Here is a 139,397-nt window from a genome sequence, read left to right as displayed (position 1 = left end):
AGGGTGAAATTACACCAACAGTCTGATTCACTTAGGTTATCACAGACTTCCTGGTGTTCATATACACCAGGGGAGGTTCAGACACTAATTACATCTGGTCTCTCATAAGCCATCCTATTGATGACTAAGCACTTTACTTTGATTTCTTCTCCTCAGATTCCTTGAAGTGTTCACAGTTCTCGTTCTTGCTATTCTTACTCCTCACATACCTGATTCTCGTGGATTACTACAGTAGATATGTTTAAATCTTTTATCTCAGAAGGTTTTCTTATGGATCCAGTATACTGACTAAATGCCAGGGACCAAGGCCACTCAGCATTGCTTTGGGTAGAGGTACTCTCTAGTTCTAAAACTTCAGTTATAATTCCATACAAAACAATTCTGTACACTAAAGTATGAGCTACTCTCGACCGCAATATACTCATTTTGCCCAAATAAGTTTTAGTCTCAGTTCATTGTCTCCTGGTGTCACTCCTGAAGGGGCTTCTGGGCCTTCTTCACCCGAGACTGATGGATCCAGGCATTCTGCTCCTTGATTTTGATTGCAGTGAAGGTGGTGAGAGGTACTTGCAGTGGTCTCTCCCACTGTGGTTCCGAAGTCTTCTCTGTAAGAGACTTAACATATACATCAACCCCAGGCTATCTAACTCCCTGCTCCGAGTTCTAGCCACATGTTTCTCAATTTCTCTGAGCCGTTTGCTTAATGCCACTATGTAAGTGGACATTCTGGACATTCCCCTTGTATTCTATATGGTCTTCTATAAGGCATTCCAAAAGGATTCAGCATTCCTTTAGCTCAAAAGGTTTAGTTTGAATTTGCAATAGTGCTAGTGGAAGAGCTTCTTGCCCCAGTCTTATGATTTGCTGCTTAATCAAATGATTCATTCTCTCCCCCTGGCCGCTTGATTGGGGGCGGTATGGGGTGTGAAGTTCTTAATCTATGCCCAGATGGCTTCTAATCTGTTGCACTATTTTGGAAATGAAAGGTGATTCTTTATCTGAGGATATTGTGGCTGGAACTCTGAAGCGTGGTATTATCTCTTGTAAAAATGATCTGGTCACTTCTTGAGCTTTGACAGTTCTGGTGGGGAATGTTTCTGGCCACCCTGAAAATGTATCTATTAATACCAGTAAATACTGATACCCCCCTTTCCTTGGGAGTTCTGAAAAGTTGATTTGCCACTGCTGTACAGGCCCATGGCCTCTCCCAGTCTGATCGAGTTTTGGCCCGGGGGGTGGGTATTTTGAGGTTAGTCTGGAGGCAAGGATCACATTATCAGCTCACCTGAGTGATAGTGGCATATAAATTCCTGACAACGATAGAACAATTCTTTCAATCAGATGTGTGTTCTAGAAAGCCTGTGGGAATTACTACTTCAAAGTCAACACTTCATTCCAATGCACTCTGTATCACTCGCAGCCTTGGTCATTTCGAGAAAGGAGCCACACTCTATAAAAGGCTTTAGGTAGTTAGGCCCTAGTGTGTTTTCTAGTGCCCTTCCTTCACTAGTAACCACGAAAATGGGAAGGGATTTCTAGCTCTCTTTCAATGGTAACCCACCTCTTGCAGTTGTACATCTCTTTTGATTAGTATTATTGTATTATGGCTTACCTTCGAGGAAAATCTGTACCTCACCCTTTGCTGCTTTCTTTGCTTCTCCATCCGCCAGCTCATTTCTTTCCTCCAATTTTAAGCTCACTCTCTGCCTTAATATGCCTTTTCAGGTAGCTGAACTGCTTCCAGCAGCTGGATTGTCTCTTCTTTCCCTGTGAAGTCAGCAGTCTCCTCTCCTTCCAGATGGCTCCATGTGCATGCACAACTCTGAATGCCTTTTGCTGTTTCTAAGGCATGGGTCCATGCATTTATCTCAGCATCCTGTGCAGAGGTACCTGTTGGTAAGGGTCCAGACTCTATTACCTCTCTGCAGGTAGTTACTGTGAACTTTGCAATGTCGCTTTCTTGTCAGTGAACGAGGTCTCTGCGTCGTCCGGAGGAGTGTCCTTTAGGTCTAGGCGGCTGGAGTACGTAGCTTCAATGGTCTCTAGGCAATCGTGGTGTACTGCTTCTCCTTGATTCCACTGAGAAAAGAAGCTGGGTTGACAATATTAGTCACCACTATCTCTACATCATCTTGCTCTACCATGATGGCCTGGTATTTCAGAAACCTCTCTGGTGAAAAGCCAGTGGCCACCCTTTACTTCCAGTACTGTGGACACTGTGTGGGACACTAGCACAGTCATTTTTGTCCCAGGGTAAACTTGTGTGCCTCTTGAATGTTCAGCACAACTGCTGCTACAGCTCTGAGGCAACCTGGCCATCCTTTGGCTGTTGCATCTAGTTGCTTAGAGAAGTAAGCAACTGCCCTCCGGTATGGACCCAAGTCCTGAGCCAATATTCCCAGGGCAATTCCTTGCGTGGAAAAATAGAAAGAATGCTTTACTTACATCTGGAAGTTTCAAAGCTGGAGCCAACATTAGGGGGACTCTCTAGCTGGTGAAAAGCCCGTGTGATGTCTCTTGTCCACTGGAGATCTCAGTTCCCATTGGCAATAAGAGCATAGAGGGGTCTGGCGAACAGTCCATAATTATAAACCCACAGCTGGCACTACCCTGCCATGCCTAAGAAGGTTTGGAGTTCTTTCGTTGTCTGGGGTTCAGGGTTTGGCATAGGGCTTCCCTGCCTTAAAGTCTGCTGCTCAGCACTCACTTCTTACTCCAGGTAGATTACCTTCTGTTTCACTACTTGTGCCTTTTTCTTTGAGACTCTGCGTCCTTGGAGTCCTAGGAAATTCAAAAGGCTTACCGTCCAGGCTTCTCTCGCTTCCCTCGTCTGAGTGGCTACTAGAAGATCATCCACGTACTGCAACAGCCTCCTTTCTTCTTGTGGAGCTTCCCGGGACTCTGGGTCTTTGCAAGCTGTTCTCCAATTGGAGTGGAGAATTTTGAAGCCTTCAGGAACATGGACTATGTGAGCTTGTGTTTGAATGCAAAAATGTTCTGGCTGGCTTCGTGGATAGGGAGGCAAAAGAAGGCATCTCAGGCCTAAAACAGTGAACCAGGTTAGCTCAGGTGTTAAACAAGTTAGTAAGGTCTATGGATTTGCTACCACAGGGTACAAATTCTGTGTTATCTTATTGACAGCCCTTAATCCAGTACTATCAGTTATTGGACTGATTCCTTCCTTACCTTCCTTTTGAGGGTACTACTCAGTTCTCACTGGTTGTGTTCTTTCATTAAGCTTGATGGGGGAGCATCCCATGAGGGAGCATCTTTCACTCTCCCTGGTGCAGCAGAGGCCCATACCCTTGAAAACACTTATTTACTTATTCTAATATCTCCTTACTAATGTCTTTCTTAATTTCAGTGTCTGTTAATATTAAGCCTAACATCTTTATATTATTTGCCTCCAGAGTAACCTTTCTCATTTGAGAATGTTTAGCAAATTGAGCGAATTGTACAAAAGCTTTTAGGTACACATAGTACACATGTTACTTTAAAGGTTTGCAAAAGTATGCCTTCTCAGACTGGCCAGTTGTTCATTCCCCACACTACAACATAAACATTCTCCACAGGTACTAAAGCTTTATTTAAAACTGAACACATGACCCTTGTGCCGACAAAAATTCTTCCCTTTTGGGAAGGTCACCTTTACCCCTCCTCCCTTACCTTGGGAGGAAGCCTTTAACAAATCATACGTACTCATTTTGCAAACTGTGATTGCTTCGCATTTCAGCGTGATAATCCTTGCCTGATTTCATACGTTGCTATCTTATGCTGCATGCTGAACAACATGTTTGATTTGCTTTCTCTTTGCCTTGTTTTCCTTTTCAAGGGCCAAGACCAGAGAGCGGTCTGATCTCACAGTCTCTCTGTCATTCTGGGTGATTTCTTAAAACAAAAGACATTTCAGCATACAAAAACTATCCCATTTATCCTCCTATTATAAAACAGCACTAACAGCAATGAAGCACTATAAATCTTTTTATTTTCTGAGCTGCTCTTACTGGCAACCTCCTCTCAGTGAGCCCCTCCCAAAAGGGGCTAATTTAGGAACCTGTTTGCTCTGATCAGTTCTCATTATTTATTTCTCCTTGCCCTTATCTCGCTTCCATTCAAACCTTTTTACAGACCTTCACAGTAGTTTCTCAGTTTTCCTCCTATACACACAGCTCCAGGTGGCAGGTATCAGATGTGATTCCCACACACAAGCTCTAAGACCTTAGGTTCTGAATCCGCTTGACCAGAAATTTACACTCGGAGCGTGTACCCTGACACTTATTGGAACAGCAAAACAGCAATACCAGTGTTTCTCATAAACACCGCACTGCAATAATACCTGCACATCCAGCTTTTGCCCACAGGCCATTCCCGTGTTCCCTGGGGAGACAGGGCAGCCAGAGCTGTCCCTGTGCCCAGGGCACAGCCACTGTCACCTCACACAGCCTGCTAGCCTCTTGATGTACCAAAGGCTCCCCGAAATTGCTCACAAAGGCAGGCTATTCTGTTTGTTACAGAGAACTTTAAATCCTTTCAGCAGATTGTTTCCAGTAAAGACTTACTGCAGTATCAACTGAAGTCTCATAAATCTCATAAGTCTCATTAACTAATTCATCTCATTCATCCCTTCTATATAAACTCTGTTTTACAAAATATCAGTCTTTTCTAGTTCTCTTCTTGCACAATCTAATTAAGCACTGTGTCTACTTACACTTGTTTTGCTGCTTTGCAAAAAGGCTGTGCTAGTCACAGCCGAAACTCTGATATGCCCACAGACACAGACACACGCACTGTCCCCCCCCCTTTATCTCAAATTCACTAGAGCCAAGGCTTGAATTACTATGAGGGGGAGAATTCTTGGAATTCCTTTAACTCGCTTTATCGAAGTTAAGCATAAATCACCGTACTATAGTTCTCCTATGTAAAATGCTACTCTTGTTGCAACAAAATCTTAAAATCTCCACAAACACCACTATACAATCTGAGAATCAAATTACTACAATGCAGCGGAAGAAAATCACCACACAAAATCACTGGGAAAGGGCATATTTCTCAAAGTGCTCACTTTTCTCGACACAACACAGCATACCATAATTCAGCATTTACTCATATCAATTTTCCTGGACACAATCAAAATAACAGCACACAGTCTAGAGATCAAGTCCAAACATCCAAGGCAATGGAACTCTCTGAGCTCATACTCACGGTTAAAATGTACCAAATCTACACAAATCACTACATTCAAACACGATAAATACCATCACTGACATTCCTCCACTCGCTTCTCTGCAGGGCACTTCTCTCCCTGCCCCCGCAGCCTGCTGCAGCCGGCGCCTCTGGCCTCACTCGGCTGCTTCAAACACGGGGAGTACTGACCCCCCCCGCACTGTAGGGCACTGTAGATTTACTCTCTTTTATACACCATACACTTATCACCTGCACGATCACAAACACAGTGCACTGACCACACACATTAACCACACAGCAACACAGTGTCCGGACATCACAAACACACAAACAAAACACACACGGGCTCACCAGTTCTGCTCTATCAGAACTACGAATCTCCAATACACACATACACGGGTTCACCTGGCTTACCCTCAAAGATGCTAGCGGTCTGCTCTACCAGAACGGTGAATCCCGTCTCTAATACAGCTGCTCTATCAGCTGAACCCATGAACCCAGACGTCTCTGGGTGATTTACTCCCTTTCTCTCCTTCCTCCCCCCCTGGGGCCCCTTAGTACATACCATATCTTCCTCCGCAGGCCAGCAGGTCGTTGTCTGTCCTCGCAAGTGGCAAGTTGAGACAAGCGGAGCCCCACCAGGAAAAAATCCTGGGGCGCGCCTTGGAGGTCCGTCTATCCCCCCCTGCCCCCGCGGGGACATTGAACTCTTGGCTTGGCTCGCCAAAATGTTTTGCAGAGAAAAGAAGAAACCTCACAACTTTATAAAAGTTGTAAAGCTCGGTATGCTTTTATTACGACACGCGCCGGACACAAGCCTCCCCAAAAGGGCATGCGTACCCCTGAAGATTTCAGACCTCCTTTTATCCCCCTTCCAAATGCATATGCATACAGTTTCACAATAAGTTCATACATATTCATCTTGCATACACTTAGCACCAGTTCTTCTTTATCAAAGGAATTTCTAAGTCGGGGCAAATTGACCTCGTGGTCTTTTCTGTTTTTCTTTCTCTGTCTCCTTGCTGTCTCGGCATGCGAGTTTTTCCTTCAGCTTTGGCCGTTTGACTTTTCACCGTTGTCAGACACTTCACCTAATTCAGTACGGATCCCTACTCTGTCTCACTATCATCCCCTCCTTTATTTCCCTCTTTCTTCCTCTGTACCTTACAAATTCGCACCCCTTCATCCTCAACGGCACTCTTTAACCAGCAAGATACATACAGTAATTGCTCAGGATCAGTATCACCTCAAGCTGTCAGAAAATTATTTAGTTGTTGGCACATCCACTTATCCTTTGTCCCACACCAAGGCCATCCTCCTTGCACCTCTAATTCTGGCCACACTTCCATATAATATTGGATCATTTTCACTTTATCTAATCCCTCCGTGGCCTCTATAGAATCCCATTTTACTAACAGTTCTCCTAAGGGACTATTGGGAGGTATATACCTCAGTCTCTTGCCGGTCTTTTTACTATAGACCCTCCCATTTTACAGGTCTCAACAGTAAAAAATCCCAAAGGTGCCTTTACTGACCGGTAATTTCAAAAAAGTCTTCTTTGAGGAGCTTCAGCCTCCTCCACTGAACTTCAAATTTCTGCCTGATGCTCAGGACTTTTTACTGAAACAACTGCCCGATCTCTTGATTGCCCAACTTTCCCCACGTCAGGTCTTACATCTACTGGGACTTGAACACACGAAACCTCGGCCTTAAGAATCCGGGTCGTGCCTGACTCCCTCAGTCAGGAAAAACAACTGCCTGATTTTTAGTTTGCCTAACCCGCCAATTTTTAGGCTTCACCGTATCAGGACTTACTGACTCCTGTGTCAGGACTTACTTTTGCCTGCAGGGCTTGTGAGCTACCCGAATCCTTCTCGGGACTGACAAATCTTACGCGAATCCTTCTCGAGACTTACAAATGCTACCCGAATCCTTCTCGAGGCTTACAAATCTGCCTGACTTCCCTCTGTCAGGACTTTGGGGTGCGTGCCACTCATACAAATATTCCCTCCATACGCCCGGAGGGGGGGGGCCCTTTATTCCCCCTTGGGAGAGGGCTCACTCACGCTAATTCCACGTGCTTCCCCCTGTTTCCGGCCGGCCCCTTCGCAGGAGTCCGGAAATGCAGTACTGAGGGGTCCACTCTCAGGTCGAGGGTCCGGCTGCCGGCCTCGTCTCATCCACACACACATGTGCACGTCGCCCGCTCCCGCCACCGGGTTTCTCACCAGTCTGGTGCTCCGGTGCTCCTCTGTGTCGCTGCTCCTGAGCCGATCCCTCTGGTCCTGATAGCCAGCTGAAGTTCCAAGATGGCCAGTCTTGAGTCTTCTTGCAGCATGGCTATACCGAATGAGCTCCCAGCTGAAATAAACAGGGCCAGGAGACTTCTTCTCTTTTTTAATGCCTTTATTAAAAGTGATCAGCTCAGGATTGGGCAGCTCGGCAGGGCTGCAGTCCCCGTCGTGTCTCCCAGGGCGACTCACTGAGGAGGAGGATATGCGCAGCTCTGTCCACTAGGGGCAGAGCTGGGGAATCCGATCCTCGTGGGAGCCTTTAGGGCGTGATGTCCCCTGTTAGATGTTGTCCCTCCTGGCCCAGTCGGCTCGGTCTCACCGCTGGGGACGACTCCCATGGTCAGGGCGAGAGGGACTTCGCATCTCTGCAGGCTCAGCAATCGGCTCCTCATGTCCAGACATCACTTTAGTCTCTCAACTCTTATTTGGCTCGTTGTTTTTGGGGTTTTCTCTGTGCATTTGGAGTCGTGGTCCCACAAAGCATTCTGGACTTTGGAGTCACTTTGCATACCCCCCCCACCCTCTCAGGTGTCTTCCCTATGCTGGGAAAGGTACACCTTAGCCTCAGGGAAGGGCCATTACCTCGCCCTAGCCAGGGCTTTTACTAATACAAAAACAACTATTAACTACAACGACCCGTGATTACCATGACAAAACACGCAGAACCTTGGCAGGGACAGTGATCTGGCTGCCTTTTTGTAACTTCTTCTCACAAAAAAAATATTAATTGAATTTTTGTTCAGAACACCTGATAAAACTTATGATAGGTCCCCAGCAACAGATATACAAGTTCCTTGTAGACTCAGGACTGAACTATCTACAATCCAAACCCTTCCCAAAGGATGCACCCAGCCCACAGAAATGGTGCAGCTAAAGGGAGCTACAGGGGAACCCTTCAGGGTACCTATAATAAAAGATGTAATAATTCAAGGACCCTCCAAAATGGGAATAGGGTCTCTATTGCTGGTCCCAGAAGCCGATTATAATCTTTTAGGGCGGGATCTTATGATTGAATTCGGAATAGGAATAGAGTTATCTAAAGGCAAATTAAGCGTAAAATTATGTCCTTCAGTAATTAACAATGAGCAAATGTACCCTCTAAGGGAGAGGGATGACTGCGTAAATTATAAAAATAAGAAGAAGGAGGAGGTTCCCTTAATATCACCATCATATACTCCTCCCCCACCAAATGCACCCCCTGTTCAAACTGGGAGTCAGGAAGGGGATCCCCTCCCCTTCCCGGATGGTTGTCTAGACGATTGGGGACCACTGACTCAAAGTAAAACCGAAAATGCTACACCTCTATCCCCTGAGGGAAATGCCGATGCGGGTGCTCAAGCCAGGATTGGGCAAAATATCGACAAAGTAATTAATAAGAAACAGTAGAAAAATATTTACTTGAATGAGCTCCTAAGGGAAGCTCAGAAGGTGTATGCAAGAAGGGATGATAAAAAGGGACAAATGTTGCAAGGAGGGAAAAGGGAAGGACCTGGAGTTCCAAGGACTAAAAGAAGGGAGAAGATTGTTTGTTTTTATTGTGGGAATAAAGGACATTTTAGGAGACAATGCCGTAAGAGGAAGGAGGATGAGGAAAAGGAATGGATGCAGGATGAAGATGGAGGGTCTGAAAATAGGGTTTCCTGGGTAAATTGGCAAGCAATTGCAAGGGAGGCAATAGATCATCAGGATTATGACTTCCTGAAAACTATGAGTGAGATACAAGCTTTCCCTGTGGTAAATACAACTAATAATCAGGGAAATGTCGATGTCACAAATGCTCCAGTTGATCAGAAATTATTGACTCAACTGCAGGGTACGGTCAATGAATCTGGCCTCCACAGTGAAACAAAAATGATAGAGGCAAATCTAACAGACAGGCAGCCTCTAGATCGGTTAAAAACAATTACAACTAAAACAAAGGAAATTGAACAGGCCTACAGGCAAGACTGTGAAACCTTCAGCATGGTAGTTAAGATGTTAGTAGAAAAAGATCTATCATTAGAGAAGCCCATTCAGTTCGCCCTGAGGCAGAACTTGCATGAAAGAGGTGAGCAATGCGTTGAAAAACTCAAACATTTCATTGCTCAGTATGATGCTGCGAACCAAAATGTGTTAGAGCCTTTCAGAGAGGGCTCCTACTAAGGATAAAAATATGCTTTTATATTTTTAGTATTTTGTCTACCGTAGTACATAAATCTGCTTTTTAGGATTACAATTTGAAGTGATAAAAGCAAATAATTTGGGGTGCAAGTTTTTATAGTAAGGAATGTATGTTTTATGTAGTTTGGCCAAACTAAGCGTGTGAGTGTTTGAAATGTGTGTTTTGTTTGTCAAAGTGCATCAGAAGCCCAGATAACTCCATTGGTGGAAAGTTAAATTGTCTATTGAGTGTCTTAAGGGTTAAATACTGTTAAAGTTAAGTGTTTAAAGTTTCATTCCTGTTAGGTTAAAGTGTTCTTAAGTTTAAGTCATGCAGAATTTAAAATCAGTTGAGTTGTGTTACAGTTAAGTTCTGTTAAATTTAAGTGATTTTACATGTAAGTTCTTTTGATTTGAAAATCTGTTAAGTTTAAGTTCTGTTAAGTTTAAGTTTTGTTAAAGTTAAGGTCTGCTAAGCTAAGATCTACTAAGTTAAAATTCTGTTGAGTTTAATTTCTGTTAAGTTTAAGTAAAGATAAGTTTTAGTGATGCTCAGTTCTGTTAAGCTCAAATATTTTAAGTGTTTTAAGTGTTATTAGGTTTAAGTGACATTAGATAAATTTATGCTAAACGTTTATTTTATAATTTGTGTGTAAAATGTTAACATGAACATCAGAGAAATTTCCATTGGAGCCTAACCCTGTTCAAAACATATACCAATTGTTTGAGAATGGAGAACAGGCTTAGCGGGCAGTTAATACTGATTAGATGTGTACATATATTATTCTTTTGGTTTATTGTAAAAAATCGCTCATAATTATTTTTGAGCATGCCAAAATGTTTTTGTGCCTTATTCTTATTTTGTTAAGTGGTATGCAAAGAGTGAATAATCCTTTTGTATGCCTTTGAAGTTTGCCGGGAGCGGTGGTAAGTCCACCAGGAAAAGATTTCTGACTAAAAATTTATAAAGGGTGTTAAAGGGGAATTGAAGGAAATCATTCTATAATTAGAGAAGCTTTTGGGAAAATAGGTAGGAAATAAATTTTAAGAATAATAGGGGTATATAACTGTCATGGTTTGAGCCTGGCACAGAGCCAGTGCCCCCATGAAAATGCCCCACCCTGGTGTCTGCTGTGAGATGTGACCAGGAATAAGCAAAACAGGCTCCAACTTAAACATAAATAACACTTTATTACCTAAAACTACAGGAAAAAATAGGAAAGACTATAAGGAAAAGAAACAAAATTGAAAACCTTACAAAAACCACTTTTCCTCCTCCCCACTCCCTGACTTTCCCAATCCAATACATTCTCTCAAAAATACCAACTGCCCAGTCCGGCACGACACTTTAGTATACTCAAACATCAGTTCATGAAGAGGGAAAGGAGTCCTTCTTGTTCCATAGGCTTCTCGTGGAGACACACTGAGACCCTCGTGTGCTTCCCTGTCACTCCGGCACCGCCCGGAAAGTCCATTTGCCGCTTGTGACACGTTCCTTCCATGCCCAGTGCTCTCACCACCGAGACATGGATCAAGCCTGCTTTTAGGGTGGTCTTTCAAGGATGCCTTGTCTCACTCCAAAAAGGCACAGTCTCTGCTTTTGGGACAACTGTCCCCCCATAATTTCCAACCCCCTGGGGCCGGGGGGTCCTCACAAAATGAACCACTCTGGTTTTGAGGCACTGCCTCCCCCTAAATGCAGTCTGTGTCACAGGAACAACTGGTCCATGGCTACAAGAAAACGTCCAGCCCAAAGCCACTCCAAACATCTTCCCCATCCAATCATCTCCACAAACTCCGGGCCAAGGTCCTTATCTCATATCATCTCTCATCTCCCTTCTTATTCAGCTTCGAGGAGGATTAGCATTTTGCAAGGCCCCAATCATGCAAGAAAGGGTTAAAAGTTTTCAGTCTCTGTCTGTCCTGGGAGATGATACTCCCACACATGCTGCTGCTGCGGCCGGCCGGGCTCTCTCTCTCTCCCCCCTTCTCCTCCTGGCGGGCTGCCATCACATTCGGTGCCGCCGGCTCTCTCTCTCTCCGGGGGGGGGGGGAAGGGGGCTGGCTGCCCGATATCTCGATGTCTCTTGGGGCTCCGCCACCCTTCCATCCTCGAAGCCCCCCCGAAGCCCCCTCAAGCCCATCTCTGTCCCGGCCCCAGGCCTCACCGCATGGCTGGCCCCTCCCCCGCCCAGCAGCAGCGGGCCGGGCGAGGGAGAGAGGTCTGAACTCCTCGGCCGCGATGTCCAAAAAGAGGAAATGCCAGGGCAGTGCCCTGCTTTTAACCCCTGTGTATTCTCGGAGGTGTGTCCAAACCCCACTGGCCACACCAGGTGTCAGTATGAAACCCAAAACCTTCATTGGTTTGACCACAGCTTCCCAGAATTCTCACTCCTTCCGGGTCAACCCATGACAATAACATAACAAAACAGGTAATCAGAGGATGTGTAACCTGCTTGAGGGTGAACAAAGCCCATTTTCGAGAACGTCCCTTCCGGGGGCGGGGGGCAGACCTCTAGCTTACCAGCTATTTTCACACATTTAGATTGATTTTACTAAACTGGCTAAAGTAGGGAGCCATCAATACCTGCTAGACCTGGTTTGTGGAGTTAAAATTTTGTTTGAAAATATTGTACCAAGATATAAGGTCACAGAAGTAATTGACTCTGATAGAAGACCACATTTTGTGTCTAAAGTTATTCAGTAAGTAATGAAAATAATGGGATACAATGGGGCCATCACACTCCATGGCACCCTCAAAGCTCAGGAAGAGCTGAGAGGATGAATGGGGAAATAAAGAAACAACTCACTAAATTGGTAATAGAAACAAAGTCGTTATGAATCAGGTGTTTACCATTGGTACTATTAAATATTAGAACCCAGCCTAGGGCTGATGTGGGGGTTTCCCCCTTCGAAATGCTGTACGGGATACACCCCAAGACCACCCCAGCCTCAGGGACCAGCAGATTAACACATACTTGACCACCCTAATGCGATATAGGGGAGAACTGCAGAAAAGAGCATGATAGCCCAAAGACCACCACAGAAAGGTGGTGAATTTCATGCCAGCAAAATCAAAAGACTAGTGAAGAAACCTGAAAAATGAACCATCACATTTAAACCAGGTGATTGGATATTAATTAAATCATGGAAAAAGACTTCATTGACCCCCCAGTAGAGGGTGTGAAATTTGTCAGGATAGGCGGTGGAAACAGCCACAGAAGAAAAAGGGGGGAGTCAAGTTCTTGGCAAAATCATAGACGGTGCCCCTGTAATCCGATCCCTCGTACCCTTTGGTAATGAGCTCTCTCTCTCTGAAACAGCATAACAGTGATAGGTTAGACCCTCCTGAAGAAATACCCCTGCTGCCGAGAAGACTATACCTCTCTCGTAGCTCGAGGCAACCGAGTTCACAAGCAAAGGCAGAGTGGTAGGTACCTGTGGAGGAATAGATTCTAACCTAACAAAGAGAAAGATTATGGAACAGGCAGAGCATGAACTCCTAAAAAGAAAAGGGGAACAGTCACTAAATTGGGGAATGAATTGGCAAATATTTCAATTCAGAGGCAATATCTACCGTCTGACCTGGCAGGTTCTGGTTTTACTCTTCTAAATGTTGTAACTTGAGTGGATAGGTTCTGCCCAGAGTTTTATATTGGGGAAGGGAATATCCCTGTGTCTCTACCCTTACAGGAGCTGTGTAACTACCTGCGAAGTGGACCAAGCCTGCTCTCAATGCACCAGCTGGTGGACAATCTGACAGACGGAGAGGAAAAGCGACTAGAGGAGAAATTGCCCCTGATCCTGCGGCCACTACTGATACAACTGAAGGGACACTCGAAAGCGGTCGACAGGGACGTGACACGCCGCCAGACTGCTAAGGAATTGATTGATACTGTTGAATCATTATCGCCTTTTTACATAAGGGGACCAGCGGGGAAAAACTGCCTTGAGTGTTATAGCCCGTATTGTGCCGCTTGGGTAGAACTGTATTGTGAGAGTTGTAGTAAAACCTTTTAAGTAGAGCAGTCTTTGATCTGGCACCTATGATGCAACACATGCCAGCACAGGCACATATTTGATAGCTAGCAAAGGGACGTGAGGAGGCAGACGGGGCTGGATACAGCTTCGGCTTTAGATCTTTAAAAAGGGAGGAAAAGAAAAAGGGAAAAGAAAAATAAAACTTATTTTTATTGTAACAGCTGGTATAACAGAAATAACATGCTTTAACCAGCCAAAAAGAAAACATATGGGTAATGTTTCCTAATCAAACTAAACAATCATCGTTTTGCCTAAGTTTAGGAAGAGTTATTAGCCCTTTTTGGACATGCTTGATGGGCTAGCCTGTACTTTTGTAACATATGTTATGAGAACAGTGGATGTGATTTTTACTGCTTTTGTTTATTTTGCCTTTTGTTTTAATGGTATTACGAATAGGGACAGTCGAATGATAGAAGAACCTTGGCTCCCAGAGGAAGAGGGAGCAGTAGATACACTCCACGGGCTCACTTTTGGGCCATGCATTTTATAGATTAATTGCCATAGTAAAAAGACGCTTAGAAGCTGCACATTTGATGCTGTTAAAGAGATAGCAAAACAAGAACTGAAACGATTTGATGAACAAAATGGTTAAAAAGAACAAGGGGGAAATTGTAATGGGGTAAAACTTTAGGTTTGTTCATCAAAGCTGACAAAGTTATTCCAGTAAGACTGTTGCACCACCTCTAGTTGTTTGCTTAAATAAATTTCCAGACCTAAAAGGATAAGGATGGTGAAACCAAAGACAATGGGTTTCACAAACATTTGTTTATCTGTTTAGTAAACTGTTAATATGGGTGGGGGGTTTGCTATGATTGATAGCACAGTATCAGCTTATCCGCTCCGTAAACCTAAGATTCCAGGAACTCAGCAGATTGAGCCTAAAATTCCAGGAATCAGATAGACCTGGCAAATAAGGAAAATACCGGCCTTCATCTTCAGACCTCCGGGAGGTAGACTATGACCACCTAGACACAAAAGAAGAACACACAGAGTACTACACATCAACCTGGAAACAGGACTGTATAAGAACTCCATGAAATATCAGAATTGCGCGGCAGTGGTAGAGCGGGGTCTCTCCTGTCACCCAGAGCACTTGGGGCAATGACTTTGCCTATTATCGCTTGCTGTATCAATTAATAAATTTCATTTTATTTGGACTTATTAGTCGGTGATTATTTCCCCACTGCAACTAACCTATAACATTCATTACCAATATAATCAGAGCAGGATAATGAGAAGCAAAATAAATTTCAACAGCAACTGTAGCCCCAAAGCCATGGCAAAACGTGTCCACACCAACCCAATACAGATGGGAATGGCTTCAAAGTAACACAGAGCAGGCTTAGATCCCGTGTTCAGGAGAATTCCTTCCCTGGGAGGGTGGGCAGGCCCTGGCACAGGGTGCCCAGAGCAGCTGTGGCAGCCCCTGGATCCCTGGCAGTGTCCAAGGCCAGGGTGGACAGGGCTTGGAGCAGCCTGGGATAGTGGAAGGTGTCCCTGCCATGGCAGGGGTGAAACTGGACGGGCTTTAAGGCCCCTTGCAAGCCCATCCATTCCATCATGCCGCAGATTGATGGCTCTGAGACAGAGTCATTTGGTGACAGCATGGCCTGAACTGCGCTTTGCTGCAAGCTCTGATGCCAAGCACCATCCTGGTGACAAGAGCATTGCTAGAGTGTCATAAGAAGGACTATTGTGACACTGGCAGCAGCACTGTGACACAGGAGCTGCCACAGCTGCAGCTCAGGTCCGCGTCCCAGTCCACTGCAGCCAGTCCTGCCTCGCCATGGACCTGGTGATGCGTCTGGTGCGCGCTCTGCTCCTGCTGGCCCTGCTGCTGGCAGTGGCCCCCTTGCCAACAGTGGGCAAGGAGCTCTGCCCAGAGCCCTGCCACTGCCCAGGCCGTGGGCGGCTGAACTGCGGCCACGCCGGCCTGGCCACCGTGCCCCCGGGCAGCCGCCGCCGAGCCCTGACCTTCCTGTGAGTGCCGCGGCCCCTCAGAGCCCTGCAGCTGCCCCTCCTCGGCTCCCTGGCTCTGCAAACCACACCTGGGACACCCGGGGCACTCCCTGGCTGGAGACAGGCGGGGTTTGGGAGCCTGAGCTGAGCATGAGCCAGGTGAAGCCAGGCTGGGCACGCTGTGCCTTCTCCAGGCAAAGCCCAATTCCAGCTCAGCAGCCAAAAGGCAGGGAAATGGGCTTTCCTGAGGGGGGACCGGGTCTTTTGTTTGTTTGCAGAGATTTCTCTGGCAACTCCATTGCTGATGTTGGAAAACGAACCTGGCAGGACTACCCATGGACTGAGACCTTGTAAGTGCCCTGCAGCATTTCAAATGTCAGGAGTGTGGGGAGTTTGCATCCTTTGGTCTGGGGTTGGAGCAGCAGCCCCCACACCACCCGCTTCCATTGGAATTCCAAGCTTGGCTGCTCTGCCAGGAGGGGTGTGAATCACCACAGCTTCCCAGCATGGCAAGAATTGCCAAGAGTCTCTTGCAGCCAGGGCACCATCCCCGTGTCTGTCTTGCCAGGGATCAAGCTGTGGTCAGCTTCAGCCGGCCAGGAGAAAGGGCCTGCTCTGGCCAGGAGTGGGGACGATCCCTGCAGCGGTGCCCCAAAGAGATGCTTCAGTCAAGCTGCTGCAGGAGATTTTCCCTTGAGAATGCCATTTGCAGCTGGGCTGTGGGCGCTGTCACAATGTCCCTCTGTCCCCTTGCAGGGTGCTCAGGGACAATGAGCTGCGGGCTGTGAAGAGGCATTCCCTGGAGGGGCTGTTCCTGCTGAAGCACCTGTAAGCACCGTGCCCTGCCCACGGCGAGGGGCTCCTGCCTGCCCCTGCCTGGGGCCCTGCTGCTCAGCCCAGGCACGGGCACGTGGCCTTTGTCCCTCCTGGGATCCAGGCTGCAGAGGCAGGTAAAAGCAACAGGGCAAATGGAAGTGACATTTGTTGTTCTACCTGGAACAGGGATTTGTCCTGCAATGAGATTCTGTCCATTGAGGAACAGGCATTTGAGCCACTGCCTTTCCTGAAGTCTCTGTGAGTGATCAAGTTTCTCTCTGGGGGTTTCAGCTCAGTCTTTGCATGGGCACCGTGCCTGTGTAGGCAAATGCTGCTGCTGTTTTCCCCACAGTCCCTAAATCTGCCCTGCCCAGAGCCCAGCTGAGCTGCACAGGTCAATGCCGATGGCTGGGCGGCCACGCCAGGGGACAGAGCCCAGCGGGGTTGTCCACACACAGCCATCAGAGCAGCCAGTTCTTGCAGCCTTGGCTGCATCCTGGAACAGAAATAGAGTCAGCACGTGTGCCCTCCACTTGCCCTCCTGGGCAGGCTACAAACACTGAGGAAGCCGCAGTTTCCTCCCTCTTCTACCTTGGATTGGCACCTTTCCTGCAAAGGGCTCCGTCTGTGCACCCTCTCTCTGTATGGCAGGCCTGATTGCTTTGTGTGACCTCCTCTTTCCCCAGAAATCTCTCCTGGAATGGCCTCACACAGATCCGCAGCGACACTTTCCAGGCCTGGCATGGGATGCAGTTCCTCCAGGAGCTGTAAGTGGCACCGGGGCTAAAGGCACGGCAGGGCGAGTCTCTGCAGGGTCTCTGCAGGGTCAGTGGGCAAGAGCAGATTTGCCCTTGGCAAAGTCCTGATTCCAACTGTGGATGTCAGCCAGGGAGCACCAGGAGTGTGCAGCTGCAAAGGCCCTTTCCCCTGCCCTGCTCCTCTCCTGCGTGGCTTCCTTGAGTGCGGCCAGGCCTTTCCCACGTGCCTGACACAGCCAGCTCACATCCTTGCCATCAGCCCTGACAGAGCTCTGTTGTTTCTCAGGATCCTCAGCCACAACCCGCTGGCTGTCATTGATGATGCTGCCTTCTTCAAGCTGCCCTCAGTGAGCTCTCTGTAAGTATTGGCTCATTTGGAGCAGATGCACAGAGAGCTGTGCCTCTCTGGAGTGCCCTGTTCTCAGGAAAGCAGCACAAATGGTGCAGGAGCAAAACTCCCTCTTGGCCAGCCCGGGTCTGCTGGAGATACAACTTGCCTGACTCAACTTGGAGCAGGCAGAAGTGGATGCCTCTGCCAACAGCACCACCATCATCAGGGCCCTGGGCTTGCTCTGAGAGCAGAGTTGTGGCCATGTCACCAGAGAGTTTCATGAGCTCTTTCCAATGTTTGCAGAGACCTGAGTGCCACCCAAGTGAACTCGCAGACGCTGCTGCAGCTGCTGCAGACCACAGTGAGCTTGGAAACCCTGTGAGTGTGTGCGACTGGGCCCCAGCCACCAGCAGGCCCAGAGGGCTGGGACAGGGGCTCTGCTTGGGAAACAAATCCGTGTGCCACAAAACCAGAACAAGCCCTGTAAGCTCAAGAGCTGCTGTTTCCTCCTGGGCAAAGTGCCAAAGCTCACCAGCTCAGAGGCAGAATCTCACCTTGGGGGTGACTTGGTGCAGGCTTCTCCAAGGGGAGTTTGAACTCCAGGCGGGTGCATTTCTGTGTCACGTGGTATTCGAGGAGCAGTTCTACTTTCCAGGATAAAATCCCCTTTTTAATGTTTTGCCTTGGGAGTCAGGGCCCTTTCCCAGAGCTGTGGCACACAGTGAGGCACAAGCCCCAGGCGTGGTATGGGTGTGTTTCCTGAGTTGGGCTCTGAGCCATGCACTGGGTGGCCGGGTGTTCCTCCAAGAATCCCCTCTTGTCTGCAGCCAAGTGCCCAAGGAGGCGGCCTGCTGCCTGTGCCAGGAGCGTCCCCGGCCCGAGAGCCCCTGCAGGACCATCCAGTTCCTGTGCCAGAAGCTGTGCAGCACCAGCGCCCCGCAGTGCGGTGGGTGTCCGGAGGGGCTGGGGGAGCTCAAATCTGCCCCTTCTCCTGAGCCTGGGCAGATGCTGCAGCACTGCCCTGTGCTGGGGCGTGCTGATCTGCCCTTGCAGTACAGGCCTTGGACACAACACCTTGGGATGGAAAGTTCCTGGTGATTGCACATATCTTGTGTGTCACATACTGTCTGGAGAAGGAACAGCTCACTGGGCACACCAAACCTACCCATTTCCTGCCGAAAACATGGCCCTAGGCAAGGAAAGCAAGAATGCGCCGTGCCCTTCCCTGGTGCTGGAAGGCAAGGTCTGCCCATAAAGGCCCCAAATGGCCCTAACAGCCTGGTTTCTGTGCCACCCCAGTGCCCACTGCAGGGCAAAGGGCAGAGCCTCTGATGTGCTCTGCGGGGTGAACACCAAGCACCGTCATGCCCTGGTTGGCCTGTGCAGGGGCAGCAAAGCCCCGTCCTGCGCTAGCTGGGCACAGGGCACAGCACATGCTGTGCACAGCAGGGCCAGGCTGCCCTTCTGCAAACACAGACACACAGGTTTGCAAGGGCCCCTGGGAGCTCGCTTCTCTCACTGCCTCAGCCCCAGGTTTCCCACAGCACAGTCCCAGAGCTCTGGAGCCCTTAAGGAAGTTTTTCATGCTCTAACAGCTTCAGATGCTGCTCTTGGCAATGGCCCCGGAGCAAAGGAGTCCCTGGGCATTCCTCTCCTTCCAGTGTGTGCCTCCCTTGCAGTGCTGATCTTTCCTCTGGGGTCTCTGCCTCTTCACTGGCTCCAGCAGAGCAAGCCAAGCCTGCTCATCTGGAGCTGTGGGAACCTCTCTGACAGCAATCCCATTCCCCTGGCATGTTTCTGTCCCTTCCAAAGGGAGCTCCTGGCGACACCAAGAAAAAACCAGCTCTCTGCTCCGCCCCAAGGGGATAATAGCATGGATTGAAGGGCTCTCTTCCTCACCACAACACATTCTCCACTCTTCTCTTGTGCTCCCTGGCCTTGAGATGAGCTGCTGCTGCTTGGGGTAACCTCGGAGCCTGTGTCTGTGTCCAGCTGCTGATCTGCTCTGTTACTGTTCTCCAGCTTACTCGACTCTTCTACAGAGTCAGGGTGAAATAATGGACATGGAACAAGGCAGAGAGCTGAACACCATCCCAGTGTTGAGCGTCGAGCCCAAGGAGCCTTCAGTGGGAGATGGTGAAAGTGTAACGCTTGTGGTTGCCCTGACCCTGAGCACTGAGGGTGATGTCAGCAGACCAGACAGTTCCAGAACAAACTCACATCCCCCTCAGCATCTCTTGGGGCGTGAAGGCAAAACAAGCGCTCATGTCCTGAGGGCCAAGGTCAAGAAGAAGCTGCACAAGGCTGAAAGCATCAAGACTGCCAAAAGCAATGTGGTGAAAAAGTCACCCTCAAGCTGGCAGCAGGACAAAATGGAGCCACGTTTATACCAGCAAGGCTCAAAGCATTCAGTGGTAGCTGGTGGATTAAAACGTGGTGTCCATACCTCCATGTCTGCAAATCACAGAGATGAGGAGGAAGATCCAGCTGCCAGGAAGTACTACATCAAGACACACAAATGGCACAAGAAGGAGGACAGCCAGTATGGAGTTGGATATAATAATCTTTTCTACCAAGTTTCAGAGCCTGTGAAAGTGCAGCGAAGATCCAGATCTGACCACGATCTAAACAAGAATCTGGAATTTCTCTCTGACCTGTTGATTGGGAGCCGCCCCGCTGCGAGCAGGAGAGGAAGAGCCACAGCTGAAGAGAAGCATTTCTCTATGGGCAGGCACCTCCTGATGATGCCTGACACCACACAGGAGGAAGACTCCATGTTCCTCAACACACCTGTGAGGCCCCAAAGTCCAGACCTTGCGCCAGTTCCAAAAGAAAGGGAAACCAACGTTGATCATCACCGGCCGCTGCAGGAGGCACACAAAGGCCTGCGAGCATTCACGGCCCACTTGGAGCGAGCCCTGAACAGGGACTGCAGCCTGCCCCAGCTCAAGCACGCCTGTGCCAGGATGGTCATGAAGACCAGGCTGCTTCTAAAGCTGCTCACTGAGAGGCAAGAGAACCAGGGAGCCTATGATCCCATGGCCCAGTGTCGTCTGCAAGAGAGGATGATCATTCATATGGTCGTGGGGAATGGCAAGGGACACACACGGAAGGTAGGCGAGCTGCTGGGCACTGCTGCACGTGTCCTTCTGGGCAAAGGAGAATGCAAGGATCAATCCTCTTACCCCTATGATCTTCCTTTTCTCACAGCGCAAACTAGGAGTTGTGGTGTACATGGTCAAGTTTGTCCTTTTGCTTCTTTTCTTCATCTTCGTCTTCCTGATCCTGAAGTACATCTTCCATGTAAGCCAATTTCTTGTTTGACACAGAGCTGTCTGTCTGGTGGCTGGAGTGCCCAGGTGACAAGCCCCATGTGCCACTGCAGATGGCCCTGCATGTGCTGGCTATCACAGGAGATGTTGTTCCAAGCCTGGAGCTTGTGGCAGCATCCACAGCAGCCAGCTCAGCAGGGTCCAGCCTGCTTGAGGGAAGCTTGTCCTGCCTCCTGTCCCGGCTCTCCCCAGCTTTGCTTTGCTCTCCTGCCTTCAGCCACACAGCAATGAGAGCTTTTGCCCTCTCATGTTTGGCCGAATATTACAGGAAAACTGATGTTGTAAATCTCCCATTTTCCTTCCCCAGAAGCGCTCTCGACGTTGTGAACTTGACTCCCAACCCCGCGACAGCGGGAATTTGTGTCTCAGAAGGTAACTGCTCCCTGCCCCTGCCACTGCTGTGCCACCAAGAGTCTTTCCCGTGCACAGCAGCTCCTCCTGGGGCCCCGCAGCCGCGCAGGTGCCGCTGCCCAGGACTCTCCCGGCTGTGTTTCCAACACGTGGCGTTTGGGGCAGCCCCGGGCGAGCGGCTCCTGAGCGGCAGCGCTGGGCACGGCCGGGGGCTCCCAGCCCAACCAGCCCTTGCCGTGCCGGCACTGGGATGGATGCCCTGGGCCCCGGTGTGCTCCCGAGTTTCTGTGAGCACCAGCAATACCTCTGTGTTCCCAGAACAGTCTCCTCTGCTGATGGCTGTGCCCTATTTCTCCCTGCTCCCTCCCCACAGTGGCTGCTGAAGAACTCACTCCCATCCTCTCCACTTGCCTTTTGCATGCAGGGCTCATTCTCTGCATTGCCAGCCATTGCCATCCCTGCTGGGGCTCCCCATCTTCCTTGGGCTCTGCTGGCACAGCCCCGAGCAGGGAGAGGTGCTGGCACCTGCTGCAGCCCTCCCTGGCCAGACCTCCCTGCTCACGGAGTGGGAGCAGGGAGCTCTGGGCATGGGATGGCCTGAAGCCTTTTTGTCCCCATTCACCTCACTCACTCCATTGCTTTGCAGTGTTGGAAATGCCCCTTCCCAACTCCTCCAGCGGCTGCTGCGCACACAGGGCAGAGCACAGGCAGCCCTGTTGCCCACAGCCTCCATCACCAGCTGCCTTCTCTCTTTAACCCTATTTTCCCTTCCTGATTTTTTCAGGTTCTGTGTAAAACAGCGAGAGAGATGGTGGAAGGATAACAAGGAGGCACAGAATGTAGAACAGAAAAGGCCAGATAGCTCCTCTCTGAGTTTCCTCTGTTCCCAGTCCGTTCAAAGTTCTTCCCTGTGCTGTCCTCTGTTCAGGAAGTCGGAATTGCCATGGCTTCAGTGCCTCAGGGATGCCTATCAATCCCATAGATAAGCATCCCTGGAAGAGACATAGTGTGAAGAACTAATGTGGAAGACTCCCAAAAAGTTAATGGGATGCCACCAATTCTTCACTTCCCATTTTAGCTGAGGCTCTCCTTGGATGCCGTTACCTTGGTTGCTGTTATTTCCATGGATGCTTTTTCCTTGGATGTTGTTATTTCCATGGATGCTGTTTCATTGGTTGTTGTTGTTTCCTTGGATGCTTTTTCCTTGGCTGTTATTTTCTTGCTGCCCCTGCTGAGGGAAAGTCGGAGGGTGCTGCAGGCAAGCACAAGCTCTGGACACCCAGAGGAGGCATCTCAGGGTTTTCCTCATCCCTTCTGGCAATGTTTCCCCCTGCATTCAGGTTAAATAAAGTTTGTCCTTGTTTCTCCTGGAGCTGCAGTTGTATTTGTAAAAGCAGTTTCTGTTCCCCCTTATGGATTTGGCCAAATTCAGTTTGAGATTGATGTGGGTTTACTCCAGCCAGATGCCAGTCACTCCCAAAGCTGCTCACTCACTCCTCTCTGCAGCTGGACAAAGGGGGGGGAAGTTTAACAAAGGTTCATGAGTTAGGGACCAGGAGAAAACACTCATCAAATACCATCAAGTACGAAACAGGCTTGACTTAATGATATTAAATGAATTTATTACTAACACAATCAGAGCAGGATAAGGAGAAATAAAAGAAGCCCTTAAAAACAGCTTTCCCTTACCCCTCCCTCCTTCCCAGCAGTATTGCCTAATCCCAGCAGCACAAGGAGACAGGGAATGGGAGTAATTTCCCTACTCTCAGAGAGCAGATCTATCACCCTGCTGCACCACAAGGTTCCTCCCATGGGAGACAGTTCTCCAGGAACTTCTCCACTGTGGCTCCATCCCACGAACAGCAGCTCACTGCAAACTTCTGCAGCATCAGTCCGTCCCACAGGCAACGTTCCTCCCAGAACTGCTGCGGCATGGGTCACTCTCCCACAGGTGCAGTCCTGCAAGGACAGGCTGCTGCAGCCTGGGAGCGGGGCCCCTCTCTCCACAGGTCTCCCACAGGATCACAGCCTCCTGCAGGCATCCAGCTGCTCTGGTGCAGGGCCCCTCCACAGCATGCAGGTGAATCTCTGCTTCCCCGTGCATCCCTGCGGGCTGCAGGAGCACTGCAGCCCCACCATGGTCTCCCCACTGCCTGCAGAGGAATTTCGGCTCTGGAGCCTGGAGCATCTCCTCAGTCTCATTCTGCACTGCCCATGGAGCCTGCAAGTGGTTCTCTTCACATGTGCTCACTCCTGCTTTTCTCTACTCCTAATTAAAATTGTGTCACAATTAGATTGTAGTTTTTTCTGAAACCTGTGACCACAGAAGTGTAATGGCCATTTCTAATTGGGCCAGCCTTGAAAAGGTGCCAGAACCTTCCGTCATGTCCGGCAGAGCCAATGCCAGTGGGCTCCAGGGTGGACATCCACCGTTAGGAGCCATCAGGGATTGGTTCTGGCAGACATTGTGGAAGCTGGAAGCTTCCAGCAGCTTCTAACAGAAGGAATCTTCGTGACTCCGTGCCCAGGACTGGAGGCCGCCCTGGCCCAAGCGCTGCCGCAGCCGCCCCGGCCCGAGCTGCTGTCCCGCGCGTTTCCCCTCAGGCCGGGACGGCCGCTGCCGGTGCCGCTGCCCGGAGCCGGAGCTGCCCGTGCGGCGGAGCGGCCGCGCTTGCCGGCCGGGCCGGGCCGCCTCTCTGGCCGCTGCTTGCGGGGCCGTGCCGGCCTTGCCCGAGCTGCCCGCGGCTCCCTTTGCACGGCGCTCGCTGCCGGGGCCGGCGCGCTCAGGCGGAGCTGCCGCCCCTCAGGCTCCCGGCGCTTCCCGCCATTGCCGCTGCGGCTCCCTCAGCCTCTGCCGGCGGCCATGCCGACACTGCCCGCCTTTCGGCAAGCTCCCCGCGCCCTCCCAGCGCCTTTGGCCCCGCCTGCCTGCCGCCTGCCCACCAAAGGCGCTCTCACCGCTCCGCACAAGTGGAGAGGAGAAAAAGGACAGCCAAAGGCTCATGAGTTTACAGAAAGGGAGGGAGGGAGAGATCCCTCCCCGGTCATGGTCACGGACACAAGGAATGGAACTTGGGTATATTCATTACATTTATTACTAATAAAATCAGAGCAGGAAAATGAGAAGCAAAAGAAATTTCAACAGTGAAATAAACAGGGCAAGGAGACTTCTTCTCCTTTTAATGCCTTTATTATAAGTGATCAGCTCAGGATTGGGCAGTTCGGCGGGCCTGCAGCTCCCCGTCGTCTCTCGCAGGGCGACTCAGAGGAGGAGGATATGCACAGCTTTGTCCACCAGGGGCGGAGCTGGGGGATCCGGTCCTCGTGGGAGCCTTTAGGGCGTGTTGATCCCATCCGATGTTGAATTGGTCTCGGTCTCGCTTCCTCCCAGACCTGGCCCGGGGGCTCTCGAAGACAGGGTGAGGAACAGTGAAGGTTTTCAGCATATCTGCAGGCCCAGCAATCCGCTCCTCTCATCCGGACATCACTCCAATCTTTCAACTCTTAGGTGCTCGTTGTTTTTGGGGTTTTCTCCGTGCATTTGGAATAGGGTCCCACACAGCATGCTGGTCCTTGGAGTATTTTCCATATCCCTCCCCTCCAAAGTCTCTTTACCTCACTGTTCGGGAGGTACCCACCCTTCTCTGTCTCAGAGAAGGGCCATTAACTCGCCCAAGCCAGGGCTTTTATTGATACAAAAACAACTATTAACAACAACGACCCGTAATTACCATAACACAAGCAGCACCCCAGCAGTAGCGGTAACCTTTTTTCTCACAGAAAAAAATCAACAGAATTTTATTCATAACAAACAGCAACTGTAGCCCCAAAGCCATGCAAAAATGTGTCCACACCAACCCAATACAGATGGGAATGGCTTCACAGTGACACAGAGCAGGCTTAGATCCCGTGCTCAGGAGAAATCCTTCCCTGGGAGGGTAGGCAGACCCTGGCAGAGGGTGCCCAGAGCAGCTGTGGCGGCCCCTGGATCCCTGGCAGTGTTCAAGGCCCGGTTGGACGGGGCTTGGAGCAGCCTGGGATAGTGGAAGGTGTCCCTGCTGCCATGGCAGGGGTGAAACTGGATGGGCTTTAAGGCCCCTTCCAAGCCCATCCATTCCATCATGCCACAAATTGATGGCTCTGAGACAGAGTCATTTGGTGACAGCATGGCCTGAACTGCGCTTTGCTGCAAGCTCTGATGCCAAGCACCATCCCGGTGACAAGAGCATTGCTAGAGTGTCATCAGAAGGACCATTGTGACACTGGCAGCAGCACTGTGACACAGGAGCTGCCACAGTTGCAGCTCAGGTCTGCGTCCCAGTGCACTGCAGCCAGTCCTGCCTCGTCATGGACCTGGTGATGCGTCTGGTGCGCACTCTGCTCCTGCTGGCCCTGCTGCTGGCAGTGGCCCCCTCGCCAACAGTGGGCAAGGAGCTCTGCCCAGAGCCCTGCCACTGCCCAGGCCGTGGGCGGCTGAACTGCGGCCACGCCGGCCTGGCCACCGTGCCCCCGGGCAGCCGCCGCCGAGCCCTGACCTTCCTGTGAGTGCCGCGGCCCCTCAGAGCCCTGCAGCTGCCCCTCCTCGGCTCCCTGGCTCTGCAAACCACACCTGGGACACCTGGGGCACTCCCTGGCTGGAGACAGGGGGGATTTGGGGGCCTGAGCTCAGCGTGAGCCAGGTGAAGCCAGGCTGGGCACGCTGTGCCTTCTCCAGGCAAAGCCCAATTCCAGCTCAGCAGCCAAAAGGCAGGGAAATGGGCTTTCCTGAGGGGGCAGCGGGTCTTTTGTTTCTTTGCAGAGATTTCACTGGCAACTCCATTGCTGATGTTGCAAAAGAAACCTGGCAGGACTACCCATGGACTGAGACCTTGTAAGTGCCCTGCAGCATTTCAAATGTCAGGAGTGTGGGGAGTTTGCATCCTTTGGTCTGGGGTTGGAGCAGCAGCCCCCACACCTCCCGCTTCCATTGGAATTCCAAGCTTGGCTGCTCTGCCAGGAGGGGTGTGAATCACCACAGCTTCCCAGCATGGCAAGAATTGCCAAGAGTCTCTTGCAGCCAGGGCACCATCCCCGTGTCTGTCTTGCCAGGGATCAAGCTGTGGTCAGCTTCAGCCGGCCAGGAGCAAGGGCCTGCTCTGGCCAGGAGTGGGGACGATCCCTGCAGCGGTGCCCCAAAGAGATGCTTCAGTCAAGCTGCTGCAGGAGATTTTCCCTTGAGAATGCCATTTGCAGCTGGGCTGTGGGCACTGTCACAGTGTCCCTGTGTCCCCTTGCAGGGTGCTCAGGGACAATGAGCTGCGGGCTGTGAAGAGGCATTCCCTGGAGGGGCTGTTCCTGCTGAAGCACCTGTAAGCACCGTGCCCTGCCCACGGCGAGGGGCTCCTGCCTGCCCCTGCCTGGGGCCCTGATGCTCAGCCCAGGCATGGGCACGTGGCCTTTGTCCCTCCTGGGATCCAGGCTGCAGAGGCAGGTAAAAGCAACAGGGCAAATGGAAGTGACATTTGATGTTCTACCTGGAACAGGGATTTGTCCTGCAATGAGATCATGTCCATTGAGGAACGGGCATTTGAGCCACTGCCTTTCCTGAAGTCTCTGTGAGTGATCAAGTTTCTCTCTGGGGGTTTCAGCTCAGTCTTTGCATGGGCACCGTGCCTGTGTAGGCAAATGCTGCTGCTGTTTTCCCCACAGTCCCTAAATCTGCCCTGCCCAGAGCCCAGCTGAGCTGCAGAGGTCAATGCCGATGGCTGGGCGGCCACGCCAAGGGACAGAGCCCAGCAGGGTTGTCCACACACAGCCATCAGAGCAGCCAGTTCTTGCAGCCTTGGCTGCATCCTGGAAGAGAAAGAATCAGCACGTGTGCCCTTCACTTGCCCTCCTGGGCAGGCTACAAACGCTGAGAAAGCCGCAGTTTCCTCCTTCTTCCACCTTGGATTGGCACCTTTCCTGCAAAGGGCTCCTTCTTTGCCCCCTCTCTCTGTATGGCAGGCCTGATTGCTTTGTGTGACCTCCTCTTTCCCCAGAAATCTCTCCTGGAATGGCCTCACACAGATCCACAGTGACACTTTCCAGGCCTGGCATGGGATGCAGTTCCTCCAGGAGCTGTAAGTGGCACCGGGGCTAAAGGCACGGCAGGGCGAGTCTCTGCAGGGTCTCTGCAGGGTCAGTGGGCGTGATCAGATTTGTCCTTGGCAAAGTCCTGATTCCAACTGTGGATGTCAGCCAGGGAGCACCAGGAGTGTGCAGCTGCAAAGGCCCTTTCCCCTGCCCTGCTCCTCTCCTGCATGGCTTCCCTGAGTGTGGCCAGACCTTGCCCATGTGCCTGGCACAGCCAGCTCACATCCTTGCCATCAGCCCTGACAGAGCTCTGTTGTTTCTCAGGATCCTCAGCCACAACCCGCTGGCTGTCATTGATGATGCTGCCTTCTTCAAGCTGCCCTCAGTGAGCTCTCTGTAAGTATTGGCTCATTTGGAGCAGATGCACAGAGAGCTGTGTCTCTCTGGAGTGCCCTGTTCTGAGGAAAGCAGCACAAATGGTGCAGGAGCAAATCTCCCTCTTGGCCAGCCTGAGTCTGCTGGAGATACAACTTGCCTGGCTCCTCTTGGAGCAGGCAGAAGTGGATGCCTCTGCCAACAGCACCACCATCATCAGGGCCTTGGGCTTGCTCTGAGAGCAGAATTGTGGCCATGTCACCAGAGAGTTTCATGAGCTCTTTCCAATGTTTGCAGAGACCTGAGTGCCACCCAAGTGAACTCGCAGACGCTGCTGCAGCTGCTGCAGACCACAGTGAGCTTGGAAACCCTGTGAGTGTGTGCGACTGGGCCCCAGCCACCAGCAGGCCCAGAGTGCTGGGACAGGAGCTCTGCTTGGGAAACAAATCCGTGTGCCACAAAACCAGAACAAGGCCAGTGAGGTCAAGAGCTGCTGTTTCCTCCTGGGCAAGGTGGCAAAGCTCACCAGCTCAGAGGAAGAATCTCAGATTTGGGGTGCCTTGCTGCAGGCTTCTCAAAGGGGAGTTTGAACTCCGATTGGGTGCATTTTTATTTCATGTGGAATTTTGGGAGCAGTTCTACTTTCCAGGATAAAATCCCCTTTTTAATGTTTTGCCTTGGGAGTCAGGGCCCTTTCCCAGAGCTGTGGCACACAGTGAGGCACAAGCCCCAGGCGTGGTATGGGTGTGTTTCCTGAGTTGGGCTCTGAGCCATGCACTGGGTGGCCAGGAGTTGCTCCAAGAATCCCCTCTTGTCTGCAGCCAAGTGCCCAAGGAGGCGGCCTGCTGCCTGTGCCAGGAGCGTCCCCGGCCCGAGAGCCCCTGCAGGACCATCCAGTTCCTGTGCCAGAAGCTGTGCAGCACCAGCGCCCCGCAGTGCGGTGGGTGTCCGGAGGGGCTGGGGGAGCTCAAATCTGCCCCTTCTCCTGAGCCTGGGCAGATGCTGCAGCACTGCCCTGTGTTGGGGCGTGCTGATCTGCCCTTGCAGTACAGGCCTTCGACACAACACCTTGGGATGGAAAATTCCTGGTGATTGCACATATCTTGTGTGTCACATACTGTCTGGAGAAGGAACAGCTCACTGGACCCACCAAACCTACCCATTTCCTGCCCAAACCATGGCCCTAGGCAAGGAAAGCAAGAATGCCCCGTGCCCTTCCCTGGTGCTGGAAGGCAAGGTCTGCCCATAAAGGCCCCAAATTGCCCTAACAGCCTGGTTTCTGTGCCACCCCAGTGCCCACTGCAGGGCAAAGGGCAGAGCCCCTGATGTGCTCTGCGGGGTGAACACCAAGCACCGTCATGCCCTGGTTGGCCTGTGCAGGGGCAGCAAAGCCCCGTCCTGCGCTAGCTGGGCACAGGGCACAGCACATGCTGTGCACAGCAGGGCCAGGCTGCCCTTCTGCAAACACAGACACACAGGTTTGCAAGGGCCCCTGGGAGCTCGCTTCTCTCACTGCCTCAGCCCCAGGTTTCCCACAGCACAGTCCCAGAGCTCTGGTTCCTTTGAGGAAGTTTTTCATGCTCTAACAGCTTCAGATGCTGCTCTTGGCAATGGCCCCAGAGCAAAGGAGTCCCTGGGCATTCCTCTCCTTCCAGTGTGTGCCTCCCTTGCAGTGCTGATCTTTCCTCTGGGGTCTCTGCCTCTTCACTGGCTCCAGCAGAGCAAGCCAAGCCTGCTCATCTGGAGCTCTGGGAACCTCTCTGACAGCAATCCCATTCCCCTGGGATGTTTCTGTCCCATCCAAAGAGAGCCCCAGGACGCACCAGGAAAGAAGCATCTCTCTGCTCTGCCCCAAGGGGATAATGGCATGGACTGAAGGGCTCTTCTCCTCACCACAACACATTCTCCACTCTGTTGTTGTACTCCCTGGCCTTGAGATGAGCACCTGCTGCTTGGTGTACCCTGTGAGCCTGTGTTTGTGTCCAGCTGCTGATCTGCTCTGTTACTGTTCTCCAGCTCACAGAACTCTTCTACAGAGTCGGGGAGAAATAATGGACATGGAACAAGGCAGAGAGCTGAACACCATCCCAGTGTTGAGTGTCGAGCCCAAGGAGCCTTCAGTGGGAGATGGTGAAAGTGTAACGCTTGTGGTTGCCCTGACCCTGAGCACTGAGGGTGATGTCAGCAGCCCGGACAGGTCCAGAACAAACTCACATCCCCCTCAGCATCTCTTGGGGCGTGAAGGCAAAAGAAGTGCTCATGAGCTGAGGGCCAACGTCAAGAAGAAGCTGCACAAGGCTGAAAGCATCAAGACTGCCAAAAGCAATGTGGTGAAAAAGACACCATCAAGCTGGCAGCAGGAGAAAATGGAGTCACGTTTATATCGGCAAGGCTCAAAGCATTCAGCGGTAGCTGGTGGATTAAAACGTGGCGACGATACTTCCATGTCTGCACCATACAGAGATAAGGAGGAGGAAGATCCAGCTGCCAGGAAGTACTACATCAAGACACACAAATGGCACAAGAAGGAGGACAGCCAGTATGGAGTTGGATATAATAATCTTTTCTACCAGGTTTCACAACCTGTGAAAGTGGAGCGAAGGTCCAGATCTGACCACGATCTAAACAAGAATCTGGACTTTCTCGCTGACCTGTTGACTGGGAGCCGCCCCGCTGCAAAGAGGAGAGGAAGAGCCACAGCTGAAGAGAAGCATTTCTCTATAGGCAGGCACCTCCTGATGATGCCACACACCACACGGGAGGAAGACTCTATGTTCCTCAACAAACCTGTGAGCCCCCAAAGTCCAGACCTTGCTCCAGTTCCAAAAAGACGGGAAACCAACGTTGATCATCACCGGCCAATGCAGGAAGCACACAAAGGCCTGCGAGCATTCATGGCCCACGTGGAGCGAGCCCTGAACAGGGACTGCAGCCTGCCCCAGCTCAAGCACGCCTGTGCCAGGATGGTCATGAAGACCAGGCTGCTTCTAAAGCTGCTCACTGAGAGGCAAGAGAACCAGGGAGCCTATGATCCCATGGCCCAGTGTCGTCGGCAAGAGAACATGATGACTTATATGGCCTTGGAGAATGGCAAGGGACACACACGGAAGGTAGGAGAGCTGCAGGCACTGCTGCACGTGTCCTTCTGGGCAAAGGAGAATGGAAGGATCAATCCTCTTACCCCTGTGATCTTCCTTTCCTCACAGCGCAAACTGGAAGTTGTGGTGTACGTGGTCACGTTTGTGGTTTTGCTGCTTTTCTTCATCTTAGTTTTCCTGATCCTGAAGTGCATCTTCCATGTAAGCCAAATTCTTGTTTGACACAGAGCTGTCTGTCTTGTAGCTGGAGTGCTCAGGTGACAAGCCCCATGTGCCACTGCAGATGGGCCTGCATGTGCTGGCTATCACAGGAGATGTTGTTCCATGTCTGGAACTTGTGGCAGCATCCACAGCAGCCAGCTCAGCAGGGTCCAGCCTGCCTGAGGGAATCTTGTCCTGCATCCTGTCTCGGCTCTCCCCAGCTTTGCTTTGCTCTCCTGCCTTCAGCCACACAGCAATGAGAGCTTTTGCCCTCTCCTGTTTGGCCGAATATTACAGGAAAACTGATGTTGCAAATCTCCCATTTTCCTTCCCCAGAAGCGCTCTCAACGTTGTGAACTTGACTCCCAGCCCCGCGATACTGTGAATTTGTGTCTGAGAAGGTAACTGCTCCCTGCCCCTGCCACTGCTGTGCCACCAAGAGTCTTTCCCGTGCACAGCAGCTCCTCCTGGGGCCCCGCAGCCGCGCAGGTGCCGCTGCCCAGGACTCTCCCGGCTGTGTTTCCAACACGTGGCGTTTGGGGCAGCCCCGGGCGAGCGGCTCCTGAGCGGCAGCGCTGGGCACGGCCGGGGGCTCCCAGCCCAACCAGCCCTTGCCGTGCCGGCACTGGGATGGATGTCCTGGGCCCCGGTGTGCTCCCGAGTTTCTGTGAGCACCAGCAATACCTCTGTGTTCCCAGAACAATCTCCTCTGCTGATGGCTCTGCCCTATTTCTCCCCGCTCCCTCCCCACAGTGGCTGCTGAAGAACTCACTCCCATCCTCTCCACTTGCCTTTTGCATGCAGGGCTCATTCTCTGCATTGCCAGCCATTGCCATCCCTGCTGGGGCTCCCCATCTTCCTTGGGCTCTGCTGGCACAGCCCCGAGCAGGGAGAGGTGCTGGCACCTGCTGCAGCCCTCCCTGGCCAGACCTCCCTGCTCACGGAGTGGGAGCAAGGAGCTCTGGGCATGGGATGGCCTGAAGCCTTTTGTCCCCATTCACCTCACTCACTCCATTGCTTTGCAGTGTTGGAAATGCCCCTTCCCAACTCCTCCAGCGGCTGCTGCGCACACAGGGCAGAGCACAGGCAGCCCTGTTGCCCACAGCCTCCATCACCAGCTGCCTTCTCTCTTTAACCCTATTTTCCCTTCCTGATTTTCAGGTTCTGTGTAATACTGCCAGAGAGTGGGAGGAAGTATAACAAGAAGGCACAGCATGTAGAACAGAAAAGTGCAGATAGCTCCTTTGATTGTTTCCCCTGTGTCCCGCCCATTCAAGGTGCTTTCCCGTGCTTTTCCCTGTTCAAGAAGTCTGAATTGCCATGGATTCGACGTATTAGGGTTGTCTATGAATCCGAGAGACACGCATCCCAGGATGAGATATAGTTTGAAGAACTGTGGTGGAAGAGTTTTAAGAAGTTAATGGGATGCCCGCGATTCGTCACTTCACATTTTAGTTGAGGCTCTCCTTGGATGCCGTTTCATTGGTTGCTGTTATTTCCATGGATGCTTTTTCCTTGGTTGTTGTTATTTCCATGGATGCTGTTTCATTGGTTGTTGTTGTTTCCTTGGATGTTTTTCCCTTGACTGTTATTTTCTTCCTGCCCCTGCTGAGGGAAGGCCAGAGGGTGCTTCAGGCAAGCACAAGCTATGGACACCCAGAGGAGGCATCTCAGGGTTTTCCTCATCCCTTGTGGTAATTTTTCCCCTTGCATTAGTATAAATAAAGTTTGTTCTTGTTCTTCCTGGTGTTGCTGATGTCTTTGTAAAATCAGTTTCTGTTCTCCCACATGGAATTCGCCAAATTCAGTTCTAGCTTAGCCTTTGCTTTTCTACCTTTCTCCCTGCATGCCCCAACAATATCCTCGCCATCCTCCTGTGTGCTGCCCTTACTCCAAAGCTGTAAATTCTGTGTTTTCCCTGAGTCCCAGGCAGAGCTCCCTGCTCTGCCGCTCTGCTTCCCCACCAGCTCATCTTTGGGCACACGGGCACGGGCTGTTCCTGCCTGTGCCTTCAAGGATTTCTCCCTGCACAATGTGCAGCCTCCCTGGACTCCTCTGCCCCTCAGCACAGCGTCCCCAGGGAGCCTCTCAAACAGCGTGGCTGGACTGACTCCCCTGGGCTGCCCCTCCAGCCTGGATGGAGCTTGTCCACACCGTGATTGTCTCAGCCCAGAGGCCCAGAGCCTCCACCTGTTGTGTAGAGGGAGCTGGGAAGGTGAGATGGGCCAGGAGGGGATTCCTCTGCTGCCCCCAACACAGACCTGTTTCCATTCCCCCTGCTTTTTGGGTCCCCTCCTTCTGCCTGCTGGTCACACCCTTGGTGATCCTCGGCTTCTTGGCAGGTGTCTGTCTGGGACATTTGTCCAATGGGTGCTTCAGAGTGGCTCCAGCAGTCCCTCTTCCTCTCCTAAACCCTGGCACTCATTATCTTTCCACTTCCCCGTTTAGTATTACTTCTTTCACAGTTCTTTCCTTGGAGATTATTTCCTAATTAACGTTGGTTTTGTGCAGCCAGAGTGTGCTGTGAGCTGGGAGAAATATCTGTGTTCTTTCATGGCTGTGCATGTGTTTTTTTGTGAATGTGTGCATGCTTGTTTGTCTGGTGCCAGAAGCAGGACTTACATTTGACCTGGCAGGGATTAAACCCCTGGGATGGAGTTGGTGGATCAAACTCCACTGATTATGAAAACCCCATTGAACTAAAATTTTCCTTGTTAGTCCCCTTTTTGCTGGCATGTTTGTAAAAGCAGTTTCTCTTCTTCTCTCTTCTCTTCTCTTCTCTTCTCTTCTCTTCTCTTCTCTTCTCTTCTCTTCTCTTCTCTTCTCTTCTCTTCTCTTCTCTTCTCTTCTCTTCTCTTCTCTTCTCTTCTCAACATAAGGAGGCTCAGGGGACACCTTCTGGCTCTCCCTGACATGAGTGGCAGCCTGGAGGGACAAGAGGAGAGGAAATGGCTTGAGTTGTGCGACAGAGGTTTAGGTTGGGCTTTAGGAAGAATTTCTTCACAGAGAGGAGGATTAAACCTTGGAATAGACTGCTCAAACAGTGGAATCACTGTCTGAGGAGGTGCTTGAGACCTAGCTGCCAGTGGCACTCAGTGCTCTGGGCTGGGGGACAAGGTGGGGATTGTGGGGGTACCACTTGTTGGTTTCTGTGGGTCTGGATGGATGGCACTTGAGGCAGTAATTAATGTTTGGACTCAGGTGTTTATTATTTCTTATCAGTAAAACATCTCGTTATTATGAGTTCTGCAGCTTTTCTTTAGAAGGCACAAAATAGCCAACAATCTCTTGGTACAAGGTCTTTTAAGACTAAACTATCCAGTTAAGAACTGACACCTGGATTATTTTCTCTTTTAACCCAAGAACTGATCCCACAGAGCTGACAATGCAGACTTTTCTGTCCAATTGCAAAATGCCACCCAAACCCACGAAGAAGCAGCATGAAGAAGAAACCCAGAATGACACCCTGTGCCCTCCATCTTGCTTCCATCCACAACATACTAAAAATCCCAAAACCTCAATTTCTCACCCAGTGACACACCTACACTACTCTCTATAATCCATTTCACACTTCTGTGGATTCCAGTCTAGCTTAAAGTCTGGGAAACTTTCTCCTTGAATGAGGGTCAAAGTCAGTGCTCTCCCGGGGGTCAGGGCACCCCAGAGCAGAGAGAGAAATATTCCCAGCGCCCTGGGTTTCCACAGGGATGGACACAGGTTGGACTCGATGATCTGGGAGGGCTTTTCTGACCTCACTGACTCTGTGATTCTGTTACTATGACAGGAGCTAGCCCTGCCCCTACTGCTCAGTCCTCTGCCAGGGTCTCCCCACCCTCACACGGAATTTTGGGAATATTCCTTCCCAATATCCCATCTAACCCTGGGGAAGCTACTCCCCCTTGTCCTGTCCCTCCATCCCTTGTCCCAAATCCCTCTCCTCTCCTGGAGCCCCTTTAGGCCCTGAAGGGACTCTGAGCTCTCCCTGGAGCTTCTCTTCTCCAGGTGAGCACCCCCAGCTGTCCCAGCCTGGCTCCAGAGGGGCTCCAGCCCTCACAGCAGCTCCATGGCCTCCTTTGGACTCACCCCAGCAGCTCCATGTCCTTCCTGTGTTGGGGACCCCAGGGCTGGAGGCAGCTCTGCAGGTGGGGTCTCACCTGAGCAGGGCAGAATTCCCCCCTCACCCTCTGGTCACACTGCTGGGGATGGTGATAATTTCATATTTTGATGCATTTATAAGCCAATAGAATATAGAAATTGCCCCAGCAGGGATTTACCTTCACAGATACCAGGCTCCCTGGTCACTCCCTTATGAATCACCACATCTTCCCACTTGGAGTTCCCCAAATTCTGTGTCCACACACTGGATTTTGCTTTACCTTTGCCTTTGTGGTTCAAGCTCAGCCAGGGCCAGGTGATTTCTCCTGTAGCAAATCACCCCTTTGCTCTTTATATTTGTTAAACAGGTTACATTTCTCTAATTTCAAGAGGGATTTCACATCATTCCTTTGGCTCATCCCTGAGCTTTTTTTATGCAAAGCGAGGTCAAAATACCTGAGCAGGAGTTCGTTATGAAATAAGACACCCCCCTCCCTTCATGATTTGGTGAGCTTGGTGTCCCTTCCCATTGCTTGAGCTGCCTCAGATGGTTATTCATTACCAGGTTACACAGTCCTATTTCATTTAATGGAAAACATGTTTAAAAGTAGAAGGAACCTTTGTTTTATGTAATGTTAATGCCCCAACTACTTGGAGTTCAACACCTGTGGTTCACAAGACTCTTGTGGCTCAACACATTTATTACAAGGCTTTTTTTTTTTTTCTTCTTCTTAGAGAAATACTTTTCCTGTGCCGGTGCAAATAAGTCCCACAGCTACTTCTTCTGGTAAGACACCTTCCCCCTCCAGTTTTCTCAGAGCAGCTCTGGGCTTTACGTGGGCTCCTGCAGGGAGGGTTTGTTCCTTTTGTTGTTCTGGAAGTGCTGCACACGTCTGATACTCTATCTAAATAATCCTGCAGCTCTGCTGGTTCCAGATATAGCTGACCTCAATAAGTTGACAGGAAAACACCTCCTTTCTAAAACCAGCATTTATTTGGGGGCTTAATTTTAGTAGCATTTAGGTTTATTGCCCATTTCTGTTGCTGTTACATATTTGGAGGAGAAGCAGACATTGGATGTGACGCACATGCTGTCTCAGAACATTAAACTTTCATCCCTAATAAAACACTGCAAAACTCTTGGAAACGATGAAGACAGAGCTGCTTTAATTCTGTGGCAGCTGAGATTAAAACTGAGATCAAACAAAACTTCTTCTTTGAGGTCAAACTGTTCCAAAGACAATTCATTGGCCTGCTAGAGAAATCAAGTGTAAATTTCTCTTTACAACACGTTTTAGTTTCCTCCCCGTGCACAAATTTTTGTCCTATATAAGGGGCAGCTTCCCCAGAATTTACCACTTGGGAATGTTTCTGCTTTGGAAGGACTGACTGACATCATGAGGCAATGAGCCAGAAGGACACACAGACACTCTCATCCTGAGCAAGTCCTTCCAAATCCTCGTCTGTTCCCCTTTCCATCGGGCTGGACAGTGCCTTGTGGAGGGTGGGTTCTGCATTCCCTCCCACCCTGTCCCAAGGGAAGGGAGCAGGCAGGGAGCTGAGGGATGGTTCTGCAGGAACAGAGCTTTCTGACTCTGCTGCTCCCTTCCCTTGGGGGCAGTATTGGTCAGTCAGCTTGCTGTGCCTTTGGAAGGGGCTGGAGAGCAGGGCCTGCAAGGGGGAGTGTGGAGAGACAACAAGCCAGCAGAAATTCCATCTTCTCAACAAAAAATCTGATGGGGACTCGTTGTGTCAAACCCCAAAAAGCTCCAGTTTTGCTGCTGCTCTTCATTAAGGATCCGTGCCCAGGGACAGCAGGTGACTCAATGTCACCTCAGGGAACTGGGTGTCACAAGGGTGGGCAGACACTGCTCCAGGCAAACTGCAGGAAGAGTCAAAATATCCTGAGTGGGAGGGACCCCCAAGGATCATCCAGTCCCTCCCCTGGCCCTGCACAGACACCCCAACAATCCCACCCTGGGAGCTCTGGCAGCCTGGGACCATTCCCCGGCAGTGCCCAGCACTGGCTCATGGCAGGAGCAGCTCCAGAGAAGCCAAAGCCACCCTGGAGTTGGCTCCTTCCAAGCAGATAAGGAAATGCAAACCCTTCTTTTAGTGGGACAAGCGGAAGCACATCAGGGTCCCAGGAAATGGCACCACAAGGACAAGCACTGATGGAGCTCACCACTGGGAATGAGTTAAAACAACTAAGGGGATTTGGGGACGCCTCTGTGTGCCCTCATTTCAGCTGTTTCAATAACAAAGCATGACCCTGCAGGGCCAGGGCTTCTCTTGCTGTCAGCTTTTCCCCCTTTGCCATGAGGTTTGTGGTGATAAGTGCTTGCACCTGCAGAGGTGAGTGGGATGTGGCACAAAACTGAGCCTCCCCAGGGAAGCTGTAGTGTTCCCAAATGCAGTGACAGGAAAATCCTCTGCTCAGGGCTTGTGCCAGCACCCACTTCATGAGTACCACCAACCAACAACCTTGGACTCAGCACCTTCCAAATTGACCCCCTGCCCCACCCACGCTCCTCAGACCCCAAATCTGCCTCTCAGCCCCAAATCTCTCCCAAGCCACAAGTTCACTCCCCTCAGTCCCAACTCTGCCCCAACCCTAAATCCAAGCCCTAATTTATCCTTGCAGACCCAAATCCACCACCCAGCCCCAAACTACTGTTCAGTCCCAAATCACCCTCAGCTCCAAATCCACCACCCAGTCCCAGATCTACCCTTAAATCTCCCCCAAAGCCACAAATCCACCCACCTCAGCCCCAATTGTGCCTCACCCCATATCCACCCCGTAGTCCCAAGTCTATCCCCAAATCTGACCTCCCAGCCCCAAATCCTCATCCCCTGCTCCCAACTCCACCCCAAATTCCCCCCAGCTCCAAATTCAAGCAAATTCTCAGACCTAAACCCCCTTCCTTAGCTCCAAATCCTCATCCTCCAACTCGAAATACACCTCCCAGCCCCAAATCACACCTCCCCCTGTGGCATCTTGCCCCTCCCAGCCCCCCAAACATTGTGTCTCCCAAAAGCCAGACTCATGGCCCCCCCAAAAGCCAGACTTGTGTCGGCAGTAGTGGGTTTTATTCTCCGGTTTCTTCTCCCTGGAGCGGGGCGGGCTCAGAGGGCGCAGTTTCCCTCTCCGTAGCGCCGGCACCTCATCACCTTCAGGTAGGTCTCCACCTTGTGCAGGTCCTTTTTGAAGCACGACAGCAGCCCGTAGTTCTTGACCAGCGCGTCCTCCCCGCGCAGGTGGAGCTCAAATTTCTCGTAGGTGGCTTTGAGCACCTGCGGACCCCGCGGGCTGCGCTCTTCCAGCTCCTGCGGGACAGCGGGGACACTCCGGGAGAGGCAGGGCCGGACAGGGGCGTCTCCCAGGGACAAACCTCCTGCCGAGCCCTGGGACAGGTCAGGGGCATTGCCCCCCGCTCTTAAATGGGATTTCAGGTGTGGTTTTGTGTAGCAAGAGTCCTTGTAAAGCATATGTATTGTATAAGTGGCTGTGCTCTAGTCCTAGTTATTCTAAATGAGACACGGCTGCTGCCCAACTAAGGACTTCACAGCTGTAGCTCATTTAGAATAACCAGGACTGGGGCACAGCCACTTATACAATACATATCCTTTACAAGGACTCCTGCTACATTTTCCCCTTTTTCTTTTACTGACAGATGTTCAAATATAATACAGATATTTAAGTACAATATATACATTTCCCACAATACATGTTTTACCCCGAGACTCAAAGGCCTCGTACAACACGCACACAGCTCTTTGCTCAAAGGCCATATTCTTCACAGTTCTTGCCTGTCACATATCCTCAACTCAAAGGCTGTGTTCTTCCACAGCTCTTGGCCGTCTTTCCCACAGTCCTGGCTCAAAGGCCATCCACAGCTCTTGGCTGTTCTTATCTCTACCAACTATCTCATCAGGGTCACCACTTATTGTAATCATGTTGTTATTATATTATTTCTAGAGTCCAAACCTTCTGGCTGCTTTTCTCACATGCAGCTCTTCTCAGCAATGTAGTTCCTTGTGGCTTCATCAGGGCTCCTCCAAGGCCCTCAACCCACCCTCTTTTATCCTAGTAGCCTTCACGAGCCACAGCTGCTGCCCAACTAAGGACTTCACAGCTGTGGCTCATTTAGAATAACTAGGACTGGGGCACAGCCACTTATACAATACATATGCTTTACAAGGACTCCTGCTACCGTTTTGGGCGCAGGTGGAGGTGGTGCTGTGAGGTGATGGCACACTGAGAGTGCCAGTGACACACATGGGGCTGTGGGGAGGCAGGAGTGTCCTAGGGGGGCTTAAAATAAGGGCAAAATCACAGAGAAATATTGGTGGATCAAACCCCACTGACAGTGAAAACCCCATTGAACTAAAATTTTCCTTGTTGCTCCTGTTTTTGCTGATGTATTTGTAAAAGCAGCCAAAGGGATGCTGCACAAATAATTCTCTCTTCCCCCACTTTTCCCAAAGCTCTGATTCAGCCCCACATCTCCATATGGAGATCTGTGCTCAGCCACTCCCCCTGCTGTGCTCAGCATCAGAATGGTTTTGGGGAAGTAGAAAGTGTCATCAATTGGTGAAAAAGGAATTAGAAAGTGCCCTCAATTGGTGAAAAAGTGTCATTTGTGTCATTTCAGTGTGTGGCTCCCCAATGCCCAAACACACATAGAATGCAGAGCAAAATCTGCAGTGGCCCTGATTCCTTTGCCTTCTTACTCCAGCACAGAAGCTCTGGGTGTGCTCACGGGGCCTGACTTGTAGAGTTATTTAACTGCTAGAAGATGTAAATAATGGCCCAGACTAATTTCTCGCAGCTACAGCTTCAGGATGATTCTGGTACATAAACTTACAGAAGGAGCATAACTGGAGGGTGTCCTGGCACATAATGGACAAGTTAATTTTAAACAACAAACACAAAATTAAGAAGACCTTAAAGGGGCTTTAAAAGAGAGGGAGAGTGACAAGGGGGAATGGTTTTAAACTAAACTCCCTCTCTGGGAGGGTGGTCAGGCCCTGGCACAGGGTGCCCAGAGCAGCTGGGGCTGCCCCTGGATCCCTGGCAGTGTCCAAGGTCATGTTGGAAAGGGCTTGTAACAATCTGGGACAGTGGAAGATGTCCCTGCCATGGCAGGGGTGCACTGGGTGGGCTTTGAGATCCCTTCCCACCCAAACCTTTCTGGGATTCTCTGACAAGATCTTCCTTGGAGAGAACGCCCTCCAGCTCTCAGCTTGGAGTGTTGTAATAATGGAAGAGGGAACCATCAGAGCAAGTCCTTCCCTGCATAAAATGTGTTTATAAAATGTTGTGAGGTTTCAAACGTTGAAAAATGTGCCTGTTTCAAAGTACTTTGCCTGGAGATGTAACAAATGTGCTGCTGTTTGTCTGATGTGGGGTGCTGGGTTTGGAATGTTGTGATTCCTGATGGAATCTGCTCCCTAAGGGGTGCTGGTAACACCTGTCCTGTGTTCTTACCCTCCTCAGTGGTGGGACCTGTGCACTGGGGGTACATGATCTTGTTATCAAAAGGGAAACAAAGTCCAAAGGATGTGGAATTCAGGGAGATTTCTCATGGTCTGTGGATCCCTGAGAGTGCCCCGTGCCTGGAAGGTCTCTGTTATCCCACAGCTGGGACTTACCCTCATCAGAGCTTGGATCCCTTCTTCCAGGTCCTTAAGCTTTTCATACACTCTGTCTGAGGTGCCAAAAACCAAGTTGTTTGTGAACACCTTGCTCAGGTACTGCACTGGGGTCAGCCAGGACTGGATGAGAACCAGGGAAAACTGGAGAAGCTCCATGTCCTGAAATTGAGGCAGGAAAGGGTCAAAGCTGAGTAGGTGTGGTGTTTGGTGGAGTGTCCTGCTCCCTCTGGAGCAGCCTGGAGTGACCCAGAGAGGGACACTGCTCCTGCAGCTCAGTTTGCAGGCTAAGGGCAGCACACAGCCCCAGGTTCTGTGCAGACAGCAGTGTTCTCATGCTGGAGCTGGGAATATGATTTATAGTGTAACCAGAAGAGTCTGCAGGGTTTAAACAGCAAAGAAGAGAGAGGAGGGTGAAAGCACCAAAGGTTTCACAGGTGGAAACGCTCTGATCCTGCAGTGGGGACTCCACAGTCAAGTCTGTGCCTGCCCCAGGTCAGAACTCACCGATTTCTGCTGGGCATCCTCCTTCCCTGTGGGAGCAGGGATGGTTTCTGAGTAGCAGTAGGCTACCTGGGAGTTTTTGTTGGTGTGCCTTTGGTCCTCTGGGATGTAGCTGCGTTCCTGTGGAGACATCCCAGATACACTCAGGTCTGCTGCCCGTGGGCTGGAGAAGAGCACAGAGAATTCCCGAGTTGTCCTGCATGATTCCTCTTTGCAAGGAATAAATGGGAGACAGGAGGTGCCTCTGGACAGGGTGGGAAACAGGAGTTTGTGTGTTGGCACAACAGCTGCCCTGAAATTCTCCCTCTCCCTAGGGCATGCTCTTCAGTAAGGGTCAGCTGTGCCCGGGGGCAGCAGGTGACTCAGTGTCACCAGAGGGTGTCACAAGGGTGGGCAGACACTGCTCCAGGTGACTGCAGGAGGAGGAGGAACAGAACACACCTGGGACAGGTTCTCCTGGGGAGGAGATGATCCCCAGGGACAGCCTGTGCCAAAGGGACAGCCCATGCCAAAGGGACAGCATGTGCCAAAGGGACAGCTCATGCCAGCTCTTGGGCAGCAGCAAACACTTGACAGGTTTAAGCACTCAGAGCCTCCCCAGGGACAAAGGTGACAGGGAAATTCTGCAAAATATCTGTGCCACCTCCCATCTACCCCTGTGCAGGGGGTCTGGACACAGGTGGAAATGGCCCCAAGGAGGCATCAGAGAGGGGACAGAGAGGTGACAGTGTCCAGGCTGGTGGGACACAACCTGCCCTATCCTGTTAAGGTTCCTTCTCCTCGCTGAGAGCTGGCAAAGACACCAAGAGCTGGGAATTCTCTGGGAAGCTTTACAGCCCTGGAGCCACCAAGGAAACACAGAGGAGATGCCCTCAGGCCACAGCACTCACAAACTCCTTGTAGGTCTCGGCAGCCAGGAGATGAAGGTGCTGAGCCCTCAGCACAGCGTTGGCAAACAGGCTGGACAGGGGCATGGCCGGGAAGGTGGCAGCTGCCTGTGGCCACTGCAGTGCCATGGTGATCACAGCAATGGCCAGAGGAGAGAGCCAGGAGCCTGCAAAGTGGAGAGGAAGGTGTTGGGAGTCCTTGGGACTGTGCTGAGGAGGAGGTGGCACCTGGGAGTTCATTCCCAGCCTGTTCTGCCCGTGGTGGATCCATGCTCACCTTCCATAGTGCCCTGTTGGATACTGTGGGCTCAGCCCTCCCAAAATTGAGGAAGACCCTTTCACTGGACCTGCTCTTAGGGCTGGGGCTGCTCCCAGTGAGACCAGCAGCGCCTTCCTGGCTGGAATTGTGGTTGCTCCATGAAAAATAAGGGGTGTCCCTGTGGTTTTCCCTGATGTTTTCCCCTAGGCCTTGTCCCTGCCTTGGCTGGCATCACCTGTGCTGTGACCAGCTGCTTTTGGTCCCTGGGTCACATGTTTAGCATTTGGTGATCATGGTCAAGCCTAAAGGTTTTCAGCCCATGACACCCAACACAAATGTCCACCTGTGCTCACACAGTCCACAAAGCTCATCTGAAACCAAAACCCTCAGGAAGAGGAATGCCCTGGAGCCTGTAGGACTTGGACATTATTAGACATCATCCTCATCCCTGCCTGAGGTTTGGAATATGAGTTTTATTATCCCTGCCAACATTTATGGTAATAGTAATTATTACAACTGGCTTGATCTTGTTATTTCAGCTCACAACACTCTCCTTGCCCACTTTAGGTTAAAGATTAATTAGTGGATTAGAGTCACACTTCAGAGAAAGGTTTTCTTTTTCATGGATTTAGAAATTGACATATTTTAATTTAGGAATGGTAAGAAGTGTGTGTAGCCCACCACAGAACAACCCCATCATCATCATGTCCTGTCACCCTACACACCCAGTACTGGAAATCCTTTAAAACTGAAAAAAAATGTACCTGGAGCCATTTCTGCTGGTGAGTTGCTCAGATGTGGCTTGGTTGGGAATGTTTCCTTCTTTCACCCAGTGAAGGAAACTGTGGAGCCCCCCCTTATATAGCAGGGGGTCTGTTTAAAATGGATCTGTGTGTCCATGATCACAACAACAGCTCTGCACCTTCCCCCTGCATAAATGCATCAGTGTTCACGGTGGTGCTACCTCATCCCAGGCTTTTTCACAGATGTGCAGCTTGGGGATCTTTGTTTGCCTCAGGATGAGACCAGTGCTCCATGATTTCGCCATATTCTCCTGCTTATTGCAATTCAAGGTTTCCTCATCACAGCAAGGCCCAGATGAGATCGTGGTGGGATTGGTTGTGTCCTCCTGGTGTTCCTGCCTGGCTCTGCCACCTTGGCCCACAGGAATGAGCACTCACCCTGGGACATTTCCGGCTTAAAGCAAGCGGAGAGTGGCACCAGGAGAGGTTTAGGTTGGATATTGAGAAGAAGTTCCTCCTGAAAGAGGTGTCCAGCCCTGGCACAGCTGTCCAGGGCAGTGGTGGAGTCCCCATCCCTGCAGGGATTTAAAGCTGTGTGGATGTGACACTTGGGGACAAGGGTTAATGGTGGCGCTGGAGGAATGGTTGGACTGATAATCTTGGAAACCTTTTCCAACCTAAAAGATTCGTAATTGTGCAATGTTTTCCTCTCTGTTGTTTGTGGGGATAGAGCTGGCTGGATATTGTCAGATGAATCCCATTTCTGCCAAGGAATTGCTCTCAATTTCTCCCAAAATGTCAAAAGTTCAGCCAACACTTTTGCTGAGCTGGTTTGTCACAGGGGAGACAAGGAGCTGTCCTGCCCTGGGTGCTGGTTTGGATTCCAACCTGCCCACTGCAAATCCAGAGCTCTGGGAGCTTTCTCTGATTCTCAGCTGGACAAGGCTGTGGGAAAACCTGGTCATGAGCTTCTTCCTGCTCTGCCTGAGATGCAAACATGAAACACTGTGGGATTAAGGAGAAGAATGGTGGGGAAAGCAGATAGGAGGGATGGGGAAGAGGAGATGGGGAAGGGAATAACAGAATCATGGAGTGGTTTGGGTTGGAAGGGACCTTAAAGCCCACTCAGTGCCACCCCTGCCATGGCAGGGACACCTCCCCCTGTGCCAGGCTGCTCCAAGCCCTGTCCAGCCTGGCCTTGGAGAAGAGAGGACACAGCCCACCCATCCCTGCTTTTGAGAAAAACAAAACAGAACCTGGGATGGGCAGCTCCAGGGGTATTTAAAGGATTTTTATTCCACATAAAGCCCCAAACCAAACTGGTTTGGCCTTTGTTTGGTGTTCAGGGGGTGTCCTGTGTCCGGGGGTGATTTGGCTCGCCCAGGCCCCCCGTTTGCTGTGTGTGGCTCTGGTTTCCAAGCAGCAGCATCACCCCCGGAGCCGCTGGAGCTGCGGGAGGGGAGCGAGGAGAGCTGCTCGATAAACATGAGAGGAGCAGGGCTGTTCCGAGAATCCCCGGGTGTTGCTGCTGGAGACGCGGTGGTGTCACAGGGAAATGTCACTCCCGGCAGCGAAGGGAACAGCGGGTCCTGCGCTATCAGGTGTCCCGTCACCCCACGGCGGCAACATCTGGGCGTGTTTTTGTGTTTTGTGCTCCAGCTCGTGTTTAAACCCGTCAGGGCTCAGCCCAGCCCAGCCCTGCATGACGCCGCTGTGTCAGTGGAGATCCCGCGTCCTGCGCAGCTCTGGGTCAGAGCCGTGCTAAACCAGCATGGTCCGGCACGGAGGGGCCGGGCTGAGCTGGGCCAGGCTCCCCGGGACTGGCTCTGTCCTGGCACGGAGCTTTGTCCGGGGCTGGCTTTGTCCCGGTACGGAGCGCTGCCCCGGGCTGGCTTTGTCCCGGTCCCGACACGGAACGCTCCGCTCCCCCGGGCTGGCTTTGTCCCGGTCCCGGCACGGAGCTTTGTCCCGGGACTGGCTTTGTCCCGGGGCTGGCTTTGTGCCCGCGCTGTCCCGCAGTAAATGAGGCAGAAGCGGCGCCTGACGAGCGCCGGGTCAGAGGCAGAGCCGCGGTTGCACAAGCGGCTCCCAAACCTCACCCGGCCCAATTTCTGGCTCTGCAATTCCTGCATTCCCGAGCCGTCTAAAGCAGCGTCACACTGCATGATTTCCACATTCCTCGGAAAAGAAAAAATCCCTCCATTCTCTTCAGGATGGCTCCATGTCCGCCCACCTTTCCCCTTAAAACCTTAAAACCATGAGGTTTTAAACAGGTGAAACAGCTTTTCCTGGGTGTGCTCCCGGGATTCTGGTGGTCCCCAGCCCAGGGAATCCTGACCGAGGAGCTGCTGCTGAGCTCTGCAGAAGGTTTGGGGTGTGGGGATTATCTCTCATAACTCACTGCTCCAAGGAGAAATTCCATTTCAGATTTATGGGGATTATTTACCAGAGGTGGAACTGCTGGGTTTTCCTGTGAAAATGAGGGTGAACCCCCAGGTTCAGCTCCCCAGGCAGCCCCACCTGTCTGCCTGAGCATCCCCATGGAAAACAGGAATTTCCCTCCCTACTATTACCTGGAAGGGGCTTGTAGCCATGTGGGGTCAGTCTCCTCTCCCAAGGACAAGAGGAAACAGCCTCAAGCTGTGCCAGGGGAGGTTTAGATTGGATATTAGGGAAATCCAGCCCTGGCAGTGGGGGCATCCCCATCCCTGAAAGGATTTAAAAGGTGTGCGGATGTGGCACTTGGGGACAGGGGCTAGTGGTGGGGGACACAATGATCCTAGAGGGTTTTTCCAGCCTGTGTGATTCCATGATTCAATGATAGAAATCAGGACAAAATACAGAGCCTGGGCTGTATAGACTGATATATTTATTTACATTAAATGTGTTTTAAATGCAGACCACTCTCAATATAGAATGAAATGAACCCCAGGCATCTCCAGGCTCCTTAGAAACTACTCCAGGCAATTCAAATAAACCAACAACACTACAGAAATTTTTATTTACTTCTGGCATTTTAAAGGAGGCCAAAGCCCTGAGCTGAGGGAGCAGCAGAGCAGGACTTGGGTGACAAAAACTGCTTTTTGACACAAGTGGTTACTCACCAGGTGCAAACAGCAAATTATCTTTATTTTTTTCTATTATTCTGTTGAGTCACTTGAGTGAGTTACTTACAGAGACCTGAGAAAGCTGGAGCTGGGAAAGCCAGCAAAAAAAAAAAAATCAAACCAACTTCCATCTTTCATTTGGAAACTGAAAACAAGGAATGGAGGGATGAGTTCTGCTAGTCCTAAAATCTTGGCAAACATGGAAACCAGGAACAGCCAGCTCTTTTCTCTCCCTGTGATGTTCCTTTTTTAAATTAACCAATTTTATAAGTAAAATGTGCTTAAATAACTTATATATATATGTGGCAGAATTAATTTGGGGTCATTTTATTTAACTAGTACAAATCAATTCCAAAATGCTGTGTTTTGTGCTGTTTAAACTGAATTCCAGTTTTCCACAGAGTTGCTTTACTGGTAAAGAACCATCCTGTTACTTCTGAAAAGCATTTTTTTGCTTAGAATTTTACCCTTCTCTGGCTGTTTTTGGGGTGCAGAGCAGTTGCAGGAGCTGCTTGGAGCCCAAAATGTCGTGGAACACCAGGACACAGATGCCTTGGGACAGTTTGAGCCACAATGTCCTTGTCACCCTTGTCCAGCCAAGCCCCCAGCCCCGGTTTGGGTGCCCAGCTGGCCCTGAGCCCACCACCCTCAGCTGTTTCTGCCATGCCAAGATAATTCAATGACAAACCCAATCTCCAGGTGTTTTTTAGCTTCTCCTTCAAGCCCAGATCTAGCTGAGAGTGGAGCTGCTGGTCCTGCTCTGGATCCTGGTGATTCTCTTTGTCCCATCCCAAGCTGATGTTTTGGCACTGTGGAGGTCCCCATGGGCAGCCTCACATCTGCTCTTGGTTTTCCACCCCTGCCTGCCCTCTGGGGGAAGTTTGAAGAGGTGAAGTTTGGTTTCCTGCTAAGCTGGACCCAAAAAGCTGCTCATTATTCCCAGGAAATCGGCGCCAGGATTATGGGACACCCCTGGAATGGGCTCAGCAGGATGGAGCAGGATGAGGATTCACCCATTGCCTTTATTAGGACTTCAAAAGCAGTTGGAGGTTTGTGTCCCACAATTTACAGTTTTCCCAGATGTTCTGAGGTCACACATGTCCCTCACCATGGGGACAACCTCGTGGCAGGGGCCAGCTCTTGCTTGGGGAGCAGCAAGCCTTTGGGAGAGACCTTTCTGCCCAACTCTTCCATAGTCTTTGGAGAACAGGAGGTGCTTTTGGGGGATTCTGCACCTCAGACCTCTGCCAGCTGGGGCTCTGGACACAGCCTTGGCTTTGGCAGCTGAAGAGTGGCCTGAAATTCACTTCTCACAACAGCCCCACGGTGCTGTTGGCAGTGTCCCTGCAGTGCCTGCTCCTGTCCTTCCCGGGGTGGTGGGGCTGGAGCAGAGCCCTCATTCCCAGCCCTTCCTTGGCACTGCCCAGCTGGAGCTCAGTGCTGAGGCTGTGTGACCAGGGGGATCACAGGTGGCTCCTAATTTCTACAGAGGCTTTAGGGGTCGGTCAGCAGGGTGGGGACAGTGACAAAGGGGCAGGGCAGCCTCGGGGACACAGGCCAGACACATGAGCACCCCAGACGGGCTCCCAGCCCTGGGCTGTGCAGGTGTTGGCAGCCTGGGCTCCAGGCAGAGCTGTGCTCCAGGGGATCTGTCGCCACGGGGGCTGGCAGGGCTGGCAGGGGCACAGGACCCCTCACTCTTCACCTGGGCGCTCCCCCACCGTCCACTTGGCCTTCACGTCCCGGAAAGGAGTGATGTCCTCGTAGGTGGCCATCTGCTCCACCTCCAGCCCCTGCAGCAACGACAAGGAGGGAGGGACATGGCAGGAGGCTCCAAGCATGGCACATCCCTTGGACACCCACTGGGGACCCTCCCTGAGCCTGGAGCAGCTTCTGACAGGGACAGAGGATGGACATGGTGGGTGTTGGATGTTGGGTGTGCACTGGGTGCTTCCTGGGGCAGCTCAGCACAGCTGATGTGTAATTTGGGAGGAAGGTGCCCTGATCCTTGTCCCAAGGAAGGGACTACAAGGTGAGCCCCAGCAGACACCCAGCAGGGGCACAACCCCCTGTGTGAAGGCTCAGGTGATGTTAGAGAGGTCCTGCTATCATGAATTACCTCATAGGTGTGGTCCTCCTCTGGGCTCTTCTTCTCTTCACCCTATGGAGAGTCACAGGTTGGGGTCAGCACTTGCCAGGATCCCCTGTCCCCAGCCTTGCTCCCCCAGGCCAGGTCCCAGCACTTCCTCAGGCACATCCATGGAGTCCCCACACAGCATTTGAGATGGGTCTGTTCCCATTTCAGATATCCATGTAACCACTCACAACCCCAAACCCATCCCACAGCCTGGACTGGCCTGCCTGAGAGGCACTGCAGGACACTGGGGACATCCCCTCTGCTGGAGGCACTGTCACTTGCCTTGTCTAGGAAGAGGAGGATGGGGATGCTGATGAAGACGACGAGCAGGATGGACTGGATGATGATGATGGCATCTTTCAGCGTGTTCCTGTTCTGGAACTGCTTGATGCTGCTGGTACCTGGGAGCAGCACACAGGGAGAGCCCAGGTCACCTCTGGGCCAGGCTGCAGGGGAGGATGAGCTCTCCAAGGCCAGAGTGTGTCACCAAGGGGGATGTGGGGACCAGAGTGACCTGTCCTCTGCATTGGGAGAGACCAGAGCACTGCAGCTGCCCCCAGGGTTGGCATCAGGGACCACCAGGAACAGGACAAATCTGATTTATTAGAGGAACATGTCCCTGGTTTGTGCAGGATGGCTATGCCAGGGCAGACCCAGGGAGGTTGTCCTGCTCCTTGGGGCTGGCAGTGAGGGATGGAACCTCTGGGGTGCCACAGAGCACCCACAGCTGGGTCAGAGAGGGTCCCACCAGCACGGGGAGAGGAGGAGGTGTGGGAGCACCGTGGAGAGGGAAATGGGAGAGTGTTGGGGAAGATGAAACAGGAAAGCCTTATAAATATGATTGTTTGGCAAAAGATTTTGAGAATATGGAAACTATAAGTGAGATTGAAATGAAAGCAAGCTTTGAGATCCCTCAGTTACTGAACAACTGGAAAACAATGATGTGGCTGGCTGAAGGTGATCCCCTTTTGATGGAACAACACTCTCTGCTTGCAGGCAGGCCCAAGGGTCAGAGCAGACCCTACAGCTTGGCAGAAGGGGCCCAAAGAGGAGTTTTTAGAGGTTTAAAATATAACCCAGTATGGTAATGTAATGATTCTTATAGGCTGTATGTAATTGCTATAGGATTTGTATCTTGTACTAGATTGGTTAGTGAGAATTAAAATATTCAGCACAGAAGAAGATTTATTGTATTGTACCAGAAACTTCACTCTTTTACCCTTTTATGCTCTTACGTTTTTTACTCCCTTACTCTCTCACCCTCTCATCCTCTCTCCCCCTCTCTTCTCTCGGGCCTGCTCTGAGCTGTGTTTGGCAGCTCCCAGCAGGGCCCTGCACTCAGGCCCTTTGCAACAAACCCCAAGTTCCACGACCAGAAGATTTATTGTAACAGGAACCTCGTCCTCTTTTACTCTCTCTTTACCGTCTTTACTCTTACTCTCTCATCTCTTTACCACACTCTTGCCTTCTCTCTCTTTACCTCTCTCTCCTCTTGGGCCTGCTCTGAGCTGTGGCTGGCAGCTCCCAGCAGGGCCCTGCACCCAGGCCATTTGCAATAAACCCCAAATTCCACAACCTGGCTGCAGAGATTTCTCATCTCCATTCGTCCTGACCCTCCTACCCCCTGATGTTTTACAGACTGGTGCCCAAATGGAGCTGCCACTCACTCACCCATGACCCGGAGCTCTGTCCCACATGACTGCAGCTTCTCCTTCTGCGTCAGGCCCTTCTTGTCACACACGTAGATCCCGTTGTCCTCGGAGCTGGTCCTGAGGAGGGTCAGGTTGATGGAGGTGTTTGTCCTCTCGACGTGGTACCTGGCCGTGTTCTGATCCAGCACAGAGAGGTCCTCCTTCTTCTCTGCTGTCTTGTACCACTGCATGTCCTGGGGCTTCTGGGAGTAGCACACGAAGTAGATGGGCATGTTCTTCTTGACGGCCACATACCGCACGTTCTGGTGCACCGAGGGACACATGCCATCTGCAGGGGACAAGGCTGTCACTGCAGACACCCATGAGAGTCCCCCCTTCCTGTTTTCATGCTGCTTTTGAGCATCCAGATTGGTTTTGGTGAATTATCCTCATCCCAGATCCCCCAGGGAATGGGAACAGCCCCAAGGCTGCTGCAGCTCCAGGAGGGTCTGGACCCCATGCCCAGGGATGCCCAGGGTGGGATTGTTGGGGGGTCTGGCCAGGGCTGGGGCTTGGACTGGATGATCCCTGGAGGTGCTTTCCAATCAGGATATTCTGTGATTCCATGAGATCTGTGGCTTTTGGTGGAAGTCTGCTTTTAACTGATGCCTCAGGTTTTAACTTTTATATTTTTCTGTGCTGCTTTAGTGGGGTGGCTCTGAGCTTCATATTAGGGGATGGTGAGCTCTCTGCACAGAGCAGGGAGACAAAACAATTCCTTCTCCAGCTGGGGACCAAGGACAAATGATCCAAATCTCAGGCCCAGAAGCACAAACAACGTGAACTGAAGAGAAAAAAACAAGCAGGATGGGACTGCATGGGCTAAAGCTGGAATTGGACAATCAACTCCAATATGCAAATGGAGCAGAACTTATAAAAGTGAGAGACCCCATGACCAGTGGGGCATTTTGTGACCATTTTGTGACCTGGGGTGCAGCCCTGGCTGGGCTCTTGTGCTGCCCAAGGTGGATTCATTGAGGCCTTCCAATAAATAAATAAACCTGTGTGGTATTCACATGCCCTCTGAACAGACAGAAGCTGTGAGAGAAGTGGAGAAAAGAATGATCAAAGCATTTCTTATCTCATTTGCTGCTCCTGTGCTTGTGAACATGTGGAATTTGTTGGAAGATTATTTACCTGAAGGGATTTGGTAACTGCTGAGGATTGTTTTGTTTCCTTGGCCAATCACACAAAACTGTGTCCTGGCTGTTGGGAGCCAGTCATGAGTTTTCTCTAGTATTCTTCAGTAGTTAGAAATAAGTATGATATAGTATAGTATGTATCTCTTTATTATAGTTGTGATATCATATAGTATAGTTTTAATAAAGGGATTGTTCAGGATTCTGAAGCCTTGGATTCAGATGCCAATCATTCCCAGATTTGGGATTGCCCTGATATCCTTCAGCTCTGTCTGGTCTCTGTTCTTGCTCAGCCTTCACAAGGCATCATAATGGAAACTCCAATTTTCTGTGGGAATACCTCTGCTCCCATACTCCTGTCCTGCTCCCACCCCTCTCTGTGCACATTGAGTTAATCCCAGCTCCAAAATTACAGCCTGTGGAATCCCAGCTGGTTTCTCTTTTTCTTCCACATTTTTTGGCCTTTTGCTTTATTATGTATTTTTTGGCCATGTTTTAGTCCCAGAGTGGTGACTTTAGGAGCCCTTTTGGGTTGCAGAGGTCACCCTTAGGGCCCCATGGGTGGGAATGGCCAAGGACAGTGGCACAAGGCCACTGCTGGTCCCAGACTTGGCCATGCAGAGGGAAAACCTGTGGGTGCTCAGGAAAATCAAAGCAGATCTGGCTTTGCAGAGGGGGAGGAAGGAGCAGGATTGGGGATGAGCCATGGGGGATATCACAGCCTGGGAATGCCTTTTGGGATGGAAAGGCCCATGGGGGGTGGGACAGCAGCTCTGTGGGACGGGGGGACCCTGGGGACACACGGATGGGAGGAGCCCAGTGGGTCTGGGGGTACCTGTGCTGTTCCCAGTGCTGTTCTTCTCTGCTGGGGTCCCACCTGCAAGAAGACAGAAGGGCCTGAGAGCATGGCCAGGAGCCCACCAGGATGTCCCCAGAGGGATGGATGTGCCCTGGCCCTTCCTGCCCACTCCATAGGGATGGAGCAACAACAGGACAACAGCTGCCTCCTGCTCAGAGGGCCTGGGGCAGCACAGATTTGGGTACAAACCCTTTGGTTTCCATACCGTCTCCTGAAAGTTTTCCAGCTTGTTTTCTGGTTGATACCCCAGTGAAATCCACTCGCTATAGTGTCCCCAAGGCTGGTGCCTCTCAGGAAGGCTCCAGATACTCCCAGCCCTGCATCCCCACTCCCTGAACCAACCAGGAACCCTTCCCTGCTGGGATCTCCTGGCTCAGAGCCCTGTGGTGGCCAGGGGTGTCCCCAGATCCCGTGGCCACACAGTCCCCTGGGACAAGGGCTGGTGCTGTGGGCCTGCAGTGCAGGAAGCAGGGGCAGGTGGGGACCCCCCAGCACCCACGGGTGCCCTGCCCACAGCTCCAGTGCCGCTGGGCTGGTTCCTCTTGCTGCAGCTGGGCAGGAAGCCCCAGCCCTGTTTACTACCCCGCTTGAGTGCCTCGTTCCCTCCTCTCGATGGAGATTCACCAAACCCTGTGGAGGAGCTGGCACCAGGTGGGGCTGCAGCACCTCCCTGCAGGGCAGCTGCAAACCTCCCCGTCCCCAGAAGGAGAAGGAGGAACAGAAAAAGAAGAAGAAAGGTTCAGTTCCCTAGGCTGAGCTCTGTGCCAGCCTCCTGCAGACTCCTGGCTTGGGCAGGGGCTCCTCTCATTGCCCCAGAGCCCCTTCCAGGTCCCTGCTGCCCTGCCCACGTTCAGCACTGTCATCTCTGCAGGCAAATCCTCCCTTCCAGCCCCATCCCATTGTGTTTCAGGCTGAGAGATGCCCTTTGTCCTGGCTGTATCCCTGTCACCTGCAGTGCCACCAGCCAGGGCTTTGCTCCCCAGGTTCTAAAGGAAAGCCAGGCTGGTCCCTCACTCCCCTCTGAGGGTTCCACTGCAGCCACAGGAGGGCTGAACTTCCCCATCCTGCCCCAAAATCATCATGAGAGCCATGTTCAAACCCTGCAGCCTTGAATCCGTGCTGGACTTGTTTGGCCACCAGAGGAACCCTTTAAATTCCTGTTGTCCCCTGGGCACATGCTGCCTTCTCAGGGTGCGATCTGCTGCAGGTTCTTGTAGCTGTCCCTGCGAGCTGGAAGGGGACAGGAGCCATGTCCTGGCTGTTGCTGCTGCTTCTCCAAGGGGAACAGTGCACATGTTCACACAGACTTCACAAATCACCGCAAATGCCTTTTTCCTGCCATTTCTCCTCTGCTCCTGGGCACTGAACCCCACAGAGCAGAGGCTGTACCCTAGGCAATGTGCCAGCCCCATCCCCAGGCCTCTGAGAGTAATAAATGGTTAATAAACCTCAACAACCCTTCTTTCCTGCCACCTGCAGCCCCGGCTGGGCTGGCTCTGCACCCGCTCAGCCCAAGCCACCTGCCTGCCCCACAATGTCCTGCCTGCACACCCCAAGGGAAGCCAAACCCAAACCCCAGACAGGCACTGGGCTCTGAGCCCTGTGTGCCCTCCTGGGCTCCCCGTGAGGCTCCCAGCACAGAGCAGGACTGAGAGAGACCAGCACAAAGCTCAAAATCATTGCACTGAGAGGCAGAGCAGGGGAAGGCCCCGAGCAGGGCGCACAGCCCAGGGCAGTGTCCTGGCTCCTTGCTCTCGAGTGCAGAGCCCATTTGGTGCCTACCTGTGAGCAGAGGCAGCAGCCAGAGGGTCACCGGGAGCAGCCAGAGCCTCGTGCCCAGAGCAGCCATACTTCAGTGCCCAGGGCAGGAAAACATCCAACCCGTGCTTCTGCAGAAACAGCGGCTGCTCCACCACCCTGGCCCCAGCACCTAAAAATGGCAAATCTGCTGCTCTGAGCACGGCCCCTTTCCTGCTCATGTAAATCCTCCCCGCCGGGGACTTTCCCTGGGGGCTGCTTTTGAATGTGGTGCAGACGCTGGGGAGCCTGTGAGCCCCGGGGCCGTGGGCATCGTCTATCCTTGTGTTCCTGGGCATGGCATCCTCCTGTCCCTGGGCATCGTCTATTGTTGTGTCCCTGGGCATTGTCCATCTCTGTGTCCCTGGGCACTGTCTATCCTTGTGTCCCTGGGCATTGTCCACTGTCCTGTCCCTGGGCATTGCATCCTCCTGTCCCTGGGCATTTTCCCTCTCCTTGTCCCTGGGCATTGTCCGTTCTCCTGTCCCTGGGCATTGTCCACTGTCCTGTCCCTGGGCATTTTCCATCTCTGTGTCCCTAGGCTTCATCCACCCTCCTGTCCTTGGGCATTGTCCATCTCTGTGTCCCTGAGTATGGTCCATCCTCCTATCCCTGGGCACTGTCCCTCTCCATGTCCCTGGGCATTGTCCATCCTTGTGTCCCTGGGCATCGCATTCTCCTGTCCCTGGGCATTGTCTATCCTTGTGTCTCTGGGCATTGTCCATCCTTCTGTCTTTGAGTACTGTCCATCCTCCTGTCCCCAGGCATTGTCTATCTCTGTGTCCCTGGGTATTGTCCATCTCCGTGTCCCTCAGCATTGTCCACCCTCCTGACCCTGGGCATTATCTATCCTTGTGTCCCTGGACATTGCATCCTCTTGTCCCTGGGCATTCTCCCTCTTCTTGTCCCTGGGCTTCATCCACTCTCCTGTCCCTGGGCATTGTCCACTCCCTGTCCCTGGGATTCATCCATGCTCCTGTTCCTGGGCATTGTCCACCCTGGTGTCCCCTGCTGGCTCCCTGTGGTGCCAATATTCCTTGGGGGTGGCCAGGACTGGCTGTGCAGCAGAACTGTGGATGAGCCCATCTGCAAAGCAGGAGGTGCCAAACCTGGCTGAGCACAGGATGTGCCCAGGGAATGGGATTGGTGCTTCCTGGTCACATCTCTGGGGCGGGACAGGATGGGAGTGACCCCCAGGGCTCCCCCCCAGCTCCACAGATCCCCCCAGGGTGTTTGGCCCTGAAGGGGATGGGCAGGGATTGATGGTGGCCCAGAAGCCAAGAGCTGCAGCAGGAATGGGATAAGAATAGGGGATGTTTGTGGGGTTGGTTGTTGTGGGATGGGTCCCTCAGCTCCCATCCCTGTATCCCAGGGAGTCCAGAAATCTAAAATCAGAGAAGCGTGAGTCAATCCCAAAATCACTGTGGTTTGAAATGACCTTTAGGATCATCAGCTCAGCAGCACCACCATGATAACCACTAACCCCCCCATGTCCTCAAGTGCCACATCCACATTTTTTGAGCACTTCCAGGGGGAAGATGAGATGGGGAAATGGCCAAAACAAGGAGTCACTTGGGTCCCAGCCATGCCCACCCCTTCTCCACTTCCAAGATCCTTCTCCATGGGACCTTTGGCACAGCCAGGCCCAGGGAAGCTCAGCAGGGCCCCCGAGGTGAGCTCTGCTGCAGGAGCATTTCCCCCAGGCTCTGCCCCCCCGTTATTACTCGTTGGGTGAGCACTGAACTGTAACTCCAGTGAAAAACACCTCTGGGTACTTCTGCCAGTGCTGTTGGTCCCCAGGGCCTGGTGCCACTGCCCGGGGCCTCCCCAAACCTTCATCTTCTGCAGCCTGGCTGGGGTTTTTGCCAGTTCCGAGCATCTGATGGGTGCTGGGTACCAGCCCCAGCCTGACTTTGCATGCAAAGGGACAGGAAGCAAAAAATAAAATTTTCCAGAGAAAAACTGGCTCCATAAGGGCATGATGATGGAAGAGGTGCCTTCTCTTGGTTCTGTATACAGGGCAGTGCTGCCAAGTCTGGCACCCTGGTCTGGGTGGAAGAGCAGAGCCTGGCCCTGATATCCCAGGAGAGCAAAGAGGAAGGGATGCCCACATGCTTGGCAGGCACAGGAGGGGTTTTTATGGGGTTCTGGGGCTGCAGATGGAAGCTGGGCTGCTGGAGGTGCCTGGGAAAGCCCTGGGAGGTAAAAGCAGGAGTGGGGCACAAACTGAAGAGGGTTTGCAGTGACAGTGGCCAAATCTGTGCTGCCCAAGGCCTCCCTGGCACACTTGAAAGGCCCTGAGGGGCTCAGTCTCCCCTCGAGACCTCTGTGCTCACAGCAACCCTGATAGCGGTTGTAGGGGAACCTGGTGTCCCCACGGGGAGGGTCCCACATCCCCCACGCTTCCAAACCCTCCTCTGTCCTTGGCGGAGCCCACAGCAGCATCTCCTGTGGCTCCTGGGGATGGGATCATGAGCAGAAGCTCTGGGAGCTGGGCTGGAGGTCTCAGAGGACAGCCCTGGAGGTTCCTGTGCAGGATGAGACCCCCAGGTCCTGCTGAGGTTGGCTGAGCACAGGGAGTCAAGGGAAGGGGTGTTCACCCCTCCCAGCACAGGGGTGTTGGAGGGTGTTGCCTGTGAAACAAATCTAAGTTCACTCTCAATTCTTCTCCAAGGAAACCTAATGAAGGGAATTAAAGGCAATTTAAAGGGGGTACAGCTCCTTTAAAAAAGAATACAATATCTACGAGCAGATAAATATTGACTTCCCAATTATACTGTGGGTCCTCATCAATAAAGTGCGTTAAAGCTCTGCACTACAAAAATATATCCCCCCCTCAAGATGCCCCAACAAACTTGGTACCGTAATAAGAGATCATTTACAGTTGTTTATTGTAAGAAATGTACAAAGAAAAACGGCTTTAGCTCGCACAAACCCTGCTCTGGGGCATTTCCCCATCCCCGACGACACAAACGTAGAAGCAGCATCGATTGTGAACTGCGGGCCGGGCAGGGGCTGCCGTGCCAGGGATGCTTCCCATGGAAATGCTGGCCATGAAAAGTGGCTCAGCACCACTCCTGGCCAGCCTGGCCATGGGGCACCTGGGGTGGCAGTGCCCGAAGCAGCCCAGGAAGAGAAGAGAATCATCAGAGTACAAAAAAATCAGAGTTTTTGGCTACAGGAACAGCCTTGCTTGAACTGGAAGAGGTTTTGGTTCATGTTTGTTTTGATCTCAAGAGGGATTTTTCCCCTTTTGAAGGCAGAAGGTGGTCAGAGGTGAACTCGGGGCCTTTTGCCCATTTTTCACAGAATCACAGGATGGTTTGGGTTGAAAGGACCTCAAAGCTCATCCAATGCCACCCCTGCCATAGGCAGGGACACCTTCCACTGTCCTAGGCTGCTCCAAGCCCCGTCCAACCTGGCTTTGGACACTTCCAGGGCCCCAGGGCAGCCACAGCTGTGCCCAGTTGATTTTCCTTGATTTACTTTCATTTTTGCTCAGCTGTGTAAAGAACAGCAAATCCCTTTTCCCCCTGGGAAAACGCTCCTCTGCCTGGAGGTTTCCTGGTGAGGACCTGCCTGGCCCATCCAGAGCGTGCCACCAGGGCCTCTCTGCAGCCCCAGCCTGGGGAAGGATGCTCTGCCTGAGGATTTTGGGATTCACACCCCAATGGGAACTTTTATTCCATGCAGCCACTTGGGGCTTGGGTGGGATTTTGGGCACCCCTAAGGCAGCTCATGGAAAGGATTGTTCAAACATGTGCTCCAATCCCTGGGGGTACATCTCATTAATTAACACTAATGAAGAGGACATTTGGAATGCCAACCAAGAGCACTCCAGTGGGACAGTTCCTCTTGGAACAGGGCTAGGAAGAAAACCCTGGAGAGTTTTGTCCTGGGGACTGGGGATTCTTGGAGGATGTTTTCCAAATCCTATCTTTACCCATTGCTTTCCTGCCACAAAACGGGAGTGGAAATGGGAAAACAGAGTAAAAATACTGACTATAAATAGTGTTTACATTCGTCCTACAGAGATCTGAATGATTCCTGCTTTCAATGCATATTCAGAGACTTTGAAAACCTGATATTTAACCCTGAGAACAAATTTGCAGATGCTTTGCTTTGGCTTTGCAAACCAATCTTTAAGACATAATTGCACTTTCTCTTGTAAGTAACAAAAAATAATCATCAAGCTTATTCAGAGGTTCAAAAGAAAGGTGCTGCTTTAAGACTTTGGAGATTTTTGTTCACAAAACCTTTTTTTTTCCGTAATTATTCTTAATATTATTTCACTTGGCTCATCTTTACTGGTTGCTTGGCTGCACTCTGGAAGAATAAAATACAGGAAAATCTCTTAATTGTGAAATAACATTAATAAATAATTACTTTAAGTGAAAGGACAACCATACTCTTCTGTTCACGCCTGAAAACCATCGTTACCGTGATGAGATGATTTCAAAACTAACTTGTTTCTCTTTCACCGACAACAGATTTCACATTTGAGTTCTCATAAGAAAAAGAATTTAACTTTTTGCAAGTGCAGTGGGCTGTAAAACCCAGGATCAGGAGTAGATCCTGTTTTGAAATTCAAGGTGGTTGCTTGAAATGTCTGAAATTAGCTCAATATCTAAGATCTAGAGATCTGTGCATGGAAGAGCTTTGAACAGGAGATACAAATGAAGTCTCTTCAGGCTGGGCCAGAGGTGGAACCTCCTCGTGGTTACACCAGCGACTCTTTCACCACGTGTTCCTTACGCCAAACCTGTGCTTCCTCAGGAGCATCCTGGGGCGTCTCTGAGCTGGGAATGGGCTTGAGGCCCAGGGCAGGGGCTGTCTCCACATCTGTCCCAGAGTTCCCATAGATCTCCTGCATTTTGGTGGCGATCAGCCCTTCCTTCTCGGGCGCGTCCTCGCCCAGCGTGTCCTGGCTGTGCCTGTACATGTAGGAGGCCTGCTTGACCGAGCGCCGCAGGAGGTACCTCCGGAACGCCCTCTGGATCCTGATAGCACACACCTCCTCGTGCTTCCTCTTCAGGGTGGTGGTGATGGGCTCATAGGAAACCTTTGAGGGGTTGGCAGCCATGAACTTCTCCTCCATGGTGGCCTTCAGGGCATCCATCTCGCCCGAGTCTCCCAGCACTTCCTTAGTCAGGGCAAAGAGGATGTCTAGGCAGTGGATTTTGTCCCCAGCAACCATTGGTAGATCCATGGTGATGAGTTTGATCTTGTTGGGCTTGGGAACTCGGAGTGGCTCCTGCAAGGTGTCCACAAAGTCAGACAAGGTGCTGTAGGCGATGAACTGGGTGGCATCAGGGTCGAACTTCTCCCAGGTTTCATAAAACATTTCAAAATCGTCTTCGCAGAGGGGCTCGCTGCTCTCCTCCGTGGCCACGCTGAAGTTCTCCAGGATGATGGCAATGTACATGTTCACCACGATGAGGAAGGAGATGATGATGTAGCTGCAGAAGAAGAAGATGCCAATGGCGGGGTTCCCACAGTCTCCCTTCACCGAGCTCCCGGGGTTCTCCAGCTCGGGATCGCAGTCGGGGGGGCCGCTGTTGAGGATGGGGTTGAGGAGCCCATCCCACCCCGCTGATGTGGTGATCTGGAAGAGGCAGATGATGCTGTTCCCGAAGGTTTCGAAGTTGAAGATGTCATCGATCCCCGACTCCTTCTTGACGTAGGCGAAGTTGGACATGCCGAAGATGGAGTAGATGAACATGACGAGGAAGAGCAGGAGGCCGATGTTGAACAGGGCGGGCAGGGACATCATCAGCGCAAAGAGGAGCGTGCGGATGCCTTTGGCTCCTCGGATCAGCCGCAGTACACGGCCAATCCTCGCCAGCCGGATCACCCTGAAGAGTGTGGGGGACACAAAGTACTTCTCAATGATGTCTGAGAGGACGATACCTGTGGAGAGAGGAAGGGCAGATGAGTTTGATGTGCCACCAATGGGAGGTGAAGGGGAGATTCTTGGCTCCACCTGGGCAGACAGAGAGAGGTGAGGCCACCCCAATGGCTCCTCCAGTGACAGGGAAAACATTAAAAAATAACCTCTGAGCACAGACCAAAGGGTTAAACTCTGGCTGCTCTGTTTCAGAGAAAGAGAATACCAAGGGAAATAACAGCAAGGAGTGTGGCAGCAGCTCTCTGGCCACAGAGAGAAACAGACCTTTCCCAGGCATCGTTCTGGGGAAAGGCTGTGAGAAGATCAGAGAAAAGAATAAGAAACAATTCTTATCTTAACTTGCTGCACCTGGTATAGTGAACATGTAGAAGGCGTTATGGAGATTTGTTTACCAAAGGGTGGTTCCTAAACTAGCCAATGGTGATGTTGTTTGAATTAGAGGACCAATTATGTCCAACTGTATCGTAACTATCTATAAGAACAATAGGTTTCTTAATAAAGATTATTATTAATCAACTTTCTGGGCATAATAGAGTCTATACTAATTATTATCCAGATGGGGGCCCATTACAATGATAAAGGAGGAGCAGAGATCCCCAGCCCCTCTGCCAGCCTGGAATGGCCTCACATCTGTCATGCCCCAGGGTCCTGCTGGCTTGGCCATGCTCAGAGGATGGGTACAAGCAGAGTCCAGTGACAGCCCGGTGGGTGTGGACTGGTGAGACCACTTCCACCCATCACTGTCCTGTGGGATCCCTGAGGGACTGGTGGGAGCAGCAGGACTCACCTAGGATGGAGAGGATAACCACCACGAAGTCAAAGATGTTCCAGCCCACAGTGAAGAAGTAGTGGCGCAGGGCGAACATCTTGAGCACGCACTCGCCGGTGAAGATGACGATGAAGACCAGGTTTATCTTGTAGAGGACAGAGGTTTTGAGCTCGCTCTGGTCATCTGTTTCCACCATCATGGTCACCATGTTCAGACAGATCAGGATCATGATGGTGATGTCAAACACTTGCTTGGTAACGAAGTCAAACACCTTCCCTTGGATTTTGTTCTGCAGTGAGGGACACAAGGGCGACGATGGAGCACCAGAGAAGAGGTGGGAACACAGGACAGACACAGCAAAACAAAAACACAGCAGAAAGAGAAGGAACCGTATTTACAGGTGTGGGAAACCTCAGGGCTGTGGCCAGCATGGCTCTCACAGCCCCCAAAGTTATGGGGGGAGGATTCCCAGCACCTCTCAGGATGGAGCACATCTGGGAACGCCACAGCCAGGAGGAGTGGGCACAGGGCACAGCCACTTGCTAATGACACCCACAGCTAATAGGGCACAAATTAACACGTGGGAAGGACCTCCCTTGTGCAGGGCTGCAAAACCCAAATCACAACTGAAAATGTTTTGGCTGGACCAGGGTCCCTTCTGGGGCATTGAAAGCTGAGCTTTCCCTGAGAGGAGAGAGAGGCAGAGAGGAGCTGAGAGGCAAACCAGGAAAAAAACCCAAATTCCTGCAAAAGAAACCCCATCACTGCCCTTGCCAGCAGACCAAGGGGTAAAGGGCAGGCCCAAAGGAGGTGGCATGATGTCAGCCTCTTCTGAAGCCCCAGCTCTTGGCCAGGTCCTGTCAGAAGAACAACAATGGGGTAAATGGTCTTCCCTGGACCCTTTTTGTTCCCTTGGGGATAGCTGGTGGCTTGAAGTGTTCCCTGTGTGCTGCACTCCAGGAGGATGAGCCCAACGTACCGCTGGCCTGGGGATGGGCTTCTGGGGTTTCTTGGAGCCCAGCTTCTTCATGGCATTGTAGTATTTCTTCTGCTCTTCCGTCATGAAGATGTCTTTGCCTCCAAATTATAAAGGGAATCACCACTGTTAGTCTTGGGAATTCTCTTACCACCAAGTGTGTCTGACCATGTCCCTCCCCACCAAGTGTCTCCAGCCCGAGATCCTGCTGGGAGCAAGGCATCCTCTTTGTGTCCTGCAGTGCCTGCTCAGCACCACCAGTGTGCTTGGCCCTGCCCACCCTCCTCCCCTGCTCCGGGCTGGCAGTCCTGAGCTACTGGCTTGGAAGGAGAAGGTGAGTCTCAACCTCGTGCATGGGAAAATGATCCCAGGGTGGGAAAAGAATATGAAAGTGATGGCCCAAGTAAGAGAATACACAGCCTCCCTCTGCTTCCTCCCTCTGCACCCATAAATGAAGTCCTCTGTGACTGCTGTGACCAGGACACAAAGCTCCATGTGCTGTTTGCCCAGTGCAGGAAGCAACTAATGGATAAGAATTCTGGGATCCATCCCAGTCCTGGGCATAGTGGCCCTGGTCCCATCACCCTGCTGCTGTGTTGGCCCCCTGCAACCCAGAGCAGCCCCTCAGGAGCCAGGAAATACTCATCTTTTTCTTCTGCTGGTTAAAGTTGTCGATGATGACACCGATGAAGAGGTTCAGGGTGAAGAAGGCCCCGAAGATGATGAAGATGACGAAGTAGATGTACATGTAGAGGTTGATCTCATACTGTGGCTGCTCTTCAATCTGGACAGGAGAGACGGGAAATGTGAGGCTGACCTTGTCCCAGAAATGTGTCCCCAAGCCCCCAGACAGGGGTTTGTGGTGTTTGGACAGAGCCAGGGCATGGCTGCTCCAAAACTTTTGTGTGTTTCCAATGGGAGCAGCCACAGGAAGGGACATCGCTGTGACACTGACTGAGGGACAAGGACATGCTGCCCCCTGACCCCGCAGCATGGGCTGGGGAATGGGAAAGGATGTCCTTAGCAGTGATATTAATGAGCAGATGAGTTTCTTCCCTATAATCAGCATTCCAAGGGCTGAAATATATCTGAGAGGGGAAAGGAAAAGTGGATTAATCTGTCAAACCAGCACAGCTGGGTGACTGGCTTGACATCCCTGGACAATGCTTCTCATCCCAAGGAGCATCCCTTAATCCTGCTCTGTGTTTAACCAGAGACACCCCAAGCTGACCCCATTGGCTTCCCCCATTTTTGATGGAAGCACTTGGCAGAACAGGGAGGATTTTCTCCCAAACCAGCTTTGCCCCAGGTGGGGCAGAGGCCTGAGGGATTTTCCGAGGGTGATGAAAGGGTGCTAAAAAGGGCAATGAAAATCACCCCTTCAGGCCTGTAGGTGTGTGGGGTGACCCCCAGTGTCATTGGAGAACAGTAGGAAACCCCTTCTGCTGTGGGGACACTTTTGGGGGTGGATCACAGTAGGAACAGCCTTTGCACATCACTCTTCAAACACTTGGGGTTTTTTAATAACTCTTTGAACCCCATGGCTGAATGCTGGCTGCTCTGTTCTCATAACCCACTGATTGCTCAAGGCAAGCCAGGTACTTTCAGGATGGGATGAGCTTTCCCAGCTGGAGGGGTCCCAGAGGACATCATGTCACAGCAGGCAGAAGGATGAACCCTCCAGGCTGGAACAGTGGGGACAGAACAGGGATTTTGGCCCCTGGAACTGAAGCTGAGTGGAGCAGACAGCCCCAGCAGTGGGGTGGGAGCCCAGTGTGGGGCCAGGCTGCAGGTGACAATGACAGGGGTGGCACAAGGACACGTGGCTGCCCTCTTTGAGGCTGTGCACCTCAGCCAGGGGGATGCTGTGGCTGCCCAGGTGTCCAAGGCTGGGTTGGACAGAGCCTGGAGCACCCTGGGATAGTGAAAGGTGTCCCTGCCCATGGCAGGGGGAGGCACTGGGTGGGCTTTAGGGTCACTTTCAACACAAACCATGCTGGGATTCCATGATCTGATACATTTTGGGGGGTTCTCCACCCTGTAGCCTTCATGTCCTGGCAGAAGTCATGGGTGGGATGCAGCACTAAAAGGCAGAGCCAGAGGTGATGCTGTAGCCAAGGATCCATCCCAGCCTCAGCTCTGGGCTCCTGTTCCCAGTGCGCCAAGGGGAATCCAGCCCTGGAGCCAGCCCTGTGTGTCCCTCACCTCACGGGAGTCCACAGCTGCATACATGATGTCCATCCAGCCTTTGAAGGTTGCCTGTGGGAACAGGAATGGTCAGACTTGGAGTCTTTTCCAACACAAAGGATTCTGTGGCAGTGGAGAATGTATTTTCTGGGAGTTGTCTGTGGCTGGGAAGAAAGGGAAGGTGATGGGGGCATGTCTGGGGTTCTGAGCACTCTGTGGGAATGGCAGGAGAGGAACAAGGGTTGAATCCACAAGAAAAATGTCCCAGAAATATGGAAATTCCCAGGTGAATATGCATGGACCATTCTGGGGCTGAGGCTACCGTTGACTTTCCAAAACACCACTGCAAACAAGGCAGGGAACAGAAGCAATTGACTCTTTTCTCCTTTCTGCTCCCTTCAAAGTCATTTTCCCAAAGGCAGAGCTGTGCCAGGGCCAGCTGCCTCCTTTCCAGTCCCAAACTGTGCCACTTCCATAGCCCTGATTTCCACATCCTGCCTCTGCTTCTGCTGAATTCCCATCCCAGCAGGGTGGGGGCACCTCATCAAGTCTTTTACAGGGTCTCCACTGCATCTCTTACAGCCTTTGGCTGCTGATTTGTTAAACAAAAGGTCTGCACATTTTGTTTCCTGAATCTGATGGAACAACAAGGCTGAAGAGGAAGCTGAATTTAGAAGCAGAGTCATCAGCTGGGGTTGTTTTCCGATTCTGCAGCCACCAGTTCCCCTGGATCTGATGGGAGTAGCCCCAGTCTGCCCAATAATGCAGCCCACATCTATATTTTTATCAAAGCTGTGGGGAGCAGTTCCCCTTTGCTGCCTGGCCCAGCTGTGGGGAGTTCAGTGGAACCCCAGGGGACTTGTGTGTCCTTTTTCCAGTCGTCACCCACCCCACGCACAGCCTCACAACCCACAGCTGGAGCAGAGTGAACTTTCCAAAGGGCTGCAGGGGTCCCACAGAGCCTCCCCTCCTGACTCCTGCACCCCGTGCTGGGCAGGGGCTGCTCTGCAGTGCCAGCCTTGGTGTTGCAAATGGGTGCAGCAGCTCCCTGGTGAAACCTTTCCCTTCCATAATCTACCCTGTCCCTTTTCCTCCTTGCTAGGAGTTTCCCTCCTTTCCTAAGGGGCTTTTTGATGTTAAAAACCACCCTGTGCTGGGCAGAGGCTGCTCTGCAGTGCCAGCCTTGGTGCTGCTGCACCCATCTGCAGCAGCTCCCTGGTGAAACCTTCCCCACCTTCTACCTCATCCCTTTTCCTCTAGGCTAGGAGTTTCCCTCCTTTCCTAAGGTTTTTTCGGGTGTTAAAAAGCTTTGAAGCCAAGAAGCAGCTAAGAAACCCCATCCCACCACCCTTCTCCACACATCCTGGATGGTGACACCCCATGTCGTGACGTACCACCTGCAGCAGGGACAGGTATCCCAGGCCCACATTGTCGAAGTTGACCTTGACATTGACCCATCTGACCTCGTTGGTGTAGAGCAGGGCCATGCAGTCGCTCTTGTTGTTGACCACATTGATCTCGAAGAGCTCCCCAGTGGTGGTGTTGACACACCTGTAGTACTTCCCTGCAAACAGGTTCACCCCCATGATGCTGAAGATCAGCCAGAAGATGAGGCAGACCAGCAGGACATTCATGATGGAGGGGATGGCACCCACCAGGGCGTTCACCACCACCTGCAAGGACAGAAAAGACCTTGGGGGCCCTGGATGGGACCTTCATGTGTCCCCATGCCCAATCTCGCCCTCCCCAGCAGCACTGGGTGAGGTCAGACTGGACCAAAGGTACCTTAGCATTGATCCCACCAGTCTGGAGCCCCTGAAAACCATCCATGATGCGGAGGATTGCTGAGGGCTCTCATGTCCCTGCCAGGGCCAGCAGCACATGGGGCACACTCACCCTCATGCCCTCGAAGCGGGACAGAGCACGCAGGGGTCGCAGAGCCCTCAGTGTCCGCAGGGATTTGATGGCTCCCAACTCGGAGTATCCCAGCCAGTTTGCTGTCAGGCTGACCAGGGACACCTGGAAGGAGCAGCCCAAGTGATCAGCAGCAACTCAGGTGCAAACACAGCTGCAGCTCCTGCCCTTCCCTCTCTCCCCAGTCCCTCAGGTTGGTGATCATCCTCTAGCCCTGGGACAGAGACATTGAGTCCTTGGGGTTCCTGGTGACCAGACACCTCAAGGGTCACAGAATCCCAAAATGATTTGGGTTGGAAGGGACCTTAAAGCCCATCCAGTGTCACCCCTGCCATGGACAAGGACACCTCCCACTATCCCAGGCTGCTTCAAGCCCTATCCAGCCTGGCCTTGGGCACTTCCAGGGATCCCGGGGCAGGATGATACCTCTTGAGTGTGAGTTGGAATTGATGTGAGGCACAGAAAGGACAGATTGCTCTGTCATGGACCATTTGGGAGACCCTGTGTCCCTTCACAGCTCTGCTGGGCTTGGTGGAACTGCAGGGCGTGTTCTTGGCTTGGGTGTAAGACACAATGGTTTGAAATGTTCCTGCAACCAATGAAGTGTTCCATCTTATGGGGGACCATTATTCCAAGTAATGCTATTAGCCCTCATTCCAGAGCCACCCTTCTATCCTCTAAAATACAATCTGGGTTCATTTACAGCAGCCCCTAACGCCCCAAGCCTCTTGGCCTGGCCCTGCCCATCACGTACATCCACGATGAGGAAATCCAGCCAGCACCAGGCATTGGTGAAGTACACCTTGAAGCCATAGGCCACCCACTTGAGCAGCATCTCGATGACAAAGATGTAGGAGAAGACCTTGTCTGCGTATTCCAGGATGGTGCGGATCACCTTGCGCTGCTCGATGTAGATGTCCTCGAAAGCCTGCAACGGGTATGGAGCTCTGTGACAGCCACATCCCTCTGTGGGACCCCGTGGAGCTCTGTGACAGCCACATCCTTCCACATGATCCCACAGGGCTCCATGACAGTGCCATCCTTCCACAGGACCCTACAGAGCTCAGTGACAGCCCCATCCTTCCGTGGGATCCCAGGGAGCTCTGTGACAGTCCCATCCTTCTGTGGGACCCCATGGAGCTCCATGACAGTCCCATCCTTCCATGGGACCCCAGGGAGCTCCATGACAGTCACATCCTTCTGTAGACCTGTGGCATCCCAGAGTACACCCTTGCTGGCATCTCCCTGCCTTCCTCTCCCATGGGCACACAGCCCAGAAGCTGTTGAATCATCCAGGGATGCAAACCTTGGAGCACTGTTGAGCTTTGCTTCTCATCCAGGTTCAGAGGAACAGGAGGTCCCCTGATCCCAGCCCTGCTTTCCAGGGCTCAGGAAGCTGGAGCCCAAGGAGGACTGGTCCATGAGGAGCTGATCCACCTGGGGTCCAGCTCCTGCTTGGCTTTGTGGGGTTGGCCCCAAGGCAAAGCTTCACTGAAGCCAAGGTCCAGCTGCATCCAGCTCCCAGGTGTCTCAGCTCAAAACCAGGACACCAACCCACACCTTGGGATGCTTTGGGAATTTTGAAAATGCCCTGACTGCCACACCCACGTGTTGAGTAAGCACTGGAGGTAGGGTTGTGGTGACCAGGTGCTGCACAGCTGGGGTAGCACAGCTTTCAATTCCTGCTCCAGCTACAACCTCAGACATCCCCAAACCACCTCAGAGCGAGCTGCAGACATGTAAAGTGTGTCTGAAAAGCCTCTCAGTCCCTCTGTTCTCCTTCCCTCTCTCTTCACCTCCAAACCTGCAGAGAAATTTCTATTTCCTGGGTTAAACCTAGCCCAAACACTCAACAAGCACCAGGCAAACACTGATAAGGAATTAGGTTGATTTAAGACATGTAAAGGGTATCTGAAAAGCCTCTCAGCCCCTCTGTTCTCCTTCCCTCTCTCTTCACCTCCAAACCTGCAGAGATATTTGTATTTCCTGGGTTAAATCCAGCCCAAACACTCAGAGAAGAGCACCAGGCAAACACTGATAATGAATTAGGTTGATTTAACAGAACACCAGGTTATGAGAGGGGGCACCAGGCACTGATGGAGGTGCTGGACACCAAAATAAAAGCCATGAACTCTTTGTCAAGCATCTCCTGACAGCTGGTGATGGTAAAATGAGGAACCACAGGAAGCTCCATAAATGGTTCAGATGGTTCATAGCTGGCATCAAGAGCAGCAGTGGGGGCTGTGGGCAGTGGATCCCCTCGAGCCATGGACCACAGCCTGTGGATGATGGTCCAGGAATGCTGTGGAGGGTGACCAGGGCTCCTGGAAGGTGTTAGATCTGAGCCAAATGGGGTTTGAAATCAAACATCTGCCCACAGCTGGATCATTTGGCACAGGAGATGCCCAGAGCCTGGGCTCTGTCCCCTCCTGTAGCAGTGTGCTCTCTGCTGACAGGGTGACAAAACTATCTTTTGTCTTCTTAAAAGGGAAGAAAGCTTAGAAGTTTTTTGTCTTCGATTAAGTGAAAAGACACCTCATAGGACTTGGGGGACTTCATTTCAAATTTAAGGATAGCTAATTGGACAGAAGCTAAGAAGTTTTGCTTAGGCAACTTAGCAGAAAAAGAAGTGAATAAAGAAACAAATGGCTTTTGTAAAGTGTTTTACTAGGAGCAAGAACGTCTGGCTTGGTTTTTCTGTTTGTTATTTTGCCTTTTATAAAACCTTTTTATTTCCAACACTGCAACAGAAGCCATTCTGCTGATTTTTATGCCTCGAAGGGTAGCTGAGCTATCTTGGGTGTGTTATTGGCCTCCAAAAGCTTATTAGACCTGTCTGGAAGAGGTAAATATAACAACCTCTGTTGGGGAAGATGAAACAGGAAAGCCTTATAAATATTATTGTCTGGCAAAAGATTTTGAGAATATGGAAACTATAAGTGAGATTGAAATGAAAGCAAGCTTTGAGATCCCTCAGTTACTGAACAACTGGAAAACAATGGTGTGGCCAGCTGAAGGTGATCCCCTTTTGATGGAACAACACCCTCTGCTTGCAGACAGGCCCAAGGGTCAGAGCAGACCCTACAGCTTGGCAGGAGGGGCCCAAAGAGGAGTTTTTAGGGTTTAAAATGTAACACAGTGTGGTAATGTAATGATTGTTATAGGCTGTATGTAAATGCTATAGGGTTTGTATCTTGTACTGGATTGGTTAGTGAGAATTAAAATATTCAGCACAGAAGAAGATTTATGGTATTGGAGCAGGAACTTCGCTCTCTCACCCTTTTACTCTCTCAGCCTCTCATCCTCTCTCCCCCTCTCTTCTCTCAGCCTGCTCTGAGCTGTGTTTGGCAGCTCCCAGTAGGGCCCTGCACCCAGGCCCTTTGCAATAAACCCCAAATTCCACAGCCTGGCTGCAGAGATCTCTCATCTCCGTCCATCCTGACCATCCTACCCCATCAATCCTACAACCCTCCCTGGGCTCCCCCAGGCTGGGAAGCTGCTGCAGAGCCCTCAGGGCAGGGGAAGGTGGCACCTACCAGAGCTCCACTGCTAAGGAGGATCATGAAGACGATGAAGGTCTCGAACCAGTCGTGCTCCACGATGCGGAAGCAGGTTTTCCTGAGGTTCCACCATATCTTCCCCTTCTCACTGGTGATGTCCACGTAGAGACAGGGGAACCTCTTCACACAGCCTGGGGACACAGGGCTGGGGTTATTCCTGGCCAGGGTGTTCTCACTGTTCCCAGTTTTATTGGCATTTTAAACCCTCCCTGGTGGAAGTTGGACCGGGATCTGTCACAGACATCTTTTATGAAAAATCCTTTCCTTACGATTTTTCCTCTTGAGAAGCTGGGAGGCCTCAGGAACAAAATGTAAACAATGGTTATCTGCTCCTGTTGAATGCAACAGGTGCATCTGTGATTGGTCTCATGTGGTTGTTTCTAATTAATGCCCAATCACAGTCAGCTGGCTTGGACAGAGAGTCTGAGCCACAAGCCTTTGTTATCCATTCTTTCTTTTTGTATTATTAGCCAGCCTTCTGATGAAATCCTTTCTTCTATTCTTTTAGCATAGTTTTAATATAATATATATCATAAAATAATAAATCAAGCATTCTGAAACATGGCGTCAGATCCTCATCTCTTCCCTCATCCTAAGACCCCTGAACACAGTCACAGGGATCCTGCTGGGTTTAGGTGAGGTGCACAAGGGGAGCTCCATGGGGATCATCTCTGGGGTGTTGCAGGAGGATTTGGGGCTGAGCTCAGAGAGCCTGGGGGTCCCTGAGCTGCAAGAACTGGTTGGCAGAGGCCCCTCCAGCCCCATTTTCCCCTCTCCACACCCATCTCCCATGCCCCCAGGGTCTCCAGCCCTGCTCTCACCTTCAGTGAAACACTCCTCAGGCTCATTGCTCTCCTCAGCCTCTTCTGCCACCTCCTCCTCCTCGGGTGCAGGGGGTTTGTAATCCACTGTGCTGCACACGGACGAGGCGTTGTCACTGCTCAGGGGGTTCTGCAGGGGGACAGCAGCTCAGGCCAGGCTCCTGGCCAGCTCCAGCCATGCTCCTCGTGCCCCAGAGAGCCTGGCAGGACTCCTGGGTGCTGGGACCCCCTCATTTGGAGGATGCTCCCATGGACACACAGCCCAGAAGTTGTTGAATCATCCAGGGATGCCAGTCTTGGAAGATTGTTGGTACCTGAGCTTTGTTTCTCATCCAGGTTCAGAGGAACAGAAGGTGCCCTGATCCCAGCCTTCCTCCCAGCACAGCAGCTCCATCTCCCATCAACCTGTGCCACCACCTCAGGCTGATTCTGATTTTCTCACCTCCTCCTCCTCTTTGTCCCTATCCAACCTTGCTCTGCCAACCCCCCTTTGGTGCAGAAACCCAGCAGCCTCTGCTCTCTCCTCCCTCTGGCTCAGCTCGTGCTGCAGGGCCCTCAGCCCGAGGATCACCCCAGTTCCAAACCTGCATCCCAAATGCCTCTCCCCAGCTCCAAACCTGCATCCCAAATGCCTCTCTCCAGCTCCAAATCTGCATCCCAAATGCCTCTCCCCGCTCCATCCTGCTCCCAGCTCAGCTTGGCTCCTTCCCAGACACCACTCAGCAAGGCCACAGGGTCTGATAACAAGGGACAACCTTGGCAAGCCCCTGGGACTCTTTTTCCTCTGGTTTTGTTTTTGGCTTTCTGAGAAGATCGTCGTGCAACACTTGAGGAAGGAGCAGATCCCCAGCCCTGCCTATCCTGCCTGGGAGCAGCAGGAACCAGAGGGTCCAGGATGGTATTTCCAGCACAGGAAGGTGTTGGCTTACATGGGAAGGAGATAATCCTTCCCTCAGGCTGCTCCTGCTTTTGGTAAATCCATAAAGGAGCTGCTCCATCCTCCAAAAACCAGGGAGGAGCCCCTGGGGTAAATTGAGGCACAGTCAGGGGCCACAGAGAAGATGTGGCTTTGACACACCTTAGAGATCCCCTTAGAGAGGGTCAGGCTGGGGACAAACCAGAGCAGCTGCCCTGGAGTTGTGGGGGAAGGGCCAAAAGGGCCTTGGATGGGTCACCGATCCCAGGAGATCTGTGGGTGGAGCTCAGGGCTGGTTCCACTGGGTGGGGACAAGGATAAAACCCATCCCTGGGGAATAGGGACAGGGATAAAACCCATCCCCGGGGGCTCCTGAGCCATCCCACACCTGAAACCAGCAGGTTTGGGGGGCAATTCCCATCCCACACCTGGAACCAGCAGGTTTGGGGGGCAATTTCCATCCCACCCCTGGAACCAACAGGTTCGGGGAGCAATTTTCATCCCACACCTGGCACAGCATCTCCAGCCTGCCTGGGGTTGTCTCACCCTGACTCAACTGACCCCAAAATCCACAGCCCTGAGAATCACAGAATTGTTCAGGTTGGAAAAGCCTTGTGAGACCATCGAGTCCAGCACTGCTGAGGCTGCAACTGTCCCCTGTCCCCAAGTGCCACATCCACAGGGCTTTTAAACCCCTCCAGGGATGGGGACTCCAAACCACCCTGGGCAGCTGTGCCTGGGCTGGACACCCCTTTCCGTGCAGGAATTTTCCCAATATCCAATTCAACCTGCCCTGGTCCAGCCTGAGGCCGTTCCCTCTGCTCCTGTCCCTGTCCCCTGGAGCACAGTCTGACCCCCAGGCTGTCCCCTCCTGGCAGGAGCTGTGCAGAGCCACAAGGGCCCCCTGAGCCTCCTTTGCTCCAGGCTGAGCTCCTTCCCAGCTCCCTCAGCCCCACTGACAGAGCCAGGAGCATCTCAGGACACCAGCAGGGTGGGAGCCCCATGGGAGGAGCCCCTGGAAGAGCCCTGAGCGCTGCACGGATTCTGCGGAGCCACACGGTGGGAGCCAGAGGATGCATTAAAAACAGGCAGGGGGGAATGATGGGCTGCGATTTACCGTAAAATCACAAATTTGAGAGTCACAAAGACCGTGTAATTCCAATCTCCTGCCATGGCAGGGACACCTCCCACTGTCCCAGGTGGCTGCAAGCCCCAATGTCCAGGCTGGCAGCTCCTCCCTGCTCTGAGCTGCCAAGAGAAACCAGCTGCGATTGTAGCTGCGATGATCCTGTCCCTGCCATTTCCCCGAAAAGGAGCTTTTCCTTGCACAGCAGCTGCTCTGGCGCTGGGGAGGATTTGCCGGGGCGGTTGCAGCTGCTGGGGTGGGAGCGGAGCAGGCGCTGCGCGGGGCTCTGGCTCCATCTGCAGCTGAGCCCGGCTGTGAACGCACCGAGCACCGGCCCCGGGACAGCACAAGGATCCCTCCCTTAGCGCCTGAGTGCTGGATTAAATCATTGTCATTTCACCTGGTGAACACGGGCTGGGAGAGCTGGGGGGGCTCATCTGGAGATGGGGAGTGGCTGGAACAGCTCAGAGCTCCTTGCAGGGCCCGAAGGGGCTCCAGGAGAGCTGAGAGGGACTGGGGACAAGGGATGGAGGGACAGGACCCAGGGAATGGCTCCCACTGCCAGAGGGCAGGGCTGGATGGGAGATTGGGAATTGGGTATTGTTCCCTGGCAGGGTGAGCAGACCCTGGCACAGAGTGCCCAGAGCAGCTGGGGCTGCCCCTGGATCCCTGGCAGTGCCCAAGGCAAGGTTGGATATTGGGGCTTGGAGCAGCCTGGAACAGGGGAAGGTGTGTCACTGACATCTTTTATGAAAAATCCTTTCCTTAGGATTTTTTTCTCCTGAGAAGCTGAGAAGCCTCAGGAACAAAATGTAAACAATGGTTATCTGCTGCTGTGGAATGCAACAGGCGCATCTGGGATTGGTCTCATGTGGTTGTTTCTAATTAATGCCCAATCACAGTCAGCTGACTCGGACTCTCTGAGTCACAAGACTTTGTTATCATTCTTTCTTTTTCTATTCTTAGCCAGCCTTCTGATGAAATCCTTTCTTCTATTCTTTTAGCATAGTTTTAGTATAATAAATATCATAAAATAATAAATCAAGCCTTCAGATCCTCATCTCTTCCCTCATCCTAAGACCCCTGTGAACACTGTCACAAAGGTGTCACTTCCATGGCAGGGCATTGGAATTATATGGTCTTTGAGACTCTCACCAACCCAAATAATCTACGATTTCATGCAGATTAAATTTCAGCCCATCACTCCCCCTGCCTGGGCAGGGCCTCTGTTTTTAATGCACCCTCTTGGCTCCCACCTGAGTCAGCTTTGGCTGAATTTAGGCACCAAACCCAGCAGCCCCGATGGGCTGAACTGGTATTTACTCGTTGAGAGGTGCTCTTTGCCTTTGCTGAGCCGAGAGTTTTCCCATGCAGTGTTTGGAGTGGGTACTCTCTGTGAGCACACCCCAAAGCCCAGAGCTGAGCCAGGATAGGTCCCATGGCTGCACCCCAAGGTTTTCCCACCTGCTGGAAAGCACTTTGGGGTGACAGGGAGCTGAGGTCCATGGGGACCCTGTGTGTCCCCTCCCATCATGGCCAGGCTGGCATTGGCATCACCTCTGCACTGCTTCTGTGGGACTGGGGTTGGGAAGGAAAAATATGGGGGGAAATGCCAACTCTCAGCCCTCCTGGTGGCAACTCTGAGGGAGATGAGAGCAGCAACTCCCCTGGTCCATTCCCTTAGCCAGCCCCACCTTTCCTGCTGCCCCTCTGCACCTCAAATGCTGAAATCTCCCTGTTGCCCCAGATAACACTAAATAATCATGGTTGTCCCCTCTCCTTGCCCCACGTTGTGCCAAGCTGGGTCCCTGTCACCGCGCTGAGCTGTGAGGAGCCTGCAGAGGGGAGGGAGGTGAGAGGCTCTGCAGTTTTGGGAGCCCTGCTTCATTTTCCAGCCTTTCCTGGGCTCCCTGTGCAGTCCCAGCCAGGTGCCTCCTGGGCCTGGCAGGGCTGGTTGGGATGGAGCTTTCCAGAGTTCCTTCAGCTCCTGGAACACGTTTGCCATCCAGTCACGACAAATCCCTGCTCAGAGCTGTCCTATTGTGCAAGCAAAGTCCCTCCTCAGGCTGATGCGCCTGCTCCGGTCCCCCTCAGCACCTCCAGCTGCCCCCTGTGTCCCCAGGACTTCGGTGTGAGCAGTAATTTCTCACCACACCCTCACCCTTTTGTGTCCACTTGGGTCTTCCCAAGTTTCTTGTCCCCCAGTGGACCCCAGCAGTGCCCTGGAGACCAGGCTCAGCTGTCTCAGCTTTGGATCCCCCACCCCTGGCTTCATGTTCACCCCTGCTAAGCTCCTCCATCTGGTCTGGGCCCCCAGGATGAGGCATTAGCAGTGGATCCAATGATAGTGCCATCAGCAGATTTCCTGGCATCGGGTTCCTCTGGGACATCTTTAACCCCAAACAGGGCGCTCCAACCCTTGCACTGCCCTGTGCTGCCCCTGTGGGGCCCTCTGGCATCAGCAATGACCCCACAGCCTGACCCAAACCAGCCAAAACCCTGCTTGGACCCTCCTCTCTCCTCCAGCTGGGAAGTGCCAGCTTGGAAAACACCAAGTTTGGCCCATGCCATGCTCTGTGGGAAAGCTGAAAGTGACCCAAACCAACATCACTCTTTGGGCAGCACAGCAAGAACGGGCCAGCCCCAGTTTTGGGGTGAAACCCTTCCCTTCCACCCCCTCGCTGACCTTGCTGGTGTCCTCAGTGTCAGACTGGGTACTGGTCTCCTCGTAGAGGTCAGACTCCTCGGAGGCAATGGGGACCTGCACCGTCAGGCTGGGGTTGTTGATGAAGTTCATGTGCTCCAGCTCGTCCATGAAGATGTGCTCCTTGCCCGTGATGCCGTCCAGGTACCCCGACTTGGGCTCCAGGGCCGTGTCCAGGTGGTTGAGCGCGGGGTTGTCCCTCTTGCTGGGCTCCTGCTCCTCCTCGGGTGCCACCTTCTTGCCCTTGCAGAGGCGGCGCAGCAGCGCCAGCAGTGCGGCCTTGCCCAGGGCGATGCCACGCGTGATGCGGCCGATGGCGATCTGCAGGTTGTTCATCTCCCCGTCATCGTCTGATGCTGCCAGGCTGTCGGCGCTGAAGGAGCTCAGCAGCAGAGCCAGAAACAGGTTTAGCACCTGGGGGGACAAAGCAAATGCCAGACCTGAGCTCCAGTGGGTGCTGAGCCTCAGGGTTTCCCTCTGCAGCTGCATAGATCTGAGGCATTCACATTGTCTGGAAAAATCCCTTCACCCAGTGAGATGGTGTTCACAGCGGTTCTTGGATGAGGGAAGAGATGAAGATCTGACTCCATGTTTCAGAAGGCTGATTTATTATTTTATTATATATATTACATTAAAACTATACTAAAAGAATAGAAGAAAGGATTTCATCAGAAGGCTGGCTTAGAATAGAATATCAAAGAATGATAACAAAGGTTTGTGGCTCGGACAGAGTCCAGCCAGTTGACTGTGATTGGCCATTAATTAGAAACATCCAACATGAGCCAATCAAAGATCCACCCGTTGCATTCCACAGCAGCAGATAATCAATGTTTACATTTTGTTTCTGAGGTCTCTCAGCTTCTCAGGAGGAAAAATCCTAAGGAAAGGATTTTTCAGAAAAGATGTCTGTGATAGCCCAAGTTTTTTCTCCTGGGAAGCTGAGAAGCCTCAGAGAAAAGGAAAACAATTCTTATCTCATTTGCTTCTCCTGTATTTTCCTCCTTTGGGATGTGTTTGGAGATTGTTTACCCACAGGTGTTTGTTTCATTGGATTCTGCTGTGAGTTGTTTTCACTCTTTGGCCAATCAGGGCCAAGTTGTGTCCGAACTCTGGAGAGAGTCACGAGTTTTTTTCATTATTATTTTTTAGCCTTCTCTAAGTTTCCTTTCTGTATTCTTTAGTATAGTATAGTATAGTATAGTATAGTATAGTATAGTATAGTATAGTATAGTATAGCATTCTTTAATATAATATAGTATCTTAAAATAATAAATTAGCCTTCTGAGAACATGGAGTCAGATTCATCATTCCTTCTTTCCTTCATCTGGGGGTGACTCAAATACAATAGGGATCGCTGGTGGCTGTGGAGGAACTCCCTTCACTGAGCACCTCGTGGGCTCTGCCCTGCCCTCACCAGCTCTGGGGGCTGCAGAGGTGCCAGTCCCAGTTCCTGAAGGGCATGGACATGCTCCTTCTCAAACCCCCTGGGCTCTGATGCCTTCCACCTCACCCTGGGCTCCCACGGTCCTGCTGATCCCGCCATAAGTGATGCCAGTCATGGTTTCAGCTCCTCTCAAGCTCTGCTGTGGATCTGTGAGTGTGTCCCTTCCTTGGGTCTCTCAGAGCTCCAGGAATCCCATGGGGGACTCCCCAAGCCTCTGCTGCTTCTCCCCATCACCCCCAGGGATGCAACTCAGCTCTTGTGGCTGCCCCTGGATCCCTGGAAGGGTCCAAAGCCAGGCTGGATGGGGCTTGGAGCAGCCTGGGATGGTGGAAGGTGTCCCTGGCCAAGTCACAGGGTGGGGCTGAGTGCTCTTCAATGTCCCTTCCAACCCAAACCAGTCTGGGATTCCACGGTTCTGTGATTATGTCCCTTCTCTTCCCCAGAATGAAACATCCTGCTTGTCCTCTCAGCTGCAGCTCTTCCTCTCCTCTTCCCTGGCTTTGGCAGCCCAGATTCCCAGCAAGCCCCAGCAATTCCCAGCAAGGATGAATGATGGACTCTGCTGAGGGTCTTCCACACCCCGGGGCCATGGAGGAGCCTGGATTGGCTGTGACCCCATCCCTGCTCTGCTCCATCAAAGCCGTATTTCACCCCAGCATGAGCCAGGAAATGCTCAGTGTAACTCCAGGCACGGGCTCGTGTGTTTCCCCTTCTACTTCACCATCCCAAAACGTGCTTGGAGCCCACCACAGCCTCTCCTGGCACAGCTGGGGCTGCTGCCTGCCAGGAGCAGGAGCGGAGGGGTGGGATGGGCACCCCGAGGGGCAGAGCAGGGACGGAGCCAGCCCACAGCTGTCGGTGTTTGTGCCGCGGTGCCAGCAGCGCATCTGAGACGGGAATTAGCTGCTATCCAAGGACACTGCTGCTTTCACATGGCTCATGCCATGTGCCTTAAAGCACGTCTTTAAATAAATCCCCGCGGGCCCAGCAGGCAATTACCCCATTAAGCACCAGTTACAGTTAATGGGCGCCGCTGGCTTTGTAGGACAGGACTCTGTTACCTTGTCACCCGACTGACTTCCTCCCTTTTCCCTGAATAACCCCAAAGGAAATGCTCAAAGTGTCATTAAGAGCAAAGGACAGGTCACCTTCTTCCTGCGTGAGAAACACACACCTCCCTGCATGGGGAGCCTTGGGAGCCTCTGGGACGGGCTCCAGGGCTCGGAAATACCTGAGGCACGGCCAGGAGAGCCTGGAAGGGAGGAGGAGGAGGAGGAGGAGGAGGAGCGCGGCCCTGGCCGTGTTTGTGCTCCGTGTGTCTCTGCTGGGCTGTAAATGGAGCCCTGCAGGAGCTGCAGAACTGCCCGGAGGGCTGGGGTGCACCTAGGGGAGGGGACACTGCCACCTCTGGGATGGGGACACCCAGACCTCTGGGAGGGGACACTTGTACCTCTGGAATAGGAACAATGGCACCTCTGGGAGTGGACAATTGCACATCTGGGAGGGAGACAATGGCACCTCTGGGAGGGGAACAATGGCAACTCTAGGATGGGGACAATGGCACCTCGGGGAGGTGGCACCTCTGGGATGGGACAGTGGCACCTCTGGGAGAGGACACCCACACCTCTGGGATGGGGACACTGGTACCTCGGGGAGGGGACAATGGCACCTCTGAGATGGGGACACTGGCACCTTGGGGAGGGCTGTCACTGACCCCACCAGCTGCAATTGTCCTGCCCCTGTTTCTTCCCCAGAGCAGTGCCCTGGAGAGGTGGGCAGACTGTGCTGCCCCAAAAATGAGCCGCAGAAGAGGGAAAGCTCCCAGAGCCCCTTTTGGGAGGGCTCTGCAGGGACTCCCAGCTGGGATTCCCAGTCCAGACTCCTGTACTCCCTGCAGATGGCTCTGGACAGGCTCCTGCTCCTTACGGGGGCCCCTGTGGGTGATTTTCAGCCTTACCATCCCCTGGGCAGGTGGCATCACCAGCCTCTGCTGGCTGGTGGGAGATGGGCACGGGGCTGCTCCCCTCTCTGCCCAGCACCTCCCTGGGGCTCTCCCTTCAAAGCCCCAAATCCCAGGGAAGCCAAGAGGCACCCAAATCCCAACTTTCTGCCCTCAAATTGGGACACTCCAAGCTGACCCGAGCCGGGGGCTGCTCTGGGCTTCTCCCCAGGCTCCTTTCAGAGCCTCCCTGGGGACAGGGGTCAGCGGCTCCCGGGGGCAGATAGTTTTTCAAAGCAAATTCCAAAGGGATTACACAACCGCGGCAAGTAATAGGAACGGGTCGGCGCTTCCCTCCCCTGCCCTGCTCCTCAAGAAGGGAGAGCAGGGCCCACGCAGGCTGCAAAACAAGCTGCAGAGCTGCCAGCGACGGGGTTACCAAGTTTAGAAAGGATTTCACGCTCGCCTGGAACTCGCAAACCTGCGGCTCAGGCAGCACAGGCAGCCGGGGGGAGTGGGGACGGGGGGTGTAGGGCGGGGGTGAGGGGAGCAGGGGGTCCCACAGACACAGGGAAGGAGGTTGGCCATCAGCAGATGCCACTTGGAGCACGGTGAGGGCTGGGGAGGTTGGGGATCTGCAGGAGCCTTTTGGGGGCAGTGCTTCCAAAGCACCTAGAGCAAAGGGTGGGATGGATGGATGATGGATGGATGGATGGATGGATGGATGGATGGATAGATGGATGGATGGAGCTCTGCCTCCATCCCTCATCAGGAGAATGGGAAACGGGACAGGAAAGCTGGAAAAGCCAAGTGGAGGACACAGGGCAGCTTGAAGCCGAGCTCTGTTTTATCCCAGAGTTGCTCCTGCTCTGCCTAAAGCCCATTTGTGTTTTCTGTGCCTCAGTTTCCCCCCATTTCCCAATCTGGTTTCAGCTGGGGGTCCCTCAGGAACATTTCCTCCCTCTGTCTCACACAGAGGTGACACAGCCCACCCGAAGGGCCTGGGGAGGGAGGAGAATCCTTGTGCTCCCCACAACTCCAACCAGACCCTGCCATGGGCACAGCCCTGAGCTGCACAGAGGCGTCCCCAGCCCAGCACCCCCGTGTCCCCAGCCCCAGGCTCACCACGAGGTTGCCGATGACCATGACCATCATGAAGACGATGAGGCACATGGTCTGGCCGGCCACCTCCATGCAGTCCCACATGGTCTCGATCCACTCCCCGCAGAGGATGCGGAAGACGATGAGGAAGGAGTGGAAGAAGTCATTCATGTGCCAGCGGGGCAGGGTGCAGTCCACAGAGATCTTGCACACGCACTCTATGTAGCTCTTGCCGAAGAGCTGCATCCCCACCACGGCAAAGATGAAGACGATGATGGCCAGGACCAGCGTCAGGTTGCCCAGGGCGCCCACGGAGTTGCCGATGATCTTGATGAGCATGTTGAGAGTGGGCCAGGACTTGGCCAGCTTGAAAACCCTCAGCTGTGGGGGGGGCAGAGAGATTCTGCTTAGCCAATACCAACTATGAACGAACCCACAGCCGAATCCTCCTACTTACACAAAGGCTTCAACCCCTTCTACCACTTATAGCCACCTGATGACTCCTAGTCAACCTAACAAACATGGCCCTTCCCCCAACAACAAACCTCATAGCAGAGCTAACCATTGTAATCACACTTTTCAACTGATCTGCCTTCACAATTATCCTAACAGGGGCTGCGATCCTACTTACTGCCTCATACGCCTTACACATACTAATAATAACACAATGAGGTACCCTCCCATCCCAGATCACATCAATCCAAAACTCCTCCACACGAGAACATCTCCTCATAGCCATGCACATAATTCCCATGATACTTCTAATCCTTAAACCTGAACTAATCTCTGGCATTTCAATATGCAAGTATAGTTTCAACCAAAATATTAGACCGTGACTCTAAAAATACAAGTTAGACCCTTCTTACCTGCCGAGGAGAGGTAAAACCAACAAGAACTGCTAAGTCTTGTATCTGAGAATAGAACCTCAGGCTCCTTGCTTTCAAAGGATAATATTAATCCAATGGTTTTAGGAGCCACTCATCTTGGTGCAAATCCAAGGCTGTGCCACTGCCATTGCACCCTCCTGGGGCTGTTTGACCAAGGCAGGAGGGGTTGAACCCACACTGTTGGAATTCAGGACATCCCTCTAGCTGTCCTGGATTGCCCGAACCCCTGCCAGAGGGCTCAGAGACCCTGGCACAGAGCTCAAGACACCTGTGACTTTGATTATGACCCATGGAAAAAATTTCCAACCTTACATGAGGATCTGCAAGCCATGAAAGTCCAAGTAGAATAATAATTAGTTTGTCATGGGGTGAAAAATAAATTTTTGGGGGTTTTTAGAATGGGGGTTCAGGAGGCAAGATGGAGGAATTATAATAATAATTAGTTTGTCACGGGGTGAAAAACAGATTTTTGACGTTTTTAGAATGGGGGCTCGGAGTCTCAAGATGGAGGAATTTGGGCGTGCCCTGTTCTTTTTCCTTCTTCTTCTTGGCCTCTGTATTCTGGGTGATGCTGGCAATTTTGGATTGGTTTAGAGTAGAAGCTCACTGTCTAACATAGGTGATAGGTAATGGGAAGTTATGGTAAATATTGTACATGTAGGTTTTAGTATAAAAAGATAACAGCAGTGTGCCTCTGTCTGACCTGCTGAACGGACCTCAGCAGGCCAGAGAAAGAATTTTATAGATAAGAAACAATAAACAACCCTGAGAATAAGATTAGAAGAGTTCTGACTTCTTCTTCACTGCCAGGCTGGGAAAAGAGACTTTCTAACGCATCACAGGGTCATTCTGACCAGCAGAAGCCCTGAGACCACACCTGCTCTGACTCCAACTTCCCTGAATATTTAACTCTGTCTTGTCTTTAACAGGGGCCAAGCTGGGCCCTCCCAAGCCGAGCCCCCACCATGAAGGAGGCTGGACAAGCCACCCCTGTCACCGCCCAGGTGTCCCCAGCACGTACCAGGCGGAAGGAGCGCAGCACGGAGAGCCCCTGCACGTTGGCCAGGCCCAGCTCCACCAGGCTCAGGGTGACGATGAAGCTGTCAAAGATGTTCCAGCCCTGCTGGAAATACTCGTAGGGATCCAGAGCAATGAGCTTTAGGACCATCTCTGCCGTGAAGATCCCTGTGAAAACCTGTGGGAAGCAGCACCGTTGACCACTTGTTCATACACCAGGGCTGAGCTGTGGGGTGGGGTGGGCAGCATCCCTCTTTTTTGGAGTATTCCCAAAGCATTTCACCCTGTTAGGGCCAGTCCCAGTTGGGAACAAGCTCCCCAGGTGCTGCCCAGTGGGGTGGTAAAGACAGACTGGGAATACTGGTGACTGATTCCTCTGGAGGGACACCAAGGTGAGTGTTGGCAGCTGAAAATTAAAAATAAAATTTCCTTAGCAAGGAGACACCTTTGGAATGACTGGGAAATCACAGATCCCAGCAATGGGAGCTGGGCTGCTGCTGGGATGCCCCTGTCCCTCCCTGAGCCCTGGGAGAGCTGAGCTGAGTTTTACACATTGTTCCTTTCCTGGAACCACAGCAGCACCCGCAGCATTGTGTCACTGCAGAGAGGACTCAGCCAGGTGACAGTCACCATCCCTGCTGCCATTCCATGGCACAGCACATGCAGAGGGCCTGGTGACAGATGCTGTTGGGACAGGTCTGTCCCTCACAGAACAGGGAGGAGCAGCAGGGAGGCTCCTGCATCCTGAGGGATGTCCACATGTGTCCCCAGCATGGCCACAAACATCTGTTCTGTTCCAGTGATTGTCCCCACGTGTCCCCAGCACGGCCACAAACATCCCCTGTCCTGCTCCAGTATGCCAGGGGATTGTCCCCACATGTCCCCAGCATGGCCACAAACATCCCATCCTGCTCCATTGTCCCAGGGGATTATCCCCATATGTCCCCAGCATGGGCACAAACATCCCCTGTCCTGCTGAAGTGTCCCTGGGGATTGTCCCCATGTGTCCCCATCATGCCACCCCACAAACATCCCCTGTCCTTCCCCTCCCAGCTGGCCCTGTCCTGCACACCCTGGGGTGGCACAGGCAGCTCCCGCCGGACACGGGAGGGGATTTGGGGCAGCCCAGGGGTCTCAGGGGTGTCTCCTCCTCCTGCTCCATCCCCGCCCGGCCCTTCCCCGGCAGATCATCCCCGGATCCGCTCCTGGCTCGGAGGAAGCCCCGGAGCCGCCCGGGCCCGGCCGTGCCTTGAGCCCCGGCCCATTAATCCCCTTGTATTTCCTGAGTGAAACCGGAGACGGTCCCGCCCTCCGGACAGACAGCGGCGTCTGTCATTCCGGGGCTGCGCTCCAGGTGCTGGGGCAGCCCAGGGGATGGGAGCGCTCCCATCCTCAGAGCATTTCCACCCCTGCCAGGGGCTCCGGGCTTGTCCCACCAGCAGCTCCATCCAGCTCAGAGACATTTGTCATAGACATATTTTATAAAAAATCCTTTTGCCAGGATCTTTTCTCCTGAGAAACTGGGAAGCTTCAACTTCAGCTTCTTCATGTTTTACTACTTTAGGATGTGACACAGAGAATTGTTTACCCAGCATGTGAAATTGTTTTTACTTGATGATCAATGACAGCCAGCTGTGTCGAGGCTGTGAGCAGTCACAAGATTTTATTAATTCATTCTTTCTTTACTAACCTTCTGATAAAATCTTTTCTTCTTTTCTTTCAGTATAGTTTTAGTATATAATTTTCTTTTAATAGAATATATATGATAGAATAATAAATCAGTCTTCTTAAACATAAAGTCAAGATTCTCATTTCTTCCCGTGTCCTGTGGTGTTCACAGGGGTCCCAGGATGAGGGAAGAGATGAGAATGTTGACTGCATGTTTCATCAGAAGGCTGATTTATTATTTTATGCTATATATTATATTAAAACTATACTAAAAGAATAGAAGAAATTATTTCATCAGAAGGCTAGCTAAGAATAGAAAAAGAAAGAATGAATAACAAAGGCTCTGTCTCTCTGTCCGAGCCAACTGACTGTGATTGGCCATTAATTAGAAACAACCACATGAGACCAATCACAGATGCACCTGTTGCATTCCACAGCAGCAGATAGCCATTGTTTGCATTTTGTTCCTGAGGCCTCCCAGCTTCTCAGGAGAAAAACTCCTAAGGAAAGGATTTTTCATAAAACATGTCTGTGACACTGAGACACCTACAAACACAACCACATTTAGTGACCTCAAGTGAAGAACCACCACAGACATTTGCCACCAGCTCCAAGCAGGAGCAGCCACTAAATGCATCTATAAATCAGGACAGCCGAGATTTGCACTGGACAAACCCCTGATTATTATTAATTTTACTGCTGCATTGTTGCTTCCTGCTCAGCAGAGACCTGTTTGTTCTCACAGTCTGGAGCACCCTCTGCTCTGCCCCGTGGCCACCCAACCTTTCTGTGGGGACACTGTGGTGTCACCCAGGGCTGTGGTGCACAGGGTGGCTCAGCATGCAGCAGGAGGGGAGCAGGGGATGGTGGATCCCAATCCCATCAGTGCCCTTGGTCCATCCCAGAGCCCAGCCCTGCTCAGGGATGCTGAGGGCAGGGCCCTGGGATGTGTCACACAGCAGCAGGGGGGGATCTGCCCTCTGGGGTGGGGGTTTGAAGGGGGGGATGGAGCTCCCTACCAGGTTCCCCACGCTCAGAACATTCTCAAACTCCTCCGTCATGGGGTAGTGCTCCATGGCCATGAAGAGAGTGTTGAGCACGATGCAGATGGTGATGCCCAGGTCCACAAAGGGGTCCATCACCACCAGCTTGACAAACTCCTTCAGCTTCACCCAGGGAAGGCAGCAGTTCCAGACCAGGAATGTGTGGGCGAATTTGTACCACCAGGGTGGGCATTTCTGGTGAGCTTCTTCCAGCTCTGTGGGTGGGAAAGAAAAAGTGTGGGATTATTTTGTCCTCACCTGGGTGGGCGTGCTGACATTCAGGAGAACTTCTCCTGAGGCCCTGGACCAGTTCTGGATGATCTATGATTTTAATATCATGGAATAGCCTGAGCTGGAGGACACACACAGGGATCATTGATCCAGCTCCAGACCCCCCAACACTCCCACCCTGGGCATCCCTGGCAGCTCTGTCCAAACCCTCCTGGAGCTCTGGGACCATTTCCTGGGGAGCCTCAGCAGTGCCAGCACCTCTGGGGGAAGAACCTTTCCCAATATCCATCCCAAATTCCCCTGGCATGACTCGTTCCCTTATTCCCAGGGAGCAGAGATCAGAGCTGCCCCTTGAGGTCTGACCTCAGGCTCCTCTTCTGCAGCTGAACAAAGCAAGTGACCTCAGCCACTCCTCATGTGGCTCCTCCACATCCTTCATCATCTTCTTAGCCCTCCTCTGGATACTTTTAAAAAGCTTTAGATCCTTTTTGTGTTGTGACACCCAAAAAATACAAGGGCTAAAAGGAGGAGCTTTCCCATGCCCAGGCATGGAGATGATGCAGACCCTCCAAACTGGAGAGGGATGGAAAGGCAGATCAGCCAGGGAACTGTGGATCCAATCCTGCTCCCAGCCCCTGGGCAGGATTTGAGGTGTCTCTGCCACCCTGAGATTGCCAGGACACCCAAGGGGACTGCTCTGGGCTAACCAGGGGGTTTCTTGCCTGTTCTTGGAGGGACAGGGGACATGAACTGTTGAAGCTGACACTGCAGCTCCTGGGAGGCTGCTCAGCAGTTCCCAGTTGGCTCTGGAAACTCCTCTGACCAGCTGCAATCCCATTAATTTGTGTGAGACTTTGGATTATTGCCTCCAGGCATCATCCCAGTGAGCTGGGATGAAAAGTCTGGCTTGAGCATCACTGACCTCATATGGAGACCCAGGGCTGGAGCCATCCCTTGTGTGGGGCTGGGAATTTGGGACAGCCACTGTCACCAACCCAGGCCCTCCAGAACTGCCCCTCACCCAGCAGGACATACCTTCCACAGCGTTGGAGATGACACTGATGGCACTTCCCACCCTCTTCTCCAGCCCTGGCCCATCCTGGTTGCCCACAGTGAGGTGGTTGAGGTCTGGCTTCTCCAGCTCATGGGTGGAGTTGAACTGGGAGGAGAGGAGGGAGGGATGCATGGGTATTCCATGCTCTGAGAGACAGAGCAGGCAGAAAACAGGGAATGGTCTGGAGAGACCTCTGAGTGCAAGGTGGGCATCCCAAAAAGGCTTGTGGGACCCAACCCACGGTGAGGTGGGCACTCAGGGGGGTGGGCACCCTCAGGGATGGCAGGGGCAGGGCTGGCACCTACATCAACCACAGTGTCGGCTCTCTGCAGAGTGATCTTGGGCACCACCTGCCCGTTGCAGTCCTTGGCCTTGTCCTGGTCACTGTTGAGGTCCGAGTCCTGTCCCTTCCCGGCCACGCTGCTGGGCAGGGAATTGCTGCTGGATGAGCGTTCCTGCAACTGCACAACCCTGTCACCCCTGTGCCCGCAGCCATGGGGACATCCCACCATGGCTGGGGGCTCCAGGGGCTGGGAAAATTCCTTCCCTCCCTGGAAGTGGTGGATGGAGAAGGCTTGGAGCAGCCTGGGCTACTGGGAGGTGTCCCATGGCAGAGGGGGCTGGATGAGCTTCCATGTGCCTCCCAACCCAAGCTGTCCTGGATTTCCTTTTCCTTTTCCTTTTCCTTTTCCTTTTCCTTTTCCTTTTCCTTTTCCTTTTCCTTTTCCTTTTCCTTTTCCTTTTCCTTTTCCTTTTCCTTTTCCTTTTCCTTTTCCTTTTCCTTTTCCTTTTCCTTCTCCTTCTCCTTCTCCTTCTCCTTCTCCTTCTCCTTTTCCTTCTCCTTCTCCTTCTCCTTCTCCTTCTCCTTCTCCTTCTCCTTCTCCTTCTCCTTCTCCTTCTCCTTCTCCTTCTCCTTCTCCTTCTCCTCGACCTCCTCCTCCTTTCCTTTTCCCCTTTCCCTACAGCTGCCATACAACAAAATAACAACCCCCAATACCAAACATACCAAATACAACAAACACCATTTTATAACCATTGAAACTACTGACTCCCACTACAATACCGTCTCTAACCACTTCTATGATCACAAATAAAAAAGAATTACAGTTTTACACAAAATTACACAAATTACAGGTTTTCCTTTCCCTTGCACCCCCTGCACTCAGCTCTCCACAGTGAGTTAGGTCTGTTCAGGTTTGGTCAGGGAGAATAATTCCTGAGGACAAAACTTGAGCAAACCTTGGTTCTTCAAGCAGGAAACTTTGCCTTTTGCAATGAGCTCTCATCCAAAATGGCAAAGAAGCAAAATCCTCAAGGCTCTTGCTGAAATGTGACTTCCAGGATTTTTGCACTTGCACTAAATGTTGTATTAACACATTTCCATTGCATGCAAAACATATTTTTTCTTTTTTTTTTTTGTCTTTTTTTTTCTTTTCAACAGTGCTATTAAATTTTGTAGTTTATTACAGCCTCTCGTAGCACTAGGGATGCCGAAATGGAGTGGGAAATTCTCTGTTCTCACATCACATTGCTGAAATCCAGTACATTTTCCACCTTTAATCATGGGATATTAAATATTAATAGCCCCCATTTCTTCTAGGTGCTTTGCCCTCACTCTCAGCTTTATTCCCTCAGTCTTTTTTCCTTTCTCTGTGTGACTCTAAAGGAAGACATCCCTTAACAAGGCCTTTGGGCACTTCCCTGGTGGATTTGCTCAAGAAAGGTGCCTCAGCACCAGCCTGACCCTTGGGCAGGGCTGGCTCAGACCCTTCCTGCCAGGAGCAGCAGCCAGAGAGGAGCAGCCACTTCCCAGGGATGCTGTAGCTCTGGACAGATAAGAGGTCTGGAGAGAGTCAAACATTGGTTTGTGTCTCTCTACTTGTGAGGGAGGTGGTGACCTGCCCTGACAAAAAGATTTCCAGGGATGTCTCCTATGGATGTTGCTGACATGGACCAAAAGGATGGTTAGAGCTGGAAAATGGCTGGGCTGCAGCACCAGAGGCTTTTGGCCATGTTTTTATAGGGATGTTGTACTGAAAAACATTCCCAAGGATGGCAAAGGGGTGAAGGTAAAATCCTGGCACCACAGGGAGACATCTCCTGTCCAGGTTGTGCTTTGGCCAAGCAGGGCTGGAACAGATGATCCTGGAGGTCCCTTCCCACCTGGTGTTCATTGGATCCCAGCATGGTTTGGGTGGGAAAGGGACAGAAAGACCATCAGTTTCCAACCCTCCTGCAATGAGCATGGACACTTCCACCATTCCAGTTTCCTTGGCTGCCACAAGGACACCAGGAGCTCCCTGGTGAGGCTCAGGGTGTCTCCAGCCCTTGGTTGTGCCTCCAAAGCCCAGGGTTTGCTGACACACTGAGCTGAGCTGCCCCATCTTCCCTGAGAGCTCCTTTGTGCCCTGGATACACCGAGCTGGGCTCCTGCCAGCCTTCCTGATGTGCTGCAGGAGATCCTCTGGAGCTTCTGAGGCCTTTTATGTCCCTCACCTCCTCCTCCTCCTCTCAAATATCCCTGTGCTGCCCCCCACTGCTGCCTCCCAGTGCACCCTGGGCTGGGATTTGGATGTGGAATTTTGGTCTTTTCAGCCCTTTTTGTCCCCACCCATGATAGTATCTCAGTTTTCTGATTCAGATGTGATGCCCAAAACAGTTGCTCCATTTTTTCTCTACTTCCTATGGACCAAAGGGAGTTTTTATTCGGATTTTACACCATGCTTGTTGCTGCCTCCATTTCATCTCCCTACCCCAAAGACCTCTCATTTTGGCCTCCACTCTTCCAACTCACCAGCCTTTCCTGCTCCTCTTGCTGCTTCTTCAGCTGTTCCATGAGCTGCTGGAATTCCTCCTCCTTCTGCTGCTCCTCCAGCATGGTGGCATCGTTCTGCTCGGCATAAGCCATGGCCACTACGGCCAGGATGAGGTTGATGAGGTAGAAGGAGCCCAGGAAGATGACCACCACGAAGAAGATCATGTAGGTTTTCCCTGCTGCCCGCAGTGTCTGTGGGGAGAGGTGGCAGGGATGTCACCATGTCACTTTGGTGGCACTCCCCAGACAAGGTGCTGCTACTCCTCATTGTGGTAGGAGGGAAATATTTTGCTCGTCTCTTCTCCAAGGGTTGGTCATTGCCCCTTCCTGCAGGCCCTGGCATTGGGATGGGATTGGTGGGAGGCAGAGAGAAGCTTTGGTTCACAAAGTTCCTGAGGGCTGGGAGTGATGGATGTGGGGCCAATATTCCATCACTGACTTGCTTTGCTCAGCCCTCACCTTCTCAGGGCTCACCTTCAGGACAGCAGGGTCCTTTTCTGATTGTGATCATCTGGGCAAACCTTCAGAGGACAGGGGGAGCCTCAGGTGTAGGATCCCTTTACCTGGCCAGCCTCTGGGCCTGGGGTCAGCTGGGGTTCTGTGTCTCCCTAGAGGACAACTCAAGGTGGGGACAATTGAACCCTCTCTCTCAGCTCGAGCCAGAGGTGCTCTGGACAGTCTTATAAATCCCTGATTTCCCTGCTAGAGCTGGCAGCACTCTGGGAAATACACTGCACTGAAACACAGTGTCTTCCATGTTAGGGAAGCAGTAAATGGGACCATCTCCACCTCCACTGATCCTGGCTGGATCCACTAAACCTCAGAAGGGCCCACAAGGTTCCAGTCAGTGACTTTTCACCTCAGGGGCAGCACAGAGACGAGAGGAAGGCTGTCACAGTGGTGGAGGGGTGGTGCCTACCAGCTGGAAGAGGTTCTCCCAGAAGTCCTGGGTCATGAGGCGGAAGAGGGCCAGGAAGGCCCAGCTGAAGGTGTCGTAGCTGGTGTAGCCATAGTTGGGGTTCCTCCCGGCCTTCATGCACTCGTAGCCCTCAGGGCACTTCCTGCCAGGGGGGCAGCAGGACTGAGACCCTGACAGGGCCCTGCAGCCAAACCCATCCCTGAAAGAGGGGGTGCAGGGAGGGGACCCTCCCCTCAAACCCATCCCTGAGAGAGGGGTTGCAGAGAGGGACCCTCCCCTCAAACCCATCCCTAAGGGAGGGGGTGCAGAGAGGGATCCTCCCCTCCAGGATGGGACAGGTGGGACACCTGGACTGACACCACCTGCCCCTGTGTGAGAGCTGATGCCCCCCAAAGCTGACACAGGCAGGGGGCTCAGACTGAAACCCTCAGACTGCAAGTATACATATTTATTTAAAGTAGGAAAACACATTTTGCTTGGGATTGGGTTGTACACTGAGGTATTTAGGGTTTGGGAGTTTCTTTGGGAGAGGTGTTTTGTTGGGGATTTCTCCCCTTCCCTTCCCTTCCCTTCCCTTCCCTTCCCTTCCCTTCCCTTCCCTTCCCTTCCCTTCCCTTCCCTTCCCTTCCCTTCCCTTCCCTTCCCTTCCCTTCCCTTCCCTTCCCTTCCCTTCCCTTCCTTCCCTTCCCTTCCCTTCCCTTCCCTTCCCTTCCCTTCCCTTCCCTTCCCTTCCCTTCCCTTCCCTTCCCTTCCCTTCCCTTCCCTTCCCTTCCTTCCCTTCCCTTCCTTCTTTCTCTTTAACTGATAATAAAATAAGTTTCCCTGTCACACACACAAAAAATTGATTACAGTGAATTAAGGCAAAAAATTAATTAAAATACATTAATCTCATCCCATTACTACTAATAGATATGTACTATTTCATTTTAAATAATATAAATTTGGGGTGCCCTCCTAGGGGTGCATAGGGAGGGGGTCTCACCCACCCAGCATCACTGCTGTTCCCGCAGAGCAAGGCATCCAGGGCTCCCTCCAGGAAGTAGTAATTGGCTTTGCAGGTGGGGAAAGAGCAAGGAATAAAAATGAATTGATGAATAAATAAATAAATAAGCACAAACATTGATTTTCAAACTCTTGGGTGCAACTTGCTGTCAGGGAAATTCCTTGAATCCCAGGGGAATTTGTTGACTCCCAGTGTCAGGCAGGTGGTGGTTATCTACTCTCTGTTGACTTTGTTGCTGGTCTTGGCTCTGTCTCAGGGAGTTCCTGGGATTGTTTCATCAATCCAGCCAGATCTCTCCCAAGCCTGGAAACCCTTCTGGATCTGGCCAGGGCCAGGCCACCTGGAGAATGGGTTAACAGGAGGTCCAAGGATCAGGGCTGGGCTGTTTTCCTGGCAAATTGGGGCATTGGCAGGAAGCACCAAGCATGGGGCATGGCAGGAGTCCCAGGAAAACCTGGGGAAATGCTCCTGCTCCATGGCTGCAGCTCCTCCTGCTGCTCCCATTGCTGGTGAGGACTCCAGGGGTCCTTAGAGCTCTTCCTGAGGGCTCCACAGGAGCTGCCAAGCAGGGACACCACAGTGACCTGCCCAGGCACACAGGAGCACCTGTAGACACCCACACCTGGATGTGGCAGAGGGCAGCTGGGGACATCACTCAGCACAGCCCTCCCAGCATTTTGGGCCTTTCTGGGTCCTCCCTGGCCCTGCCTGCCTTCTTGCCATGGGGCTTCTCTTTATCCTGTGAGGGCTCAGGAGGAAATACCCTGTTTGTGCAATTCCAGGTTTTTGGGCTGGCCCCTGGAGCTGCTCTGCTGCATTCGTGGCCTTGGGCAGCTCCTCTTTGCTTGGAGCTCATCATGGATGAAAGATCCAAGATCCTATGGATGGAACTTGTCCCCTACCAAAACCTGCCTGTGATGAATGCTGGAGCTGATTGTTGGGCCAAGTAGCTCAGCTGAGACCCAGCCCAGCCTTCTGAGCTCTGCTCAGTGTCCTGAATGAGATGTGGGGCATCCCTGTGGGGCACCCTGCAACTCTACCAGGCAGATTTGCTAGATTTTTACATTCTTGTGGAGTTTAAAATCACAAAACTGAAAAACAAGCAAAAACCCCACCACACTTCAGGGAAAATTTTCAAAGAAGGGGTAGGAAAGGAGAAAGCTAGATCTTCCTGAGGAGCTGTGCTGGTCCTACCCCTCCTTCCCTCTCTCCCTTCCTGCCCTCCTGAGGCTTTTGTGGTGTTGCATAAAGGGTTCATAGTGAAAAGTGGCTTCAGAATGTCATTCTTGCACCTTTTCCTCTGGTTTTCCAGTGTTTTTCCTCTGGTTTTCCAGAGGAGCATGTGGAACTTTGGGTTCCTCAAGGGTTTGGTCTCCCTGCTGTAACCCCCCCGATGGCACATTGGCCCTGACCACCAAGTGAGAGGTGGACACTCTGGTCCATCCCAACCTTGCTGTTGTGAAACCTTCCTGGAAGAGCTCAGCGTGCCCAAGCAGGCCTCACTGTCCTGTCCAGGGGGATTTGTTCCCATCTGTCCCTTTGTGAGGGTGCACAGCCTGGGCAGGGAGGTCCCTGTGAGCAAACCTTGGTGTGGCCAGGAGGAGCAGGAAACTGAGAAGCAAACCAGGGTGGAGGTCAGAGGAGAAGGGGTGCAGGAGCTTTACCTTCATCACTGATGTAGGCCTCAAAGTCAAAGGTGCTCCCGGTGAAGTTCCCAGTGAAGTTCCCAGTGAAATTCCCGGTGAAGTTCCCAGTGAAGTCGTCCATGAAGTCGTAGAAGGTGGAGTTGGCCGAGGTGTCGTTGTCCAGCCCCAGGTCCTGCAGGAAGGTGCTGTTGGGGGGAGGCCAGCGTACGCACTTCTGCCGCAGGTTGCCCATGAAGAGCTGCAGGCCGATGAGGGCGAAGACGCTCAGGCAGAAAACCGTGAGGATCATCACGTCCGAGAGCTTCTTCACCGACTGGATCAGGGCCCCCACGATGGTCTTCAGCCCTGGGGGAGGCGTCACCACTGAGCTGGCTGCTCCTTGGTTAATTGTGATGTCCCCAGAGGGTGCTGGCTGCCACCCATGAGTGAGGCCCAGCTCTGTGCTCACATCACAGCCCAGCTCTGTGCCCACACACAGCTGTCACCCTTGGGTTGGTGCTGGTGACTTCCCCATCCCAGCCTTGGCATATCCAAATCAACACCTATCTGAGCCTGGCAGCCATCATTTCCTTTGCATTTTTTTTTTCCCTAAATCTGGCATTTTTTTGTACCAAACCACTGGAGTGAAGCACTTCAGGGTGGGGCATGGAGAAGCTCTTTGCTGGCCCAGCTCTTTGATGCTGTACACCTCTCCCAGCTCCAGAAAAGTCTCTGTGGCCTAACTGCTGTCCCTGGGTGTGACAGACATCTTTTATGAAAAATCCTTTCCTTAGGATTTTTCCTCCTGAGAAGCTGAGAGGCCTCAGGAACAAAATGTAAACAATGGTTATCTGCTGCTGTGCAATGCAACAGGTGCATCTGTGATTGGGCTCATGTGGTTGTTTCTAATTAATGGCCAGTCACAGTGAGCTGGCTCGAACTGTCTGTCCGAGACACAAGCCTTTGTTATCATTCCTTCTTTATCTATTCTAAGCTAGCCTTCTGATGAAATCCTTTCTTCTATTCTTTTAGTATAATATATATCATAAAAGCCTTCTGAAACATGGAGTCAGATCCTCATCTCTTCCCCCATCCTTGGACCCCTGTGAACACAGTCACATCTGGGTGGTTGAGAGCCCTGCCAGGCTTCTCATCCTGATCCCTTCAAGCTGGCAAATCCCTGGTGTGCCCCAGTGAAGGTGACAAAGTGACACCTGCACTGGATTAACTCATGTCTCCCCACACCATCACTGATCCTTCCCCAAGGAGGCTCATCCATAGATCCTCAGTGGGGTTTTTCCATAGAGGATGGAGTTCCTGCCAGCCAAGGTCTACATGGATGGTGGGCAATGCTGGGACATCCCAATGCTCATCTTTAGAGCTTCTTTGAGCCCAGAGCTTTCTCATGTGGAGAAATTCTCCAAGGAAATGACTTTTAGCCCTGCCCTCCTGCCAGGTCATCACTCCCCAAACTATTTAAGTAAATTCCTGTTCTCCAAGGGCCTGACCAAGGTCAGATGTTCCAAACCAGCTTATTTTTGCCACTGCTATTTCTGCAGAGCCCTTGGGGATGTCATTCCAGAAAGAAGCAGCAGTTTACATTTTGCTCAATGCAATTTTTAGCCTTTTTGATGAAGGAAAAAAACATTCAAATGTGAACCCCCACAATCTGGAGCCTGCAGGGACACCACAAGCATTTATTCATCACAAGGAATTTTCATTTTCAGTTCAATCTCACACTTCAGATTTCTGTGCTTGTGCCAGGTGTTGAAATGATATCAAATTCGGAAATCAGCAATCAGAGGGATTTGATAAGGTGCTCCTCATATGAGTCTGGGTGTTTGGGGTGATGTTAAACCAATACCTGTTAAATATCTCAGCCTCAGCACCAGACAGCCAACAATGGCCACAAAACTGAGTCCACAGCTTCAAAAATGGAGAGATTTGGTTTATCAAACCCATAAATCCACTGGGAGCACAAATTCCCTTAATCCAACTCCAAGGAGCCCTAAAAACATTGCATCTGCCTCTTCAGGGGCTGCCAAACAACCTGATGAGTGTAGCTGATTTTAAGATGGAAAATCAACAGGACCTGGCCCAAAAGCCAAATTATGTGGAAAATTTATGGAATACCTAATTTCCTCTGTTTTCCCTTGGAGCTGCCCAAAGAAGCAGGAATTGCTGGAACAGTGGGAACACCTGAGCTCAGGGGAAGGCACAGGGGGAGGCCCCAAGTCCCACCTGGTATCACCGTGATGGTTTTCAAGGCACGGAGGACACGGAAGGTCCTGAGAGCAGAGATGTTCCCCAGGTCCACGAACTCGGTGATGTAGCTGTGGGACAGGAGAGGGAGGAGCTGCAGGGGCTCTGCCCAGAGCACTCCTTGTTCCTCCCCATCCCGCAGGACTCACGCCATGGAGATGACCATGAAGTCCAGCCAGTTCCACGGGTCACGCAGGAATGTGAAGTCGTCGATGCAGAAGCCTCTGGACAGGATCTTGATGAGAGACTCAAAGGTGTAGATCCCAGTGAAGGCGTATCTGAAACGGGACTGGTCACCTGGGACACACTTGCCCAGGTCCAAGGTTTGCCCAGCCTTCCCAGGGGGAATGTCTTGAGGAGCTGACTCTGGGGGCTGATGGGTTTTTGGGGTGCTTCAGCACTGGGAGAGGTTTTCTCCTCTGTTGTTCTGTGATTTCAGGGTTTACCTCAGAACCTCAGGTGCCTCCCCTGATAATTCCCTCCCAGGTGTGTCAGTCACCTCTCCTTTCCCCTCCCAGCACTGTCTGTCAGTCCTGGCATTCCAGAAGGGCATCCAGGGACTGGCAGATTCAAAGGATGCCCTCTGCCCCTGGGAGGCATTGGGCCATCCAGGTGTCCTTTGTCCCTTTGTCCCTCCCCTCCTGTCCCTGGTTGGTGGCTCCCTACCCCTGCCCTGCCCCTCTTCCCGTGGTTCAAAGGAACAGCAACCATGGGCTCAGGGAGTTCTGTTGGAGCTGATGCTGCATTCAGAGGCCTGTGGGCCAAAATAAAGCTCTGGATCCAAACCCTCCATCAGAACTGACTCCTTTCCTTCACCATCACCTTAAAGCTTCTCTGCCAGAGGGAAACCTGAGGAGCAGACCCTGTTATGGGGGGAAGCTCCATCCCAGCACCACCAGAGCTTCTGCAGGCCTGCACTTGTCCCCATGGGCCCAGCTGCAGCACCCAGCCAGCCAAAAGTGTCTGTGGGGTGAAACACCACACACCCAGCTGGTCAAAAGTGTCTCTGGGGTGATCCAGACAGCCAAAAGTGTCCCTGGGGTGAAACACCACAGTTGCTGCTATTTGGTTCAGCAGCAGGGCCAGACAAGCCAAGGCACATCCCGTCCGGCTATACTGGTAAATATTCTAATACTCCTCACCTTGTAAGGTGGGTTAGGACATCTCGAGGTACCAACCCCTCTGGTGACCATTCTGCATCACCTCTGTCCCTGCTGATGTCCCACCACTCCTATTCTCCTTGATGAGGCCTGACTGTGCAGAACCACAGCAGAAAATGCTGGATTTCCCCTCTCCCCTGGGTTGTCCATGGTCCCTGGACAGGTGGATCAGCTCAGCCTCTCCAGACTGACAGTGTTGACCCAGCCCAGCCCAACCTGCTCTTCAGGTCTCTCCAGACACGGAGATCCCACCAGAATTTGGACAGCTCTGAAACATTCTTACTCTTCAATGCCCTATGGAGAGTGTGGACATCCCTTCTGAGGTCCACCAGCACCTCCCAGTGACACCTCCCCTGTACTGACGGATGTCTGGATCCCCATCCCCTCTCTCAGCCTTGGTCTTGTCCCCCCTGAGGGACATTGCCAGGCTGGGCTGTCCCCGTGGCCAGGGGAGGTCTCAGGACTCACTCCACGTTCTTGGACCACGGCGGGGGGTTGCTCATCGTCATAAACACGCAGTTGGTTAAAATGGTGATCATGATGAACATGCTGAATAATTTAAAACCTGGTCAAGGACAAATGCTCTGATGGTGCCTGGATCCCACTCCCCATGGTCAGGAAATGAAGAGTCCCTGTTCCTCTTGTCCTGGCTGCCACCTTGGTCCCTCACCCTGCCCTGCTCCTCCTGCTACACTCCTGCCTCAGTCCTGTGCTCACACTTCCTTCCCTCTTTTCCTCTTTGCGGCTGTGCATGGTCCCAGCCCCTTTCCTTCCTTTCTGCTCTTTTCCTTCCTTCCCAATTCTGTGGTGCTGGCCCTTCCTCCCTTTCTGTCCCCTGTGCTCCTTCCTTTCCATCACCTTTGGATCCAGCTTTCCCTTCCCTTCATAGTCTCTCCAGACTTCAAAAACCTTCATCTCTTTCTAGAAAGCTCTAACTCTTAGGCTTAGCCCCCTCTGCTGCAAAACCTCCCTCTTTTCCTCCTCCTTCATGGCCATGAACCCCCACTTCCTCCAGAGTTCTGCTGGGATCATTTCCACCCACCCTGCAATGCCTCTTGTGCTCTTGGGCTCCTTTCCTGCCTTTCTCTCTCTGTCCTGGTTCCTCTGCTTTCCTCTCCCAAAGCCTCCTTGGAGCTCCCCTGCTCACCCCCTTCCTAGTGGGACCAGATCTGACCCATGAACATTTCCCTTCCTTTCCAAGTCTCCCCAGACCTCAAAACTCTTCATCCTCTCCCTAGGAAGTTTCACCCCTTGGGCTTCTTCCCTTCTCCATCCAAACTGATTCCTCCCTTCTCCAACCAGAATAAGGTTTTGGTGCCTCCAAGGTGCCCATCAAGGACCTGCTCCTTGGGGTAAAGCTCTGGGCAGCAGGTCCTGCCTGTGCTGGGGGCCCAGGAGGTTTCCACACCACCCCACCATTAACCCCTTCACTTGCCCCTCTCCTGGGGCTGTTTGGGCTCTGAACACCAGGGTTTGACCAAGACCAAGGATATGAATGGATGAGGACTTTGATGGCTCCTCTGCGGATGGGGTTGAAGGGCCCCAGCATGTAGAGGGCAGGGGTGGCCGAGAAGCGAAAGATGGATTTGCCCTTGTTGAGGACTATGAATGTCTGTGAAGAAAAGAGGGAAGGGAGGGGTTAATTCTTCTACACCCCCCAAACACCACAGACCAAGGGCTGCCCTCAGTGGGGAGATCCCTCTGCCTGTTTGGAGTTCCAAAGGCTTGGAGATGCTCTCTGCTTTGGAAGAGATGCAGCCACAGCAGTCTGGGGTGGTGGATTGTGAAACAGCACACAGGGAATATTTCTCTGTCTGCTCTGGGGTGCCCTGACACCCAGGGGAGCACTGACTTTGACCCTCATTCATGGCGAGAGTTTCCTAGATTCCAGAATAGACTAGAATCCCCAACAGTGTGAAATAGATTATAGAGAGTAGTGTAGGTGTAAACACTTGGTGAGAAATTGAGGTTTTGGGATTTTTAGTGTGTTGTGGATGGAAGCAAGATGGAGGGCACAGGGTGTCATCCTGGGTTTCTTCTTCATGCTTCTTCTTCTTGGGTTTGGGTGGCATTTTGTAATTGGGCAGAAAAGTCTGCATTGGGATCAGTTATTGGGTTAAGAGAGAAAATAATCCAGGTGTCAGTTCTTAATTGGATAGTTTAGCCTTATAAGATCTTGTACCAAGAGATTGTTGGCCATTTTGTGCCTTGCTGCAGAACTCATGGTTGTGAGACTGTTTTACTGATAAGAAATTATAAACATCTGAGTCCAAAGATGAACTACCATCTCAAGTGCCTTCAATCCAGACCCAGAGAAACCGATAGTGGATCACCAAGATGGGCTGAGGTAAGCACAGGAGGTCCCTGCTTGGGTCTTTTGCTTGGGACTTACCCCTAAGGCCAAGTCTATGAGACAGAGTAGAAATTCTCCAGAGTAGAAATCCATTTTGATTTAGGTGAAATGTACATCTTTGAGTCTGTGGTTAGAAAACATAGCTATGTAGCCTGACTGCAAAGACTAAGCTCAAAGAAACTAATTCAATGAAAGACAGAGATAAAGGAGGAGACACAGAGCGATAAAAAGAGACAAAGAGACTGCCGTGAGAGCCGGTCAACCTGACCTAGGAATTCTTTCTGATAAAGAACAACTAGCGGCAAATGTCACGCAAAATTTGTAAAAATGGATATGTATGAACCTATGGTGAAATTGTATGCGTATGGATTTGAGAAGAAGATAAAAAGGGACCTGAAATTCTCAGAAGTACGCATGTCTTTTAAGGAGAGTAATCTCCACATGTGTCCAGCGCTTGTAATAATAAACATAATAATAAACATACTGGCTTTACAACTTTTACAGAGTTGTGGAGTTTTTAGCTATCTCCACAAAACACCTACCACGGGCAAAGCTCCACCACCCTCACCTTCTTGTCCTTGTAGAAAGGGTCCAGGTCCTCCAGCGGGGTCCCGATGAGCTCCGCGGGTGGGTCGCCATAGATGAGGGGCAAGTTCTTGCCGGCTTCCAGGTCACTGCTGGGCTTGATCTCTTCCTCCTCGGGCATCTCCACCTGCTGCCTCTTTATGCGGAGCGCCTCGGCCTCAGCCATGCGCTGCTCGATGGCGGCCAGCGAGGCGGGCGTGAAGGGGCGCAGGTTCTCGGGGCCCGGGATGTGCGGCAGGCCGGCCATGCTCGCATTCTGCTCCCGGGCCCGCCGCGCCCGGCCTGCGGGGACAAGGGGCTGCTGCACCACCTGGGGATGTCTCGGGAAGGGGGTTTGGGGACATGTCAGGGGGGTTTGGGGGCATCTCAGGGGGGTTTGGGGACATCTCGGGGGAGTTTAGGGTTTGGGAACACCAGCTGGGGGCATCTCTGGGGCAGTTGGTGGCAGAATCTCATTGGGGTTTTAGGAACACCAGCTGGGGACATCTCAGGGGTGTTTGGTGGCATCTCAGGGGTGTTTGGGGTTTAGGAACACCACCTAGGGACATCTCTGGGGCAGTTGGTGGCAGGATCTCATTGGGGTTTTAGGAACACCAGCTGGGGACATCTCAGGGGTGTTTGGTGGCATCTTGGGGATGTTTGGAGTTTTAGGAACACCACCTGGGGACATCTCACGAGTGTTTGGGGGCATCTCAGGGGTGTTTGGGGTTTTAGGAACACCACCTAGAGACATCTCTGGGGCAGTTGGTGACAGGATCTCAGCGGGGTTTTAGGAACACCAGCTGGGGACATCTGGGGGGTGTTTGTTGACACGTTCTCAGCGAGGTTTTATCAAATGCTTTTATGGCAGAAATGTTGAGCTCGTAGGGAAGGTTATTGTGCATGGATCACAGAGCACCCAAGGTGTTCCTTCTCTCCCCAGACCCTCATTCCCATCTGAAGCTGGGAAGCCTCAGGCCAGAGGAGGCCCAGGGGGACCTTTTGGTTCTCCACAAGACCCTGAGCAGTGACAGGACAGGGGGACACAACCTTAAGCTGCACCAGGGGAAGTTTATGCTGGACATCAGGAGAAATGTTTTCCCAGAAAAATGGGGCACTGGAAGGGGCTGCCAGGGGAGGTGGTGGAGTCACCATCCCTGGAGGTGCTTGAGGAAAGCCTGGATGTGGCACTGAGTGGTGACAAGGTGGTGTTGGGTCATGTATTGAACTTGAAGACCTCAAAGGTCTTTTCCAACCTCATTAATTCTGTGATTCTGTGATTCTCTGATTCTCTGATTCTGTGATTCTCTGATTTTTGATTCTGTGATTCCACCTCCAGTCAGGAGGCACCATGAGGCTGGGATACCTGGTGTCCCTGTCACCACCTGGCAGTGCCAGACACAGTTTCACACCCCAAACATGGTGTTTCAACACATCCAAACACCTTGGAAAGCAGCAGCCCTGCTCCAGCTGCCTCCCCTTGGCACAGCATCAACAGTTTTGCTCCTGCAAGGGGCCCGTGGTGCCTCCAACAGGAGGTGCCTCAGCCACAGGAGCTGGGTCCTGCAGGGCTGTGGCCCTGGCACAGCTCCCAGGCATGGGAACCATGAGGAACCTGCCCTGCTGAGTGGCTCTGCTCCCAGGAAGGGTTAAAGACTTCTCCTGAGCCAAAAATCGAAGCAGTAAAGGCACTTTGGATGTTACAGGGATCAGGATGGCTTCCCAGAAGGAATAGGGTGGGTGCGTTAGGGGAGGTAAGGATGATCTGCTGCTTAAAAGGAGTTGGAGAGAGGGAAGTGTGGAGGGGAGGGGTGGCTGCACCTGGGGGAAGAGACTGACATGCCCTGGGGGAGGTGGAGATGCTGGCAGAGGCTCCCCCAACACCACAGAGCTTCTTGTGCTTTGATAGTGTCCCATAACTCCAGATTGTGCGGGATATGGGCCCAACATCCCATAAAACTCAACCCTGCTTCTCATGGACACTGGGATAGCAGCACCTCTGTGCCTCACCCTCCCAAACCAAGTATCTCAAACTCACTCACAAACCCAAACTTTCTGCTGAAGCACCTGCCCCCAAAAGCCTTCAGGATAAACAATCCCCAGAGCCCTGCTGTTCTCAGAGCTGGAAATCCTCAGCCCTTTGGTGTCACAGACATCTTTTATGAAAAATAATTTTCTTAGAATTTTTCCTCCTGAGAAGCTGAAAAGTCTCAGGAACAAAATGTAAACATTGATTATCTGCTGCTGAGGAATGCAACAGGTGCATCTGTGATTGGTCTCGTGTAGTTGTTTCTAATTAATGGCCAATCACAGCCCAGCTGGCTCGGAGCCACAACCCTTTGCTATTCATTCTTTCCTTCTCTATTCTTAGCTAGTCTTCTGATGAAATCCTTTCTTCTATTCTTTTAATATAATTTTAATAAAATATATATAATAAAATATATATAATAAAATAATAAATCAGCCTTCTGAAACATGGAGTCAGATGCTTGTCTCTTCCCTCATCCTCAGACCCCTGTGAACACTGTCACACTTTGGGATTAGGGAGAACTGGACATTTACAGCCCTGATGGGAAAAGAGACTGTAAGTGGAGCTGAGAAGGGGCTGAGCCTGGAGCAAAGGAGGCTCAGGGGGCCCTTGTGGCTCTGCACAGCTCCTGACAGGAGGGTACAGCCGGGGGGACAGGGACAGAGGAGAGGGAACGGCCTCAGGCTGGGCCAGGGCAGGTTTAATTTGGGCGTTGGGAAAATTTCTTCATAGAAAATTGGCCAGACTTTGGAAAAGTCTGCCCAGGGCAGGGCTGGAGTCTCTGTCCCTGGAGGGGTTTAAAAGCCCTGTGGATGTGGCACTTGGGGACAGGGGACAGTGGTGGGGGAGCAGTTGGGCTTGATGCTCTCTGAGGGCTTTTCCAGCCTGAAAACCCGATTTTCGGACTCCATCTGATTTAGGGAGAGCTCTGTCCTTGCTGCGTGGGGTTATTTAATGGCACAAACAAATCACATCACTGCAAATGGAGTCTGGTCCCAGTCCAGCTTGTGGCCCCAGCTGGCCCCACATGGGTGGGGGGATGGACCCCAGAGGTGTGATCCCATCAAAGCAAACAAAAAGGGAATTTTGGGTCCCAGGTGTCTCTGAGAGGGGACAGTGCCTGGGCAGGGGACAGAGGTGCCGCCAGTGCTGCTTCTCATGGAATTGCTCAGGACATACACCCAGCTCCTGCTCCACTGGAGCAGCTCTGGAACCTTCCCCTTGATAACAGGGAGCTCAAAAATGCCGAGAAGCACAGGGCTGTGCTGAGTTTATCACCCTAAATCCCAGGAGGAATGTTCTGGTGCAGGGGATCACAGAACAGCTCAGCTGGTAATGGATCCATCGGGGTCATCAGAGGGAGTAGCACCCAGGCTCCAGCAGGACCCACAGGGCCCATGGGGGCACCTTCACAGAATTCTCAGAATCACAGAATTCAAAGAGTCACAGAATTACAGAATCACAAAAGCACAGAATTTACAGAATCACAGAATTTACAGAATCACAGAATTCACAGAACAGGGTTGGAAGAGACCTTTAAGATAATCAAATCCAACCCAGCCCCAACACCTCAACTCAACCCTGGCACCCAGTGCCATATCCAGGCTTTGTTAAACACATCCAAGGATGGTGACTCCACCACCTCCCTGGGAATTCCCAAAATTTCTCCAAATTCACAGAATTCACAGAATCACTGGGCTGGAAGAGACCTTCAAGATCATCAAATCCAGCCCAGCCCCAACACCTCAACTCAGCCAGTGCCACATCCAGGCTTTGTTAAACACACCCAGGGATGGTGACTCCACCACCTCCCTGGGCAGCCATTCCAGAACTTTATCACCCTTTCTGTAAAACACTTTTTCCTCATATCCAGCCCATATTTCCCTTGGTGCACCTTGTTACTCGACACAGCCTCAGTTTCCCTGGCAATGGGCATTGGCAGAGCTGTCAGGAGCAGGGGCTGTGCCATTGCTGTCCCCGCTCATGCCGGGGCTGCTGCCCGGGTGCTGCCACCGCGGTGCCCAGCGCTGTCCCCGCTGCCGGAGGTGGCTCTGCCTCCAGCTGCCACCAGCGATCAGCGCCGGGCTCAGGTTTCTACAGCCCCATGACTCTGCTCATTCCTGTCCCGGGGAGCCGCTGCGAGCAGCCACAGCTCTGCTCCTGCCCCTGTCCCCTCTCCTGCCCCGGTCCCCTCTCCTGCCCATGGTCGCTCTCCTGTCCCTGTCCCTCTCCTACCCCTGTCCCTCTCCTGTCTCTGTCCCCTCCCCTGTTCCCTCTCCCGGTCCCTGTTCCCTCTCCTCCCCCTGTTCCCTCTCCCTGCCCCTCTCCTGCCCAGGTCCCCTCTCCCTGCTCCTGTCCCTTCTCCCTGTCCCCATCCCCTCTCCCACTCCTGTCCCCTCTCCTGCCTGTATCCCCTCTCCTACCCCTGTCTCATCTCCTGTCCGTGTCCCCTCTCCTGCCCATGTCCCCTCTCCCTGCCTGTGTCCCCTCTCCTGCCCATGTCCCCTCTCCCTGCCTGTGTCCCCTCTCCTGTATCTGTCCCCTCTCCCTGTCCCCATCACCTCTCCTGCCCCTGTCCCCTCTCCTGTCCTTGTGCTGGACCCCCCGAGCCCCTCCCCGGCCATGGAGCAGCACCAGGAGCGGGCTGGGAGATGCTGGGGCAGGGCAACAGATGAGATTACACTGGGGGGCTCAAAGGAGGTGTTACCCCTGGCATGGGAATTCTTTGTGGCTTTTCAGGATCTTTTGCAGCTCCTGGTGCTGCTCTGAGCCCTTTGGGGCCACTCAGAAGGGATGGGGTGTCCCCAGGGAGCAGGAGCAGGGCTGATCCTGTGTCCAAATCCCACACAGCACAGGGGAGAACCCACCAGCATCTCTGGTGGCCTCCCAGCCTCGGAAACAAAGCCAGACCAAACTCCTTGTGCTGCCACAGGTAAAGTCAGTGACAAATCTGGCACAAGTCACCCACGAGGTCCCTCTCCACCACCGGAGTCCTCCAAGAGTCCCTGATTAAGGAAGATCCCTGCCCCTCATCTTTCCTGCTGGGCAATCAATCCCTTTAAAATGTCTCTACAGAACACTGATGTATTTGCTTTTTAAATTTTGGCCACCCAGCTGAGATGAATGGCTCCTTTTTGCTGTGACACTGTGGCACAGAGAGCAACAGAGAACTTTCCTAGGGAAAGGCTGTGAGAAGATCAGAGAAAAGAATGATAAATTATTCTTAACTTATGAACATGTGGAATGGGTTGTGGAGATTTGTTTACCAAAGGATGATTTGTTAATTAGCAACGGTGATGGTGTTGGACTGGAGAACCAATTAGGCAAAGAGTATTGTAACTGTCTATAAATAGACAGTTTCTAAATAATGATGTAATAACAAAGAGATTGATCAGCCTTCTGTGAATCATGGAGCCAATGCTGATTGTCACCTGGCTGGGGGCTGCTGCTGTGACATGACACAGGTGAGCTGCACCTTTGGGACCCTGCCCAGGGCATGTCCTGGGTGAGCATCTCAGCCCCCAGTTCCTGTACCAGGAATTGCCAGCAGGGAACTGGGAGCAGCTCCTGGCTCAGGGGTGCCCAGGCTGCACTTGGAGAGAAATTCAGCTCCCCTTGATATTTTTGCTGCTGAGGGCATACAAAGGAATCAGGCACCAAAGTAAAACAGGACTGGTTTGGGAGCTCCCAGGGATGCTGTGTAAGAGGATCTGTGTAACAGGACAGTGTGGGACAGGTCCTGTCTGAGGCTGCTGGTAAAGCCACCCCATCCAGGCACTTCATTCTGCCCAGAAAATAACCTCCATGGGCTGGGGAAGAGAGGGGAAGGGCATTCTTAGCTCTGAGGGACACAGGGGCTTGGGATCTCCCCTCACCTGCCTGACCCAGGCTCCAGTTCCTCCCTAAAGCATTTATTTTTGGGGGGATAACCTGCAAACCTGTAGCCTCCTGTGCTCTGGGGTGTTGTATTTGCTGAGAAATGCCCTGGCAAAGGAAGGAAAAATGCACCTGACTCCATGTTCTCAGAAGGCTAATTTATTTCTTTATTATACTATATTATATTAAAGAATAATATACTATATAATATATGATATATTATTATATTATATAGTATATAATTATATATTATATATTATTATATCTTATATATGCTATATAATATTATATATATGTATATTATATAATATAATATACTATAAAGAGTACAGAAAAGATACTTACTGAATGCTAAAAAAATAATAATGAAAAACTTGTGACTCTTTCCAGACACAGCTTGGACCTGATTGGCCAAAGAGTGAAAACAACTCACAGCAGAATCCAATGAAACAAACACCTGTGGGTAAACAATCTCCAAACACATTCCACATGAGCACAGCACAGGAGAAGCAAATGAGATGAGAATTGTTTTCCTTTTTTCTGAGGCTTCTCAGCTTCCCAGGAGAAAAATCCTGGGTGAAGGGGTTTTTTTAGATAATGTGAATGCCACACTGGGGGGCACCTGCAGCCCTGGAGTTTCCCAAGGAACCAGAGAGATGCAGCTTCCCCCTGGCACACAGGGCTGGGTGAGAACAGGACACAGGGAATGGCTCCCACTGCCAGAGGGCAGGGCTGGATGGGGTATTGGGAATTGGGAATTGTTCCCTGGGAGGGTGGGGAGGGGCTGGGATGGAATTCCCAGAGCAGCTGGGGCTGCTCCTGGATCCCTGGCAGTGCCCGAGGCCAGGCTGGACAGGGCTTGGAGCATTTGGGGTAGTGGAAGGTGTCCCTGCCACGGCAGAAGGTGGAATTAAATGGTTTTTAAGATCCCTTCTGACCCAACCCTTTCCATGATTATCAGATCCCTGAGCCATTCCTAACCCTGCTCTCCCAAACCTGCTGTGTGTCCAGGAAACCTCCTCCCCACCCCTGCATGCGTTGAACAGGTTTTAAAACCCAAAAATTCCATAGATTAGGCTCCCAAGAAAACACAAATTTGCTTCAAACCTAGCCAGGGCAGCAGGAGTGACAGGAGCTGTGTTGGAAAATCTGATGGGTGCAGAAAACCCTCCTGGCATGGTCCCAGGGATGCCACGACCTCAAAAAGTCCTGTAGGCTGTTTGTTTGTTTAGTTCCTACTGTATTTCCCACAAGTTTTAGGGAAAAACATGGGAATATTGAAAAAATCTGATGTGAAATGTTTTGTTTTTTTTATCCACAAATGGCACAGGGGGTGCAGGTGGGGGGGATTCACCTCAGCTCCTGCAGAATATTCCTGTGCAATATTCAGGATTATGGGAGTTTCTCTCAGGGATTCTGGCACCCTCAGTTGTGCCAGACAAAATCAACCATTTAATAAACAAATTTACATTCCTTTCTCTGCCGTTTATGAGTTTGATGCTTCCACCCCTGGAGAAATTTTGGTCCCTTAATTCTGTGCTCCATCACAAAAACCATCTGGAAAGATACAAGAAATCTCCAGGATTTCCTTTCACACACAAATGGCTCTTAGGATTCTTCTGTGGGAATTCCAGCAGCACAGTGGTTCTGGAAAATTGCTGGATTTTTAGGCTGCTTTAAAGGCAGAGGGTGGGAGATTTTAATGAGAAAACAACACCATTAAGAAAATTAAGTGACCCCAAGCCTTCTCCCACTCTATTTTAAAATAGTGATGGGCTTTAGAGTGAGGAAATTTTTTTTTTCATTTTCCAGCGTTATGCTTTGAATTGCAGATGTTTTAAGCACCCAGTAGGGCCGTGTGGCTGTGACACCTCTGGCACCGGTGGCTCCGTGAGTGGCACTGAGTGACACGTCCCCAGGGCGGGTTCCTGTCACCACCGCGGCTCTTTGCCCTGCTCTGGGGGGGTTTGCTGCTCTCTGCCTGCAGCGTGGCCCGAGCCAAGCGTGCCAGCAGGGATGGGGGATGCTTCCAAGTGCATCCATCACCAAGGGCTGCCTGGAATGCCCCCGAGCCCAGCCAAAAGGAAGGTCCTTCCTTGGGAAACGATTCCAGAGCCAGCCCAGCACTGCTGGGTGCCTCTTCCCAGCCAGAGCAGGGCACTGAGATGCTGCAGCACCTCCTGCTCCTTGTGTGCCACCTCTGTACCCCAGCCTGGCGGCTGCGTGTCACCCTCAGGTCACCAGGGCAGCAGCACAGGGCGATGGGGAGGAACTGGGGACAAGGGATAGAGGGACAGGACAGAGGGAATGGCTCCCACTGCCAGAGGGCAGGGATGGATGGGATGTTGGGAATTAGGCATTGTTCCCTAGGAGGGTGGGGAGGAGCTGGGATGGAATTCGCAGAGCAGCTGGGGCTGCCCCTGGATCCCTGGCAGTGCCCAAGGCCAGGTTGGACGGGACTTGGAGCAGCCTGGGATAGTGGAAGGTGTCCCTGCCATGGAATGGGATGAGCTTTAAGGTCTTTCCAACCCAAACCATTCCCTGATTTCATGATTTTGAGCACGCTGAGGATGAACTCCCTGCTATAGGAACGATGCTTTTTGCCTGCCTCGAGCAGAGAGGAGCCCTCCCAGCACTCTGCAGCCTTTTCCAGGCAGCAGCCAAGCTGCTCCAGCCTGGTGCTGCACTGGGACAGGGACACTCTGCAGCTGTGCTGGGGGTTTCCATGGAATGGGATGGAATGCACAGTTCCTTTGGAATTATGTCCCGTTCCAGCAGCGCCTTTGTGTGCTCTGCGCTGCCCTGGCTGCTCTGCACCTGCCAAAATGAGCGCTGCTCCCTCCTCCAGCTCCTTGCAAAATCCAGCAAGGAGCTGGAGCCCATCCCGGCTGTGCCTTCCTTTGGAAAGCCAAATCCTCCGTGCAGAACCTCCAAGGGAGGTATCAGCCCCGAAATTCCAGCCCTGCAGAGGCACCTCCGCTCCTGCAGCAGCACCAACCCCACATGGGAAGGAATTCCCCGCAATTCCCGGATCGCTGCTGCCCGGCAGCTCCCGGGGCTCGCCGCCCTGGGGCTGTACCTGCTGTGCTCAGCGTGGGGGTGGCACACACGGCCCGGGAGTTGTGAAATCCTGGGATGCTCTCCCCGGCCGCAGATGGAAATAGGAGGTTGCACCATCCTGCAGCCACGCACTGACCCGTTCCTGCCCGCAGCCGGGGATGCCACCCCAACCCCACTGCCGCTGTCCCTGCCGGGGGACAGGGCATTGCTGGAAAGGGGACACCGGCCTGGGTGGCGGCTCGGGGTTATTTTGGGGGGATTTGGCAGTGTTGGAGGCTTGAGCAGCCAGGGAAGGGTTAAAGTTAAAGGGGACCCTGCGCTTGCCCACTGCCCACCCTGCACTCGGGTGTCAGCCCGAGCAGCGGCTCCTCCCGTGTCAGGCTCGGAAAAGATCTGAGCCGTGCCGGGAAGGGAAAGGGACAGCGAGGAGAAGGGAGGGTGGCATCGGGCTGCAGTGACCTCCTGCCTCCCCAGGCTCGGGGAACAGCAGCAGGGATGCCCCCAGCCCTGGGGGATGCCAGGAGAGGCAGCAGATCCCGCAGGGATCCCCAGCACAGCACCAGGAACGGGTCCCAGCCCTGCTGCCCCCGTGGGATATGCAATATTGGGATCCCTGCAACTGGAAAATGCCCCTTTCCCACTGCAACCTCTGGATCCCAATGCCCTGGAGCAAACCCTGCCAATCAGGACCAGCACGGGGCACCTGGAGCTGGCACAGATGCTGAGCCCATAACCCCAGGGATCTCATCCAGATCCACCTGGAAATGGAGAAGCGGAACACAAAGATGAGATATTCCAGGGATTTATGGATCCCAGGAAGGAGGCAGCAGGACAGGCACAGGGGCTGAGCACCCTCCCTGCCCTCTCCTGTGCTAAACTGGGATCTTTTCCCTCACAACTTCCCAAAGCATCCACCACCTTCTCCCCTTTTCGCCCTGCACAGAAACCACCTCCTTAATCCAACCTGCTGCAAACAGAATCTCATTAACCCAACCTGCTGCAAACAGAATCTCATTGATCCAACCAGCTGCAAACAGAACCTTATTTATCCAACCTAAACAGAACTTCGTTAATCAAACCTAAACAGAACCTTGTTAATCCAACCTGCTGCAAACAGAACCTCATTGATCCAACCTAAACAGAACCTCCTTAATCCAACCTAAACAGAACCTCCTTAGTCCAACCTGCTGCAAACAGAATCTCATTAATCCAACCTGCTCCAAACAGAAACAGTGCTGGGCGTCTCCTCATGGCTCTGCTGCTCGGTCTCATAACACCAAATCCAGCAAATTTCCCTGAGTGGAGCTGGAGCTGCCCAAGGGACTCCACAGAGCCAGGCAAAATCCTGAACTGGACCCTTTTGCATGCATTACAAAATAGAAAATGCTATTTAAATATTAGCACAGCACGGCCAAGGCAGGACTTTGTGCTCGTTAACCAGTTCCTGTAAATATGCTCTTTCCCCCTCAAACCATTATAAATAAAACATTTTTTTTCTGAACCAGAGGGGGCAGCTTCAGTGCTGCCTCAACCCATCGAGGATCTCCCCGGGATAGTGGGAGTGACTGGGATGTCCTGCTGTCCCCAGGGCTTTGTGGAATTGTTGTCCTTTGGTGGCAGCAGCAGTTCCACCCCTCCCTGACAGCTCCATCAATGCCCCGAGGGCAGGAAATGCTCGTGCTCCTTGGAAAACGTCCCTCTGCAGGGACGGGGAAATGGGGGGAATGGGGGGAACGGGGGGAATGGGGGAAATAAGGGGAATGGGAGGAATGGACGGAATGGGGAAATTGTGGGAATGGGTGTATGTGAGGGAATGGGGGAATGGGGGGATTGGAGGGAAATGGGGGAAAGTGTTGAATGGGGGAATGGGGCAATGGGGGAAATTGGGGGAATGGGGGGAAATGGGCAGAATGGGGGGAATGGGGCAATGGGGGCAATGGGGGCAATGGGGAAATGGAGGGAATGGGGGAAATGGGGAGATGGGGGGAAATGGAGAAATGAGGAATGGGGGAAATGAGGGGAATGGGAGAATGGGGATAATGGGGAATGGGGGAAATGAGAGGAATGGGGAAATGGGGGGAATGGGTGAATGTGAGGGAATGGGGGAATGGTGGGAATGGAGGGAAATGGGGGGAATGGGGCAATGGGGGAAATGGGGGAATGGGGGGAATGGGCAGAATGGGGGGAATGGGGCAATGGGGAAATGGAGGGAATGGAGAAATAGGCAGAATGGAGAAATGGGGGGAAATTAGGGGAATGGGGGTATGGGAGAATGAGGGAATAGGGGAAATGGGGGGAAAGGGGGAAATGGGGGGTAAAGGGGGGAAATGGGGGAATGGGAAAATGGGGGAAATGGGGGAAATTGGGGGGAACGGGGAATGGGGAGAATGGGGGGAATGGAGGGGAAGGGAGGGAATGGTGCTGACTGCCCCTGGACAAACCCCAAAAGGGCTCTGGGGGAGCACAGCGGGCCCTGCCCATGCGGCAGGGGATGGCAGCTGGCACAGGGGGGATACAGCACCCAAAAACCCCGAGCTGAACGCTAGCCTGGCACCGTCTGATTGCCGTGGGGGATCCAGCTCTGAACCCCACCCTGGGCTGTGCCTTTGTGCCCACAGCCCCGGAGTGGGAACAGCCTCCCCTTCCCTGGCACCCCATTCCCGCATGGCACAGGGCTCCCACTGTCCCCTCTGCCCTGAGGTCCCCCTCTGCGGCCCCACGGAGCACGGGGGCTCTGCAGGGACAGGGCCCTTCCCGAAAGGAGACACTGGGAGCACCCGCAGACCTTTCCTGCAACCTTGGCTTGCCCAGGCCGGGGTTTATATTTAGACCTGCAGGAGGAGAAGCCAGGAGAAAGGAGCCTAGGCTTGTGCGCCCTGCCCGTGGCTCCTTCAGTGACACGGGGAAGGTGGCTCGGGAGCCCATGGCCTGGCTGGCCCTGACTGTCCCCTCTCAGCCCGACACAGCCCTGTGGCCACCGAGAGCCCGCTGGCTGCTGCCACCCTCGTCCGTGCCCTGCCTGCACGTTTGTGGGGACTTTGTCCCCTGTCCCGGACAGTTTTCCATGCAGGGGGGTCCAGCAGGTGTCTCCAGCCCTAAACACCCCCCCAGAGCCTCCAGAGTCCATCCTGGTCCTGTCCACCTCCAGCACTCAGACCACAAATCCCGGGACACTGCCGGTACCGCTCCAGGCACAGTGACAGTGGCAAACCTGGGCACATCCCTGACCCTGCAGCCCCGCCCGGGGGCCTGGCAGCCGCCCAGCGCTGACCCCGGTACTTACTGTCGGGTGGAGAGTGCGAAATCCCAAGGAGAGACCTTTTAGGGCCAGAATTTCCCTCTCCTTCGACTCCTGGAGCCTTTGGCTCGGCGAGTTGGCAGCGCAGCTGCTGCTGCTGTCAGATGGTCATGAGTGAAACCTGAGGACATGCGGGCTCCTTCAGGTAGCCTGGCCCGTCTCAGCTGCGGCATTCGTTCCGTTCCGTTCCGCTCCGCGCCAATCACGGCGGTGGCGGGGCCGGAGCCCCCATGGCTGCATCGCCCCCATGGCCCCCATCAACCCCATTATCCCATCACCCCCATTACCCCCATTGCCCCCATCGACCCTAGCCCCCATGGCCCCCATTGCACTGCCCCCATCACCCCCATGGCCCCCATGACATCACCCCCATGGCCCCCATAGCCCCCATAGCCCCCGGCCCCCATGGCCCCCATGGCCTTGCCACTATGGCCCCATTGCCCCCATCACCCCCATGGTCCCCATCATCTCCATCACCCCTGGCCCACGCGGGGAGTTCTGCCCAGGCACAGTGCAGTGCCCCAGGTGTGCAGCAGCTCTGGGCCGGCTCCGGCGCCCCAAGGGACACGGGGAGGTGGAGGGGAGGTGGGAGCCACCCTGGCCAGCGCCTTCCCGGCAGTGATGGGCTGGGAAGAGCAGCAGGACAAGTGTGAGGGCCAGGGGGCAGCCGGAGCCAGCGGCGCTGCCAGCGCTGTGCCCAAGCCCGAAACTTATTGCTGACCCTCCAATCCACTGTCACTTCTGGAAATCTATAAATGTTGGACAGTGCCACCTCTCCAATGACACTGAACAAACCAGCAGTCCATCAAATTTCTCCTCCTTCATAAAAGAATGCAAAACAATAAGTTATTTACATAAAGTGTGTGAGAAAGTTTGTTTCAAGAATGTAAACATCAGAAGGCTTAGAAAATCTTAAAAAATCAGGGCCACAGAGACCAAAGATGTGCTTTGGGAGGCATCACTTGGATCTCTTCAATTAAAAACCAGGGCCCTTCTGGCTGGCTTGGAGCCCTGAGCAGGCTCAGAATGGATAAAATAAAGGCAAGGAGGGAGGGAAGAGCCCAGAGCAGCTCCCAGGGGTGGCTACAGGCATGGCTGGCACTGGGAGCCGGTGGACAGTTAGCCACTGATCTGTATTGTCCCACCCTTCACATGAGACTGGAAATAGAATAAAAGTTTTTAAAACACCTCTCATTTACCCCATCTGTGAGTCAGAAAAGGGCTGAATCCAAGAGGAGCTCACACTGGGAGCTAAGCAGCAGAACAACAGCCACAATCCAGGGATATGGAGCATTCCCTGTGCATCCCAGGGTTTGGCTGGGAGGACAGCAGGGACAGGGACAGGGACAGGGACAGGGACAGGGACAGGGACAGGGCCACCCTCCTGCTGTGCCTCTGGGGACTTTCCACTACTCTGTTGGTCACAGCAGGAAATTCAGGGGATGTTTGGTGGCTCCCAGCAGCTGCCTCAAGCGCAGCCTTGCCACTACAGGGGGACTTTTTGTGTTCCACAGGTCCATTTTTGCTTTTCCCAGTCCAAGAGCAGGCCTGGAGTGAGGCTGGAAACCCTGGGATGTATCTCGTGCCCTGTGGGATGCGGGGACACCGAGGGTCTGTCTGCAGTTCTTCTGCCTGCAGAACCAAGGAAATCCCAATGGGAAAGGGAGCTTGGGGCACCCAGAGGCACTGACCACACTGATCAGGGTGGGAAAAATGTGTCTTTGGATTTCCAGGGTGGAATCAGGGCCATGCTTGGTCCAGCCTTGGGTATTTGAGGTGCCCTGGCTTGTGGTATTGGATCCACCACAGGATCCCAGTATCAGGGAATGGTTTGGGTGGGAAGGGACCTCAAAGCCCATCCAGTACATGGCAGGTACACCTTCCACTGTCCCAGGCTGCTCCCAGCCCCAATGTCCAGCCTGGCCTTGGGCACTGCCAGGGATCCAGGGGCAGCCCCACCTGCTCTGGGCACCCTGTGCCAGGGCCTGCCCACCCTCCCAGGGAACAATTCCCAATATCCCATCCAGCTCTGCCCTGTGGAACTGGGAGCCATTTCCTGTGTTCTGTCCCTCCATCCCTTGCACCCAGTCCCTCTCCAGCTCTGTTCACTGCCATCTCTGTCCCTGCTGTGTCCCCATCGTGTCCCAGGGTCTCTGCCTGTGACAGTGTTCACAGGGGTCCCAGGATGAGGGAGGAGACGAGGCTCTGACTCCATGTTTCAGAAGGCTTGATTTATTATTTTATTATATATATTTTATTAAAACTTTATATATATTCTATTAAAACTAATCTAAAAGAATAGAGGAAAGGATTTCATCACAAGGCTAGCTAAGAATAGATAAAGAAGGAATGATAACAAAGGTTTGTGGCTCAGGCTCTCTGTCCAAGCCAGCTGATTGTGATTGGCCATTAATTAGAAACAACCACGAGACCCATCACAGATGCACCTGTTGCATTCCACAGCAGCAGATAACCCTTGTTTACATTTTGTTCTTGGAGCCTCTCAGCTTCTCAGGAGGAAGAATCTTGAGGAAAGGATTTTTCATAAAAGCTGTCTGTGACAGCTGCCGGTCCCTGTGCAGGCAGGGAAGGGGCAATCCTGGTGTGTCGGACACAGAGTGGGTGAATTCCCCGAGCTGCAGCACTGGGACCATCCCGGAGTGGGAGGAAGGAGGGGATGGAAGCTCAGGGCACCCTCTGTGCCAGGCAGGGAGCCCCGGCAGCTCCAGAGGATCAGGGAACTTGGGCAGGGCACCCCAGGCACCCCGGGTGTCCCCAGCCAGGGGTCTGTGCACAAATCACCAACAGGACGGGGCTGCTGCGGAACTGCCTTGAGCTGTTTCATTTTCCAGCATCGGTCTCATTACATGGTTATGACAATGGGAAGATGCCGCCAGCTCACATCTCAGGCAGCAGACTAAGAATTTAATGTTACAACTCACTTTATAAGTTTTTTGACCAATCACACAAAGCAAAAGCACATTGACAGTAGTTCTATCCAACCACTATAAGCACACATACCTTTGGTTAAACAATGCTTGCTTACTTCAAGTACAATACCTGCTTGTAAGCCTTAAAACACAACGCACAGAGCTCCATTATTGACCTTAAAACTTCCTAATATCTTGCTAGATAAACTTTTCTGCAGCTTAGAGAGTTATGCTAGACAAGTGTTAATACACAGACCATTGCTCTATTTGTTCTTACTTTTCTACTTTTTGCATAATTTTTCTGCTGACCAATCTCATGGCTGCTGCTTAGCTCTAATCACAATTCTACTGCCTCCAAGGCCTGCCTTTTGCAGCTTTCCCAAAACCCTCTGATTTTGTGGATTCCCACCCCAGGCACTGCGGGTTAACCCGTGCCTGGCCGGGGCTGTCCCAGCTGTTCCTGAGTGCCCAGAGCAGTGTGACCCATTCCTCACCCTCTGGGGCTCTCAGGGCTGGGCTCAGTGGCCGCTGTCACCCTGGCGTGACAGTGACCAATAACCCTCCTCCCTCTATCACAAATCCTGTTCTGAACCCTAGTTGCCAACGTCCTCATTCTAACCTGAGATGGGGTTGTGGGGTAACTCTAAGAAGGGGTTTAGTCTTCAATCTTTGGCTAGTCCTTCTGGGCCTAATATTTTGTATCAGGAGAGGTCAGTTAGGTGGGGGGGCAATGTTTTGTCCTCCGTTGAGGAAGTTGATTATGCTTAGGCGGTGGATTAAAGGGTTAAAGTACCGTAGGGATGTTGAAAAGTTTGTTTTGTGAGGATGAGTGTTTGGACTATTTTTGGTATTTCTAGGGCTAAAGCGATGCCTAGGGCTGTTCCGATCAGGGCAGTTATTTTAATGGACAGTGGTGTTGTTATTGCAGGGGTTTCTGTGGGGATGACGTCCCCCCGCTCCAGCGCTGCCATCCCCGCCGTGCCCGCGCTGCAGAGGGGCCGCAGTGCCACCCTCCGGCTCCGGGTGGGCAAAACTGCGCCGTGCCCGGGCACTGCTGGGGACACCGGGACACCGGGACACTCTGCGAGAGGAGGGAGTCAGGATGGGGCACTCCTGGGGGAGGGATGAGGGAAGCCTGACCTATTGGGGAAGATGAAACAGGAAAGCCTTACAAATATGATTGCCTGGCAAAAGATTTTGAGAATATGGAAACTGTAAGCCAGATTGAAATGAAAGCAAGCTTTGAGATCCCTCAGTTACTGAACAACTGGAAAACAATGGTGTGGCCAGCTGAAGGTGATCCCCTTTTGATGGAACAACACCCTCTGCTTGCAGACAGGCCCAAGGGTCAGAGCAGACCCTGCCAGCTTGGCAGAAGGGGCCCAAAGAGGAGTTTTTAGGGTTTAAAATGTAACACAGGATGGTAATGTAATGATTCTTATAGGCTGTATGTAAATGCTATAGGATTTGTGTCTTGTACTAGATTGGTTAGTGAGAATCAGAATATTCCACACAGAAAATGATTTATTGTATTGGAACGGGAACTTTGCTCACTTACTTTCTATACTCTTACTCTTGCCTCTTAGCTCTTGCCTTTTACTCTCTTACCCCTTTTACTCTCTCACCCTCTCATCCTCTCTGCCCCTCTCTTCTCTCAGCCTGCTCTGAGCTGTGTTTGGCAGCTCCCAGCAGGGCCCTGCACCCAGGCCCTTTGCAATAAACCCCAAGTTCCTGACCTGGCTGCAGAGATCTCTCATCTCCATCCATCCCGACCGTCCTAACACCATCAATCCTACACTGATCCTGTTCTGCCTGGGCTCAGCCCTCCCAAACACACCCTCAGCATCCTTAGAGTGGAAAAATCTGTGAGATTGTGACAATCTTTGGAAGAAATTCCTCCTTGTGAGCATGGGCAGGCCCTGGCACAGGAGCCCTGGTTCCCTGGCAGTGTCCAAGGCCAGGCTGGACGGGGTTGAGAGCAGTCTGCAATAGTGGAAGGTGTCCCTGCCCATGAGATTTAAGGTCTCTTTCAACACTTTAAGATCCTTTTCCATGATCTCTTGCAGCTGTAGGGCATGGTCGGTGCTGGGAGCCTTTGGAAAACCTTTCCTGCAGGCTGAGGGGACTGATTCCCAGTCCCCTCCTAGAGCCACCCTGGGCTCCTGTCCTGCAGGGGCTTGAAAGCCCAGCCAACCCCAGAGGGTCATTTGGGGGAATTTATCACCCCAACACCCCATCTGCAGCTGGAAATGGGTGCAAATCCAGAGATTTTTAAAGTTTAATGGACACAGGCTTTCCCCCTGAGCATCCCCAGTCCTGCTCAGTCTGCTGCTGTCTCATCCCATCCTCACTAATGATGGAGAGGGTTCTCTTCACCTCTGGTCCCTTCCTGGCTGCTGCAGACAGGGATTCATTGACAGCTCCTGAGCTCCTCTGGAGGGTTCCTGATGGTTCAGGGGTTTTTAATGGAACCTCTCCCATCTCACCCCAGATCAGCTCTGGGCCTCTGTTTCCCTCTCGGTGCCCTCCCAGACGGGATCTCTGGAGATCCAGCAGCTGGACAGGGGCCAGCAAGTGGGGTTTATTTAGGGAAGGACACGTGGCACCCAGGCAGGGTGAGAAGCAAGGCTGGGATCGGGTGGCTCCCGTCTCAGGAGCAGGGGAGAGGCCAGGAAGTTTAGAAAAAGGGCATTTGGGGCCTCTCTCGCTCCTGGAGGCACCATTTGGAGGGCAGGAGCTCAGCTGGGAGGGTGAAGGATGTTCATGGTGCTGGAACAGGCTGGGGGCACCCAGAGGGCACCCCAGGACCTTTGGGACAGCTCGTGGTGCCCCCACCTCGAGATCTTCCTCATCTTCCTCCTCCATCTCCTCTCTGCGAGCTTCAGCAGGCAGGGGAAAAGCAGAGATTGCCTGGGAGGTACCTCCAAGAATTCCATCATGGGCAGGGTTTTCATCCTGCAGCGCCCCCAGTCCCAAATCCTCTGGGTTTGTGGAGCAAAATGAGACACCGAAAAGTGAGGCTGGACTTGGAATGAGATTTTATTGGCAAAACCCTTCCTGATCCCCCAGGGACGGCAGGTGAGTCCCATTCCTCAGAGCAAAGGGCTGGCAGAGCTCTCCTGGCAAAGGAACATCTCCAGCTCACTCAACCCACAAGGGAGAAGGGGAAGACTTTTGGGAATGGGGAGGAACTGGGTCCCGAGGCCATTTGGGGGAGTCTCTTGTAGAGGTTTGGGGTTTGGCCTCTCTCCCATCCCCAGGGGGCTCCTGGCTGTGTTTAGGAATCTTCCCAGACAGGAAATTATTTTGTAAACCAAGGAAAGGGGAAAACACCCATCAGTGAATCCCTTCAGTATCAGCACTGCTCCTTTTCCTTCAGTGCAAACAAAACCCACCAGCTGTCCTTGGGTGAAGGATTTCTGTGTTTCCTTCCCAGTTTCAGGCAGAAAAGTGCAGAATTTCCCTTCTCTTTGCCTGGAACTCTGCCCTAAAGCAGTGAGAGCTCTGGGGGTGAGGTGCTACCACAGGGTGCAAGATCCACCAGCACCGAGCATGCAGAGCCTCTCCCATGGTTGTTCCCAACACCCTCTGAGGGTGGCAGACCCAGAACTCCCAAAATCAGGGGGGTTTGGGTCTTTCTGGTTGTTCCCAACACCCTCTGAGGGTGTCAGACCCAGAACCTCAAAAATCAAGGGGGTTTGGGTCTTTCTGGTTGTTTCCTCTGAGGATGTCAAACCCAGAACCCCCAAAATCACAAGGAGTTGGGTCTTTCTGCTTGTTCCCAACACCCTCTGAGGGTATCAGATGCAGAACTTCCAAAATCACAAGGAGTTGGGTCTTTCTGCTTGTTCCCAACACCCCCAAAATCAGAGCAGAGTTTGGGTCTTTCTGGTTGCTCCCTCTGAGGGTGTCAGACCCATAACCCCCAAAATCAGGGTGGTTGGGTCATTCTGGGGCTGCAGCCACGGAGCTGCTGCTCCAGCAGCCCCTCTCCTGTCCTGCTCATGCTGTGAAGTCCTGGGTGGCCAGGTTGAAGACGTTGCTCTCCATGGACCTTTGCCAGGTGCCCCAGTTCCTCCTGATCTCAGCCTGGACCTGCACCAGCGTGGGCAGTGCTGGCACCCAGGGACGCCAGACAGCACCCAACAGAGGGGACTGGGGGGCAAGGGGAGGGGGAACTGTCCCTGCCCACCCCAGCTTTGGGGCACCCTTGGGGTGTCCCCATGCCTGCTGTGGTGCCCGGGGTTGGGGTAAGGGGACACACACTCACCTCCCCATTGAGGAAACAGTAGAGCAGAGCCACCAGGAAGCCCTGGAGAGGACAGGCAGAGCAATTTGCACCCAGGGGAAGGGGCTGGACCCCTCTGTGCTCATCTTCTCCCTGCCCTTACCTCCTTCCACTGGAGAATCAGCCCCAGGTGTTTGGGGGCACCCTCCCCCAAAAGAGGCCAAACCCCCGAGTTCCAGAGGCTCCTGGTGTGATTTGGGATGGGGCCATGGGCCTTTCCCTGCCCTTCTCACCTGGTAGGAGCCCAGCACCAGCTCGAAGTACAGCCGGGCATCCACGCCCACGTGCTCAGGGAAGAGCGCGAACACCACGTAGTGCACCCCGAAGAGGGGGATGAGCAGCAGCGTGGACTTGGTCAGCCTCCTGTGGAGAGGGACAGGGGGCTGGGGGCTCCTGATGCCCCCTCAGACCTCCCCAAAACCTTGGAGAGGTTCTGTGTGAGGGGCAGTTCTTGGAGACTCCAGGGCTGTGCTCTGTACTCCTCCAGGAGGGTCTCTCTGCCCTGGGACCCCGGAGTGGGCACAGCCTTGTCCCCATTCCAGACCCCCGGGTGGCACAGCCCTGTCCCCATCCCACACCCAAGGGTGGGCACAGCCCTGCCCCCTCACATGTACTGCTGCTTGTGGGTTCTGCTGAGGTCCGGGCACCGGATCTTCTGTGCCAACATCCTGGTGACGTTGAGGAAGATGAGGAAGTTCACCTGTCCCAGGAGGGAGGCCACGTCTCAGGCCCTGCACAGCCCCTGGATGGGTCCCCTGGCAGTGTGGGACCCTGGTTCTGGGGTGGGACTCTCAGGAAGCACACTCACAAATATGGCCAGGAGGATGGGAGCCTTGATCACCCACCAGTACACACTGGAGTAGTCATCCCAGCACCTATGGGACAGCAGAGGTGGCTCTGGCACCCATGGGGACCCACATGGCCCAGCTGTCCCCTTGCCATTTCTTTGGCCAGACCCCTGACCCCTTTGCACCCCTCTTGCCACAGGACCCACCAGAAAACAGAAATAACACTGAAATGAAGGCTGGCCCAGTCCTCCCCTCCTGAGCATCCATCCCATGCCAGAGGTTCATTTCCCAGCCCTTGGACTGGGATACGTGGCTGGGGTGGCCTAGACAAGGCCAAGGGACAGTTTGACAGCCAGAAAGACCCAACCCCTCCTGCTCTTACCCGTGGTTGTCATACTGGATCCTGGTGAGCACCCACACCCCGACTGTGACCATGGGGACGCCTGCAAGGACAGGACACAGGCAGGGATGGCCACTCCAGTGCTCTGGGAAGCCCCTGTGCCACCCCTCTGTCCTTTGTCCCCAGAAACACGTGTCCAGCTCAGTTCTGGATGTGGCAGAAAGGTGACAACCGTCCCACCTTCTCCAGGAGAAGGAAGTGGTGGTGCCATGTCTCTGTCACTCTCCTGTCCCCATGCTCTTCCATCACACCCAGACACCTGGGATGGGCATTCCCAGCCCCAGGTGGGTGTGGGAAGAAAGGAGGAGCTGTCCTGATGAGGCCACGCTTCCAGCAGCTCTGGGCTCTGGCAGGAGCAGGTGGGTGCCCACCAAGGCCATGCAGGAGATGTTGGGGTGGGGAGATGCTGGACTCTGGCCAGGTGGGTCTCGGATCAGGCCATTCCCAGGTGGTTCCTGCCCAGGGATGTCTGGGATGTCCCCAGGCTCACCCCAGCCCATGAGGACGTAGCCCCAGGTGTAGCTCCTGTCGCAGGTGAAGGTGAGCAGCAGCAGCGTCTGCAGGTACAGCCCCTCCACCAGCAGCCAGTAGAAGTTGGCCAGCACTGAGTACTGGAAGAAGGCGATGGCAGCCTTGCAGGTCACCTGCCAGGGGAGGAGGGGACGGCTCAGGGTGCAGCCCAGGGGACTGTCACCCTCCTGTCCACCCTCTCGAGGACACCTGTGATGACCTTTCAGTGATGGCCTTTCAGTGCAGCCCCAGGGACTCTGCCCCAGCCCCTCACACCTCCTGCACCAGGTTCTGCTCTGCCTGTGCCCCATGGGCAGGTGACCAAGGGCTGGATCTTTAAAAACCCCATGGTTGTGTCTGTGGTGTTCTCAGTGCTGTGTCTTTGCTCAGGGGTTCCTGTTTTGATTGAAAAGCTCAGATCTGAGCAGTACCTGGTGCTGGTGGGGCTGTGCTGAGCTTTAGCCCCACTGGGGACACCCAGCCTGAGGCCAGAGCAGTTTTGAGTACAGAACTTGTTCTGTGCATAGATGGAAATGCAGAAGTGCCGAACATGCCCAGGGCCACCCAGGACAGAATTTACCTCCATCCCACAGCCTCTCTGTCCTCTCTGCAGTGACAAATCCCCCCAGGTGCCACCAGCCCCCTCCCAAGGAGCCCCTGCTGCTCTGCCTGCCATGCTCCAGGGCTGGGGTTTGGAGCACTTTGGGATTTACCGTGGACATTGTGCAGTGGTCAATGGACTCATCCGAGAAGAGCACTCTGTCCTTGATGAACACGGCCGTGCCCCGCAGGATGAAGGAGGTGAAGAAGTGGATGTGGATGGAATTCCTGGTGCAGTGCAGCTTCCTGCAGGAGGGAGAGTTGGGCTGGGCCCAAACACAGGCAGAGAAGGTGCTTTGTTGTCCCCTTCCCTGGGATCACTGCTGGTGATGGTCACAAAGCTCTGGAGAAGCTTTCCTGCTCTAAAATCAGGAAGGGCAGGGTTGTGCTGTGTGCCATTCACATCCTCTGGAAAAGTTCCTTCACCCAGGATTTTAATCCTGGGAAGCTGAGAAGCCTCAGAGAAAAGGAAAACAATTCTTATCTCATTTGCTTCTCCTGTGCTGTGCTCATGTGGAATGTGTTTGAAGATTGTTTACCCACAGGTGATTGTTTCATTGGATTCTGCTGTGAGTTGTTTTCACTCTATGGCCAATCAAGGCCAAGCTGTGTCAGACTCTGGAGAGAGTCACAGATTTTCATTATTATCTTTTTAGCATTGTGTAAGTGTCCTTTCTATATTCTTTAGTATAGTATAGTATAGTATAGTATAGTAATAAATATATATATTATTTTATATATATATGAACATAATATTATTATATTATTTAATAATATATATTATCATAGTATAATAATATAATATAATTTAAAATAATATAGTATAATAAAGTAATAAATTTGCCTTCTGAGAACATGGAGTCAGAGGCATCATTCCTGCCTTTGTTGGGACATTTCCCAGCAAATACAATAGTGCTGTGCTTGGGGCTGCTCAAGGACCTTAAGGGAACATCCCAGAAACCTCTGGAGAGCCCAAACCTGCAGCACAGAGACATCTGCAAAACCAGAACCCAGGAGGGCCACCAGGGAAGGACAAGACTGCCATTCCTCTCCTGCATTCCCAGTTTTCCTGTGGGCAGGGATGGGTCCTGGCTGCTCCAGGAGGGGCCAGGCTGGGGGCAGCTGTTCCTGCTGGGATTTGTCCTGTGTCCCTCCAGCCCTGGAGCAGCTCCCAGCCCTACCTGAAGCAGCAGAAGATGCCGATGGCCAGGAGCAGCGCTGCCAGCGACGTGGAGTAGCCACAGGTATAGAGCACCTTCATGGTGACAAAGTGGCCTCTCTGCAAGGGACAGCACAGTGGAGGGAGGGGACAGGGACTGGGAAGGGCTGGTGTGGGGCGAGCAGGGGCAGACAGGAGTGATGGGATAGCCCAGGAGCATCTCCATGGTTCTTTGGCCATGGGGCAGTGTGGGGACACAGGGACACGGGGAAATGGGGCCATGGGGACACAGGGACATGGGGAAATGAGGCAGTGTGGGGCCATGGGGACATGGGGCCACGGGGACATGGAGACGTGGGGCCATGGGGCAGTGTGGAGACATGGGGCCATAGGGACATGGGGAAGTGGGGACCTGGGGAAATGGGGACATGGGGACACAGGGACATGGGGCAGTGTGGGGACATGGGGAAATGGGGACAAAGAGCCCTGGGACCATGGGGCAGTGTGGGGACATGGGGGCATAGGGACATAGAGCTATGGGGACATGAGGAAATGGAGACGTGGGGTCATGGGGCCTTGGGGACATTGGGAAATGGGGACACTGAGCCATGGGGACAATGGGGACGCTGAGACATGAGGACATGGGGAAATGGGGCCATGGAGCCATGTGGGGACACGGGGACATGGGGGAATGGGGACATGTGGCCATGGGGACATGGGAACACAGGGCCATGTGGGGACATGGGGCCATGGGACCATGAGGCCATAGGGCAGTGTGGGGACATGGAGAAATGGGGCCATGGGGACACGGGGCCATGGGGACGTGGGGATATGGGGCCATGGGGACAGATCCCCACAGCCCCAGGGGTCCCACGTGCCTTGGCCTCGGTGTCATTGCTGCTGCCCAGGGTCTCCAGCTGGCAGGCGCTGTGGTAGGGGGGGCTGGGGGGGCTCCAGCCCCACTCGGTGCAGTTCCTCTGGATCAGCCCTGCAGGACAAGGGGGGACCTCAGGGAAGCCACGGGTGTCACCTCTGATGGCACCCCCAAAATGCCCGGCCTGGAACAGACAGAGACAGCAGCGTGGTACCCATGGGCTGTCCCATCCCTCCTGGATCCCATTGCTGCTTCTGGACCCTATCACTGCCCCATCCCTCCCAGACCCCATCCCTCCCTCCCAAATCCCATTGCTACCCCATCCCTTCTGGATCCCATGGCCCCATGCCTGGAGCTGCCAGGAAAGCTTTGGACAGGGTGTGAAAACAGGCACAGATCCCTCCAGGGGAAGGGAATTGGGAATTAAGGCTGTAAAAGTGCTCAGTCATCCTGTGAGGGCTCTCCTGAGCTGTTTCTGCCCCAAAGCAAACATTTCCCAACATTTCCCGAATTACTCCTGTCTGAAGAAGTGCTGGAATGTTCCAGTGGGAGCTCTGGAGCCTGCTCAGGAGCCCTGGGATGGGAAAGGAGGGCAGTGAGGGGACTGTCTTGGTATCACCAGGATGGAGGATGAGGTCCCCAAGAGCTCCACCCACATAGGGATGAAAGGATTTGGATCCCTGAATCTCTGTTTTCCTGTCGCTGCTGGGGCTGCAGTTTCCACCGAGGATATTTTGGGACAGCCAGGAGCTGTGGGGTCAGAGGGAAGGGCTGGGGTGGCTCTGGGGGCCCTTGCAGGGCAGGTGGGGCCGTGGGATGAGCGATCCCCGCTGGATTCAAACCTTTGGACTTCTTGAAGACGCTCAGGATCTCGGGGCAGGCGACAGCTCGGGACTGGCCCAGGGGCAGGGCTGGCCAGCAGCTGAGCCCGTCCCACTCGGTGGGGCAGCCTGGGGAGGGAGAGGACACCAGGGCAGGGAATCCCTGCTGTGCCTCAGTTTCCCTGCTGGTGCCATCAGCCTCTAAAGCCCTGCAAGCCCCCAGTGCTCCCTCAGCCCAGTTCCCCTTTCCCTTCCCCCCTTCCCCTTCTCCCTTTCCCCTTTTTTCCCCTTTCCTCCTTTTCCCCCTTTTTTCCCCAACCCTTTTTCCCCTTCTCCCTTTCCCCTTTTTTCCCCTTTTCCCCCCTTTTCCCCCTTTCCCTCCCCTTTCCTCTTTCCTCTTTTTCCTTTCCCTTTCTTCCTTTTCTCTTTTTTCCTTTTCTTTTTTTCCTTTTCCCTTTTCTTCCTTTTCCCTTTTTCCCTTTTCCCTATTTTTCCCTTTTCCCTTTTTTTCCCTTTCCCCCCCTTTCCCCCTTTTTTCCTTTTTCCCTTTTTTCCCCTTTTCCCCCATTCCCCTTCTCTTCCCCTTTCCCCTTTCCCCTTTCCCCTTTCCCTTTTCCCCTTTCCCCTTTCCTTTTCACTTCCTTTTCCCCTTTCCCCTTCCCCTTTTCCTTTTGCTGGAGGCTCAGCTCAGGATGTGTCCCCAAGGACAGAAGGAAGTCGTGCAAGGGTTTCTGCATGACTTAAGATTGAACAACTTTTGCTTTCTTATTCAGGACTGAATTCCTGTTTAAATCATTCTCAATTTTCTGGGGAATGAGCACAGCCAGGCAGACTTGGGGCTGGGGGAATTTGTGATGGGACAAGGAGATCCCAGTGCAGGCCAGCTCCTGTCCCAGCCTCCATCATTAACCCTGCAGATCCACATTATTCATGGAGCCATTCCCAGCAGGGAATGTGGAACTGGACAGGGCTGATGAATTTCCTCTGATTTCAGCCTGGGGGTGGCAGTGCTGGCAGGGAGGGATTTGCATCCACAATGCCAGAGTGGGGCTCGGTTTTTTTTCTGGAGGATCAGGGAAGCGAACACAGAATTGGGATCATCCCTGAGAGCAGACACTTCATTTCTTGGGGTTGTGGGAGCAGGGAATCCTGGAATGGTTTGGGTTGGAAGGGACCTTAAAACTCATCCAGTTTCACCCCTGCCATGGCAGGGACACCTTCCACTATCCCAGGCTGCTCCAAGCCCCGTCCAACCTGGCCTTGGGCACTGCCAGGGATCCAGGGGCAGTCACAGCTGCTTTGGGAATTCCATCCCAACCCATCCCCACCCTCACAGGGAACAATTCCCAATTCCCAATATCCCATCCATCCCTGCCCTCTGGCAGTGGGAGCCATTCCCTGTGCCCTGTCCCTCCATCCCTTGTCCCCAGTCCATCTCCAGATCTCCTGGAGCCCCTTTAGGGGCTCTGAGCTCTCCCTGGAACTTCTCCTCTCCAGGTGAGCACCCCCAGCTCTCCCAGCCTGGATCCAGAGGAGCCTTTGGAGCCTCTCCAGGGCCTCCTCTGAAATTTTAGCCCCCATAGTCCAGAGGATACCATGGATATGGTGCAAGAAATGGAAGAGATGGAAGAGGAAAGGCTGGGAGAGCTGGGGGTGCTCACCTGGAGAGGAGAAGCTCCAGGGAGAGCTCAGAGCCCCTTGCAGGGCCTGAAGGGGCTCCAGGAGAGCTGGAGAGGGACTGGGGACAAGGGATGGAGGGACAGGACCCAGGGAATGGCTCCCACTGCCAGAGGGCAGGGATGGATGGGAGATTGGGAATTGGGAATAAGGAATGAGGAGTAAGGAATGAGGAATAAGGAACATGGAATGAGGAATAAGGAATAAGGAATAAGGAGATCCCAGGGCCCTCCCTCCCCATCCATGGGATCTGAGCCTGTCCTGGAGTCAGGCTCCCCACACTGGTGCAAACAGGGAAAGGGATGGATGCAGCTAAGGTGGACAGGGGCAGCAGGAGCCCCAGGATTAAACCCAGATATTAATTATGCATTCCCACATCTCGGATATTTTCCTGCAGTGAGGTTCCTTCCCCTTGGCTGGCACAGTTCAGGTTGCAAAATGGACCTTTTCCAATCAATTTGGCTTTTCCCTGCTAAGCTGAAGGATAAATGACATCTCTGCAGAGTTACTTAAGCAATTATGCACCTTCATATGCATTTAGTGCTTAATTTTTCCACTGCTATGAGATGAAACCCCTGGAATTATGCATCCCTTATTCTCCAGGTGACAATTTTTTGCCTGGGATTTGGGCCATTCCACTTTTGGATGGAAACTGAGATGCAATTTTAAAAAAGGATGTCCAAAAGCAGCACTTGAAAATTGGTTTTTCAACCAGTTAATTCATTTAAAACCCCAGATATGGGAAAACTGAGTCACTCAAAAAAATGTTTGGCAGTAAAATGTACTGAATTAGGAAGGGGAGCAGATGTGAGGTGGTGACACCAAGGAGTGACCCCGGTGCTGGTGGCCACAGGCCTGGCATTGGTGCAGGGGAATGGAGGGGACTCTGCCAGGGGCAGGGACCAATCCAGCACTGCCAAATTCCATTAATCCCTTCCTGGGGGCGTGAGGAGGCTCCAGGGAGAGCTCAGAGCCCCTGGCAGGGCCTGAAGGGGCTCCAGGACAGCTGGGGAGGGACTGGGAACAAGGGATGGAGGGACAGGACCCAGGGAATGGCTCCCACTGCCAGAGGGCAGGGCTGGATGGGATATTGGGAATTGGGAAATGGAATCATGAAGGGGCTGGGATGGATTTCCCAGAGCAGCTGGGGCTGCCCCTGGATCCCTGGCAGTGCCCAAGGCCAGGCTGGGCAGGGCTTGGAGCAGCCTGGGACAGTGGAAGGTGTCCCTGCCATGGCAGAGGTGGCACTGGGTGGGCTTTGAGGTCCCTCCCAATCCCAACCACTCCAGGATTCCCTAAACCCACCAGGGTTGAGTTCTGGCTGTTGTTTGCATCCCCCAATCCCCTCTATCCCATCCCAGCAGCATTTCTGGGGCTCTCCAGGGGTTCTCCTTGACCTTTCCTTAGTGCTGTTCTCCATCTCCCTGGAAATCCCAAACCCATGCGCGCTCTGCAATCCCCTCCCATGGTCACTGTCCAGACACCCCTCAGGATTCCCCCCTGCTCCCAGGGAGCTGATCCAGGCTCACCCTGCCCTGCCTGCCCCGGGCTGGGGCTCTCACTCCGGATCCTCTGCAGACATTCCTCCTCCAGCTGCTGGAAGTGGAGCACGATGGAGCAGTCGGGATGAGTCCCCTGCACCTTGGAGAGGGGAAAGGGCAGGCAGGAGAACCGTGGAATTGTGGAATTGGAGCCATGGAATTGTAGAAATGGAATCATGGAATTGTAGAAATGAAATAATGGAGTTGGGGTGGAAGGGACCACAAACCCATCCCAGTCCCCACCTGCCCTGGAACTGTGGAATTGGAGTAATGGAATTGTGGAAATAGAAGCATGGAATTGTGGAATTGGAGTAATGGAATTGTGGAGTTGGAGTCATGGAATTACAGAAAGGGAATCGTGGAGTTGGGGTGGATGGGACCACAAACACATCCCAGTCTCCACCTGACATGGAATTATGGAATTGGAGTCATGGAATTCTAGAATTGGAGTCATGGAATTGTAGAAATGGAATAATGGAATTGGGTTGGAGGGGACCACACACTCATACACACTGATCCCGGTCTCCACCTGCCATGGATTTGGGGAATTGGAGTCATGGAATTGTGGAATTGGAGTAATGGAATTATAGAAATGGAATCATGGATTTGGGTTGGAAGGGACCACAAACCCATCCCAGTCCCCCGCTGCCCTGGAATTGTGGAATTGGAGTAGTGGAATTGTGGAATTGGAGTAATGGAATTGTGCCCATTCCCTGGTGTTTGTGCCATTCCCACACATCCCTGCCCATGCCCAAGTGACCATGTCCATTCCCATGTATCCCTCCATGCCCATTCCCACATCCCTGCCCATTCCCAAGCATCCCAGCAGGTTCAGGGCTGTCTGGAACAGGGATCTGGTGCACCTGGGTTTGTGTTGCTGATTGTTTCAGTGAGAGGCCAGAGGTGTAGGAGCTGCAGAAACAGAGATGTTTCTGTAAGAGGGATGAGGGCGGATCCCTGAGCTTCCCAACACAGGGAATGTGGCACCTTGGAGCATCCCCTGGCTGAGCCCTGCCCTGTCTTGGCCATGCAGCCGCTCCTCAGGGTCTCCTCACCTCCCCCAGGAGATTTTGTGTCCTTTTCCTGCTGAACACGAGATTTCAAGGGAATTTCAGCCTGGAAAAGGCGTTTTGGAGATGACTCTGGGCACAGTACTGGGAAGGCCCAGGAATTCTGCTCCTCCTCCATCCTGCCAGTGATGGGGGCATGGATGGGGCAGGGGGTTTCTCTCACCCCTCTTGGGCTGCAGAGCTGCTGGGTTTGGTTTGTTATTTATGGCAGCAGGGCCAGGAGCAGGAGCAGGGAATGTGCAGGGCTCTCTTCCGAGCTCCCTGCAGGGCAGGGAATTCCTGCTGTGCCTCAGTTTCCCCACTGGAAGGAGCCTGATGCCATCAGCCTCTAAAACCCTGCAAGCCCTCAGTGCTCCCACAGCCCAGCTTCCCTTCCCCTTGCCCTTCCCCTTGCCCTTCCCCTTGCCCTTCCCCTTCCCCTTCCCTTTTCCCTTTTTCCCCTTCCCCTTTTTTCATTTTCCCTTTTTTCCCTTTCCCTTTCCCTTTCCCTTTCCCTTTCCCTTTCCCTTTCCCTTTCCCTTTTCCTTTTCCCTTTTCCCTTTTTTCCTTTTTCCTTTTTTCTTTTCTTTTTTCCTTTTCAATTTCTTCCTTTTCTCTTTTTTCCATTTCCCTTTTTTTCCTTTTTCATTTTCCCTTTTTTCCCTTTCCCTTTTTTTCCTTTTTCTTTTTCCCTTTTTCCTCTTTCCCTCGCCTTCCCCTTTCCCCTTTCCCCTTTCCCCTTTCCCCTTTCCCTTTTTTCTTTTTCCCTTTTTCTTTTTCCCTTTTCCTTTTCCTTTTTTTCCTTTTCTTTTTTTTAGTTTTCTCTTTCTTCCTTTTCTCTTTTTTTTCTTTTCCCTTTTTCCTTTCCCTTTTTCGTTTTCCCTTTTTTCCCTTTCCCTTTTTCCCTTTCCCCTTTTTTCTCTTTTTTCTCTTTTTCCTCTTTTTTCCTCTTTTTTCCTCTTTTTTCCTCTTTTTTCCTCTTTTTTCCCTTTTCCCCCCTTTTCCCCCCCTTTTCCCCTTTTACCCCCTTTTTCCCCTTTTTGCCCTTTTTTCCCTTCCCCTCCCTCCCCTTTCCCCAGCACAGCCTGACCACCCCAGCGCTGTTTCTCTCCCTCTGGCAGCACAACAGCCCCAGTGCCCCCATTTTCACCGGGATTTGGTGCCAGTCATGCCCATGGCCCTGTCCTGGGGGTCACCCGTGGCTGTCCCTGTCCCCTGCACCCCCTGCACCCAACCCCTGTGCTGGGGATGCTCTGTGTGGTGTGGGGTGGAGGACCCGTTCCCAAGGGATCATCCCTGGGACCTGAACCCTCGGGACCTTTGCCCTGGGTCCCAGCAGCACCTTTGTCACCACATTGTCCCCGGGAGCTGTGAGAAAGTCCCAAAGAGGGGCTGGCAGGGCATCCCCCAGGTCTGGAGCATGAGAGATGGGGATGGGATGGGATAATGGGATGGGATAATGAGATGGGCACCCCCACCCGGGGCAGGAGGACCCCTCGCTGCTCCCAACCCCACAGGTGTCTGGCATGGGGGCCTCCCGGTGCCCCCCATCCTGTCCCCAGGGTCGCTCACCTGGAGCGTGGGCAGGAGCAGCAGCAGCAGCAGCGAGCGGGGCCGGGGTGTCTGCCAGGGTCCCCCCATGGCTGAGGCAGCGGGGTCCCGTCTCTGTCCCCGAGGAGGGTCTGGGGGCAGCCCGGCTGCTCCTTCACGGCCCGGGGCTCGGGGAATGCCCCTGCACCTCCCTGCCCTCTGCTGTGTCCTGTCCTGTGTCCCGCAGGATCGTTCTCTGCCCCTGTCCCCGCCGTGCTGTCCCTGTCGCCGTCTCTCCGCCGGGCTCGGTGTCACCGCTCGGGGATGCGGAGGCTCCTCCCTCCGCCGGCGTGGATGGAGCAGCTCGGGAGGGACCCCGGGCTGGCGCTGCCCCCCCGGCACCTCGGGACCCCCAGGGGGACACCGAGCCCCTCCCGGCCCCTCGGGGCCGCCGGGATGGAGAACAGCTGGAAAACATCTGGAGAAAGGCTGCGGGAATGGGGTGGGGGGTGCGAAGGTCACATCCCTTGGCGGGGACAGGGACGGTCCCTCCAGCCCTGTCCCCAAGGTGTCTCTGCTGTCCCCAAGGTGGTCCCAGTGGCCCAGGATGGCTCTGCTGTCCCCAGGGTGGCTCTGCTGGCCCCAAGCATCACCTGGGCCGTTCTTACAGGAAAAAAAAAATTCTGCATCTGTAAATATATAAATATGGATAAAATCCATATAAATATGTATTGGGAATATGTAAAATAAATCCATGTATAGAATTCTCTCTGCTGGAAAGTCCCAGCCCCCTCAGCAAGGAGAATTTTGACTCAAAAGTCACAATTTTAATTATTTTAGTAATGGGAGCCCCAATTCTGAGGAGAATTTAGGGGTGCTGTACCCAGTTTTGAGGAGACTTTCGGGTCCCCGCTCAGTTTTGGGGAGATTATGAGGAAATTTCTCTGGTTCCAAACCCCATTTTTGGGGAAATTTTTGTGGATTCCTGGAGTTCCCGCCCAAATTTTAGGGGAGACTTTAGGGGACCCATCCCTGATGTTGTGGGGGGTGTCTCTGTGGGTCCCATCCTCAATTTTGGGGAGACTTTTTGGAGATTTTTGAATCCCATCCTCAATATTAGGGGACGTTTTTGGGAGTCCCATTCCCCATACCCTTGGGGGAGTGTCCGTGGCTCCCATGCCCAGTTTTGGGGAGACTTTGGGGGGTTTCCTGGGAGCTCCATCCCCAATATTAGGGGGACATGTTTAGAGGTCCCATTCCCAGTTTTGGGGGAGTCTCTGGGTGTCCCATCACCAATTTTGGGGAGACTTTTAGGGTCCCATTTGGGGCGGCCGTGTCTGGTGACAGTGACAGTGGTGATGAGCAGAGGGGACAGAAAAAAGGGAAGGGAAGGGAAGGGAAGGGAAGGGAAGGGAAGGGAAGGGAAGGGAAGGGAAGGGAAGGAAGGGAAGGGAAGGGAAGGGAAGGGAAGGAAGGAAGGGAAGGGAAGGGAAGGGAAGGGAAGGGAAGGGAAGGGAAGGGAAGGGAAGGGAAGGGAAGGGAAGGGAAGGGAAGGGAAGGGAAGGGAAGGGAAGGGAAGGGAAGGGAAGGGAAGGAGGATTTGCCTCGGGCACATGGCTGCGGGGTGGCAGCACGGCCCGGTGGCGGGACCGGTCCTTGTGTCCCCGCCGGTACCCTGGGAATGCCCCCAGAGGCTGGCCCGGGCGTTCCCATCGATCCTGCCGCCAGTTCGGGGTGACTCAGGCGTCTCCAAATCAAAGGAAGTCACTGACAGGGCTCTTCCTGCAGGTGACAAACGCTCATTGAGGGAGGGCTGGGATCGCCGACTGTGCCGCCTCCATCCCACCGGGATGTGCCAGTGCCAGCTGCCTCCCCGCCCCTGCCAGCTGCATCTTGTGGGCTTTTCCTCTATGGAAGGAGATAAATCTGGGAAGAGGAATTCCGAGGAAGAGGAGGCTGGTGACAGCTTGGGGACGATGACGATCAAAGCAGTGGCAGCGTGAGACCTCCTGGGAAGGGAAACTGGATTTTTGTGGTTATAGTTCAAAATAATTATAGTTCATAAATATGCAACAGGCTGTTGCTTTAAAGGGTTAATCCTTTGTTAATGGGTGTCCTTTTTTGGGCTTATGCTGCCCAGAAAGAGGTACCTGGACTGTCTGTAACTCTTCGTCTTTATTGTCTCATATTGTCCACACCCAAATTGTCCACATTTTTATTACTCTAATTATATTGCTATTTTATAACCATTTTATTACTCTCATGTAAAACCAGGACAGGAGCTTAAACCCACTGACGGCTCCGGACGCAGAGAGCTTCCCCAGCGGTGTGCCCTGAGTGTGACAGTGATGGTGGGCAGTCCAGGGGACAGCAGCTCCCTCTCTGCCAGGGTTTGTCCCAGTGTGCAGTGACAATCTGCTCTGGGCTGCTTTTGGGAGCCCCTGGGAGGCAGCAGCAGCTCGGGGAATGCGGTGCCGCAGCCACAGCATTTCCTCATCTCCCCCGAGGCTCGGGCGAGGCTGATCCTGCCGGGGTTTGCTCACTCTGGGAATCTCTCGGTGTCCGGGAAGGGAAGCGGCAGCAGGGATGTGCTGTCACCTCCAGGGCAGCTCAGGGCTCGGTTCCTCCCCTCCCCTCCCGGTGCTCCCGGCCTGAGCCGCCCCCATGCCCTGCCCGCCTCTGTCCTGCTGTGCTGCCAGAGCTGGTGATGACCAGAGAGGGGCTGGATCTCCCTGATCCCATTGCAGAGGATCTCTCTGATCCCATTGCAGGGGATACTCTGATCCCATTGCAGGAAATCCCACTGATCCCATTCAAGGTGATTCCTCTGATCCCATTGCAGGGGATCCCTCTGATCCCATTGCAGGGGATCCCTCTGATCCCATTGCAGAAAACTTCCCAAATTCCCTCCCCTCCTCCTTTTTTCTCCTTCTCCTTCTCCTTCTCCTTCTCCTTCTCCTTCTCCTTCTCCTTCTCCTTCTCCTCCTCCTCCTCCTCCTCCTCCTCCTCCTCTCTGTCTGCAATGTCTCCCCAGAGGGCTCAGGCTGCCCTGGGGTGCTGAGGACATCCCGAGCAGGTCCCTGTCACCCCTCCTGTCCCTGGCACGAGGCTCCCTGGCACTCCTCACCCCCATCCCGGTGTTTGAGCCCCTCCTCAGGGGAGATAGATCGGGATCAGCCCAGCCCGGCTCTGCCAAAACGGGCAGGAAGTAGCACGGTAATTAAATGGGCAAATAATGGGAATTTAGGATTCTAACAAAAGGCAGAAAAGCAATCCAGAGGGGGTCGGGAAAATCAGGAACAGAGAGAAAAACTCAGTCAAGCAGAAAATAGCCCGGACTGGAGCCAAGGGAGGGGCTGAGGCAGCCGGGCTCGGGGGGAGAAGGGGATTTGGGGGCTGGAGGTGGGATTTGGGGGCTGGAGGGGGAATTTGGGGGGGTCTCCAGTGCTGTTCTGGGGCAGAATGAGAGTTTTGGGAGAGATGTGTTCCCCAGCATCTGTTCTATGCTTTAGTACAGTTTTAATAGAATCTATACCATAAAATAATGTGGAAAATGCCAATCACTTGTTTTTAAAATTTTATAAGTTTAATAGTAATAAAATGGTTATGAAAATAGTAACACAATTAGGGCAATAACAATTTGGACAATTTGAATTAGGACAATATGAGACAATAAATACAAAGAGTTATGGACTTCTGGGTACCTTTTTCTGGGCAGCAGGAGCCCGAAAAAGGACACCCGTTAACAAAGGATTAACCCTTAAAAGCAACAGTCTGTTGCATATTCATACATTTCATACATGATGCATAAATTCCATTCAAACACAGGATTCTGTCTGGTCAGTGTCAACTTCTTCCTCCGAATCCTAACAGCGCCTTTGAGGGGGGAAGAAGTTCGTTTCTTCTGATAATGGAGCAATAAATACCTTTTCTCTGAAAGATTCAGGTGTCCTGTGGCTGCTGTCTCGCTGGGAATCCTGTCTTTAAAAAAGGTATCTCACATAGCATAGTTTCTATTTTAACAATTTTTATAACCTAAAACTATATTTAACACAGTACTTAAGAGAATTAATACAGCATTACTTTCTAACACGATACATATAATATTCATTTGAATATTTGTGAAAAGACAATCATAAAATACATGCATTTTTCACAGTTGTTTCTAATTAATGGCCAATCACAGCCCAGCTGTCCGGACTGCCTCGGTCAGTCACAAGCCTTTGTTATCATTCCTTATTATTCTATCCTTAGCCAGCCTTCTGATGAAATAATTTCTTCTGTTGTGTTAGTATAGTTTTAATATAATATATATCATAAAATAATAGATCAAGCCTTCGGAAACATGGAGTCAGATCCTCGTCTCTTCATGCTGGCACCCCTGTGATCGCTGTCACACTCGGGGACAGGCCAAGCCCGTGGGGACGCAGTCTCAGCCAGGGCTGGTGTCCCCAGGGCCTTTCCCGGGCATTTCCCGCCGGGAGGAGCCGCCCGGGACATTCCTGGCACGGCCGAGCCTCCCCGGGCCGGGTTTGTTTGCCCGGAGCCCTGGAGACGATCCCGAGCCATGGAGCGGGGAGCGGCCCGGGGCCCCCGCGGGCTCTGGGGGCACCCCCGGGCAGGGACCCCCGTCCTTGGGGTGAGCCCGGAGCGCTCCTGCCTCGGGATTGATGGGATAGGGGTGGAGAGGGGCTGGGAGAGGGGCTTTGGGTGGGCTCGGGGCTTTGGGTGGGCTCCGGGCTTTGCAAGCGCCCTGCAGACCCCGAAAGGTGCCCGGATCCTGTCCCCAGGGGTGGGGACACTGCGGGTCTGGGAGTGACCCAAGGTGGGAGGGCGCTGTCCCTGGAAAAACAGGGGAGAGCGAATTCCCATCTCCAGGGCCCCTGTCCTGCTCCCCCGGGCCACCCGCTCCTCCCGCCACCAGCCCTGTCCCCTCTGTCCTGCCACCCATGTCCCTTCCATCCTGCCGCCACCCCAGTCCCCCCGGTCCTGCCACTAGCTCTGTCCCCTCTGTCCTGCCACCATCCCAGTCCCCTTTGTCCCACCCCAAGCCTCGTCCTCTCTGTCCTGCCGCCACCATGTCCTTCGTCCTGCCACCACCTCTGTCCTGCCCCCATCCCTGTCCCCTCCGTCCTGTCCCCCCTGTCCCGCCACCGCCCCGTCCCCCCTGTCTTGCCACCAGCCCTGTCCCGATCCCGCCTGCTCCCAGCCATGTCCCCTCTGTCCCGCCACCACTCCCGTCCTCTCTGTCCTGCCACCAGCCCTGTCCTGCCTCCATCTCCAGTTCCCCCTGTCCTGCCACCCCTGTCCCCTCTGTACTGCCCCCTCTGTCCCTGCTGTCCTGTCCCCATCCCTGTTCCCCCTGTCCTGCCACCATCACAGTTTCCTCTGTCCTGTCCCCCAGTCCCCTGTCCCCACCCTGTCTCCTGCACACCTTCTGTCTCCCCTCTGTCCAGGCCCCCATCACTGTCCCGATCCCGCCTGTCCCCAGCCATGTCCCCCTTGTCCCCCGTGTCCCGCTGCCAGGACTCCGCATTAACCCTTGAATTCACAATCCCTGTGTTCCCTCCTCTCCTCCCTCGCAGCCCCGCGCCCCGGGATCGGCCCCCGGAGCGTTCCCGGAGCATTCCTGGTGCCCGGTGCTGATCCTGCAGCAGCTGCCCGGGCCCGGAGCCGCCCCCGCGGGACCCCCGCCCGCCCGGCCAGGTTCGTGGGGACAGAACCGGGCAGGGCAGAGCCCAACCGGGCCGGGTTCGTGGGGGCAGAACCGGGGAGGGCAGAGCCGAACCGGGCCGGGTTCAGTCTCTCCAGATCCCAGATCCCAGATCCCAGATCCCGGCCCTTCCCAGGGGAGAGCAGCGGGCAGAGCCGCACGCAGCCGTGCCCATCCATCCCTGGCTCCTTGGGTGGGCGTTCAGCCCCACGGACTGAGAATTTTGGGGCTTTTATCCACTCGGCTCCAAGATGCTCCCGGGGAACAGTTTTTAGGTTTTGGGGGTTTTTTGGTTGTTCTGCTGATTTTTTTTTTTGGGGGGGGAGGGTTTTTTGTTGATTTTTTTTTTTTGTTTTGGAGTTTTTTGTGGTTTCTGTGGGGGTTTTTTGTTTTGTTTTGTTTTTTCCTAGTTTTTTTGTGGTTTTGGTTTTTTTTTGTGGGTTTTTTGTTTGTTTATGGTTTTTTTGTTGTTGTTGTTTTCTGAGGTGGTTTTGGTTGTTTTTGCTTGTTTGTGTGAGTTTTTCTTTTGCTTGATTTTTGGTGGTTTTTTGTGGTTTTTTGAGTTTTTTTCTGTTTGTTTTTTGTTGTGGGGTTTTTGTTTTTGTTGTGTTTTTCGTTGTTTTTGGGGGTTTTTGGGTGTTTTCTGGGGTTTTTTGTTTGTTTGGTTTTTGTTGGTTTTTTTTTGTTTGGTTCGGTTTGTTTTTTTCTGGTCTTTTTTGTTGTTGCTGTTGTTTTTTTGGTTTTGTTGTGGGTTTTTTTGGTGGTGTGTTTTTGTTTGTTTGTTTGTTTGTTTGTTTGTTTGTTTGTTTGTTTGTTGTTTTTGGGGGTTTTCAAAATTCAGTTGTTTTTGTTCTCAAAATCCCCATTTCCTGCTGGCATCCATCCATCCCCAGGGAACTCCGGGGTGTGACAGACAGGCTGCTGGAACTGCAGGGTGGGATTAAGAGGGGCTGGAACCCTGGGCTGTGCCCCTGCCTGGAGGGGCTTCACCCACCGGGGCTGGCAGCAGGGACAGGGGCTGTGGTGACAGCAGGGACAGCAGGGACAGGGCTGGGGACAGCAGGGACAGCAGGGACAGGGGCTGTGGTCAATGGGGACATCAGGGACAAAGAGCTGTCATCACTGGGGACATACCACAGGCAGAGTCACCTTGTGCTATGGAGAGGGGGGAAGATGGAACTGTCCTTAAAAATCCAAGGAAAGCCTTAAAAATCCGAGGAAATCCTTAAAAATCGGAGGGAAAAGGATGTTGCAAATCAGGGTGGAAGCAAATGGAGCCAGGCTGACCCCGGTGTGATGGATGCACCCACCCAGAGCTGCCACCACCCCGTGTCCCACCCCAGTTCAGTCCCTGGGGTACTACCTGTCCAGCAGAGGTGCTGGGGTGCTCCTGCCTGCAGGGACAGCCACCTCCTGTGTCCTGGGAGCCAGCCTGGCACCTCTGGAGCCCTTATGGGGTGGTCCAAACCCTTTTTTACTCCAGAGAATCCAGAATAGTTTGGACTGGAAGGGACCTCAAAGCCTGTCCAGTTTCACCCCTGCCATGGCAGGGACATCCACTGCCCCAGGGTGCTCCAAGACCTGGCCTTGGGCACTGCCAGGGATCCAGGGGCAGCCACAGCTGCTCAGGGTAGATGAAGCCAGCAGGATCTCAGGGGTTTCCAGCAGGTTTATAAGAATTTTCCATGGGAATTTCACAGTTGCAGAAAATGGAGGTGTTTTTCTGGGGTACAGAGGCAGATTTGGGGCTTTCTCCGTGTGGATAGGCCTCAGCAGCCTCACACCCTCAATGTGGCCTCCAGCCAAGGGGACAGGTAGCAGGCAGGAGCTGAGGGGGCACTGAGCATCCCCACCCTGCTCCTCCTGGATCCCAGGAGTGGGGATTGGAGTCCTGGGCTCACCCCCAGCTCCTGTCCTGTAAGAGCATCAGGGGTAGGATGGTCAGGATGGACAGAGATGAGAGATCTCTGCAGCCAGGCTGTGGAATTTGGGGTTTATTGCAAAGGGCCTGGGTGCAGGGCCCTGCTGGGAGCTGCAGCCACAGCTCAGAGCAGGCTGAGAGAAGAGAGGGGGAGAGAGGATGAGAGGGTGAGAGAGTAAAAGGGTAAGAGCGTAAACGGCAAGAGCTAAGAGAGCGAGGTTCCCATTCCAATACAATAAATCTTCTTCTGTGTTGAATATTCTGATTCTCACTAACCAATCTAGTACAAGATGCAAATTCTACAGCATTTCCATACAGCCTGTAAGAATCCTTACATTACCATACTGTGTTACCTTTTAAACCCTACAAACTCCTCTTTGGGCCCCTTCTGCCAAGTTGTAGGGTCTGCTCTGACCCTTGGGCCTGTCTGCAAGCAGAGGGTGTTGTTCCATGAAAAGGGGATTACCTTCAGCTGGTCACACAATTGTTTTCCAGTTGTTCAGTAACTGAGGTGTCTCAAAGCTTGCTTTCATTTCAATCTTGCTTATAGTTTCCATATTCTCAAAATCTTTTGCCAGGCAATCATATTTGTAAGGCTTTCCTGTTCCATCTTCCCCAACTCTGCCCCTCATGCCCAGAGCAGGGCTGAGCCTGGCATGCTCTGAACCTGGTGCTCTGCTCCCCAAGGCCCTCGGCACTGCCAGGGCTGCAGAAACTCTGCCCAGAATGGGAGAAAACTCTGGAGCCTCCAGTCCCATTAACCACTGACCAAAGCCCCTGTCCCTGCTGTCCCTGCTCAGCTCTCCCTTGTGAGCCAGCAAGGAAGAAAAGCCTCAAATATGGCAATTTTCAAGCTTTAGCCAAGCAAAATAATTTTTAAACACCACATGAGGCTTCCAAAGCGGGGTGGGGGAAGGCTGGCTGTGCTCCCACTGCTTGGGAACAGGGAGGAGCCTGGGGCCGCCCCATCCCGGGCACTCATCCCAGGCCCTGCTCCCTCTACTCCCTCTCTGATGCACAATCTCCCATCCTCGGGCAGGTTTGATGGAGCTGATGCTGATCCAAGGCTCCCAAATGCACCAGCTGCTGATGCACGGCCTGGCCATGGCAGCTCTGATGCCCCTCGGGGCAGGAACAGCCCCAGCCCAGGTGAGGCTCAGGGGGCAGAGGGAACAAAGAGGGGGCAAAGGGACTAAAGATGGGGTAGAGGGAGCAAAGAGGGGGCAGAGGGAGCAAAGAGGGGGCAGAGGGACCAAAGAGGGGACAGAGGGACCAAAAAGAGGAAAAGGGATCAAGGAGGAGGCAAAGAAACCAATTTGGGGCAGAGGGACCAAGGAGAGGACAGAGGGACCAAAGAGGGGCCAAAGGGACCAAAGAAGGGGTAGAGGGACCAAAGATGGGGCAGAGGGGACAAAGAGGAGGCAAAGGAAGCAAAAATGGGGAAAAGGGAGCAAAGAGGGGGCAGAAGGACCAAGGAGGGGGCAGAGGGACCAAAGAGGGGGAAACGGACCAAGGAGGGGGCAAAGGGACCAAAGAGGGGGAAAGGGAGCAAGGAGAGGGCAGAGAGACCAAAGATGGGGCAGAGGGACCAAAGAGGGGGAAAAGGACCAAAGAGGGGGCAGAGGGAACAAAGAGGAAGCAGAGAGACCCCAGGGCTGTTCAGGGTCCCACGTCCTGCTTTGGGACCCTGTGAGGGCAGCACCTGGGTGGTCCCAGCCCAGATCAGAGCAGCCCTTTGGGGTTTTGGGGCTTTGTTTGGAGCCCAGCTCTGACAGCTCAGACAGCAGCCAGGCTTGGGCAGAGGCTCTGCCCAGCTGGGACCCTCTGGAAACACAGCCCAACCCATCAAGAGCTCTGCAGGGGCTGCCATTTAAAAATCCATCTCAAACCACAACATTTCATCTCCTCGGGGAGAACAATGCAGCTTTTGGGGCAGGGCTGGGCTGTGGCAGCTGCTGAGCTCGCTGCCAGCTGGCACCTCCTGGCACCCAGCCCTGCCCTCCCAGTGCCACCAGGGCTGGGCTGGCCAGGACTGGACCCTGCCCAAATGGCTCTCAGCAGATCAAAGGGCTCTTCCCATGGGGTTTTGGTCCCATCTGTGGGGCTGCCACCCCCCGTGTCCCCCTGGGGCTTTGTTGGAACCGAGCCCAGCCAGCAGGAGCCGCCGGGTGCGATCCCGGTGTTATGTTTGCCCAATTATTCCATCATTTAAAAAACCAAATAATGTGACAGTGTTCACAGAGGTTTTCAGGTGAGGGAAGAGATGAGAATGTTGACTCCATGTTCAGAAGGCTTGATTTATTATTGTATGATATACGTTACACTAAAACTATACTAAAAAGAATAGAAGGAAAAATTTCATCTCAGAAGGCTAGCTAAGCTAAGAATAGAAAGGAATGAATAATAAAGGTTTGCATCTCGGACAGAGAGTCCAAGCTAACTGGGCTGTGGTTGGCCATTAATTCTAAACATTCAAGATGGGCCAATCACAGATGCACCTGTTGCATTCCACAGCAGCAGATAACCATTGTTTACATTTTGTTCCTGAAGCCTCTCAGCTTCTCAGGAAGAAAAATCCTAAGAAAAAGATTTTCATAAAAAGATGTCTGCGGCAAAATAATATTAGAGGTAGCAGCAATTTTAATTAAATAGTTTAGAAAATATATAAAATTGGATACACTTGAAATATTGACAATATAATTCAATTAAAAATAAGTGATAATTTGGTTCCAATAATAGCACATAAGCAAAAGATAACCGCGGGGTACAGAGTGCAGGGTTCTGGGACCCGTGCCACATCACGTACAAGCTTCCCAAGTGAAGATTCCTCCCTTTTATGCCATGTGTCAATGCCATCTCTTCCCATTTTCGATTCATCACGCTTCTACCTCTGCCCTCATCGCCACCTTTACCACGCATGCGCCACCACTCGGTTTGGTGGTCACACAAGTCTTTGGGGGTCGTTTTTGATGAAGGCCTCTCCTCTTCCTCGATGTCCTTTAATTCACCTTTGGGTCACAAATGTGCACCAAGCCAGTATAATGTAAGCCAAGACTAACATGATATTATATTTAAGCATCAAAGCAATAAATCTCTTATAGCTGGCATTTTCCTGGGACCCAACCAGATTTTCCCTTCTTTCTGTTAATTTTTAGTAACTGTTATCTCTTGGGTTTTCCTGCCTTGAACATCTTCAGGAAAAGGGGGAGTGGAACTCTTCCTCTCCCTTTCTTTCTTGGCATTACACCTTTTAACTGTTTTATTATTATTTCCAAATACTGATTGCTGCATCAATATTGATTGCTGTTTCAATCATACCTATTTACCACACCGGCCAGCGGTGCTTTGGGAGCCCCAGCCCAGCCCTGCCTCTGTCCCCCTCCCCAGGCGCTGGCGGGGCTTTCACAGGGTGAGGAGGAGGAGGAAGAGGAGGCCGTGGTTTTCCACCATCACTACCTGCCCTGGACCCTTCCCCGCCCGCCCCCCGTGCGGTTCCTGCGCTCCTCACCCGAGGAAGGGGGGTGAGTGCCAGGGGTTCGGTGCCATCCTGGTGTGGCAGGG

The 139,397-nt window shown here is 52.8% G+C and overlaps 5 protein-coding genes across 10 annotated transcripts in view; 1 reads left to right on the top strand and 4 right to left on the bottom strand.

The window, feature by feature from the left end:
- Positions 1-37,958: 37,958 nt before the first annotated feature.
- LOC135458492 (somatotropin) lies at positions 37,959-43,107 on the bottom strand. The gene is made up of 5 exons (XM_064733658.1): positions 43,098-43,107; positions 42,078-42,241; positions 41,191-41,307; positions 40,684-40,845; positions 37,959-38,355 (listed from the first exon to the last, which is right to left on the bottom strand). Exons 1-5 carry the CDS (start codon positions 43,105-43,107, stop codon positions 38,155-38,157), a joined length of 654 nt encoding a protein of 217 aa, XP_064589728.1. The 3' UTR covers positions 37,959-38,154.
- A 4,558-nt stretch (positions 43,108-47,665) lies between these two features.
- CD79B (CD79b molecule) lies at positions 47,666-53,887 on the bottom strand. The gene is made up of 6 exons (XM_064733354.1): positions 53,792-53,887; positions 51,986-52,027; positions 49,992-50,300; positions 48,603-48,721; positions 48,303-48,344; positions 47,666-47,976 (listed from the first exon to the last, which is right to left on the bottom strand). Exons 1-6 carry the CDS (start codon positions 53,856-53,858, stop codon positions 47,878-47,880), a joined length of 678 nt encoding a protein of 225 aa, XP_064589424.1. The 5' UTR covers positions 53,859-53,887; the 3' UTR covers positions 47,666-47,877.
- A 4,373-nt stretch (positions 53,888-58,260) lies between these two features.
- SCN4A (sodium voltage-gated channel alpha subunit 4) lies at positions 58,261-98,040 on the bottom strand. The gene is made up of 25 exons (XM_064733353.1): positions 97,777-98,040; positions 96,349-96,467; positions 95,324-95,413; positions 93,845-93,973; positions 93,675-93,766; positions 91,473-91,799; positions 89,792-89,855; positions 88,806-88,947; positions 87,866-88,078; positions 85,377-85,532; positions 85,053-85,176; positions 83,763-84,001; positions 81,080-81,253; positions 79,196-79,552; positions 74,670-75,101; positions 69,942-70,071; positions 69,097-69,251; positions 66,315-66,488; positions 65,543-65,665; positions 65,041-65,319; positions 63,665-63,718; positions 62,108-62,243; positions 61,463-61,569; positions 60,502-60,772; positions 58,261-59,716 (listed from the first exon to the last, which is right to left on the bottom strand). Exons 1-25 carry the CDS (start codon positions 98,038-98,040, stop codon positions 58,527-58,529), a joined length of 5,541 nt encoding a protein of 1,846 aa, XP_064589423.1. The 3' UTR covers positions 58,261-58,526.
- Positions 98,041-115,586: 17,546 nt separating this feature from the next.
- Positions 115,587-128,498, bottom strand: LOC135458658 (vasoactive intestinal polypeptide receptor 1-like). Of its 6 annotated transcripts, none has more exons than XM_064733920.1 (13): positions 128,245-128,498; positions 125,612-125,723; positions 122,427-122,534; positions 121,589-121,698; positions 120,733-120,830; positions 119,665-119,797; positions 118,932-119,085; positions 118,424-118,484; positions 118,062-118,128; positions 117,862-117,953; positions 117,487-117,616; positions 117,230-117,277; positions 116,822-117,195 (listed from the first exon to the last, which is right to left on the bottom strand). In XM_064733920.1, the coding sequence occupies exons 1-13, from the start codon at positions 128,311-128,313 to the stop codon at positions 116,968-116,970; spliced, it is 1,410 nt and encodes a 469-aa protein (XP_064589990.1). In that variant the 5' UTR covers positions 128,314-128,498; the 3' UTR covers positions 116,822-116,967. The 6 variants fall into 6 exon arrangements, with proteins under 6 accessions (XP_064589986.1, XP_064589990.1, XP_064589992.1 ...); XM_064733922.1 differs by having other exon boundaries at positions 116,822-117,060; positions 117,236-117,277; XM_064733919.1 differs by lacking the exons at positions 121,589-121,698; positions 122,427-122,534; positions 125,612-125,723; positions 128,245-128,498 and having other exon boundaries at positions 116,822-117,060; positions 117,236-117,277; positions 120,733-121,270.
- A 4,271-nt stretch (positions 128,499-132,769) lies between these two features.
- Positions 132,770-139,397, top strand: part of PRR29 (proline rich 29) — a 7,977-nt gene continuing 1,349 nt past the window's right edge. The window contains exons 1-4 of the mRNA XM_064733357.1: positions 132,770-132,841; positions 133,788-133,908; positions 136,876-136,985; positions 139,224-139,357. Of these exons, the coding sequence (XP_064589427.1) occupies positions 132,770-132,841; positions 133,788-133,908; positions 136,876-136,985; positions 139,224-139,357 (437 nt within the window). The remainder of the gene's footprint in view (positions 132,842-133,787; positions 133,909-136,875; positions 136,986-139,223; positions 139,358-139,397) is intronic.

Source organism: Zonotrichia leucophrys, chromosome 27, assembly GCF_028769735.1.
Source record: "Zonotrichia leucophrys gambelii isolate GWCS_2022_RI chromosome 27, RI_Zleu_2.0, whole genome shotgun sequence".
NCBI lineage: Eukaryota > Metazoa > Chordata > Aves > Passeriformes > Passerellidae > Zonotrichia > Zonotrichia leucophrys.
The sequence above is the reverse complement of the archived record's forward strand: the minus strand, read 5'-3'. Positions and strand labels throughout refer to the sequence as shown.

Coding starts and splice junctions, on each gene's coding strand:
- LOC135458492 (XM_064733658.1), bottom strand. Junction 41,308..42,077: donor CCGAGACCTACAAGGAGTTT/GTGAGTGCTGTG, acceptor ATGTCTCCACAG/GAACGCAGCTACATCCCAGA. Junction 40,846..41,190: donor AGGATGCCCAGCAGAAATCG/GTGAGTTCTGAC, acceptor CCTCAATTTCAG/GACATGGAGCTTCTCCAGTT.
- CD79B (XM_064733354.1), bottom strand. CDS start 53,858: ATGGCTGCTCTGGGCACGAGGCTCTGGCTGCTCCCGGTGACCCTCTGG. Junction 50,301..51,985: donor CAGCACTGGGAACAGCACAG/GTACCCCCAGAC, acceptor TGTCCCCTGCAG/ATGGCATGTGTCCCTCGGTG. Junction 48,345..48,602: donor TCCTCCTCTTCCTAGACAAG/GCAAGTGACAGT, acceptor GACTCTCCATAG/GGTGAAGAGAAGAAGAGCCC.
- SCN4A (XM_064733353.1), bottom strand. CDS start 98,040: ATGGCCGGCCTGCCGCACATCCCGGGCCCCGAGAACCTGCGCCCCTTC. Junction 93,974..95,323: donor CCGTGGTCCAAGAACGTGGA/GTGAGTCCTGAG, acceptor GTCCCGTTTCAG/ATACGCCTTCACTGGGATCT. Junction 61,570..62,107: donor CTTTAACCAGCAGAAGAAAA/AGATGAGTATTT, acceptor GATTCCCTTTAT/AATTTGGAGGCAAAGACATC.
- LOC135458658 (XM_064733916.1), bottom strand. CDS start 121,232: ATGCCCCCATGTCCCCACACTGCCCCATGGTCCCAGGGCTCTTTGTCC. Junction 118,485..118,931: donor CTACGTCCTCATGGGCTGGG/GTGAGCCTGGGG, acceptor CTGTCCTTGCAG/GCGTCCCCATGGTCACAGTC. Junction 117,617..117,861: donor ACCCACAAGCAGCAGTACAT/GTGAGGGGGCAG, acceptor CCCTCTCCACAG/GAGGCTGACCAAGTCCACGC.